Raw genomic sequence first — 144,179 nt, 5'->3', positions numbered from 1 at the left:
GGTTTATTTATGATTTGCAGATTGGCATATGTGGCCGAACAGGCAGTGGAAAATCATCCTTTTCTCTTGCCTTTTTCAGGATGGTTGACACCTTTGAAGGTAAAGCTATACTTTTACACATCAGGCTGAGTTACTATTAGTTTCACTTGTATCTGTGATCCTCCTGGCTACATTTCAAACGAGGAGACCACATCTCCTTTTCCAGTTCCTGCTGCCACACCCATCTCCCAAGCTGACATAAAATACTATTTGACTTGGCTGTTTGCTATCCCCGACATAATACAGTGGTACCTCAGGTTATGAACTTAATTCGTTCCGGAGGTCCGTTCTTAACCTGAAATCGTTCTTAACCTGAGGGGTGCTTTTGCTAATGGGGCCTCCCGCTGCGCCACCGGCACACGATTTCCATTCTCATCCTGGGGCAAAGTTCGCAACCCGGAGCAACTACTTCCGGGTTAGCGGAGTTTGTAACCCAAAGTACCACTGTACAGCGGAGCAAGGTGGTGATTCCTCCCCCTGCCTTTTTTGATACAGACTTAAAGAGTTTGCTTTCTGCATGGTAACTTACGTTGTAGCATGCTTGTACTGTTAAATATAGCTGTTTTTACTGATGTCAGTGGTAAAATAAATTCTGTTTACTGCAGGTGATAATTAATCTGCAATCTTTTTTAATATTACAATTATCTGTGTATGTAAAGATGACCTCAGAGTGTGAGTTGAGCTCCATCTAGTGGTTGAAAGCAAAAGCCCTGCTCCAGCTAGAACTTTCAAAGTCTCTCTCTCTCCTTTAGAACTTGAGGCTATTCCAAAGGAGGGAGCAATGATTTTGCCTTCAACCACTAGGGAGAGCTCAATTCTCAAATTTTTACATGCACAGAAAGCAAGTAACAAACCAAATGGCCTTATTCATGATGAGAATCCAAGGCTTTTCTGGCAAAGTGACGTACATAAGAATATAAGAACATGAGAATAGCCTGCTGGATTAAGCCAATGGCCCATCAAGTCCTGCATTCTGTTCTCATAGTGATCAACTATGACAGTAGAAAACCTGCAAGCAGAACCCAGACACATTAGCACTTTTCTATCCTGTGGTTTCCATACTGCCACCGACAATGGACACAGAGCAGTGACATCATGACAGGTAGCCACTGATAGCCCTATGATTTTTTTTTGTCCACCAACTTATATGTTGGTAAAGCCATCCAAGTTGGTGGCCATGACAGCCTCCTGTAAGAGCAATTCCATAGCTTAACTGTATCCTGCATCCAGATACATAAGAACCAGCTATTTTGTTTAGATGTAGGCATTATAACCTGGGTGCCTAAATTTCAAATCCTATATATCCGTTTAGCTACAGTGAAGTAAAGAGGGTTTAAGCTGCTGTACCTATAGTGGCATCCTGAGTGAAGTGAATAAGGTACTGTATATTGCTTTCTGGCTGAGTGCCAGTGAGATAGAGCTAGAAAAATAAGCCATGTGATGAAGCATGTGAACACCATTCATTTTTTACAAACAACCCACAGGAAGGATCATTATAGATGGCATAGACATTGCCAAGCTTCCCTTACAAACATTGAGATCCAGGTTGTCAATCATTCTCCAAGACCCCATTTTGTTCAGCGGAACAATACGGTAAGTGTTATAATCATCATGTAAGTAATTAGGCACATTCATGATAATGGCCTGCACTATCTGTCACTGTTTGCAATTTGCATGGATTGCTGTTGCAGAATCACTGCTGACTGTTGCTGGGACTTGCTGTTCCATCTCTCAAAGGGCAAAGAGGAATGTCTTCTATAAGAAAAGGAGCCTGGATAACATTAATGGTTTGATGCACTGTTGTTTTGGATCCTCCCTGGGTCCAAAAATCACAATTCACTGGAAAGGAATTACAGAAAAGACAATTGCAGATTTTCTAGACGGGTCCCTCCATCCCATTCTTTCAGTGTGTTATGGTATACTGCTGGATTTTAACATGAAAATATGTGGCTAATTACTTGCTGTTTACCTGAACACAGCACAAATGATTTATAACATATGATTGTCTACTTAACCTTTCCCAATGATTTTTGTTACTTGGGTTACTGCAAGGCATGTACAGTATGTATAGTCATAGTAAAACAAAAACAAAAAAAAACCACCCATGGTTCTCTTGCCAGGCTGGCAATATTTTGTGCCCTGTTCTTTAAAGTGCATAAGATACCAAGGCAATCATTACATGTGGCTGCTTACCTCAGGTGTCAAAAAAGCTAAATGGCTTGATGCTATTTAGTTGTTTTTTCTTTTTTCACAGATTTAACCTGGATCCAGAAAAGAAATGCACAGACAGCATGCTGTGGGAAGCGTTGGAAATAGCACAACTGAAACATGTGGTGAAAGCTTTACCTGGTGGGCTAGGTAATAACTCCTTTACCTCTGAGGAAATCCAGCATTAAAAATATTGTTAGTTGAAGTTAGGCTGCATAGTATACCTTTATTGGAAGTGAAATTGTAGAAAATACATTATACGTGGTGCATTTATTTATTTTTTCTGCTCTGCTTTGATCTTGGTCAAACTGGTTTTCAACATTTCTTCAGCACTTCAAGAAGATTCCAGGAAAGACTTAAAACGAACTGGTTCACATGTAACATTAAATCCATGGTCTAGAGCAGGGGTGGGAACTGGAACCACTCAGTGGGCCATATTGTTATCTCCCTCACTCCCCATGGGCCACATTTAACATGTGGGTGGGGCTGCCCTGACAGTCACTTGACATAACAAAGATGTCAGGTGACCCTGTTTTGCATTAAACTGTGTGAACAAATGCACAGCCCACAAACCACTCTGCAAGACCCAAGACACAAGTTCTGGCAATCTGAGCTAGGTGAGGGCAGGTGGGCATGGCTTGGCCACAGTGGCCTCACAGACTAAATGGGGAGACCTGGTCAGAAGTTACCCATGAGCCTGAATGAAGCCTTGGGCTCCCACACTCAGAGATGGCTTGTCTCCACTCACTCCCACGACAGGTAGGCTCACATGATGCTGCTGTAAAGACTTAGATAGGCAGAGGAAGCTCCACCCTAGTTCATTCTCTCTCAGCATTTGGCTTCTTTCCCACTCTTCACTGTTTATTTGTTTTCGAAGCACTACTTTGCTTTTCCTCTTACCATTTCTTCCTCTCAAGTTCTTTCCTGCTATTTCCTCTGCCTGAGCATGGGGCTCGTAGAGAAAGGCCATCTGTCTAAAGAGAAAACAGTACACAAAGGGAAGTCATAAGACTGGTGAGGTGCAGGTCCAGAGGTGCTGCTCCCCCACTACCTCAACAATTACTGTTGGGTCTTAAGGCACGTTGCCACTCGAACCCATATATTTTCACAGGTTTCCTCTAAATGTTAATTTTATTCCAATCAGATGCCATTGTCACAGAAGGTGGAGAAAACTTCAGCCTGGGGCAAAGGCAACTGTTCTGCTTGGCTAGGGCCTTTGTACGGAAGACAAGTATCTTCATTATGGATGAAGCCACAGCATCCATTGACATGGCAACTGTAAGTTTCTACAGACTGTCTTTACAAATGACATGTCCCTGAAAAGGAAGCAAAATTGTTAATTTCTTTGGTATTTTTAAATTAGGTAGTTTGCACACAATGTTTCTGTTTATGCATGCGTCTGAATTAACAAAGATATTTGTTAATCTGCTTATGTAGGAAAATATTCTTCAGAAGGTTGTAATGACTGCATTTGCTGATCGAACGGTGGTGACAATTGCAGTAAGTATTGTATTTTGCTGCAGAGATGCTTTTTTTGAATGTGTTATACATTTTTAATACACCTGTAACATTATCACCAGCCTGGTCTGTTCGCTCTTGCTTCTAAAATGAGAACTTTCCTTTAATTTTCAATCAATTATATTATATTTCACACATCTGACTCAAGACAATTTTTCCTCCCATAACGAAATAAAATGTTGCCAATAAAATATATATATATTTAATATTTCAGGGGGCTCAGTTACAATGTGTTTATAGCCATAAGATGTTTTGTTTTAACTCAGGCAAACTCTTTGCAACAAACCAAAATGAAAATAGTCAGCTGTGATCCAGGGGACTGCCCAGAAGAGATTCTTGCTTGGGGATTTCTACAAAGCTCTTTCCCAGCAGCAGTTCCCAGATGTCTTGCTTGTGGTTTTTCTGTTTCTCAGCTAGCATGAACTAGGAGCTCCATCTGGGAAAACTGCATAGAACCCACACGTAGCCATTTTTATAGTGATCATGACCTGCTATTACCTATTAACTATTTCAGGAGGTGGCATTCTGAAACTGTAGGCTTGAATAGCAGTATTTCTGTGGATAAGTTTTTTTTTTTAATCACTTTCCGCCATGGCTCGGGGGAGGGGTATCACCATGCCAAGGTGTTTACGGTATGCTCAACAACTTCTATCAGTACAGAGGATGTTGAGCACAAAGAGGGCTAAGAAGCAGCTCCAGCTCCTAAAAAGACAGAACCTTCTAAAAATGAAGGAGTCTTTTAATTTATTCCCTCATGTTGTGACTATGAAACAATTAAAATACAATAAAGAGCAGAATAAAAAAAATCAAATTAGTGAAATCAACAAGGGAGAGATGCTTCAAACCGAGTTAAGAAGTAGAGTTTTAAAGAGAGAGAGAGAGGGAGAGAAAGAGAGAGAGATCAAGTCATATTACCCATAAAGCTTAAAAGAGAGGGAGCCAACTGAACCTCTTTAGCAAGAGAGTTCCACAACGGAACTTTGTTGCTTCTGAAGTAGGCTAACTATGCCTTTGTTGGTGGCAGGATTGGTTCCTATGACAGGAAGTGGTCCTATAGACATTCTGGCTTCCTATTAGATAGGGCTTTTAAGGTAAAAACCAGCACAGATTGTGCCTGAAAACAAATGGGGAGCCAGTCCAACTGGAGCAAAATTGTTGTGATATTCTGTGAGAAGGGCAGTAAAAAAAAGGAGTAACTTTGTGGCTAATTACATTCCAATGAGCAAAGAAGTTTTTGGCAGAGGAACTGAATCATTTTTTTTCTCATGCTTGTATTTTCTAATGTTCTAAAAGTATATCTATCATAGATGGTTACATATATAATTAAAATTCTCACCCTATCTATTTTTTTATTATTATTATTATTTGTAGCACCGGGTGCACACCATTCTTAATGCAGATATGGTTATTGTAATGAAGAGAGGAGTTATTCTGGAATATGACAAACCAGAGGTTCTGCTGGAACAAGAAGACAGTGTGTTTGCTTCTTTTGTCCAAGCGGACAAGTAAATATAAATAAATTAAATATTTGAAAGTGCAATTTTATTATCCTTTTATAATTCAGTAAATTACCTGTAAATAAAAAGCAATTTAATAATATAGGGCTCAGTCTCTTCGTTTTTGGTGGGGGATGGGACGACCAAAATTGGTTTACCTCTTAAGTGTGAATACATTGTCCTGCTCTGAATTTCTTCAAGCAGTCTTTTTTTTTTTAGTAATTATTGCTTGTTTTTGCTTATTTAACCTGATTTATACCAAAGCTGTGTCACAGTGGATCAAACTATTACAAGAACAACTATAATAATAATAATAATAATAATTTATTATTTATACCCCGCCCATCTGGCCGGGTCTCCCCAGCCACTCTGGGCGGCCTCCAACAATCAAAATACAATACAGAGTCACAAATTAAAAACTTCCCTAAACAGGGCTGCCTTTAGGTGTTTTCTGAATGTCAGGTAGTTGTTTATTCCCTTGACTTCTGACGGGAGGGCGTTCCACAGGGCGGGCGCCACTACCGAGAAGGCCCTCTGCCTGGTTCCTTGTAGTTTTGCTTCTCGCAGTGAGGGAACCGACAGAAGGCCCTCGGCGCTGGATCTCAGTTTCCGGGCTGAATGATGGGGGTGGAGACGCTCCTTCAGGTATACAGGACCGAGGCCGTTTAGGGCTTTAAAGGTCAACACCAACACTTTGAATTGTGCTCGGAAACGTACTGGGAGCCAATGCAGATCTCTCAGGACCAGTGTTATGTGGTCCCGGCGGCCACTCCCAGTCACCAGTCTAGCTGCCGCATTCTGGATTAATTGCAGTTTCCGGGTCACCTTCAAAGGTAGCCCCACGTAGAGCGCATTGCAGTAGTCCAAGCGGGAGATAACCAGAGCATGCACCACTCTGACAAGACAGTCTGCGGGCAGGTAGGGTCTCAGCCTGCGTACCAGATGGAGCTGGTAGACAGCCGCCCTGGACACAGAATTAACCTGCGCTTCCATGGACAGCTGTGAGTCCAAAATGACTCCCAGGCTGCGCACCTGGTCCTTCAGGGGCACAGTTACCCCATTCAGGACCAGGGAGTCCCCCACACCCGCCCGCCTCCTGTCCCCCAAAAACAGTACTTCTGTCTTGTCAGGATTCAACCTCAATCTGTTAGCCGCCATCCATCCTCCAACAGCCTCCAGGCACTCACACAGGACCTTCACCGCCTTCACTGGTTCTGATTTAAAAGAGAGGTAGAGCTGGGTGTCATCTGCATATTGATGAACACCCAACCCAAACCCCCTGATGATCTCTCCCAGCGGCTTCATATAGATATTAAAAAGCATGGGGGAGAGGACAGAACCCTGAGGCACCCCACAAGTGAGAGCCCAGGGGTCTGAACACTCATCCCCCACCACCACTTTCTGAACACGGCCCAGGAGGAAAGAGCGGAACCACTGTATAACAGTGCCCCCAGCTCCCAACCCCTCTAGCCGGTCCAGAAGGATGTTATGGTCGATGGTGTCAAAGGCCGCTGAGAGATCCAGCAGAACCAGGAAACAGCTCTCACCTTTGTCCCTAGCCCGCCGGAGATCATCAACCAGCGCGACCAAGGCAGTTTCAGTCCCATGATGAGGCCTGAATCCTGATTGGAAGGGATCCAAATGGTCCGCATCTTCCAGGCGTGCTTGGAGTTGTTCAGCAACCACCCGCTCAATCACCTTGCCCAAGAATGGTAAATTTGAGACTGGGCGATAGTTGGCCATATTGGCCGGGTCTAGAGATGTTTTTTTAAGAAGCGGTTTAATGACCGCCTCTTTCAGCGGGTCTGGAAAGATTCCCTCGCAGAGGGAAGCATTCACCACCGCGCAGAGCCCATCGCCCAGCCCTTCCCGGCTAGCTTTTATAAGCCAGGATGGGCAAGGATCTAGGAGACAGGTGGTCGGTTTCACTCGTCCAAGCAGCCTGTCCACATCCTCGGAGGTAACAGATTGGAATCGATCCCATGAAACATGACTAGACAGGGCTCTAGCACTCTCCCGCCCCGGCCCTGCTCCCACGGTGGAGTCTACCTCCTTCTGAATCTGAGCGACTTTATCTGCAAAAAACTTTGCAAAAGCATTGCAGGAGATCTTGGGGTCCCTACCAGACCCCGGTGATAAAGGTGGTTCTGCTAGGTTGCGAACCACCTGGAAGAGTCTCCTGCTGCTGTTTTCTGCAGATGCAATAGAAACAGCGAAGAAGGTCCTCTTCGCTGTCGCCATTGCCACTTGGTAGGCTCGAAGTTGAGCTCTAACCCGTGTCCGGTCTGATTCAGAATGAGTTTTCCGCCACCGGCGCTCTAGCCGTCTCAACGACTGTTTCATCGCCCTCAGCTCCGGGGAAAACCACGGAGCTGTCCGGGCTCCATGCAATCGGAGAGGACGCTTCGGAGCCAGACAGTCAATAGCCCTGGTTAACTCCGCATTCCAGCGGGCCACCAGGGAATCAACTGAAAGGCCATCAACATGGGATAATGCATCCCCTACCACTCTCTGGAAACCAATTGGATCCATTAAGTAGCGGGGGCGGACCATCTGAATCGGTCCCACCTCCCTGCAGAGGGGAAGGGTCGCAGAGAAGTCCAGCTGCACCAGGAAGTGATCTGACCATGGCACTTCTTTTGTTTCACTTTTACTTAGTGTCAGATCACCAACATCCATAGAGGTAAACACCAGGTCTAAGGCATGTCCGCGGCTATGAGTTGGACCAGACTTATTCAGGGACAGCCCCATGGAGGCCATGCTTTCCACGAAGTCCCGAGCGGCCCCTTGTAAGGTCGTGTCGGCATGGATGTTAAAATCCCCTAAGACAACCAAACTAGGTGTCTCCAGGAGCATATCCGCCACGACCTGAAGCAGCTCGGGCAGGGAATCCTTGGTGCAGCGGGGAGGTCGGTACACCAAAAGGAATCCTGTACTGCCCCTATTGCCCAACTTCCAGAACATGCACTCAGAAAACTGGGTCTTCCCAATAGGACGCCTGGTGCAAACTAATGACTTCCTAAAAATCACTGCAACCCCCCCTCCCCGCCCAGATGGCCTGGGTTGCTGTGCGTAAGAGAAACCTGGTGGACAAGCAGCGGCAAGGACAGGCCCATCTGCTTCATCCAACCAAGTCTCTGTTACACATGCCAGGTCAAATCCTCCATCCACAATCAAGTCGTGGATGGCAGTGGTTTTGTTAATCATTGACCTGGCATTACACAGCAACACTTTCAGGTCATGTGGGTATCCCCTGCTGATTCCAATATCCATCCGGTCAGGACCAGACCTGGAGGCAGGGATAGTCCTCAGACAACGACTAAACCTGCCTCCTCGGTAATGACATGATCTGGTCTTAGCGTGACTCCTCCTCCTGCCCATGATCACTGAGATCGGGTGTCTTTCCAAGACTACCCCCCCTGTGGAACCTGCCCCAGCCATCCTGTTCCATCAAACTAAGGTATACAAGAACCGCTAAGGTATAAAATTTAGTTTAAACACCTATCCCTCATCTGAAAGTTATCATCTCAGATAATACCACATCCAACCATCATTTTCTTCTCCCTTTTGAATTATATGCTCCTGATTAGGGATATTTCATAAGTGTATCAACAACACACAGATATGCAACAAAGGTTAAGTGGACAATGGAAAACAGTATAAAAATGAAAACAGCCTCATAATCATAGGGTACAACTCCTAGGCACCCTGGCTTGTACACTCATATGATTTATGCACCTGTTACATTGACCACATGGAGATCAGGAGTCAGGATGGCATGGATGAGCATGTTTTCCATCAATCAATGGGTGTAGTACTGTTCAGGGGCGGAGGGGAAGTATTAACGATTTCCCAGGTACAAAATATATTATAACCAGTGTTGGGGATCTGAACTATCTCTGTAACATAAATACAACCTTGAGGAAAATCTACACAACAAATTAATATCCATACACATGCACTGAAAATCAACTGTGTGCAGAGAGGCTGAAAAAAGCAATAAAAGTAACATAAATGACACCACCTCAGAGCAAAAACCACAGGACACTGGGATGATAGCTTCCCCTGCAGTGTGTGTCCATCTGCTCCAATATCTGAAGCAACCATGCTAAGCAAAGCTAAGATTTATGGTCTTGTGCTGATCAGAGTAAAGCAAAAACAAAAACAATAAAAAAACCTGTTTGAAACTGACACAATGAAGCATTACAAAGCAAATTCTTAGGAAGAAGAAGAGGAGTTTGGATTTGATATCCTGCTTTATCACTACCCGAAGGAGTCTCAAAGCGGCTAACATTCTCCTTCCCCTTCCTCCCCCACAACAAACACTCTGTGAGGTGAGTGGAGATGAGAGACTTCAAATGAAGTGTGACTAGCCCAAGGTCACCCAGCAGCTGCATGTGGAGGAGTGAAGTGGAGATGCGAACCCGGTTCACCAGATTACGAGTCTACCACTCTTAACAACTACACCACACTGGCTCTTCATCCTCACCTCACCCTCCAATTAGTTCATACTGAACAACCTATGTAATATTTTGAAAATACTGTCCCAGAAGATTATGACCACAATTAATTTCATCAAGATCTAAGCACTTACATAATCTAATATAAGTTAATGATGTGTTAATGACTAAAAAACAATTGAGTAGCATTCAGCATTTATGGCTCAGAGTAAACCCAATGAAATGACTGGACCTGAGTAAAACTTAGCTAAAGGCAAAACCCAATATGTATACTCTGCTAGATGATATATATCGCAGACTATTAATATTGTGCAAGAACCAACTAACTTCTAAAAGGCCAGACAACCTCCAATAATATAAATTCTTCTAGGAGATACAGCAATGAAAGTCTGTTGCTTCAGTGCTAAATCACAGTTTACTATATTATAACATTTAAAAGACATGGTATAATATACCTTTGCAATGTAAGCTGTTGAAAGTAGGTCTGATGTGCTCTCAAAAATATGTATTCTATAGAAAAATAAGGCCGAGTTACTTATGTACCAGCACAGTTTGTGATGTTAATTCTAATAATTTAGTATCTATAAATTACCACAGGTAACAGAGCACTGCACAAATTTATAACAGAAGATTTATGTATAAAGACAGCCCCATATGCAATTAAATACTATTTTCTATCTCCCTATGGGGGTGTGTGCTTTTTAATACCCTGCAAAGTACTTCAGTGGATATGTTCTAATGTTAACTGTTTTTATCTTACTCGGCGTATATCTGTGTGTTTGGTATATAATCTTAAAATATCCCTTCAGTGAAAGATGAAAAGAAGTAACTGAACACTTAAACATCTCAGCAGTCCCAAGGACACTAAAAATAATCAAGTAGCCAGAGAAAGCTCTTGAACTTTACCCAGATCTTGTGACCAGGAAACCGTTGTGGAGAGCTTGGGCAAACCAATTACCAGTGATAATGGGAACTGTAACATTTGTTAAACAAGGAAACTAGCATTTGTACATCAAGAGACTGGTGCATAAAGGCAGGCACACACGCACTCACTCACGCACCCCCTCCTCTCGTGTTCATTTTAATGATGTTCATTCCCACTGCTTCTGAGCCCAAATGGAATAAGAGAGCACCAACAAGTGAGCAAATATGCCACCATCTCCCTTTCCACGATAATCTGTGTGCATTCTTCCGCCGGGTGATACACTAGAAAGGGGTAGGCACTCCTCCACTCTGTCTAGGTCACGGGTGAGGAACCTCCAACCCACAGGCCAAATTTGCCCCAATTTTACCACACGCACCTGCCCCACACATAGGTGACATCAGTTGTGGGACAGCTGGATTTGCTGCATGACTGAGTTCCCTATGAAGAACTCAACTGCATGGTTGATCCCTGAAGAAAGCAAGGCTGAGTTCACCTCTGAAGTGATCAGCTGCACAGCTGAGTTGATGGCCTCACTCTTGCTGACCTTGTCTAATCCTCTTTTAAGCCACCCAAGTTGGTGGCCATCACTGCACCTAGTGGGAGTGAAGCCTGTAATTTAACTATGTGTTGTGTGAAGAAAAACTTTTATTTTGTCTCCTGGCTCTTCCAACATTCAGCTTCATTGGACTGCCCAGTGTATTAGGGAGCAATTCTATCCATGCCATGTCTAATCTCATACACCTCTATCATGCTCCACTTACTCACCATTTCCCAAAATAAAAAGCCCTAAATATTGTTACGTTATAGAAATTGCTCCAGAACTCCTCGCTGCCCCTGTTCTGCACTGCAGTGAGTGGTTGGCGCTTGATAAATAAAAGAGGCAGCTTATCTGAGAACTCTGAGCAAGAGTTCTAGGGCTTTTTGCATATCAATACTTGATCTCTCCTCCCCGGCCATAAATCATGGCAGCTAGGAGGATGGGCATATTTAGACTGGAAAAGGGAAGGTTATGGGAAGACAGACAGTGGTCTTCAAAGATTCACTGCTTCTGCACTAAGCAACGGCGTGGTCCAGATAGGTACATAAGAAGCTGCCTTGCACCACGTCAAACCAACGGTCAAACTAGCTCAGTAATATCTACACTGGTTGGCAGCAGCTCTTAAGGGTTACAGGCAGAAGACTCCCCAGCCACACCTGGAGATGCCAGGGACCGGACGTGGGACCTTTCGCTTGCAAAGCAGTTAGTTGCTGTGCCAGCGCCTTGCCTAGATGAGCGCCACGGTCCCGAGCAACCCCGTGACCCTATGATCCCTTTTGTGCGCCCTGCTCCGGGCCAATCTCGTGACTGCGCAGCCCTCCCACCATAATGGGACTCCCTTGCGCGACAGCGTCCCCTGCTGTCCCCTGGAGAGCGTTCCGGAGAGTCAGGGCGCGAGCGCCGCCGCCAGCGGATTTGCGTCTGAACGCGCCGCCTCCGACCGCTGCCGATCCCGGCTTTGGGAGATGGTGCCTGGCTTGCCGGGTGATCTCCAGCCGCGGGCTGGTTGGCTGCGAGAGAGAGCCGCGGAAAGCCGCCGCCTTTGCAAAAGCCGGAGAGGGCTGTGATTGGCGTGCGCAGCTGGGGGAGCGCATCGGGCTTGCAGAGGCTGGCGGGGAAGGGGGGCGGGGAAGGGGAGTCGGCCAGGGCAGTCGGAGGGGCGGCGAAGGAGGCGCAGCAGCAGCAGCAGCAGCAGCAGCGATGGCTCCCTCCGACACCGTCCCCGCCGCTGAAGCGGCCACGGGAAGGCGGCTGTAGGAGGAGAGCGCACGCCAGCCATGCTGTCCAGGAAGGGCATCATCCCGGAGGAGTATGTGCTGACCCGGCTGGCCGAGGATGTCCCGGATCCGTCCCGCTACCGCGCCCGGGAGAGGAGGGCCCGCTTCGTGGGCAAGAACGGCGCGTGCAATGTGGCTCACAAGAACATCCGCGAGCAGGGCCGCTTCCTGCAGGACGTCTTCACGACGCTGGTGGACCTCAAGTGGCCCCACACGCTCATCATCTTCACCATGACCTTCCTGTGCAGCTGGCTGCTCTTCGCCATGGTCTGGTGGCTCATCGCCTTCGCCCACGGGGACCTCGACCAGAGCACCCGGCAGCTCCACCTGCAGCAGGGCGGCGGCGGCGACGCGGGAGAGCTGGGCGGCGGAGGGGTGGACTTCGTGCCTTGCGTGACCGACATCCGCTCCTTCACGTCGGCTTTCCTCTTCTCCATCGAGGTGCAGGTGACCATCGGCTTCGGCGGGCGCATGATGACCGAGGAGTGCCCCGCCGCCATCCTCATCCTCATCGTGCAGAACATCGTGGGCCTGGTGATCAACGCCATCATGCTGGGCTGCATCTTCATGAAGACGGCCCAGGCGCACCGGCGAGCCGAGACGCTCATCTTCAGCAAGCACGCCGTGATCGCGCTCCGCCAGGGCAAGCTCTGCTTCATGCTGCGCGTGGGCGATCTGCGCAAGAGCATGATCATCAGCGCCACCATCCGCATGCAGGTGGTGAGGAAGACGGCCAGCCCCGAGGGGGAGGTGGTGCCCCTCCACCAGATCGACATCGTCATGGAGAACCCGGTAGCGGGAAACAGTATTTTCCTGGTCTCCCCGCTCATCATCTGCCACGTGATAGACAGGAACAGCCCTCTGTACGACGTGGCCCCGGACAACCTCCACCACCACGAGGATCTGGAAGTCATCGTCATCCTAGAAGGGGTGGTGGAAACCACGGGCATCACCACTCAAGCCAGGACGTCTTACTTGGCCGACGAGATCCTCTGGGGACAAAGGTTTGTGCCCATAGTGAACGAAGAGGATGGGCAGTACTCGGTAGACTACTCCAAGTTTGGCAACACTGTGAAGGTGCCCACCCCAAGCTGCACTGCCAGGCAACTGGAGGAAAACCAGAGCATCCTGGACAGCATCTCCTTGTCACCTAGGGGCACTATTAGAAAAAGGTCTGTCAGGTTAAAGCCCATGTTTCACATATCTGATGAACCATCCTGACACACCACCTAGATTCAGCTCCTGTATCAGACACAGCAAGCAAACAGGGGACACCAATGTGCCCCTCTATTTCTGTTACTCAGATTCTGGTTCCACAAGGTATGTAAAGATATTGTTTGGTGCAAGACAAATGTGTGATTCAGGACATCTAAGGAATACTGAGCTTGAATCATCTCCCTTTGACTTTCTTATTTATTTGCACAAACACTTGGAGAAGATAAACAATCTGAACAGAAAGTCGCCTTTTTTAAGAAATCATTTTCTATGTATTGTTTTATTTATCCTCTGGCAGTGCATAAATTTGATATGTTTTTAACTGTTATTATATACAAGCATCTCAGTTCCAGTACAGTAGTTAAGTAGGCTTACTAATAAAGAAATAAGTTATTAATATTTATGATAAAAAGAGAAGCTGCATACACAAGGGTGCCTGTTTACACTGCAGTGCTTTATGTCTTAAATAATTATTTAATTTAATCCATAAATAATATTGCATGGTTTCTTTTAATTGCAAGTGAACTAGGTGATGTATAATCTCATTGGCACTCGTTAACTTTGTAATTAAATTCAACTGGAATTAAGTTCATGCCAAAAATATTAGACAATAATAATATATAGTAGTTGCAGGTGGGGGTTGCAAACAGGAAAATGAAAAGTCTTAAGTGGGTTTATTACTCTGTCACATCCAGCCTCCAAATCCTACACAACACAAGTATAAACCTTATAAGCTTTTTATTAGTGCTGCCTGCTACTGAAATTGTAGGCGCATTCAGTTTTGACTCAATTTAATTTGAACTAAGGAATTAGATCCTTTATCTTAATTCAAACTCAGTACCCAATATTGAGCCTTCTGACCTGAATAAGTAGAACGTCATTTTAAAATAGTGGAATTTTGTACAAAAATACTTTCTAAGATGATTTCTAATGTAAACAGACAAATAAATAATGATATGCAAGCAGTATATATACCATATTTGTTGTTGACATACCATATTTGTCAATGAATGGCAACAGCAAGATAAAGCAATTTGCTGGCAACAGAGTTTGCTTGCCTGCCTGTGATAACAAATCTAAACCTTCATGTGACAGCTTCATCTATACACTTGCAGTAATGCTCTTTGTTTTAATAGACAATACAAAAGACAGCATAGTAGATAGTCATTCTAGAACTTTGGATACCCAGGAACAAATCCCCACTCACCCATAGGGTTCACCGGATGACCTTGGGCCAGTCAATACTTTCAGCCTCACCTACCTCAAAATGTTGCTGCAAGGAGAAAAGAAAAGAGAGAAGCATTTGTACAGCGTTGAATTCATTGGAGGAGAGGCATGATATGAGAAAGTACATAAATTCTTATCACCATTTATTTGGTACTGATTATTGGGGACGAGTCAGTGATTGCTAATAGAGTATTCACACTGAACCTAATTGTGGGATTTACCACACCAAAAATGATAATGGAACTCAACTGACAATCTGAGACTAAATCGGTAACTTAGCTTTTAACTAATTTTATCCAAACAGATGCAATGAAATTAGATCAAATTAAATCAAAATTCTTCAAACAGATCTTATTTAAGTTACCCAACTGAGTTACCCAATATCAAGTTACGGATCATATATGTATTAATCAAAAAGAGGATATTACCTTATTTTACCAAATAAAACAGTGTAGGAAAGGGAACTGTAATTCCAAATGTGAAGTCTTAAATGCATGTTACATGAGCATGTATGTACCTTTTAATACATTTGCATGCTTTTAAGATATTTGCTACACAAGCAAGTGTGGCATAGCTGTGCAGCCTCTGCACAATATCTAAACAGAAACAGTATGTGGCATGGAATAAAGCAGCAAAACAAAGTTAATGGTTTTATATACTGGTAACAGGAAAAATTAAAAGCTAAACATATTTTTTTAAAAAAAATCAGTAGTGCTAAAATGCCTGTTATTATGATCACATTGTTTAATACAGTTGAGGATTGTTTTGATATCTCACCTTTATTGTTTGCGACATCTGTATAATTTCTTCCAGCGAAGTGCTCTTAATCTCCCATATGATCTTTACAGCCTGCCTCTACTTATCCTTGTTTAATTGTAAAAATGCCACACAGATTTTGTTGATTTCAAATGAAAGAAAATTGCTTTCACTCCCTAAAATGCCCATATTCAGCATCAAAGTGATGTTTGTAAGGTATACTGAAACGTAGCTTTAACATCTAGGCTGCAATTCATTAACCCAGAACACGGGTTTAAATTTATTTTGAACTGCTGATTGGGACAAAACAGGTTGGAATCTAACTGCACATGCTTTGCCAATTTGTGGAATTGGTTTGCATGCTGAGAGACTAGGGAGGTTGCCTTTAGTGGTACTCTAAAATGTAAGAGGTTGCTAAATTGTTGCTGAGTTAAACAGTGAGGCTCTAAAACAGCCATTAAATCAAGCATGTGATATAATTCTCTTATAGGTCTGGATGAGGATGTGCATGAGCCTATTCATGCAACTCTTTGTGTCTCCAATTGCTTGAAGAAATCTATATATTCATAGATTCCCTTTGTTCTGTATATCATTAGCTGGGGAACAAGGAAGGAGAAATTTAGAGTAATTGCTCTCAGGGCCCAGTGCTACTGAGGCTGTCTTTGCAAGAGACCTGGCTTTGTATATTTGCAGAATGACAGATGGCCAAAGAAATGGATAGTCAAAAATATTATGACAGACAGGAATAACATTTGGGTCATCGCTGAATTTAAAATTTCCATTCTCTTCCTGTCATATGTTAAAGAAAAATGCAAAACTATGACAAAGTATGTTAATACACACCTTGCTTCCCTTTGTTAACAAATAAGTTGATAACTTTAGTAAGTCCCACTGAAATCAGTGGGGCCTACCTCTGAGCAGATATGTGTAGGACTGCCCTGTTAATTAAACAGCAATAAATTTATTCCTTATGAATTCTGGTTATGTATAGTCCTTGGGTTCTTTATTTGAAGTCTTAATAACAATACTGTACAGTATACTAACCCTATTCCTCCCTATGCACACTTATTCAAGGTTGTTTCCTTTTTTTCTATAATATCAGAGGTACCATTGAGGAAAGCAAGTAGATAGTAAAATCCTCTCTCCCCATGTTTCAGGTCATATGTTGTGATTTCTCAGGGGTGCCTTCTCTGCCTTGCCAACTCCCTGGCTCTGTACCAGGTGTGAGGAACATTTGGCCTTCCAGATGTTGGTGAACTACAACTCCTGCAATCCCTGCCCATTGGCCATGCTTGCTGGAGCTGATGGGAGCTGTAGTTCAGCCCATACCTGTTTTACATGCTCACAATATAGGTTGGGGCTATCATTCCTTCACCTCTACCACCTATACAAATCACTGAACAATCTTTCAGGGTTAGGAAGCAATTCCTAACTGAGCTACAAGTGGATATTACTACACGCCGAAATGTAAGCCCCACTCACTATCCCTAAGTAAGTAGCACAAGTGTATTCAATGTGCATTCAACACGCAAATGCAAATTAAACATCAGTTCTGCCCTAAGGTTCTAATAAATGGCATGCAATTTGAATAAGAACAATGGTTTGGAACGTACCATCTCATGCTAAAATGAGAATTGTATCACATAACTTTTGATTCATTTCAAATTAATGGTATCTTAAATTCAAGCCACATAGATGCTTTGAGGGTTGTTCAGTGATTCATATTAACCTAATCTGAAAAAGCAATACAAATGCCATTGCAAGAAAGCACTAGACAGTAGTAATATGAAATGTGGTTTTGATGCCAAAAAAGCACACACAAATATAAACATAAATGTAAAATTAATTTCACACAGAAATAGGGTTGCCACTTCCTTCCCCCCCCCCCCAGTGCGAAACGTTGCAGTTGAACGTGAGACACTTAATCTCAAGGTCATGGGTTTGAGCCCCACATTGGGGGGGGGGAGATTCCTGCATTGCAGGGGATTGGACTAGATAAGCTTTGTAGTCCCTTCCAGCTCTACAATTCTATGCTCTTTGAAGCTTCTCTCATCATGGCATGTGCTAGCCTTTTGATTTTGGATTTCTGTCCATGATGCACCTGCTAAATGCAAGAGTCCTGGCAGCAGGAGAGGAAGGAGCAATCCCCCCAAAACTCCCCCCCCCAAAAAGGGATAGTAATCAAGGGATTAAAAATAATTCCAATGAGGAGAGGCAAACACAACAGGCAAAGTTGTATCAGTTTTTCATCAGCTTCTCTCAGTAAAGAAAAATATGAGCTTTTAAATCCCAATATAATGAAAGAAAAAACCACGCTTTGCTACACTATAACTCTGTATCCAGGAAGGGTGATAAATCCAAGGAAGGAGGCTTGTGGAAACAGATCTCATTTCTAGATTGTGTATTCGAATGCAAAAAGTGCTATGTGAAATGTGGGGTAATCAACAATACCCACATCCAGCACCTAAGGCTGAAGACATGGGCAGTGCCAAGGAGAAGATCAGCTATGCCAACTCTGACAGCACTAATCTATTTGGAGTGTAGGGAACTGAATCCAGACCTATCTGTTCTCCCTGTTGACAGCAGCAACTGTCCATTTAGTTCTGCTGCTGCAAAGATCCTCATGTACATTAGATACATACTTTAGAAATGTAACTTGCCTTGATCTGTTAGATCAAGAGTGAGGCAAAAGATGGACGGTTAAAACTATGCTTGGCAAAACAAGGCAGAGTCTGTTGCTCTATCCTGCATACCCTATATAACACCATGCAGAAGACCAGAGAACAGCCCTCTTCTGAAAAATCTATATGGCAGACTTTGCATGGCACAACTGTGTGAGGATAGGCAGCAGTCACCTGTGAACAATGAAGAGTTTCTCTTCCTCCAAGCAAAAGGGATAGAATGGAATCTAGGGCGCAAGAGCACATGTACTCCCATTGCATCAGAGCTGGCAACCTTGCTATCAGTCTGTTGAGCTTCGGCCTCAACTCAGTGGCACAGAGCCATAGTTGGCATTTAATTGTTGGATCCTTAATGCTGCAGAAGTTCAGAAACAGTGCCATAAAGGCAAATCTGGCACCTCAGGAGCCCTTGAATGAGTAGCCAAGACAGATTAAAGAATGAGAAGTCAGATTTGGTATGGCCTTCACAAGGCAGAACTTTAAAAGTCTGTGTCCTTCGCTGTGCAGCTCCCTCACAGCAACATTTCAAGAAGCAGCTCTGCTGGAACAAGCTGACAGTCTGTCAATGGAGGAGGAGCTGATTGAGGTGTCAGCACAAAAAAATTAAAAATAAACAGGAGAATTTTGGCTTCACTGAATTCAGCAAGACGTCCATTATTCCTTGCTTCCCTAAAGACAGTACTTCTGTGAAGGGCAGGAGGGAAATTCACAGCTACTTGCCTCCTCATGAGTTACCAATGCGAAGAATCCAGGTTCAGTGAAATAAGATCGTGGTTGTTCAAGCCTTTGGTATGTCCTCAAGAAGATCTCCATGTCAGAGAAGTGCCTGCCTTCAGTGAGCTGCCTCTTGGTAGCCTACTGAGTAGTAGTACTAATAATATATGATAAACACAAGGCTTGTTTATTACATAGCATTACTAAGTTTTTATAACCATCTTTTATTGTATCTTTTATTGAACTGTTGCCTGCCTAATGCTTGTTTTAGTACTGAAAAAATCCCCACATAGTAAAATCATGCATTTGGACATTTTATATAAATTTTATTCCTGGCCTGCAAGGTTCCAATGCAGGTCCCTTCCACCTCCTGCATATGAAATATTGTCATAGTATTTTAGTGAAAGAAAATCATGAGGTTCACAATAAAGGGACTCAAGAGTTTGAGGCTGCTGTTTTTAATCTTGATTATTTCATCATTTACAGGGCATCGGCTGCTAGTTGCAAGTCTTAAAAGCAATACAAGAAAACAAAACTATTTTCTTGATCTAAATCTGCTTGAACAGATTTAATGCAACCATCAGCCTGTGAACCAGATACAGCCCTTGAATATTGTATTATTATTATTATTATTATTATTATTATTATTATTATTATTATTATTATTAATTTGCCTTGGAGGCTCCACAGAAATCTTTTCAGGTTGTAAGAGATTTCCTACTGTTTAAAGTTCTGAAAGAGAGTGCCATCTAGCGGATTTCCCCTCCATTACTAACGTACTATCATAGAAGAAGTGGAATCAGTGAAAGTTCTACCTCCCTTGGAGTTCTAAATGGTGCAGATACTATCCTAAATGGAAAATGACTACCCCGAAACATGCCTTACTGAGGCAAGCATCATTCTGGGGGACTAGAAATTAGGCAGGGCAGACAATGGAGAGAAATTTCAAGCAATCCTTGCACTCTGAGCTATGTCAGCTTTGCTTCAGGGGAAAACTAGTTGGGAAAGCCACTTGGGAAATTCAAAGCAGTAAACGTTTCATGGACTCCCTCTATGATTCTGTGTACTATTTTTGATTCAGTAGCAAGATGGGATACATGTTACTAAATGGCATGTCCTGTCCCAGACACAGGCTATTAAAAGACAAGAAGAGATCAAGCAGGAATTTATGGAGATTGCAAGCTTCATGAATCTTCAGATAATGAGGGGAAACTACAAACACCCATTCAAAGAGTGAAGCATGATCAACTTTTAAGGATGCTAATCAGATGTGGTGCCAGACTGACATATTTTAAATCAGTTACTTTCTACTTATCTTTAAAAAACAATGAAGGGCATGTTAAGGATGAGGGTATGTGTTTGGAACAAGGTCCTGACCTGACCCCTACATGGGTGAATGGCTGCACTTGTATGGAGATGAATCATGCCACTCGCAAACAATTTTAAAGTAATAACAGAATATCCCATTCAAATATTTAAAATCAATTGGAATTACGCTTATTCTTAATTCTAACACCACCAAATCTCTTTTAAATAATGCTCGGAGCAGCCTATGCACAGTAGTCAGGGAAAAAAACCTACCGGTAACTAATTGATATGATATGGAGCTGTGCATTTACAGATACTGTACTTACAATTTATCAAGCTACACAGGGCTCGTTTATATGTGTAGATCAAATGCCTAACTTGCTTGAAACATCGAGCTAAGGTAGAACATCCATTTCTATTGCAACAGTATCTTCTGATGTTATTTACTTTTACTGTATTCTGTTCCGTATTTGGAGATTAATGAAACTATTATCAGTAACCATACTTAGCAATTCCAGAAGAACCATTGGCCTGATCCAATGGGCTCTTCTTACATTTTTACTGTAATATCTGTCACAGCACTAATGGAAACTGCCTACAGCAGGAAAAGATGTTAGCTTTTCATACCCATTTGAAACAAAGTACAGTAGTACCTCGACTTACGATGTTAATGCGTTCCAAAGGCACCCTTGTAGGTTGAAATTTTCGTAACTCGAAGGGCGCTATCTCCGGAGGGGAAAAAAATTCGTACGTCGAGAAAACCGCATTAAAAACCTCGTGCCATTTTTTCTCTCCCGGAAGTCATTCGCAAGTTGAAAACGACGTACGTCGAGGAGCTCGTAAGTCGAGGTCCCACTGTATTGAAATTACCATTCTAAGAAACTGGAGAATGTTTTCAGTAGAGATTTGGATTCATTTTACTTGTTCTCGCCATGAGTAACATTCAGAACTTACCCACTCCAGAATAGGTTTGCTGATAATTTTATTTATTTATAAAAGCATTTATAAACAGACATTGCATGAAAAATATAAAGGCAGTGTACAAAAATATTGTTGAGAGTTTTTTTGGGGGGTAGGCCATATATGCCTGAGTCCCTCCTAATTCCTGGATCCTGCAATGATTCAATTGTTGGAATAACCAGGCCTGGTACCTAGCAACCTAAGTATGCGCTGCTATGGTAACAAAGGAAGTGGCTCTGTGTCAGATGCCAAATGGGTAGGGGCCCCTACCTCAATGGTCTGTTAGTTAGAAAGCTTCTCAGCAGTGCTTTTTTTCTTTTTAAGGAAAAAGGGTGCCAGTACTCACCATAAAGTTGTTACAGCAAGTGCCACACTTTTAACATTTGAAGAAGAAGAAAAAGGTTGCCTTACGCTGAGATAGACAACTGGTCTATCTAGCTCAGGGGTAGGCAACCTAAGGCCTGTGGGCCGGAATGCGGCCCAATCGCCTTCTCAATCTGGCCCACGGACGGTCTGGGAATCAGCGTGTTTTTACATGAGTAGAATGTGTCCTTTTATTTAAAATGCATCTCTGGGTTATTTGTGGGGCATAGGAATTGGTTCATATATTTTTTTCAAAATATAGTCCAGCCCACTACATGGTCTGAGGGACAGTGAACTGGCCCACTACTGAAAAAGGTTGCTGACACCTGATCTAGCTCAATATTGTCTACACTGACCGGCAGCAGCTCTTCAGGGTTTCAGGCAGGAGTGCAACCCAACCCTACTTGAGAGATGTTGGGAATTGAATCTGGGGCCTTCTGCAAGCAAGGTCTGCACTTGAGCTATGGGCCCTTCTTTTACCATTGAGCTAGGTCCTTTACTGATTTGTTTAAGTGCAACTCTGTTTTGACTCCTTCCTGCCCTGCTCTTGCTTTGCTAGCCAGTGCTCAGCTAGATAGATCCACCAATCAAAATATGCTTACCGTCAGCCCCCCTTTTGTGTACTGAAATTCTACCACTGTCCTGTGACAGCTTATCACTGAACCAGAGTGGAGACTTTCAACAACATCATCACCCATACATTACATTATGCTATACAGTATTTCAATATATTATATAATATACATTACAACCTCATTAATATAATCAGGCTTTCTTCACATAGGGCTTCAAAGAAGGGGTGCCAACTTGAATAAAATCCTGTGGGAGCCCAGGTAAGCCCCACCCCACATAATCAATCACATGCAGTGCACACATAAAATTTGAATGGGAATGCCCATCAATTTTGTGGGGGCCCACAAAACAGGACCAACAGGGCCCACACATCTCATGGAAGCAAGTGGGGGGGTGTATGAAAGCAGCCTGCAGTAGATTTTTCCTGTGGTTCTTTTTGTATATTCATTGTCTTCATTGGAATTTTATTTACAGCATAACACAAACCGCCCACCCCCCAATACATATTAAACGTGAACATAACATACAACAATACAAACAACCAAATAAAAGACTTCCTTTATCCTGTATCTGGCCTCCTTATTTACTTCTTATAAACTGTTTCCATTATGAATAATTATTAAGATTTTTCTAATTATAATTTAAATATCCACAAAGTCTCCTGCAGACATTAATCGAAACAAGTCCAGGTATATAGTTTAGGGCACTGTTTTGTGAAGTATTCTCTGCATTTCCCCCATGCTTTTTGACACTCTTGTCTAGTGTGATCTCTAATTGCCTCTGTTAATCTAGCCATTTCAATATACTCTAACAGTTTATCTTGCCATTCCATTTTTGTTGGCACAGCTTCTTTTTTCCAGTTTTTAGCAATTAGGATCCTTGCCGCTCCTGTGGCATAGAGGAATATTTTCTGATTTTCTCTTTTTATACCTGTGTGCGTTATCCCTAGTAGAAAAGCTTCTGTATTTTTCATAAAGTTAGACTTAAACATTTTTTAAGCTCGTCATACACTGTGTTCCAGAAGCTTTTGATTTTTTCACAGGTCCAGCAAACATGTATAAGTGTCTCTGTTTTACCACACCTCCAGCACAGATTTGTTTTTGTCTTATACATTTTAGCTATTTTGGTAGGTGTTAAGTACCATCTATAAAATATCTTGATTAGGTTTTCCCTCAATACTTCACAGGCTGTAAATTTCCAGTTCTTTCTCCATAGTTCTTCCCATGCTGTTAAATTAATGGTTTTCCCAATATCTAAAGCCCACTTGATCATTACCTCCTTGACCTGTTCATCTTTGCCCTCCCACTCCAATAATGTATCATACACTTTTGATATTACCTTGGTTTGGTTTTGTAATAACACTTTTTCTAATAATGAAGCTTCGTTTGAGAAACCTTTTTTCTTATCTGTCCTGAACACTTCATGCAATTGATGGTATTGGATCCAACCTGTAAGGGTTGTATATTCATTGTCTTTATACAATGATTTCTCAAAGTTCTAAATAAAAGATTTCTTCCAGTGTTTCATCATTTGCATCTACATAAACTTCACATCTAATTTCATATCTTTTCTTATCTTTTTCGGTTGTAATGATCACATCTGAAATAAAACCAGATCCATTGCCACAGTTTTCATTCTCTATTTTATCATCAACCGGATATACTCCTTTAAACCAGGAAACATTGGCTTCCTCTGCTCTTATTCCAGGTACAAAACAGCGAAGAGTCACCTTCTCGCCTGCCTTTGGGTTGCTGGTGACACATTCTATCTTCATAGGCTGAGCTGGTTCTTCACTGGTGAGCTTAGAATCTAGAGAGAGGGAATAGGAAATTGAATAGGAAACTGCTCTTGAAGTACATACCTGGAAGTGGCATCTCGCTAACATTAAGCGTCCATGACTGTGATGTTCAGTTTCCAATCATTTGCATCTTTTCCTCAAGTCAGATAATTTGAACTTTCTGTTCACATTGCATTATGGCTGTTCCCTACCCAGCCGCTGCTTAGTGCTGTGAATCGAAGCTACAGTCAAGACATTGACAATTAAGGGCAGAGGAATAAAAAGGAGTAGCAAGGCACTGGAGAACTAGAGTGGTTGTATTGTAAGAATGACTGACTGACTGACTGACAGACAGCAGTGGAGTGTAATGGATTGCTGGCTGGAGTCAAAGTAAGTGACAGCTGTTGAGAATCTGTTGAGGATGGAAGATGAAGAACTGAACCAGGACAGGAGAGTGAGGGCAAATGAGATGGAGAGAATAAACACCTAGTTAAAAGGATAGCTGGAAAGAGGGCAGTTATGCCAAGTCAGGATATTAAAACTCTTACTATTTGGGATGTCAGGTCCCTAAATAAATACAAGGTTACAGTTTTATCTTCAAGCCCCAATCTGTAGTTTCATCTGAATGGACTTTCATGTGTTCAGTTAAGCCTATATGAATGTCTTTCATATGTCTTCAGTATCTTTTATCGGTTGTTAGAGACTCAGTTATTAAGATATTAATGTTGGCATATAAATTCATAAACTACTTGTTTTAAAACTAATGTTTCACATAGTTGTTTTGTCAAACCTGTTATTGTTTTATTCTTTTTATGATTTTTTTAAACTATCCAGTGGTATATAAATATGTTGCCATACATTAAGCAGTATAGGAATGGCATAAATATAAGCATGACATGAGGAACTCCTCTGCACCCTTTCCTGTTTCCTTGTGCATGTCAGAGGGCTGAGATGAGTGGTCACAAATACTGGCTGGCTTTTATGCCAAAAGAAAGTTTGCAGATCCCTGCGTACAAGTTTTACAGAATGGACTAAGTTGATCTTTCAGATCATCCTTATGAAAATAATGTGCAGGTTTAGAGTAACTTAATGGTCTGGTTGAGATGTAATGGTCTTATAAACCTTATAAACCATTATTTATTTTTAAAAAAAGGCAGAGTAAAGATTGTCCAAGTGCTCTCTTCTCCCACTGCCTCTTCCAAGAAACATCTAAACAGTTTTCTGATTTTAACTGGGACTACAAACCAGGACATGAAACCACTGGGTCAATGTGTAACGTACCTGCATTTTACCTACATGTGAGCTGTAATACTCACGTATTAATGGTCCTACGTGGTTTTGGCTCACTGGTGAAGTCGACATTCTGTCAAGGCTATCACAGTAATCTTCTTTAAAAGAAGAAATAATATATTAGGCCTTGGGCAGGCATCATCCCACATAACAGAAAAACTTACAGCAGAAATGCTAATCAACTGAATCAACATACTCTCAACTGCAATTAGCCAACTGTCTTCCAAGGGTAGCATTTGGGAGGTTGTGGGGGGGGGGAGAGATACAGTCAGAGCAATATTCATGGAAAAATTCAAAATCTAGTTCTCTGATGAATTCAAGACAAAATTTCTAAAACCAGGTGTGTTGTAAGAGCATTATGTTGATTTTTATATTCATAACAACCAGATACACTAGTCTTCTGAATAATATTATTAAATATGAGAAAATCATGAGCCATCCCCGAAGAGCACTGCTGAATTTCTAGATGACCTGCTACAATGAAAACAAACTGAAAGCATGTATCACTGTCTTCATTTTTTCCAAAACAAAATAAAATAAAAAATTCTTTCCAGTAGCACCTTAGAGACCAACTAAGTTTGTTCTTGGTATGAGCTTTCGTGTGCATGCACACTTCTTCAGATTTTTTCCAGTTTATTATATTATTTAAAAGCATCTACCACAAATAAAATTACAGTTGACATTCATAACAACACTGGAAGGAAACAGGTATAGTTCAGGATGTTTTCATGTTGATTCATTCTACAATCTTGCCCCCTAACAGCACTATCAATTAACAACGGCTCCCTTTTCTCTATGCATATCAATGTAGACAGCTAAGCCCTAGCAAAAGCCAAACATATGTGGGAGCTAGATGCCACAGGCCTCGGAATCACCAAAACTACTGACTTGACTAATCACAAAACATCCTGGCCAGCAATAAAGCAGAACCTACATTGTTGTACAGACCATGGGCTGTGCTGATTCAGCTCCCAAGTACATCTCAGGCAGTGGCGGAGCTTCATGCTCTGGCACGGGGGGGGGGCGGAGAGCAGGCGGGGGCAGGGCTGGTGCACGTCCCGGGGGCGTGGTGTGCTGCCCGTAGGAGCATGGCGTGCATCCTGGGGGCATGGCGGCTGCCTGTAGGAGTGTGGCACCCAGCACAGGCAGGGGTGCAGCCACGATGGCATCCCACTGGGATAGCGCTGCTGGGGGCGGTACACTCCACCCGCACTCCTCTTTCTCCACCAGTGATCTGAAGTTTGTTACAATTCAATGGTCCATATTGGCAAGCAAAGTTAGGTTTGCACTAGCTCAGTAAGGCACTTATGTAGATTACATCTTTTATTATTGGCCACTATGTTAGCAGCACCTTTAAAAAAAAATAGAACTAACCCTGCTTACATCAAGCCCTCTTCTTGTGCATAAAGCAAGAGCACCAGTGTTTAGTCCATATCACTGAGAGCTGGAGAAAAAAATCTCAAACTACTATCTCAGGTGGTGTTGTAATTTGGGTGGGAAAAGAACCAATGCATTGCAACACAATGCGCTAGGGTGAGGAGAAATTGGAGAACACTTTTAAAAAGCAGCTGTAAGTGTTCCTGCTCTTTGAGTCACTCCAGTGTTCAAAGACTTAAAATAAAATCTAAGTTAAATATCCCTCTTCCCAAGGATTGGGGAATTCCATCACATGTTACCAGTAATATCATAGCTACCCAAAAGACTACAAAGCCACCTTTCAGCCATGACCGAGGGTGTATCTACACACAGGGGGGAAACACTATAATGAAATTATAAATTAGATTGTTATAGCAAAAGAAAAAAAATATGTAAAACACACAGCGAAGTTTTGTGCTCTACAGTGCTTGTTTTGCATGTCTATAATACATTTAAAACACTGGCTTTTTTTACTATGTAGCTGAGTCCTAAGTAATGGAGTTGCTAATTGAGAAGAGGAATCACCTTTTTCCCCATTAGCAGTGTTTTTTGAAGGGAGATGTCTGAATCCCTGTACATTCTGCGCTGAAAACATTTTAAAAAATGTTCTTACCTTTGCTTTTCCACACAAAGCTTTTTTCTTTAAAATCCTGTGTTGCTTGGTGAAAAACTTCACATCTGATTGTCTTTTTGGAGTCTCTTCCTTTTGGACTAAACTGTAATTTGCTTACAAAATAACCTAACTTGTTTTCTCCAATCTGAATATTCCTAGGATTGTCTTCAGATATTTTTTCCCATTCTTCATACCATGTCACTTTTATGTTGCAAGGTGCAAAATTTGATATGACAGTTTCCAAAGAGATGCTCTCACTGTTTTGCATTTCAGACATCTTTATTTCAGACATCTCAGGGCGGTGAACTACATGGGGAGGAAAGGATGTACTTGAAGTGACAATACAAGACAAGAGGAACATAAAAATATGCCTTAGACCAAGTCAGTCCATTAATCCATCTAGTTAAGTATTGTATACAGTGTTTGGCAACAGCTCTGCACAGTTTCAAGCAGGGGATATTTTCAGCCCTGCCTGGAAATGCTAGGGACTAAATCTGGGATGTTCTACTGCCCTTCCCCAATGTGAGACTATTCTATAACTTTCTTTTTTTAAAAAAAGGAATTTTATTAAAGACAAGTTCATTTAAATGTGTCATTGTTTAAATCACACTTCAGATCAGCAGGGTTGCAAGGATATAAATCTTCAACGAATATACATCCGAGAATATGATTTTTGATTTTCAAAAAACTTGGGGTGAACTAGTACCATCAGTGGCTATGTGTGAACATATGTTTTTGCTTTTTTAGTTTTTATTAGATTTACCTGATTTTTCTATCTGGGAATCTTCAGAACTACTAAATGCAAGTCTGCAATAAAATTTGGACTTAAAAAAAAAACTGGCAGATATTAGGGACACATGACTGCTAATAGAGACATAACTATATGGTACACCTATCAGAGTAAACAAATATGTCAAACCTCCCTTGTTGCAAAGGGAACTGATTCGTATCATAATACTACATTGATCCTCAATTTAATATACATTTTATTTTATTTAAACCACTTAGACATTTTTACAATCACTTAGAGACATTTTTAAAATTAAGTGGTTTACAATTTTTGTTAAATAAACAAGCTCAAATTGCCATTTGCCTAAAGCTGAAATAGCCCAAAGGATTCTCAGTACATACCTGGGAGCTTTAGATACACATCTCTAATAATGGGGTTTTTCAGGTCGCCATATGTCACACTGAAAGTAATGAACTTATTATGATCCAAAGCAGTTGGTATCAGCTGGAGCTTAGAAGACAACTTCAAGCAGCCATTTGAGTCTTCAACTGGCCGCTCTGTGTCCACACCTTTACTTATTTCAATACCCCCATCAAGCCATTGAATATGTATGTCGCTAAGAAAGAAATCTGTGACTTCACAGGTTAGAAACAATGTAGTTCCATATTTAGGATCATTTGGTTCACACGTAATATCTGTAACTTTGGGGTAACCTAAAAATGCAGATGCAGATAAAACAAACAATGAATTGAAAATATTAGTTTAAACTCAAATGCTGTTAGTACATCTGGTATTGTAAAGCAGAAGTGACAAATTGCAGATGGGGTGCCACATTAGTATGTTACAGCAAAAGCAAAAACGAGCCTAGTGTCACTTTATAACCCATGAATCATTGCATAAACTTTCATGGACTACAGCCTGCTTCATATGATGTATGAACTCCTATCCTCAGTGGATACACACATGGATATATACACACAGGCTCTCTCAAAAAGAGCTAGAGATAGGTTTGGAAAAATTACAGTTGCTTATCCTTTCATTTTCACTACAACCCTTGTTGAAACTATAGGATAGAATGAGCAATTACCGGTAACACCACAGTCTTGTCAAAAATACCAGGTTTGCCTTGTTTAGATGTTTTAGCTTCTCCCAATGAACTCTGGGAGTCAGATCTTTTGTGAAATCACATCAATCTCACAAAACTACAAATTAAAAGCTTTGCGGATTTAACTAGTTCAAATCTGCACAATACGGTATATGGAGAAATGATAAGAGTATGCATATACTGTAATGGCAGGAGAGCATTGGCAGTCTGTAACATATTCTAACATATCTGACACCCACGCACACATATATATTATTTGTTATTAAATGTATATGATTATACATGGCTGTGTTTTATTCTGGTTGGAATACAAAGTGTGCCATCTTTGACCTTCTGGACTGAAACAGATGAGAGCTTCGATTTCTCATTTGATTCATGTTTTAAATTGGCTTCACCATAATGCTTGTCATGTTTGCAATTTGCCACTAGCCGACACTATAATTTTCCTACGAAGATGCACATATCAGCTATGAACTTGCTTTGCTGCAATTTTATGAAGGACTTGACACTTCTGTGCAAGGGCTCTCTGAGTCATGTTTTCCATGGGACAAACCCACGATAGCATTACCTAATGACAAAGAGATACAAGTGCTCTCTTTCAATACAAGTGATCAAAGACCCACAACAAATACAGATACAGGAAACAACTCCATTATGTATCTATCTCCAGTTTTATATAAACTATTTAGACAGGAAGCACAAGTAGTTGTTCATTGCACAAGAACTTGCTGAGTACAGTACTCACCTTTTAACAGGAGTGGGTAACTATGTCTTATAACCTTTTTACAATGGTTGATTTGAACAATAAAGTCTACTGCATGGTCTTCTGGTTGAGGTATAAAGGATACTCTGCTTTTCTTGCAATACAGATTTGATCCTGGGTCCAACTGTGGCTCCTCTGTGTTACTTGTAGCATCCAAAGGCTCATTATTGCCTCTTAGCCAACAAATGTCACACTCCCGTGGGCAGAAAACTTCTACCAAACAAGATAATGTGATGAGTTTCCCACACTCTGGTACAGGAGGCTCACATTCAAATTTGGAGACTTTGGGAGTACATTCTGTAAATAAATAAATGGATGAATGAATGCATGCATGCATACATACATACATACATACAAAAAAGTGATATTATTAGTAAGTAGAATGCAACTGGAGAATATAATAAGCATGGACTTTCTTTTGTCCACATATGAATTTCTGATCTGAAGAAGGCGGGAAGTACACAATCCCATGTAGGCCTTATACCATGAAATGCTTTAAAGGTAATCACTTACCCCTTCGTATGGGCTCACAAATTATAAGAAACTAGTCAAGCTGAATGAAATTAAGAGAAATAATCTCCACACAAGACACCTATGCTGCTTTCCCATCTTATCATTCACTTTTTGTAGACTGATCAAAGAGTTTAGCTACAATCCTGCATTGTTTCCCTTTGTGTATCATCATTGGCTATGGCAGCAGAAAGTATCCCATTGTATTCATGCAGCTCTCTCACCTTTCATCTGTTGAAAGAATTCTTATAATAGCCAGTGAAATAGTATTATTCTAAGTGATCATTTGAGCCCATCTTTCCTACTTACCTATGACTTTAAAAGATATTGTTTCAGTAGACAAACCACCTGGAAAGGCCGCATGTCTAACTTCAAGTGTAAATTCAAACTCCTCCAGCAGCTTTACATCTGGAACTATGTTGACTTTGCAGAAAAGGTCAAAAGCGCGCCTTTGTCTTACTTGCAAAATTTGATCAAAAGTAAACATGGTCTTCAACTTCTTGACAAGATCAGCATTTTCTTCTCCTTTTCCAGTGATGATAAGAGGTATATCTTCTCCATGTTCAGGATTGCTGGCTGTAATAGTATTCCAAGAGTATATTTCCTGTTTTTCATTCCAGCTTGGGAGTTTTAAGAAAAAAACTATTTCTAAAGGCTTTGGACGAAAGCCTTGCAGCGAGAACACCACCATTGTTTCTTCCAGATGTTTCAATTCCTTATTTAGAATTGATGAAAATTTCTCTGGTTGAACTATAAAGAAAAAAAAACAAAAAACACCCACAAATGAGTGTCTCAAGAAGAATTTCAGGTGTGGTCTGACCAAGTAAGAATATGGATCTGCAGGAGACTCTTGAGAGTCCCATGGACTGCAAGAAGATCAAACCTATCCATTCTGAAGGAAATCAACCCTGAATGCTCACTGGAAGGACAGATCCTGAAGCTGAGGCTCCAATACTTTGGCCACCTCATGCGAAGAGAAGACTCCCTGGAAAAGACCCTGATGTTGGGAAAGATTGAGGGCACAAGGAGAAGGGACGACTGAGGATGAGATGGTTGGACAGTATTCTCGAAGCTACTAACATGAGTCTTACCAAACTGTGGGAGGCAGTGGAAGACAGGAGTGCCTGGCGTGCTCTGGTCCATGGGGGTCACGAAGAGTCGGACACGATTAAACGACTAAACAACAAGTCCAACTCCCTGCTCAGTGCAGGGTAGCCACAGATTAAGCATTCCTTCTTACTCCTTTTGTACATATCGCACCCAAGGATTTTGGTTAGCTTTGTAGTCCTGAATTAAGAATCTTGCACAGTGTGCTATTTTTGTATCATGTAGAATGAAGCAAAAGAACTGAGAAAGAGTGCTTTATCTGTGACAGGGGCTTGGACTAAATGACCTTCAAGGTCTCTTCCAGGACTTACATTATGTGGATGTTATTGTTTGCTAGTTAAGTACTTGCAATGTCAGACAGTAGCTTCAGTTGTATAGACTCCATGAGTCTTTTCTAGTGAGCAGATAAATCTGGGGCATAGGGCTACCACTCTGTCACTGAAAGGCATCCATCTCCAAGATAGTGCTGAAGCTAGAACTAACCAGTTAGGATCTCTTGCATGCGAAACAGATGCTCTATCACTGAGTTATGGCCCTTCCCAACTGATTCAGCCAAGAAATCTTAGTCAAAATTCTTAACCACAGGCAAGGAGATTTTTTGGTGCCTGGTGTACTGGTGCCTAGGATTTTTTTAATACTGTCATTTCAGACCTAAGTTTACCAAAAATTAAGATTTCACAAAAATACTAATTTTACTTTAATAATAATGAATATGTGCATGTATTATGTTTCATATTAATCTATTTTTGTAAACCACCCTTAACCACCTTTGATGAATAGTATAGGATTCTCTTAATTAAAAAATTAAATAATCAATTAATTAAATGTTTCCCATTACTTACTTTTCTTAAAGCACATTATGTACAGAATTACAAGAATCACACCAAGTAATAATAAAACAGGTATCACAGCCAACCAGATAAAATTTGGTGGCGGTTCTGTAGAGAGAGAGAGAGAAATTGTTCTTGTTACTTATCACACAAAATAGCAAAATGTTTCAGCCTTGTTACAACCTTTTGATGACAAGTAATATTTCATATTCAGCTACTCAATCGTGGCAAAGTTGTTTTAGCCTCATTTATTCCAACTGCACATAAGAAAAGTCCTGCTGGAGCAGCCCAAAGACTAATCTGGTCTAGCATGACTGTAAGGTTTCCAACCTGGACACAAAGACCTCTCATGTTGTTGTTTGCCAGAAAGTTGTATGCATTGGCATGCCATCTATGATTCTGGAGGAAGCTATTGGTGGGCTTACAGTCCACAATTGTGTCCAGTCACATTGTAAACCCATCTAAGCTAATGGCCATCAACAGACCACCACATGGCAGTGAATTCTGTAAGTTAAGCATGTGTTGCATAAAAATGTACTTCTTTTTGTCTGCCCTGAACCTCTCACCAGTCAACTTGACTGGATGATCCCAGATTGTGTTAATGGAGAACTAACTTCCATCCATATCACACATAATTTTATACAATTCTAACATGTCCCTTCCTCGTATTTGCCTTCTTTAAATAAAAAAAAAACTAAAAAGCTCCAAGTGCCATAACCTTTTCTCATTAAGGAGTTGTTCCATCCCTAATATCACTTTTGGTTGCCCTTTTTGTGCACCTTTCTCAGCTCCACAATAATCTTTTTGAGATGCAGCAACTAGAACTGTGTACAGGATTCCCATAGATTTGTATAAAGGCATTACAATATTTTTTATCCCTTTTGTTGTGATGCTCTAGCATGTAAGTCCCAAAGACTAATGCATTTGTAAGTACAATATGAATCTCTGGAGAAAGGAGAAAGCCAGTTTTCAGAACACAGGGCAGAATTAGTGGTAGGTGCTGAAGGCTCCAGGGTGTGTGGGCAAATATCCCCTCCCCTCCTGGATTAAAAGCCCCTACACTCATGGAAGTACACCAGTTGGATATGACCCACTATTATACACACACACAGGCAGAAAAGGTCAACAGAAGGAATACCTTTTACTATCAAAGTGGCATTGAAGGCTTGCCGTATGGAAAATGATTTGTGTCCCACAACACAACTATAGACATTTCCATTATCCTGTAATGATGGTTGTAGCTCCAGTTTACTGGTTACATTGAAAGTGCCATCTACATTTTTCACAGGTACCCCTGTGCAAATATCATCTGCAGGTACAACTTCATTATTGCCATGTTCAGATTTTTTCTCCCAATGAACCTCAATCAAAAGAGGATAGAATTTGTTCACTGTACATGACAGGGTCTTCTCCTTGCCGTTTTCTAGTTCAACTGTCCTGGGAGACAGCTTTACAGAAGGTTGAGCTGCATGGAGATAATAAAAAGTGTCATTTTTTCTGTTTTTACTTCATTTTATAAGTTTTTTTCAGACAAAAACTGGTTTCCAAACCAGCAAAGAGCACTTAAAATCCAATACAAGTTGAAGTGAAAGTCATAGGTGATACTCCTGATTTCTCAGAAGGACACGGTCTAAATTAAGAACCTGGGGTGAGGTTGTTTAAGTAGAAGGAGAAGGCTGGGACAAGAGGCACAGAAGAGAAGTCCTGAGGAAGGTGTTTTGTGGGTCAAGAGGAGCTATGTGCTATGGGTGGGAAGGAGGGAAGCCTACTAAGAAGGCTGCTCAAGAGCCTTGGTGGTAATAGAAATGAACAAGAAGGAACTTGGGGGGAAATAATAGTGGAGGCAAAGAGCTGAAGAAAGGAGTCCAGGAGAATACCAAAGTTGGGCAAAACTAGAGTTATGAGTGACTCTGCACAACTGGATGGAAAAAGCAGAAAGGTAAATGACGGACCTGGAGGGGCACTTTATGTTCCCAGGTCCTTCAAAATACCAGCTGGTTTGTTTTTCCCCCACCATTGATATGAAGGTATTTTTTTTCTTCCTCTGCTTTGTTTTTTTTTTTTTTTTTTTGCTATTTATTTATCATTGTATTGTTTAAGTAGTTAAGCTGCCTTCATAGCATTTTGACACTGAAGGATACAGAACAAATTTTACAGGTATACATACATACATACATAGGATTATTACAATTTAGAACCTAGACCCTGAGAATATAATTGTGTCAGTGGCAGCTTCTATTGTTAGTGTAGCTTTTGTGATCTGGCAATTCTAAAAGCGCGGTGAGGGCAAAGAAGCAATGGGAGTGGACTTAACTTTCAAAGATTCATTTGAACTAACCAGCCAATTCTTTGGCTTCAGGTGTTTCAAATATATATGATAATATCAGTCTGTCGAATAGAGCTCAGGTGTTGAGTGACAACACCAAAACAAGGCTAATAAGACAGAAGGAGGAGATAGCAGCATGCAGAAGTAAAACAACTATAGGGGAAAATCTAAGGAGGCATTCCCCCTCCCCCCCCAAAAGCATGCTTAGTAACCACAAAATACTGACAACCTGTTGGGGATGGGGAGCATGAAAAATTGGGGTGATTAAGAGAGAATGTAATGGGGTATCTTGGATACTACCTGACTGGCTGGAGGCCTTAATGGGAGCATGGCACAATATAATGTTTGTGGCAGGTCCCACTTGTTATATAAGAAATTGCTTAGCAAAACTTTTAATGAGTCAGCTATACCTCTCCATAGCACAAAGTGACTTTAAGAGAGAGAGAGAGAGAGAGAGAGAGAGAGAGAGAGAGAGAGAGACGCTTCTTAAGAGCTGTTTGACATTAGAACAGACTCCCTCGGAAGGTAGCAGACTCTCCTTCACTGGAAGTTTTTAAGTAGAGATTGGATGGCCATCTGCCATGTATGATCTAGTTGAAATTCCCTTGGGATCCCTTCCAACTCTATTCTATAGTTCTATGATTCCCAAGCAGGTGATTTATAGTTAAGAAATGTTGGTGGAAGTTTACCACTTTCCTTTCCTCTCACTGTACCAAACCACTCCTACAAGGTTCCAAACCTGCATCTCCCGGGGGGCAGGGGCTGAAACAGCTTGGAATGTATTTTGGTGCTTGGGGAAAAGGACTAAGCATGCTTCCCCCATCCCCATAGTTCTCTGTTCTAAATTACTGTCTTGCAAAGTGACTTTTCTCTAAAGATGGGTGGTATCACATACATTTCCTTATATAATGCTTAGTTAGACCTTAAAACTACTGGGAAATTCTGAAATGTACACGTTCGTTCTCTGCAAGTTTTCTACAAACTTGTATAACGTAAATACTTACCAATTAGTTCTACAGCAGTGGTTCCTTCATTTGAATCTGGGGTAACAGTCACAGAACATCTGTATATTCCTTCTTGACTAATCTGTATTTGGTGGAGGGAAAGTGCAGCATTGCCTTTTATCAGTTCACTTTCATCCATTTTTGCACCGTTTCTATAAGATTTAGGCACTCCAGAAACAATGGTGTATACTATATTTTCTGTTTCCGTGGAAAAAGCCTTCCAGTACCACTCAACAGCAATTTTTGCAATCTTTAGCTCTGGAGTACTGTATTCAGAGATCTCACATGGGATCATCACATCTGTATCCAAGACTGCCACCATCCGACTTTCCATTGTCACTTTCAGAGATTCTTCATAAAGAAAAAAAATAGCATTATTGCAAATAGTCTTTTGACCTTTCTAACACTAGGAGGCTATGATTAATCACTGCCCATATTACATGTATGGGAAACAAAATAGCTTTTTGTTTCCCATTGAATGGTCAGTGACCCTTTTCTGTGGCACTTAATACCATTTTGATACCTTATTTTATACATTATTTTGAAAGAGACCACAATTACCTTTATTTTGATACCAAAATAAGCCCAATTGGTTGAAAAATAAGTGAAACAGGAGGATTCACAGTACTATTTAGAGGCCAGAAAATTTCCTGTTGCTGAATTAGGGCTTCTGGAAAGTCAACAGCAGGGGTCAGCAAGGTTTATCTTGCATGGGCTGGATTGGTCCCTCGGAGATCCCACCGTGGGCTGGATTGCGCCCATGCCTACAATTTTTAGTGTCTGTGTCTGCACAAATGCAATTTCCATTGTCTGCGTCTGCGCAGACATGATTTCCGGCACCACAGAAGCGAGTCCCCGCACTGTGCTGTGCTGGTTTAGTGCAGCGCACAAGTGGGCGGCTCAGTTCGTGGGTGGCTCATGGGCCTTAGATTTCTGACCCCTGGTCAACAGCATGCCAAAAGGCCAAATTTTAGCCTGGAATGAAGGCTTGTTCATTTTCACACAAATTGCCAAAACTCCTGATGGGGTTACTCTCCCTCTGAAGGAGTGGGTATGCAGCTTGGGGGTGCTTCTGGATTCACTGCTGTCACCTGAGGCTCAGGTGGCCCCTGTGACACAGAGTGCCTTCCACCAGCTCCTGCTGCTGGCCCAGCTGTGCCCCTATCCGGACAGTTATAGCCTAACTTTTGTTGCTTATGCTCTACTAACCTCTAGGTTAGATGACTGCAACATGTTATAAGTGGGGGTGCCTCTGAGGATGGTTCAGAAACTCCAGGTGGTGATCACCAGGGCAAGACAGTTTGAGCATATTATACCGATCCTGGCCCGACTGCACTGGCTGCCAATTAGTTTCTGGGCCCAATTCGAAGTGCTGGTTTTGACCTATAAAGCCTTAAATGGCTCAGGACTGCAATATCTCAAGGACTGCCTCTCCCCCTAAGAACCAACCCAGACCCTGCGATTGTCCCCTTTTCCGTGTGTCCCCTTTGTGAGAATTCTGGAGGTTGGCAACAGGCCTTTTCTGGTGGTTCCCCACTTGTGGAATGCTCTCCCCAGGAAGGCTTGCCTGGTGCCCGTGCCTTTGTGACATATCTTTAGGTGCCAGGCCATGGGCATAGCCAGGATTTGTGTTGGGGGGCACGACTTTTGTTAGGGGGCAGAACCAACGCGATTGCTCAGTTAAGTGTTTCTATTGTTTTACCCCCTCCTTGGCTACGTCCATGCGCCAGGCAAAAACATTCCTCTTCTCCCACACCTTTGGCTAATTAAACCATCTATATGACTTGCGAGGGGATTATTGTTTTAGTTTGTCAATATGTTGTGTATTTTTGTGTTTTTATATTGTAAGCCGCTCTGTGATCCTCGGATGAAGGGCTACAGTACTGTATAGAAATTTAGTTAATAATAATGATAACGTGCCCCGTGCGGATCCAGACGGTAACGCAGCTGGTTGGCGGATTTAACACTCCGCTCTCAGGAATTTCTCTTCTCCTCAAGCGCTAGACATTAGCACACCAAGTGGGAAACTCCCGTTGAAACCAGCTGGTGGTTTCTCCCGCTTCCCCAATGCAAGTTGAAGACGCCGGGTGTCCAATCTGGATTCCTTAAGGGTTTCTCTTTCCTTCCACACGCATTATGGCTCCAATCCGTGCCCCAGAAATACGTAGAGAAAACTCCCTAGTCTCAAAAGCACAACTGCATATCGAGCCTAGCGGGCACCACTTCCGCGAGGAAGAGGCGCAAGGAGCAGATGGGCTTTCCACGGAGGAGCAATTACAAAGCGCCTCCGTCCTCCTCCTCTGCTCCAAACCAGTGTCCCCTTTAGTCCGCCTACTCTCGTTAGTTAAGCGCCCGCCTCACCCCTTGTCACAAAACTCGCATCTCCAAGAGAGGGGAAGTGGGTGGCCTGTGCTGCCCTACCCAGCTCCCCTACTAGCTCTCCCCTACCATCCAGGAGTTTCCGCTTGTTTCCACCAGGGCGAAAGCGCCCTCCCCGCAAGCAGGAGCCAACTCACGGCGCGAGTGGCCCTGCGGCTGCCGAGCGGCCTTTAGAGGAAGCAGCAGCAGCAGCGACGACCCTCGCAGCTTCGAGTCTCGCGCCCCTCGCCCGCTCTCTTTACCTGCCGGCTGGAGGACGCCGCTGCCACAGAGGAACACCGAGAAGCCGAGCAGGAGGCACCTGAGGGCCGCCAACCCACCTTCCCGGTCCATGAGTCTCGCTGGTGAGGCACGGCTTTCCTTCCTCGCGAAGAACTCGGCAGGTTTCCGGAATCGTCTTTCTCCTGTGAAGGGTTTCGCTTTTGCTTATGATATTGCGCGCTTTGGTTGTATTTGGACCTGACGCAGATAGTGGACAGGGGACGACCGCGAAACTTAAAAACCGCACGGAAGCTTCGCATGGTCAAACCAAAAGTCAACTTCAACAGCTTGAGTAGTTAAACTGGATAAATAAATAAATAAAAACTCCAAGAAACAGTTCCTGTACGCAGCTGAGTACTAGGCAATAAACTTTCGAAGCCAAGCCTGTATCCGTGTCGTCAAAAGAAAGCCTCATTTCTCAGGCGGCTGAGAGCTGGCGAGTAAGCCGGGATGAAATATAGGAGGTAAACAGAAAACGAAACAGGCGCAGCACCTCAGCAAATCTAACAAATGGTTGACAGCTCAATTTAAGCCTAATCTTGAGTAAAATCTCAACCCATAGTCCCCTACAGTCCTGATTAATCAATCCATGCTCCAAGTCTCACTTCCCCCTTATAGGCTTCTAGTTTATTGTCTCACATTGACAACAAATAAACTCTGTGTTTTTCTACAATTGTTGGTTGCTTCAATACATTTTCAACTAATAAATATAATAATAAATGTTAAACATCCTTGTTTATGATCTACAGTGTTGTGTTGTTGTTGTTTTTAATTCTGCCAAACATAACAATTCTGCCACAACAATCACTGGAAGAAGATGGTCAAAGAGAACCCAAAGCAACTATGAATTCAATTTAATCTAATTTATACCTAATGTATACAAAGTAAGGGTGAAACAACATTCTTCATACAAATATTGCACTGGAAATAACACAGATATGTACAACATTGTTATACTATGCATCTGTTGGGAGGGCAGTAGCCCAGTGCATCTTCTTTGCAGGTGGAAGGTCCCAGGCTCAACCCCCATAATTTCCAGGTAGGACTGGAAGAGACACTGCCTGCCAGTGTAGACAGTACAGTACAGAACTAGATGAGCAATGGCTTTCTATGTGCCAAAGAACTCTTGCTGAAAAGTTTCAATGTGAGGCAGGGTGAAGGACAAGGAAACATAGTATCCATGTCATAAACCAAAATGGAGTTTAAAAACAACCTTCATGAGACTTGGGCCACCATCCTAAATATTCATTTTTAGAGAAATAAGTGGCACTAAAAACAAATGAACAATAATTTGAACAAAATGCATTTAGGAATGAAGCACCAAACCATGAAAATTATGTCTTATACCAAGTTTAGGACTAATTTCTTTTAGCTGGGGAGACAACGATTAAACCTGGGAATTTCGCCATGCAAACCATGCGCTCCATCACTGAATTCTGATCTGAAAACTTTGCAGGATTTTTTCCTCTTACGAAGGGAAGTGAACAATCTTTGCCAAGCTCTCTGTCACCATACAAAAACAGTAACTACGTCTACTCAGAAGTCAGTATTCAATTTAATGGGGCTTACCCCCAGGCAAGTGGTTAGGATTGCAACTTGGTAATACTTTTTGTGTCATAGTTTTATACTTGGGGGTGGGGGAAAGTCCCAAGCATAAGATTTGTTTATAAAACAAACAATTAAACAGAAGCTAATCAGCTGCAGATTCATTTTTAATGTTAGATTAATACTATATGAACCTTATTTTAATTCTTCCAGATACATTGGTTGTCCTTGATATCATTTGCATTCAGCATGGTCATAGGCTCTTATCAGCATTTTAAATTATGGAGTAGTTTGAATGGCCTGGCCCATACGCAGCTATGACTGTGCCATATTTCTTTGTAAAAAGTAGTTTGGCTCACAGTAGTGATAAATGAAGCACCATAAATTCTGTATCCTGAACATTTTTAAAACTTCTTGATTAGAAAATGTGGTAAGCTTTTGGAATCATACTGCAACCCAACTTTTTATTTTTGTCATGTGATTTTATTTATAATCTTAAAAGAGGGATGTTTGCCACATAAAATTTAATGACAGCATGCTTTTTTGGTCTGTATATACTTGTGAGGCCACAAACAAAATACAGAAGATAACTTTCCAACAATTGTATTAGGTGAGCCTCAAGCAAGGATCACAACCTGTATTTAAGCAGCTGTCTAATGTACTGTTTCAAGTAAACTGTAGAGAAATAGCCTTCCTCCGGAAACTTCTTGTGTAGGATCTTCTGTATGGGTAATATGAATTAAGTCATGGGTACCAGTCCAATAATCCTGTTCCATCACACCTTGTATATGATCCAACTAGGAAGGCACTATGCATGGTTGCAGTTGCCTGTGCTGGCTCTTCTACTGGCCATCATGGGCTGTGGAAAAAGAAGTCTAGGGCTACAGGAAGGCAATTCAGCCTATAGATAAGAATTACATTGTCATATTCATTTCAGGACCATAAAAAGGAAAGAGTGGCTGACACCGAGCAGGAGTAGGAGATGCCAAGAAGCAAGAAGGCAAAATTCAGTTAAGATAATGGAACTTGAAAAAGGGAAGCACAGGACTGGTTCATAGGCCACTCTGGCCATGGGTTGGTTCCATGGAAAGGCTGCCCACCTGGCCTCTTGACTCCAAGAAGCCACCTGTGAGTATTTGCTATCCGTTTTGAGATGTGCTCATATTATGACATTTGTGATGGTTTTATTAAAGGAGAATTTGGTACATGGCAGTAGGCACACTACTGGTTCATCAAGGGCAGGGAGAAAACCTGCACAGGTTTTTTTCAAGTATCCACTACATGCTTAATTGTCTTATGCAAACAGGCCCTAAAACGAACAAGTAGGAAAATATGCTACCAGTTATGTGTAATGTACAGTGTGAACAAGGTTGCTCAAGGGCCAGCAGTTGTCATTTAAAAACTCTCCTGTAAAAAAGTAATCTACTACAACTGAAGACAAGAATCTACATTAGTGTGTTGAACTGTGCGCCGAATTCTCCTTCCCTAACTTTTGTATAGGGAAGGCCTGCCTTTCATTTTATCCCTGCACATCTTGAAGCCCTATATAAATAATTCTGTTATAGAAAAACGGCCAATTTCCTGCAAACAGAAATCATTACAGTTCTTCAATATTTTAATAGCCACCTCCTATTTCTGCTCCATCAGCACAACCATCAGAAAAAAATACTCTCCTAAACAAATGTAGTTTTCAGACCTCATTTTAAATACTTTATGTCCAGTCTTAATGCCACTGTCATTCCATTTGCTTCAGTAGTCTTTGAATCAAAATTCAAGTAGGAATAACACGGGAAGAAAAAATGCCTTTAGGAGTCATGTTCAAAGGATAAACTGGGTTTCAGCTGTAATGAACTGGATGCTTGTTTTTGAGCTAAAGTGGTAAAGAACTCTTAAAGCCATGTTGCTCTTAGTGAAGTTCACAGAAAAACAAAGGGTTATGTGGAGAAACTTGAATTATTATTGAAGATGCCAGCTTCAGGCTTCCATGAAAATATCCACATCTAAACTGCATGCCTTTTAACATTCAGGTAATCATACCCAGTGTTAATTAATTTTAGCTTAAACTCAGAATGCAGCTTCTGAGAACTGCTGTTTGTAACATACTGATGATTTTCAAAGGAGTCTTTTATAGCAGGAACCAAGCTGTTTTGTTCAGGAAAAGACAATGAGAGGTCTTTGCTAATTCTGCAAATATACTTTATCATCGAAAGAGCTCTCTTTCATAGCTCATAAAGGGATAAATGCAACTGGTATATTATGAAAGGAAGTAGGACAGCAGTATCCTCTTCATAGCTGACTTGCAGGGGATGTAGCCAGCTGACACACTGTATTCGGTTTGCAACAATAACGATAGACAGCTAAATCAATACACTTCAAATTCACTACAGTTGTACCTCGGGTTACGTACTTAATTGGTTACGGGTCGCTGTATGTAACCCCCAAAACGCGCTTTGCGCATAGCGTGCAGAACGCTTCTGCGCATGCGCGGATCGCGTGCGCGGCGGGTTACACTTCCGGGTTACGGGAGTTCGTAACCCAAAAAGTACGCAACCTGAAGCGTACGTAACCCAAGGTACGACTGTATTTCTGTTGAAGGCTTCTAATACTGGCATTCTTAGGCATATTCACTATTGCCCATTACTCCCTGCTGCAATTAGACTTCCATTTTTATGTGCAGAATTTATTGAAATCAGATCACAGGTGGTTTCTATTCATTTGGTCTCAAAGACCAAAGAGATTTTGGGGGGGGGACACCCACCACCCACCCTCATTCACTACACCATCCTAAATTCCTGCTCTCCATTGTTGGCACTTTTAGGAAAATATTGTCATAGACTTGTGTCTTGATCAAGCAAACTTCCACTTTACACCCACCGACAATCAAGACTGTCAGCATCATGAACATTTACCCCCAAAAAAGTAAAAGATTTGTACCTCTTAACTTTTCCCTCATCAGTGAGTCTTCTGGCAGATTATAAAACATATTTAATTTAACCATGAAGTAGGTGGAGATTTTCCAAGGCACAAATGATAGACAGCCACATTACAATGAAGTCAAACAATAATGTTTTCCTGAGGATAAAATCTGGATGATATCCTTAAATCTAGTTACAAAATTAGAATATTTTAATATACCCTTCTCACCTGAAAGATCAGCAGCTTTATAAACCCTGCCTTGTATCATTTGTGCCTTTGAAAGTCTTCATGAATCCAATGATTTGAAATGGGGATTTTAAGCTCAATTCCCAATTTGTTTTTACTTCTCTGACCACATGCCCTCCCACTTCTCTCCCAAATCTATGGTACAAATCTGAGGCACATATGGTTAAGGGTGAGACTGAACATGATCTGATCCAGCAGCTGTTTCTTGTACTGGTATGCTCCCTGGTGGTAAAGGCTGACTGCCTCCCGCAGGATGATTTTGAACATTTCCAACTGGCTGTTGTGCAGCTGTAACACAAAATACGAAAAACAAAGGTTAGTTCTGTTGAACAATTACCTGGTAATCCAAATCTCAGAAAGGGTGGTTTTACATATTATAGCAGACTCAAATTTTACGGGGGGGGGGGGGGGGTTACATTACGGGGTGTTATGCATAAAGCTGAAATCACATATAGTCAAAATGTCCCTAAAGGTTATTGGAGCAGAACACCACATATTTATGGTACTAGATTCCGCGCGCCCCTGGATAAAATCACCTTTCAGAGAACAAATAAGGTGTGCAGTATTTGCTTGTTTGTGTATGTGCAGTAATATTTTATAGCTCCATTTTCAATGGTATCCAGCTGGCTCTCTTTTAAGGAAATGCATCCCCCACCCCAAATACAAAGACACACTTTCCCAAATTATCTCTCTCCCTCTTTCATGTACAGCTGCTAAGAGATATATTTGGAGTTTGTATGAAAGGTGCCCCTATTTCATAGTAAAACATGATAGATTCTTTCATTTGAATTATCTGGCAAGGAAAGTATTTCGGTAGGGGTTCAGTTTCAGGCATCCAAGTGTTCAAACATGTTACATTCCAATCTAATGGGTTGGCAGGCTCCTTCTCTTATCTGCACTAGAATATTAAGTGCCAAGCTATAGGTTTGGTTCTGTATTGCACTGTGGTCATAAATAGTTTTTTCTCACAAGCAATGAACACCATCATCAATAATATGTGTGTGTGAGAGAAAGAGAATAATTAATTTACATACGTGGCTGGAATTTCAGTTCTCCACCTGGTCCTGAAGGAGGATGCCCTTGCTGTAACTTCTTCTGTTCCATCTGTTGGACAGCCTGTGGGGCAGTTACAAATGTATGTGGAATGAAATGGAAAACAGGTAATCCAAGGTGTATCGGGGTGTTAATTTCATGCAATAAAGCTATACATATGTTCATATATCTCAATATGAACATCCATACAGTTCTTGTGTATCACAGTAAAGTTTGCAACAAAATGCCTTATTAAATAAACTCAGCTTTGCATGGATTTTTCTTTTCTCTGGAACAAAATACAGTCATCCCAAACCCAATAATCTAGTTCATTACCATGCAACATGAAGCAACTTTACAGTTCTTTAACACAGAATATCAACATCACGTTATACTGTTGCTGCTAAAAAAAAAATTGCACCGGCTGCCAATTAGTGACCAAGCTATTTTTAAGGTGCTGCTATTGGTACAGGTACTGGTGTATAAAGTCCTATGCAGCTTAGGACCACAGTACCTAAAAGATCACTCCAACATTTCGAGGTCTGGTGTGTCTGAGCAGCAGACCCAGCTAACATGCATTCCTAAGACAGTATATTTCAGAACAAGAAATGATAATTTGTTCTGTTCTTAGTAAACAATAAATACAATGAATTCCGTTTCTATAACCAAAGGAAATTTGCAGCTATTCAGCTGGTACCTGCTGGAGTTCTTGTCTCTGAGCTTGAAGGTGGTCATGTTGCCTCTGTAGTTCTTCTTTCCTTTTCTGAAGTTCTAGAGCTTGCTTGTTCAGTTCATCTTCTTGCTGGGAAATGTGACTTTCAAATTCCTTCAGATCCTCTTCAGTGAAGAGCTGTTGTTGGTCCAGGGTCTTAAAAACAACAAGAATAAAACAAACCCCTCAAAGAAGGTTCAATGTTGAAAAAATTAAGAAGCAATTCATAAATTATTCTATAGACCCACCTTTTGAAATATGCGTGCAAGATACAATATTTTTGATGATGATCCGAAGTTTTGATAAAGAGAAACATTTTACACTAGCTAAATTCTTACCAGAATGGGGAAAAATAGCAAGGTTCCTCAAGAGTGCCCCACCTTTTTCTAACAAGTTCCTGATCTTTGTCCATGCACAATTCACACACCTTGACAGGAACTTGACTTTGAAAAGACCAATGGCAGTCACCCTGCCCATTGGACTGATAAGGAAAATCATCAGCCTGCAGCATTACATAGCTTTTCCCCACAAGAGGGTCCACACAGGACCTCCTGCCAGAAGACACTCTCCACGAGAATCTTCCGTATAGGAAGATCTGTGCTTAAAGATCAGACTTTCAAGAAGTGATCATTTGCTCAACAGTACACACACAATTGCAGGAGCAGTGTGCCCACAATTTTTGGTGCTGTATGTTTTCCTCTGCTCCTCCCCACCCCCACCCCCCACCTTCCTACATACACAAGCTTTGGTCCAGAAAGTCCCTCCCCCACTTGGTTTTAATCTATTTATGTGGGGGGGGGGGTTGGTTGGTTGGTTGGTGGTGTGTTTTGTTTTGGGTTGCCTTGGGCAAGATAAAGCAACTAACAAGTTTAATAAATAATAAGAATGGAAATCTGCTTGTGCATATGGATTGTATTTGTGGTAACAGAGCAATTATCTGCTCTATACTGCTGGGCTTGAATTCCCCCACACTCTTTCTCACTTAATGTGAAGTGCAACAGAATATTGTTTGCGAAAGAGAACTCCCTTTGTGCTTATAGAGAGATTACTGTAAGGAAGACAGCTTCCAAGCATAAATGACAGTGTTACAGCACTTAACAGTTCTCAGTTTCTTTCAGGATCTGGGAAGAAATGGCATAAACCTGACTTTATAAAAAAGATAACACAATTCTTTCTCTATATTTCCAATATAAATCACTGACTGCTCTGTTCAAAGAATACTGCAGTCAAAATTCCTGTACTTATTCTATTTCAAATGCCTGCACAAACATTAAGATTCTCCCATGAAATAGCTTATGCACAGTGTCCTTGGACTCACTGTTCAGATTCTATTTTGATAATGTTGCTAATAATTAAACACAGATAAATACAACAAAGAAAGGGGGAAGAGAATCGAAGGCTTGAGACAAACCAACTACTTGTGGTTTGGGTCAGGATGGTGGTTGCAGCAGGTTCTACTTTAAAATGGCAGGATTACCTCCCAGCTTTCTGGCTCCAAAAACTCTTTTTTCTCTGTAGCTCTCAAGAATTCTTCCAAAGTCACTAACCGGTCCTTGTTGATGTCAACCTTTTGTAAGAGGTACAAGTGGATAAGCACACTTTAGGTCATCAAACTTGCATTTGTATACAACTTTTTAAAAATTAATCAGCATATTTTAATGTTACCGCATTATTCTGAGGGGGAAATGATGACTGAAAACGAAGTCTTCAGTGTGGCCAAATGAATTCCTCTCCTACACACTCACAGCATAATCCAATGCATGTTTACTCAGAAGTAAGTCCCAATGTTCAAAGGGCGTCTCCTAAGTAAGGTCCAAGTAGTTAATTATTCTTGAGAGTATTTCAAAAGCTTGGATTCCTCACTGAAAATACTATAAAATGTTACCAAGCAACTGTGTGTATTTCCTCCCAGCCTAATTTTTTAACGTCTAAGTGTTAGAATGCATTAGTGCCCACCACAAGGAACACTGCCATCCTAGTGATAACATTTTAGAATTGCTTGTCACTGGGACTGTCACCATCCTTATGTGAGAATTTCAGATTTCCACCAGCAGCTGCCTACAACAGACCAGGGATACAGAACAGGGTTTTGCCTACTACAATTATGTACCGTATTTTCTGGCGTAGAAGACGACTGGGCGTATAAGACGACCCCCAACTTTTCCAGTTAAAATATAGAGTTTGAGATATACTCAACTGCAGATTCTCCACCTGGCGTATAAGACGACCCTTGACTTTTGAGAAGATTTTCCGGGATTAAAAAGTAGTCTTATATGCCAGAATATACGGTATAAAAGAGTGCTGTTTTGGCCTCACCTCATTCATGACATGTTCTCTCATTCGTAGCCTCTCTTCTTCCATTTCTACCATGTCATCTTCTTCATTTTTGGGATCATAGACTTTCTCTAGCTAAAACAGAAGCAAATACATCACTGAATTTAAGGAATATGCTTGAAACAGATTATCCATCCCTGTTATTACTTAACTATATAAATATGTTGAACAGAGTTGGCTTCTGTTTTCAAATCAAGAAATTACTGATTTTTATGCCAATATACAATACATAATGGTATATAATCAGTTTGAATTGAATTGAAGTCTTTTGGCTTATCCTCTTCAGACTGGATCAGTCAATTTTCCAAATTTTGAGCTTACCAAGACATTTGGGCATTGGTCCACTCTGTACAGATATGTAAAACCTCCTTGCATTTCTATGCCTAGACACTGAAGTAGGCATGCCAGGTAGATAGTTCCAGCCTGAATATTAAATCAATAGCTAATTTCGTAAAGGGTATCAGTTCCTGGTATGAAGTTTTTATGTTTTGCCCTTGCATCTATAGGTTTTAGCCCTGCTCCAGAATATATTGTTTTTCCTTGAATAATTGACCTGCTTAAAAAAAATTTATATAGCCTTTAACATATCTTTGGTGGATACATAAATATTACCAGTTCTGCCAATTTTATATAGACAGAAGCCCTTAAATAGCAACTAATTGTAAGGAAGAGTTTCCATGTAATGTGCATCACATACCTCTTTAGTAAACAAGGCTTCTAACTCCTGCTCATCCAGAAAATGATCATTATTGACATCTATAAAAAGCATAATGCATATAAATATAGAACACAGAAGCATTAGCACACTCATGCACACCAGGTCTAATTCACTTGTAGCATGCTACAATCCCAACTTGATTAACATCTAACAAAATATTTTAGCACAGGACATTAATTTTTCTATTTAGCTACTGACCAGACTGTTACTGTTGACTATTGGTTTTATGTTCTGTTAGCAAAAAAAACCTAGAGGCATTGACAATTCTGCTCTTCAGGCTTCCACTCTCTTATAATGAAACTGGAAACCAAAACATAGCTCAAAATAAAATCTTAATACATAAATAGCCCTTGAATATATTCAAAATTCATACACTGCCTCTCTTTACCCTTCTCCCCTTGATAAGATCCCACTTAGCCACACCCATATTGAATCATGTTTATCTGTATTAAGTCATGGCAGCTTGACCTTTAATAATTAACTTTTGAAGCAAGGGCCTGTTAAACAAGGGTGTGAACATCCATGACCTTTGTAAGATTTCAGTTCCCAACTGCTGTTTAGAAATTGTTGGTACTATTTAACTTAGAAAGGAATTAACTGTCTGTTTCAGATACTATTCTTTATATGTATCTGCTTCAGATCTGTCCAGCCCTGCACATTTGTCACAACACCATAATGTTGATAAATTCACTTTGCCACACACAGCCATTGTGCAACTCTAGGGTGTAATAGCAGGAATAAACAGAGAACAGAAATGAGGAGGGGTTAACTCTCAGTCCTGATATTTTACAGGTTCTTTAGTCCCAGTGGCTGGAGGGCAGCTGGGACAACCCTGTCCAGACTTACTTCCTAACAATAAAACAGCAAAAGAGGATTTTACTTTGCAGAGCATAGCCTTATAAGCTCTGACCCATTTGTCCAGATCTGAATATAAATTCTTTAGCAGTTTTGGAAATTCTGCTTATTGCAACTTTAAAGAACCTTCAAAAGACTGAGGAATCTGTCCAGTAGGTCATGTATAATTACCAGACTAGTTTTCAAGTCCTTGAAAGGGTGATTGCCATGAGTTTTTAAAAATACAAGGAGGGCTGAAAATGAATCTAAGCTGTATTCCTTCGTCAAAACATTATTATTTTCTTCCTCAGTATGGACTCCAGACTGTTGAGGTAAATAGTGCCAGAATGAAAATAAGTGCAACAAGCCTACCAGTTATGGAAAATGTTGTGTTACAAGGACCTATACACATGTAAATAAACTCCAGTACAAAAGGGACACTCCAGTGTGAAAATGCTGAATTAGAACTCAACTGCCCTGATCTGCATAATGGGATTTTATCCTACTACCGATGTTAATTTACTTAAGATTCTTTGTTGTCACATGATGAAGGTATTGCTCAAGAGAAGGAAATCCCAAGAGTATCACTCAAGTTGCTTAATTTTTACAGGGGAAAAATATGCTCCTTACCATGCAACTTGAAAAAAGTCTTTGGGTCGAAATCATTGGGGTCCAGTCCATCTGCCTCCTCCCACACCTCTTTCAACTGGTCTTTACTTCCCTGTAAGTTGATCACAAAAAGCAACAATGCAAATGATTAGATAGACATTTCTTGCAACCACATTGTGCCAAATAAATCCATATTACCTTTCTAAGAAAAGCTTCAAAATCTAGTTATTCCCCCTGTTCCCCCCCCACACACACACTGAAAAGCATACATCTATCATCCATTAAGGTCAACATCTTCAGTAGGAATTCCTAAATTGTCAGCAGAGGTGATAACAAAAATGAAACAATACGTTACACATGGTCAAGGACCATTTGGATCATTCTACAATGCCGCTCTTATTGACAAATGGGCATAACATAAGGGAAGGTAGAACTTAGTCAGGTTCCATTCCCCATAGAAGTGGTCATGAAAGCTACAGCTCAAACATGCATTAGAAAAGTTTTCAAAGGAAGCACAGATCTCAGTCCCTTCTCATAAATGTTGATTAAATAAGAAATGGCTTGAAAGGAAGCATATAAAATGATATTTCAGTTCAGTATTGGTCTAAATAATCTTATTAAAACCAACCACAACCAAAGTCCTGCCAGTTCAGACGCCATTGCGGGAGGTCGTGGGCTGCCTCGGCTGCGAGGCGACCCAGTCCGTCCCGGGGGTTGGAGCCCCGCTACCGCAAAGCGGGGCTCCGGTGGGGTGCGGGAAGAGCGTCCCGCACCCTGGGCTCCCCGGCTGTGCCCATTGTGGCTCCGAACCCTTCCCTCGCTCCCCCTGTAAAGGGGGAGTGGGGGTGAAGGGACGACGGAGCCGGGCTATAGGGGACATGCCCCAACCGGGATGTAAATGCGGCGACAAATCCCGTGATGAGCGTCTAAGTTCTACCTGTCTTTAATGGTGTTAAAGAACCCGGTGGTTGTGAGTATTTGATTGACTTTTACATCTTGGGAACGATCCGGGGGGAAGAGGAAAGGAAGCCTGCCTCCCTCCCTTCGGGAAAGAAAGAAAATAACCAGTTTAAGTGACTGCTGCTACAGTAATGGATACAAAGTATTTGAAATTTGAAAACTGAGACTGCTGAGATTTCCCTTTGGGGATTAAGTGGGCAGAAAATATCTCCGTTTAAAGTTTTGGTCTTTACGCTCTGGCTTCAGAAAAATGGCGATGGAAAATTTGGACTGATGTGGGAAACAATTGAAACAAAGGGAGGAAGAGACAGGAACTGAAATTTGACACTCACCCCCTCCCCCAACATGCTGGACTTTGTGTTTGAACTTGTTTTGAACTCTGGATTAACGGATGAAGAAATGCTTACTGTCTTGAGGCTGGAACTGCTTAATCGGAAATTGAAAGTCTTGAGTGGGATAATAAATAAAAAAAATCTACTTTCCACAGAGGAGGCTTTTCAAAAGTTTTACACAATGGAAGGAAACCTTTGCAAAGAGTTAGAAGGGATGCTTGAAGGATGGTCTGAAAAGTCTGGGCGACTCCGGGAAAAAGAACCGTTCTTTGGGGGTGGCAGTCCCGGAACGGTAAAATTTACAATATCCAGACCCCGAGGTGGGAGCTCGGGGGCAAGGGACAAGGAATTAAGATATTTACAAGAAGAAGAAGTATGGTACAAAGAAGCGGAGGAGCCCAGAAAAGAGATGATGTGTATCCTGAAGCTCGATGCAAAGTTTGTTGTGAATGCTGCCTGGATCTGTGGACATCTGGGAAAAGAAGATAACTGGAAGATTGGACCCGGCGAAAGACAGAGAAAGACAATGGACAGAGGGGGTGTGGGGTGAAGTATTTAATGTAAAATTTAAATGGTCTGTTATGGTACCTGAAATCGGAGGGTGAAGGTTGTTAATTGTAAGTTTATCTTGAATAAGTAAGGAGATATTGAGATTGTATGTTAATAGCAGCACGATAAAGGACAGAAGAAATAAGTTTAGATTTTATAAGAATATTTTGTTAAGATTTATGATAGAATATGATGATTAAGATAATTGTGTTATCTTTAATTGAAGTTAAATTCTTTTTTCAGAGAAAAGTTGTTAAGAAAGTAGATTATGGATTTAAAACCGAAGGTGAAAAGGCAGGGGAAGTCAACCGTCAAGATTCGGAAATAGAAATTTTTCTTTATGTATATAAACAAGAAGAAGAATCCTGGCAATATATGTATTTGTATTTGTTCTATATTTGTAGGTGTGGGTTTGGGTGTGTGTTGTGTTATGAAAATGCCAATAAATTCTTCTTAAAAAAAAAAAAAACAAAGTCCTGCCAGTTCAATAACCAAACCAAAATTTAAGTGCATCTATAAAGTATACCCCACTGCTTTTATTTACTCTCTTTTTAATGCATAATTGCCTGGATACACCTTCGCTATATGGTAGACACAAACCGTGTGCTTACAGGATGGTTAACTTTGGGGTGATCACTGTGCTTTTTCTTCAGTTCTTCATACTTAGATTCCTCTTGTCGTCTCTTTTCTTCATCCAGTGTTTTTAAATATTCTCTTCTTTCATGTTCTTTCATCATCTCATATTTCTTAAACTCCTCATGACGAGTCTTGTCATAGTTTTCTAAGTCACTTGTGGCCTACAAATTAAAAATCAATTAGGAATACGGTTTTTTTTTTTGACCACTGCAATATGAAGCACAAAATATTCATTTTATCCAAGCTTTGTGTATGTCCCAGCAGTGGGTCTGAGGTCATGCTGAACAGCTGATATAATTCACACTCTTTCCTTCCAATTTACTTATGAAAGGAAAGCGTTACATGAAGTAGTTTGAAATCTGTCACTAATAATTGAACAGCCACATCAATTTTGATGTAAGCACAACTCAAACAATAAGATATGAAAGACAGAAAATCCAGGGAGTTAAGCAATGGTAAAATTATAAGAAAGGCAGATTCTCAAAGCTGATTCCACAATTTTGTGGGCCCCTTGTACAACAGTCAACTAGTGTGCCCCCAACCCGAAATGTAAAGATATAGCCAAAGAGAAATAAAACTTCAAAGTTATCACTCAGCCTTTGCCCTCTTCCCTTTCCATCTTACCCTGACCACCAGTACCATCGACCAGGCACTGCCTTTAACTGAGGACAGGGAGCTAAGCTGCCCAACACATTCTTTTTTGAAACGAACTGCCACCACTACATCAATGAGGAAGCTATCAGTTTTGTCTTTTTCCCTTGACATTTGAGTGGACACCTGCAAAGCTGGGAGTCTCTGGTGGCTTCCTGGCCATCTAGTGCTCAGGGTTGGACAAGCTGATCCTGACTGGGTGGGTACTATAGCACAACAGAGGTTAAAACCCTTTATTTGAATGAATTTTTGCACTGCTTGAAAAACAACACACTCTCTCAGATAAACTGCTTAAGAACTGTGAAATGCGCCACTTTAATGAGTAGCATACCTTTACTGAATGCCTCTGCTGCATCAAAATTACCTTAAGTGTACAGTACAAAGCACTTCAATATACAATTGCCATCAGCCCCAGCCAACATGGCCAAGAGTCAGGTGTGTTGGGAGTTGAAGTTCAGAACATCTGCTGGGGACCAAGTTGGAAGAAGGCTGGGCAAGGTGCATTTAATTTCACCATACCAGCTCCAGACTGATGTAGCTGAGGAATCAAAAGGTTGGACCCCTCAGGGATCCCATCCCAGAATGCTCTGTTTCAGATCTTACTGTGAGTTATTGTCCATATGGCCATAGCTGGGGGCCCCACCATGGCAGAACCATCCCCACCAGTGGCTCCTGTAACAGTCCATCATCTTAACCCACCCATCCTGCAAGTCATTAACATTGGAGGGATCACTACTGATCCATTATTTCTCCTCCCAACCAATCAACAGGAGGAGGAGGGAGCTGGTAAGCCCAAGGCTTGCTGAGGCTCATTCCTACTTGTTAATGTTGTACAACTAAACTATGGCATAGCATAACCTGAAAATGCAGCTGACTATGCCAGTAGTGCCATTCTGATTATGCTTCTGTCCATTTTTCTACAGTGGTTCTCACAGTCATTCTTCAAGAGCAAACTCAGTCCCATTTCCTCAATTCTCTATTTTCTTAAGGAAAGTGTGCTAAGGAAAGTGTGTCACAAAGTCTCCGGGTGGAAATCTCACTCAGCTATGAACTCACTAGGGGGAGCTAAGAATTCACTATACTCAAGTCTCAGCCTTGCCATCTGCAACTTCATAATAATAATGTGTTACTAGTTATTTTTAAAGGGGTGTTGCTAGCAATTATCAAGATGACTTATTTGCCACACTTTGAACACTCTAAAGTACTATAACATTAATAAGTATTTACAGTGGTACCTCGGGTTACAAACGCTTTGGGTTACAAACACTTTGGGTTACAAACTCGGTTAACCTGGAAGTAGTTCCTCGGGTTGAGAACTTTGCCCCAGGATGAGAACGGAAATTGCGCGCCGTTAGCACAGCAGCAGCAGGAGGCCCTATTAGCGAAAGCGTGCCTCAGGTTAAGAACGGTTTCAGGTTAAGAAAGGAGCTCCAGAACAAATTAAGTTTGTAACCCAAGGTACCACTGTGTCTGTAAGACTTTCCCTCCTCTGACAGTTGTCCTTCCCAATTATTTAGTTAAGCAAAGGGGCCTATTTGGTGTTTTTGTGTCTGCAATACTGTTACCCTCCCCAAGCCACCAGGAGAGGATGGATTGCAAATCTAAACATACTTTTCAATTTCAAAAACAGAGCAACCAACTTTAATTGGCTGACTCATTAGCTCAGGGATGGGGACCCAGTGGTCTCTCCTCCAACTGTTACTCACTGGAGCTGCAGTCCAATAACATCTGGAGAGTTGATCTATGGAGACCAATTTTGATCACGTTAGGAAACACCTGCTTATATTTTGAGACTATTTTGATTCCATCAAGTTTAATGTGGAAAAAAGAGAGAATGAAAAATGCCCTTTTCGAAGATGGTGTTGCAGCTTTTGTTTATTTATTTGCAAGTTTCATTTATTCTTTGCTACTTCAAAAGAACCTATCTTCAGGTTTTGGCAAAATGCAAATCAGTCTAAACCTAAAGCCGTTAACTAGTTAAAGGACAGGTGATTAATCAACGCAAAACTAGTTAAAATACGAATACACTTACATGAAATAACTAAAGGAATCAAAAAAGAAAATTTGCCAGTATTAGCTGGCAAAGGTCAAAAGAGCGTTCAATTTGAAGGCTCTGTAAAAACCTTCAAAGATTGCTTATGTTGGCTTGGGGATGCAAGTCGCATGAGGCAGTATGAGAAAAATGAGCAGACTGTTTTCAAATGCACATAAATGTCTCCTGTGGCACAATATTACATTACGGAGCCAAATGGGATTCTCAGACTATGACTCTTGAGGTAGCTATGAAAGTTATTCAAAATGGAGGCAGGGGGAGGGAGAAAAGGTGGATTCCACCAAAGAAAAATACAGCAGTAGCAGCAAGCAAGCATCTGGAAAATATTTGCTCAACACTTACAGCTTTGATTAGCATGTCTAAATCTTTAGCTTCAAAAGTGTGAGGGTTGTCGTGGTTCAGATGCTCAAATTGTTTGAGAAGGAACTGATGGTCTATGCCAGAATCTAAAAACAACCCGTACAAAGACAGAAATGATTTAACTACATGTATCAATATATATCGGACAACAGGTTAAGTTTCCTGGCACTGCATGAGTGAAGAAACGTATTTTTAAAACACATTTATATGCTGCAGCCCTCAAGAGCATCTCAAGGATGAGTTTTGCCGAAGTAAAATGAATATTGACACTCAAAAGGACACAACTGTCAAACTGTTGAGAGATTGCACTATAATTTTAATAGGCAGAAATTAAAATGCATACTATAGCAGATATACACTACAACTATTCTGCACTTAAACCAGTTCCAATATCCATCATTTCCTCTAACACCAAATGTGGATGGTTAGGTGTTAGTTTGGCAGCTAAGCAGATTGTTCTGGCTATTTCCTGCTAAATGGACTAGGCTTTTTTGTTAAACCATCTTCAAACACTGCTCTGCAGTGTAAGAGAGGAGAGGGGGAATTCACACAAATGAGGAAGGCTGCAGGGGAAGCATGTGGGTAAAAGACAGAGTAATATTGTGTCTGCACCAGCCTTGAAGGCCTTAAATTCTAAATTAATTCAGTTTGAAATCAGCAGGGTGTGAAATGATGGGAGGGGGGAGATCCAATGGCTTTCTGAAATGTGACACAATTCTTACAAATAAAGACATATCTTTCTTTGCATTCAACCCTCATGTTGATCATCATATGCATATACGCATCATATGCACAAATGTATAAAGGTGGGATAATGTCCCAGGTAGTGGATTTCCACTTGCTCATCAAGAATTTCCCTTCCTTTTCTATCCCTGCTGCCCCCATGCAGAGTTTGGGTTATGTAGGGGACAGGGTGGTGGTGGAGAGGAATGGGAAGTCCCACCATGTGTGCAGAAGTCTATTCTACTCAAGAATGGACACAACTGGATGCCCCCACTGTGTATACATCTACAGAGGTGTTTGCATGCTTCCCCCATTGGCATGTTGGATAGCTCAGTCAGTAAAGCAACAGACTCTTAATCTCAGGATTGTGGGTTCAAGCTCCATGTTTGGCAAAATATTCTTGTATTGAAGGAGTTGTACCAGATGACCCTCGTGGTCCCTTCCAGCTCTACAATTCTATGAAATGGCTCTCAGCAAGGAAAGTTTTAAATATCACTAACAGCAGCAACTGCTAACCGGGAAAATTATTATTAATATTCCTCTCACTATCCAAATAATTTTGCTGTTTGAAAGTCTGCTTAAACAGTGAACTTTTCTTTTTTAAAGAAGAAGCAATATTTCATTAAACAAGACCCAGCAAGGTAAGTCCAGCTGTGTGTGGAGTTTAAGAGCAGAAGCACTTCTTTTAAACTCTCCCTTCCACCACCACCCCCATCCCAAACCTTCCTAATGCTTGCTGAGCAGAATTGTGATTTGCTCTGGTGTGCAACAATTCAGATTATCTTTCTGCCATGAACACAGTGAAAGCAGGTCAAGGGGGGGGGTGGAATCTGTAATGGATAATCATGTGAACTGGCCCCAACTGCTTTAGAGAAGAATGAAAACTGTTTCATGAACTAGATAATCTATCTTCATAAAGCCTGGCCTTACACTCTATTCCCCTGGAGCACCATTTACTGCTGATTGAAATGTAAGCATTTCAAATGCTGTAGAGAACAGGCCAGTCATCCATATATCCATATTTCACATTGCAAAACATTTTCTCCTATTTCTACATACTACACCTGAAAAAAAGGACAGCGGCAACAGAAAAATGATTTTGCACAAATTGTATGTGTGTGTTTATTAAGTGTCACTGTTTTGATAAGTATTGCAGCTGCATTATGATAACTATACATGGTACTTTGAAGAATATGTATTTTATCATACTGGAGATAATATCAACTGGTTTTCTGAAATCTATCTTTTCTTTCCTTTAAGATATTGCCATTGAAAGGTGTGATTTTTCTAATCAAGTTTTACTGCAACACATGATACAGCCAGTGGGCCAGATACTGAGCTCTCCTCCCTTTGTGGGTCACTTTGACAGGTAGGCAGCACCATCTACCAGTCAATCAACTGGCGTTACCATGTTGTCAGGCAACTTAATTTCAAAGGAAAGAGTCCTTATTCTTCCTTTGCATCAAAAAGAAAGTGCAGGGTGGCAAGAAAAGGTGCCAATTCAAAAAGGGTTGACTCTTTGAGGCTATGGCAGAATCAGAAGTGCACTTAAGAAAGCAATTCTGATTCTTCTTCCTTTTAGCCACAGCTTTAAGTTTAAAGCTGCAGTAGGAACTTCCCGGTACCCTACATCCAGTACTATTTTTCTAGAAAAAGAGGTGCTGGAACTCACCATAAATGCCTCCCTTGTTCTCTTAGAATGGCAATGGCGCCCACCTGAGAGATACTAGAACTGAGTTCTGGCCACTTCTGGCTGGGAAAAAGCCCTGCCTCCATCATATAGGCAGGCCCAGCAAAGGATGGCATGGTTTGCCCAAAACATCCAATATCCTGGGCCCAGTTGAGCTTGATTAGACCCATAAACCATAAAACAACATTCAACTTCAAAGATAATTCTCACAGTTCTGCTATGCATATTAGAAATACCTGCTAGTCTATGGATTAATTAACATTGTTTCAATGAATTCATTGCAATGCAATCTGAAATTTAAGCATTTTGGAAAAATGATGTTAAGTGCTTAACTTCCACACAAAAATTAGAAACAAGATGCTACTGCATTTTCATAATATCAGTATTACAGGGATAGTATTAACGTATTTTATTTTTGCTCTGTATTCTCATAAGCTTGCAAACTGGCAGCTGTTGAGCTGTATTTTGTTTTCAAAAAAACCTTTCTAAACAGGTGGTCTGATCAGACAGTACTTTGCAGTTCATCAATAGTTTAGTGTTTATATTCCAGTGATGTATGTTGCTAGTCCTCAGTGAGAAAAGTAAAATTTGCAAAGCTCAAGAGAAATTAATGAAGAAGCTACAAAAGTATTTGACAATATCAAAATGGAACTCCTATAGTTGTTTTTTCTTAAACCATTATCCCAAATGTGTGTCTGCTGTTTCCTCAGAACTGGTCTGTCTTGTTCTCCTAGATTTCGAAACAGTAAAGGACTGTGCAATGAGATGAAAGGAAACACCAAAACTCTTACACCATTCTATTTTATATTAATCTCTGCTACTGTTGTAAACAAGAGAGGCAAATGAAACATTTTTGCTTTGTGTTCTTACCTTGAAATGAATCAATCTTGGCTTTAATTAACATCCTTAATCTTGCAACCTCTTGTCTTTTCAGTTCATCCAGCCTTGTTCTCACATGGTGGCTAACTAAATCTAGTTCTTTGCTTAACTTTCCACTCTGTCAATAATGCAAGCAATTGATAAAGGTAGTCAGTTAAGTTTTTTTAGAAGGTAACTATGTTCTACTAGGTTCTCAACAGAGAGAAGATGATGAAGCATTTCACAACTGACATGTTGCAACTGGAAGGACATATTACCTGCTTTTATCATGGAAACAGAACCCAAAGTCTAACATCCACAGGTTCCATATATAACAAATAAATGAGTAAGCCAGTTAAGGATCCAATCCAATTTTTAGTCCAGAGTTGTGTGAGCACTATGTTGCTGACAGAGAGGTCTTATGCTTAGGCGGCCTTCCTTTTTCACTTAGGGGTGGGGGAACACAATGCATGAAGCTGAGATAGATAAGCAGTACTTCCCTTATCTAAAGAAAGGAGGAAGTCCTGCACAGAAACCTCCACACACTGGTGCCTCCACACATTCAAGGAGCAGCTAGATAACACAACCCTGTTTAACACCTGATCCCACTGTGAATGGTTCACTTTGAGAACCATTGCTATCTGCAATTGTTGCTGTTATATTATCATGAAGGAGCTGAAGGATGCTCACAAATTTATCTGGGCAGCCAATTTTCAGAAGGACAGTCCACAGGGCATTATGATTTACAGTGTCAAAGGCCTTAGTCAGGTCAATAAACACCATATACAGGGGTTGGTTTTGCTCTCTGCATTTTTCTGGAAGCTGTCAAGCGGTGAAAATCATGTCCACTGTCCCCCTAGAAGGTCGAAAACCATTTTGGGATTCAGGAAGGGTAGCCTCAGATATTGTTATAGATCCTTGCAATAATTTTGATGGCCACAGCTAATAAAAAGATGCCTCAATCGTTTCCGCAATCCGTTTTATCACCTTTTTTTCAAAGAGACCGATAATTTGGGCATCCCAAAAGTCTGCTGGAATCTTCTCTCTCCCCCAGACTTTTTTTGATGAACTTGTGAAGTTGTTGTCAATTCCACCCACTTTGAAGACCAGCAGGTATTCCATCAGGTCTGCTGGCTTTGAGAACAAACTCCATGTCACCTGTATGGCGTACTGACTCCTATCAGAATATAAGAGGAGCCCAGCTGGAGCAGACCCAAAGGCCCATCTAGCCCAACATCCTGTTCTCACAGTGGCCAGAGAGATGCCTATGAGAAGCCCACAAGCAGAGCTTGAGCACAACAGCACTCTCCCTGCTTGTGATTCCCAGCAGCTAATTCTCAAAGCACACTCCCTCTCTAACACTGGATCCAGTAGTCTTATCCTCCATGAATTAGTCTAGCCTTCTTAAATAAACGACAAACCAGAGTACAGTGGTATCTCAGTTTTCGAACATAATCCGTTCCGGAAGTCCGTTTGAGTTCCAAAACATTCGAAAACAGAAAGCAGAAGCCTCAAAACGCAAGCCTCAATACAGAAAACTCAAAACAGAAGGTGTGTTTCCTGTTCGACTTCTGAGGCGCGTTCAAAAACACAGGCACTTACTTCCAGGTTTTCTGCATTCGAGTTCTGAAATGTTTGACTACAGAGGCGTTCAAAAACTGAGGTACCACTGTGCTCTACTTCTCTCTTAATTTTCTAAACAAGCTGCATGCTTACACAGTTAAAACTACATACCTTTATTGCCTCTATGTCGGCTGTCTGGAGCTTCTCTCTGAAATGTTTGTCTGTCTCCAGGACATCTATCACTTGCCTGAGGTACACATCGTAATAAAGCCCAGTATCCTTCAGGAAAATGAATATCAGTTTAGTAAACGAGGGCCAGGGAAGAAAAGCATTTCTCTTTCTATAGAGATGTTTCAGACTAAATTAGGTGAGATCTTTAGCCCAGCTGTGATTCTAAGACCTAACTATCAGTGTCCATAATGTTTTATCCAGTGGTGAAGATAAAAAAAATCACATGAAGCAGCTATAAATACACATTCTTTGGGGAATTGCAACTTCTGTGGATTTAACTGAGCTCTTTAGAGATGTCGTTTAAAAAGAGAACTCAGTAGTACAGAAGAAAAAGACAACAGAGGTTATAAGGGAATAAATAAGATATATGTGATATTTTCTCTATAGCTTTCCTTCCTCTTTTTTTCTTCTAGCTTTAAGAACCCAGTTGATTTTATGTCTCAAACTAAATGAGATATGGGGAGGTCAGTGACTGGATCCCCATGGTTTCTTTAAGTTAAAATTAGTCAGGTTGAGCCCAAATAATATTTGGTGTCTGGTGTTCCAGTACAGAAATATTAAGTCTCTTTCCAATATCATATGGTTTATCTCTTTTTTAAAATGGAGGATTTCTTTTCTCTGCTGAGAAATTTCCTATTCAAAACACTGGATAAAGTGGTTTGAATACAAACTGCTTTCTCTGAGAGGCAAAATGGTCCGGTTAGTTCATTTCCTCACTCTAATTTTCTTCTTTCTCTCTACAATATTTTCACAAAGCTAACAAAAAGAAGAAGACCAAAATTTAGACCCTGAGTACCACAGATGGCCCTGAACAGTATTAATTCTTTAAATTCAGAAATAATATTCCATCAATTCAGCGGTAATGGTAATATATACTTATGATATTGATGCCATTACAAAGTATTTATTTCACTTACCGGATTATCTATTTTTGCATTCTCTACTTGTTCTTCCGCTTTTACCTTTGTCTTGTCTATGTCTATAGGCACTGCTTCTAGCACAATAGCAACATAGGTCAGGAGCAAAAGACACTGTTGTAAGAAAACAGCTTTCCATCTTATCTGAAATAAAACAGCAAAGGGTCATTCCATGAAAATGAGGAAAAAATTCAAAAAATATATTTTTTAAAAAAATATTTTTTTTACATGTTAAGTTTGTGTACACATATCAAATTGTTTTGGCAACAAAACAAATTATTCCCAGAATGCTTCATTCCAAGATGGCAACCACCTGAATGTAGCACATGTTGCAAATGAATTTGTTTTTGAAGTTAGACATACATTAAAGGTAAGATAAAATCTATTCAAACCATGTAAACAATTATTGTAATATGTATACTGAAAGCTTAAAATGTCATCTTTTGATTGCAAATAGTCTATATTGCTCCAATTACATTTTTCATTGGTATTGATTGATTTTAATTATTGATGATGAAGCTGTAACGTGAGTTACCAAAACAAGTTATTTTTAGAATATCTTCCTGAATTGGAGCTTCAGAATTAAACTTTTCTGCATTTTCCTTCTAGGCAATAGATGCAATGTAATCATGTAAACATTATAATTTTATGTTACAGTTTGTGCCCTACAAACACTATCAAAATGTGTAACGTGAGTTACCGCAATTATGGTAACTCGCGTTACAGTGCTCAATTTTTGCATTCTAATTGCTCTTTTCGGAAAATTACTTTTTGGAAAATTACACCTGTGTGGTACAGGATGAAATTCAAAGTGCTCACTGGAAACAAAACCAAGTAAGCTTGTTTACTTGTTCAATGTGCTATAGTGGGAAGCACCACCCATTGGTTCTTGCTTTTGACAATTCTGATCATTCAAAGGAGACAGTGGTATGTTACATAGATTTCATTTTGCAGAAGATTCGTAAAGAAGTTGACATAATTAATGTATGGTCTGATGGACCGAGCTCACAATTTAAGAACAAATATGTTGTGGCTGCAATTGTTGCTCTTGAAGAAGCACCACAAGAAAATAAGGTGGAACTACTTTGCTACATCGCATGGCAAAGGCCCAATTGATGGCATAGGAGGGACCATTAAGCGTCAAGTTTGGAATGCAGTGAGAGCAAGAAAGCAAATAGTTTTCAACAGTGGTGTAGCAAGCCTCTGCGCTGCTGGGGGCGGCGGCGGTGCAGAGGCACCCCCCTGGGGGAGGGGCATGACGCATGCGTTGTGACGTCACGGCGCATGTGGATGCAGAAAGGGGGAATTTCCCCCTTTCCGCGGCTTTTTTCCAGCGGGGGTGGGCCAGCGAGGAGGGGGTGACAAGCGTGACAACCCCCCTCGCTGGCCCGCCCCCCCGCTGAAAAAAGCGGTGGAAAGGGGAAAAAGAGAAGCACAGCAGGCACTTGAATGCGCCTGCTCTGCTTCCTTTCCCCCCCTCCCAGTGGTTTTTTCGGCGGGGGGGTGGGCCAGCGAGGAGGGGGTGTCATGCCAGTGTGACACCCCCTCCTCGCTGGCCCACCCCCCGCCGAAAAATAGCTGCTGGAAAGGGGGGAAGGGCGACATGCCCCCATTCGGGGCCCACCCGGCGGGGCAGGGTGGGAGGGGCCAGCCAAAGTGTCACCCCCTCCCCTGGAACTAGGGGCGGCCTGCCCCCTTGCTACGCCCCTGGTTTTCAGTGCCACTCAGTTTGTCACCACAGCAACTAAAGTCTCTATGGTGAAAGTAGTGGAGATCACACCAGGCCAAATCGTTAAAAGAAACGCTACGCTGAATACAATGAATATTTTCAAAAGTGTGCAGCCAGTGAAGGCCATATCAAAGTTGCACCATATTAAGATTCTGGAACACAAACCTATTTGCTCCATACTTTCTAAAAATAGTGATGCAGTAACTAAGCAGACCTATGAAGTGGGAGTTCTACCTTCATTTAGTTCTAACCTTCCTACTGTTGCAGGTTCAACAGTTCCTGCTGATATTAAGCTTGGATCTTGGGTAGAAGTGAGTTATGAGGGAAATGTTTTTTCCAGGAACTGTGAAAGACATTAAAATTGTTGAAGAGCAGCAGGAGTACAAAGTTAGTGCTATGAAAAAAACTGGAAATTTCTGGACATGGCCTATGCCTGCTGATGAAATATTTTACATCTGATCTAAAGTCATTGGCGTAATTTCCCCACCTACTATGGTTAATTCAAGAGGCTATTATAGATTCTAAACTGTCTCTAACATTCATGTTTAAATAAATATTTGTCAAAATTTCCTAAGTGACAAGAAAATAATTGTTTACCTTCATAAAATTCCAATGTATGAAATTATTATTTGAAAAGTAACGCGAGTTACCATATTATGTAACGTGAGTTACCATGAGAAAAGTTATTCAATTAATAACCATTGAAATTTGAGATGCCTGACCACTATGCTATGAAAGGCAAGATTTCTGTAATACTATTACCTAAAAAGTTTTTTTCTAAATTCCTCGTAAGAGGAGGAAAAAGAAAAAACGTGGGTACATAAAATTAAGCTGTCCAATTCATGTAACGCGAGTTACCACACAAAAATAATTTTTATTTTTAATATTTTGAAATTAATATGAAAAAGGTAATAGGTTTTTTAAATAACCAGGTATGTATTATATACACAATTATTTTATTCAAGATTGCTTCTCATTTACTATGTTTAGATATTACTTAATTGTTGTAATCATAAGTCAAATGTAACGTGAGTTACCATGGAATGACCCCAAAGTATTCTTTTCTAAGCATGTAACACTCTTTATCCAGGATTGCTCCTATGGCAAAAGCAACCACGTCAGGCATGCCTTGTTAACTTAAAAGAGGCTAAAGTAGAACACCTTTTGGGATGACAGAAGTGACTTATAGTCGCACTCTCGTGAATTCAAGCTACAACATCTGAAGTGGGCCAAAACTGAGGTGTTAGCATTAGTGAGCAGTATGAACACAGTTCAGGACTGTTACTAACTATGAACACAAGTTTACACATTTCTGGTTAATAATGCAAGAGATGAACATATAAGACCATATGCAAAGTGTCTGGCAGTGGAATCTTGACATCTGCCATCATATTCTGTACTATCTTCATACAATTTTTATAGTACTGTCCTTCTATTCATTTTCACAACAACATTGCATACTCACTTTTTACAAATGGAGAACGGATACCATTTGGGGGGGTTGAGCTGCAGAAGCAACCTGAGTAACCTACATGAGTCAGACCACACTTCAGTTGGAATAAATCTACGAAATCCAAGCATGTTAGCTTAACCAAACTGTGGGCCCAATTATCACTGATCCTACTACAACAACAATTTAGTCCCTAAGCAGTTCCAAGGGAAAAACAAATTAGGTGTTGGAACTTTCAAACCTTGGAAGAGCACCACATGAGAAACAGAAACAGCAGAAGATAAAGTTTATCTGTTGTTGTTTTGTCTCATATTGACAAAAAGCAGTCTCTCGAGCTAATATACCAGGACAGCTTTGTACCAAATATGAACTACTGAAGTTTGCAGACACTAATAAAAATATTATTGCTTATTCTAAATATTTCATTCCATATTTCACAGCTTGATTTGTTATTATAATAATGCCTTGAAACATTTCCAGTAAAATAAGCCTTTGCAACACCAGTACAGCAGCATGTTTTGTGATAGCGGCTTGGCAGTACACTCAGTCCTAAGCAAATGCTGAGTGGTTGAAGATGTACTCAGGTCAAGCTGTACCACAACATCATCTCACTAGAACCAACTGTGCTGTCATAACTGTGTGTTGTTTTCAGTATTATCTGCCTTAGGAAGCTTTGTGACTGGTCAGGTTCACTATGGCTGCATTAGAGTTTTAACCGACCCAACCCACTGGGGTATACTGATTTCTAGCTCTCCACTTGCATGGCAACTTTTTGTTAAGCTTTGGCCTCTACTAAAAGTATGTGGCAGATGAGTGGATGAACTGACCCGGTATATGTAAATCTTAATGATTCTAATCAGAAGTATTAATAAGATAAAAGAAATCGCTTACATGGAGGCAGTGCTTCTTTCTGGGGGGGGGTGCAGGGGCACGCGTACCCCTAAACATTTTGTGAATCTAAGCTTGGCCTCATTGAGTGACAGTATTTCAATATGAGTAGGAAAATGTGAGTACCCCTAAACATTTTTTTAGAAAAAAAACAAAACACTGCATGGCGGAACTTCACCCTCCAATAACCAGGTACAAGCATCTAGTATTAGAAACTCGGATATATAAGCTAATCGCCAAATGGTTATGGTCTCCACAACCAACTGTCTAGTCACCTTTTTGCAGTGAAGTTTATGACAAATTATTCTTATAACTAATTTCATTTCAATACTACTTTATATTTTAAAGAATGAATCTTAAAGCGGTTCATCACCCCAGCCACTGTCTAGCACCATCACAGAATTGTAGAGTTGGGATCCTGAGGATCATCCAGTCCAACTCCCAGGATACTGGAATATGCAGCTGCCCCATACAGGGGTCGAACCTGAAACCCTGGCATTATCAACCTCTAACCCTCTAACCAACTGAGCTATCCTGTTTTTGCTGCTACCACTGGTGCACGAGCAATTACAATGCCAGTATTCAGCATCCATAATAGCAGAGAAGGCAGAACTAAGAAAACACAAGGGAACAATGGACTCAAAGGTTCATATCTGAGAAATCAGAACTCTTACACCATTCTTTGGGGCTGCAGGAGATAAAAATCTCAGTAGCCTGTGTTTCAGCTACACTTGAATTCATGTCTCTTTGCAAGCTAGGTGCAAAGTGGGATAGTCAATGAGCTACTAACAGCAGCAAAACATTTATCAGGACTGAGGATTACCAGTAAATAGGACCCTTCACCACAGCTGTCAACTTTTCCCTTTTTTTAAGGGAAATTCCCTTATTCTGAATAGGATTCCTCGCAAGGAAAGGGAAAAGTTGACAGCTATGCCCTTCACTGGGGCTTTTGCTCTGACATCAACAAGTATTTAGGGACATCCCACTGTTTCATCATATATGATATGATACAAGAAGCAGTCACAGCCTGTTGTGTGACCATGCATAAATTATCATGGGTTCACTTTCTGTAGTAGCAAGCTATAGTAGCATGGCAAACATGTTATCAAATGCAAAATGGCATGTCCTTAGATTATCAGCACCCCACATTCAAGAACTATTGAATGAGTCAGATTTTCAACGCAGAAAGGTATAGCTGTGAGTCACAGCTCTGACGTGGAATGCATACTGACGTGGAATGCATAACAAGGGTAGTGACTCCAATCAATGCAAAATTCATAGATTCAATGATGACGGTGAGCAAAAAGAAAGCATGCCCTTTTAAATTAATAGATACACACATCAGCATAACAAATATTAATTACGGACTCGGAACCATGTACTGTATGTTTGTATTGCCCTGCTTGGAGGAATTCTACAGCTTCCGAAAGCCTCTCAGATTTCCCAGAAAACACAAGCATATCCTAAAATCCTAAATGGGAATTTAGGCCAGTCAGTCAATTTTATATAGCCAAAGGCATTTACAATAGATGACAGAGAATATAAGGAAAACTTTCATCTAAAGCCATACAATGTAACCTGTAACAGTTTACAACACAAAAAATTTACAACATTAACAGTTAAGATTGAAGTGTGTTCACATAGTTGGAACGGAGCTTCTTGGCTGCCAGCACAAATCTGGCTACCTGGTGTGTCATGTATAAATGTTTATCTGCTAGGAGTTCAACTGTCACTTCCTGTGTGGATCGACCTGGAAGCCAATTAAGAATTGGCGATATAAATTTTCCTCTGGGCATTGTACACAGGGGGCAAATCAGCAGATAGTGTGTAATGTCCTCTACCTGACTGCATCCATATATACATTTGCGATCCATATGGGGAATTCCCCTATATCTCCCCTCTAAATATGCTGAGGGGATCTGTTGGAATCTTATTTCTACAAAGGCCCTGCATAGTTGTGTGAAGGTCAGAGTCTCAAGGTAACGGGCCTTGATTGATTGGTCATAATTTGGGGGTACCAAGTAGAGTAATGGAGGGCAATGATGGGTGCTCTGTCTTGGTTGGCATCCTGATCAAAAATCCAATTTCTAAGGTCATGTGGGCTAAGGTTTAAGTAGTTCTCCATTTGAAGATTATAAGCCCTAAATTTATCTTGGCACCTTTGTGCCCAGCCCCTTGTCCTTAGTTGCTCTAACCAAAATGGGAATTTAGAAGGAAGTCAATACAGATAAGATTGCACTGTGAATTTAACCTGTCTCATCTTCCAGCATTTAAACACAGCAACCAACATAATAAGTGTAAGATTGTACAGGCCAATTTGCTGAGCTCTGGGTCAGCCCACTGCAATGAAGACAGGAGGTTATGAAAGCGTACTCTCAGCGATATCAACCACAGGCATCTACAGTTAAAGCGTAGTACATTTTGGGAAAGAAACCCTAGCGAGAATCTGCTTGCCAGTGCCAGGATAGATAGATCGAAGGTCAGGCCACATATGTTCAAGCTTCAAAGTTAATCACGCCAAAGAAATTAAACAGTTATGGGAGCCAATTCACATTTCACTTCTTGGTTAACATTTTTTATTATATGTATTTTAAAATAGTATTTTATGTCACCCTTCAGTGTAAACATTTACTGGGTGTTCTAAAAGAAAAAAAAATCTACACAATAGAAGGGAACATAACAATACTAAAATTCAAAACAAAAGCAATTAACATCTTGGGAACATTTATAAAAAGTTTGTCTGGCACTAAAAAGATAGTCACCAGGTTAAGCCTTGCTAGGGAGAGAATTCTACAATTGTGGCAACTAAAAATGCCGTTTCCCCAGAAACCACCTGCCCCACCTCTGACAAGCAGGGGCATTTGGAGAAAGGCTTCAGATTATAATTTCAATGCACAGGGAGACATAAGGACTAGCTGCGAAGGAAAACAGGGCTGCTGTCCCTTTAATGGCTGCACAGAAGAGGGAATTTTTGGCAGGTGCTCCTTGGCATGCAGAGGTGAGAAAAGCTTCTGTGTCTTTAATACTTGGAAGAGTGGCTTTTCTCACCTCTGCCTGCTAAACTACAACCCCCACCCCACCCCCCACTGCCTTTTCCATACTCATTTTGATAGTCCCTCATGTTTGGCACTCTTCATAATACTGGGAGAAATGAGGTACTTGAACCCTATTGAAGGTTGTTGCTCCTGCTGCCTCACATCTGGAACAACCATAGAGTAACTGTTATTTGACAGAATTTGTACTGATGACTGTTTTTTAAATGCACCAGGCTGAGGGGGTGTAAAATTGAGAAGATCCATAATTGAGAGGATCTATTGGGGGTGCCAAATTTTGGCCCCATTCTACCAAAGATTACCAAAGTCACCCTGGAGAGCGCCATGGTCTTCAAACCCAGCTTAAGGACTTCAAAGAGGCATTTGACAGGCCTCTGTGTGAAGCAGATTCTGGATTAAATGGACTTTCTTAGGTTCACAGTTGTCTTACAGGTAAGTATCAAGGGGCTGCCTCTGCCTGGAGGGAGAAATACTTTGGCAAGCTGGACACAAACCTACAAGTTTATGATGACTTCATATCGTCCAAACAGAAATTTACCTTATACAGTGGTACCTTGGCTCCCGAACAGCTTGGCTCCCGAACAAATTGGCTCCCGAATGCCACAAACTCGGAAATGTTCCGGTTTGCGAACATTTTTTGGAAGCAGAACTTCCGACACGGCTTCCGCGGCTTCCAATTGAGTGCAGGAAGCTTCTGCAGCCAATCAGAAGCCGCGCCTTGGTTTTTGAACAGTTCCAGGAATCAAACGGACTCCCGGAACGGATTAAGTTCATCAACCAAGGTACCACTGTAATACTAATTACCTTATAATACTGAGGGAGATATTTTACACATAAATTACTGGTGAATATGTGCATGAACCACCACTTGACTCCTCTACTGTTGGTGGCTGGCAGCTGCATGTGCAAGCTGACTCCATGTTTATTACAGCCTTGGCCCAGTATACCTGAAGGAGCGTCTCCACCCCCATGGTCCAGGCCGGACACTGGAGGTCCAGTGCCGAGGGCCTTCTGGCAGTTCCCTCCCTGCAAGAAGTGAGGTTACAGGGAACCAGACAGAGGGCCTGTTTGGTAGTGGCGCCTGCCCCATGGAATGCCCTCCCATCAAATGTCAAGGAAATAAACAACTAGCCAACTTTTAAAAGAAATCTGAAGGCATCCCTGTTTAGGGAAGTTTTTAATGTTTGAAGTTTTATCATGTTTTTAATATTATGTTGGGAGGTGCCCAGAGTGGCTAGGGAAACCCAGCCAGGTGGGTAGAGTATAAATAATAAAAAATATTATTATACATTACTATTACTATTTATTACTTTATTGAAATTGTATACCGTCTGATACCTGGAGGTCTCAGGGCGGTTTACAGCCCATTCATATGTGCTGTCAACACCAAGGCAAAATTTTCACATTGCCTTACACCTATGATGCTGAAAAGCCAATTCCTTATTTGGAAAATTTGGGAAAGTTACACTTAAGAGCTTTTGATCACACTAGCTGGCTCTATAGCTCATCTGAACACAAATTAATTGACTGGCCAAACAGGAATTCCCTCACTGATCATATGACCTTTCTCCTTAAATCCCTTTGCTGGCTTCCTAGCTAATTTAGCATCTGGAACAGCCATAATTTCCTGAGCCTCAACCCCATCTGGCCTCACCCTCTTTTTTTTCTATACTGGTTGAACTGGGATGGCTGGAGCAATGTAGTTCTCTTGAGATATGTCAGCAGAAGACAAGATCTTTTCAACGCTAAGCTATAGCCAGCCTGCTTTAAGATGACACGTCATTACAATCTATGTGCCTCCCATCCCCATCCATATTAGTCTCTTGCAGCAAAAATACCAAACAGTCTTATGCCATATTTATTGTTGTAATAAATTCATTAGTCTTTAAGAAGCCAGCAAACTCTCTTTTTTCTTTTTTTCTTTTTGAGAGATTACTGACTATAATTTCCAAAGGAGGCTGGATTGTAAAAAAAATACTCAGCCTCCCCACTCCTCTTTTTTTCTTCTGTACAAGTTGGAACTTGTAGAAAAGCTATTCTGGATATATTCTTTCAAGGTTATGTAAGTCATAACTTAGCAAAGAAGCAGAGTATGTATTTGGAATACATAACATTTATTTACGACTTATGTTTTCTGTATTGTTTTTAAACCTATATTTGTTGCTTCTATTGTATGGCTATAAATCACCTTGGGACTTATTGTGGAAGGTGATTCATAAAATAATAAATAAATGTAAACATGCATCCAACTACTTTGTTGAATGCCACCATTTTATATCCACAATGAAAATATACATGTACAATAAAATAATTCCAATTAAGCAACATAGCAATGGAAGTCGAGGCTCAGATCAAGAGAATGCCTGGGTAACCAGGTGTGTCTTCAAAAGCTGGCAAACATCAATACTGATAAGGCATCTCTTATTTCAACAGGGAGCATGCTCTGTAACATCAGTGAGAAATCTTCATCCATATCACCATAAGCTGATAATTATTAGACTCCAGCAATACTGACTTGATTCTATTTGATGGTCTCAATGCCCTTACAAGGAAATGGAGGGAAAGTTGGTCTTTTGGGTAACCAGGTTCAAAGTTGGATCTTTTAATCCTATATCCTGTCCCATGATATACCGTATATACCCGAGTATAAGCCGACCCGAATATAAACCGAGGCACCTAATTTTCCTACAAAAACCTGGGAAAGCTTATTGACTCTAGTATAAGCCGGTTCACCTTTGCCGCTGTGGAGGAGGAGGAGGAACGAGCAGCCCGAAAGCAGCCCTTTGGGCTGCTCCTTCCTCTTCTTCCTTTGCCAAGTTTGCATTTATGCGAGAAGTTCAGGAATGGAACAAGCTGCCTGGGGACAGTAAAGAACCGCCATTCTTGTACACTTCTTAAGGAATGGTTGACTGGGGAGAGCGGGTGGCGGCACGAGCGGAGAGAAAGGGCTTCTTTCTCGCCGCCCCCACCGCCTGCCTCACTCGAGTATAAGCCGAGGGCAGCTTTTTCAGCACAAAAAATGTGCTGAAAAACTAGGCTTATACTCAAGTATATACGGTAATATCCTATTCCTAAAAAATCCTTGATAAACAACTGCCCAATTGTCTTTTAAAAGGACAAAAAAGGGAAAGATTCTGCACCCCCCCCCCAGGAATAATACTCATCTACTGAACTAAATACTCAGGTGTTCTTCCTCAGTTTAACCCAAACCTAATATTTGGTAGTGGTTTTAAAAACATCACTTCTTGTCAAAACTTGAATGGAAATACTGAACAAACCTTCCTGTTTCAATGGATTTCAAATATTTGGATATTTCACCTTACACCTCTTTCCTTCAGGTTAATTATACCCCGCTAAGAAAGTGATGCAAGCCTCAAAAAAAGAAGGAAGATGTTGCTAAAGCCATTCTCCACAGTTTCAACATTAAACAGTCAAAATGTGGTCTGTGGTTATACCTCAAATTTAACTGAACATGGTATTAGTTTTGATGTACTTGCAACAACAATGAAACACTTTTATGTTGCATTTTCTCCAGTGAGCTCAATACAACTTACCGGTATGTGGTTCTTCTTCCATCATTTGATCCTCAGCCTAACCTACATTGGAAGTTTTTAAACAGCAAATGAGACAGAAACACTTTAAAATAATAGTGACTGGCCCAAGACTGTCAGTAAGCTTAATGGCTAAGTGTATTGGGGGGGGGGAGATTATCTACTGCGTCATACTTGCTCAGACATGTAATAATTATTTTATACAGCTCCATCACTATTCCTGAGCCCACAGAGGATGCAATGGAAAATGCAACAGAGAGACAAGAGCAAGAAGGGATGAATGTACCGGTAACCAAATGCAGTTACACCTTCTTAAAACTGGTCACAGTTGGAAATGAGGATTAATGGCATGAGGATTAAGGGGGTAAACCAAGGCCACTCAAGAAAGGGTGTAAGGAGGGATTTGAAGGAAGAGACACATTGCATATATATTCAAGGAGGAACTTTTCCCTTCTCAACTTTTGGATATTTCCAATAATACATGCCAATATATTATTATTTTTCTATAACTTTTTAAAAGGGAAAAAACAAAAAGGAAAGCACCAATCACAGGAATGCGGGAAACCTCCAGGTGCAAAATACATTTTTTATGAAGCCCCAAATTCCTTCTCAGGGGCACTCTTAAACCATTTTCAGCTGTATCAACCAACTTGTTTCATGCAAGACGGGTAAGTTAACAAAATGTGGATCTATTTAGCATCTAATAAATTTCTGGCACCAAAGCATTAGGTGATCCTAATAATTTGTTTAACACCACCACCAATCCATTACATCAGGAATGGGAACTTGTGGCCTTCCAGACATTGTTCAACTCGAAATCCCAACAGCTCCAGCCAGCATAGCAAATGGTTAGGGATTAGCTGTACTGTGTGCTGGGAAGTCTGTTCATCTGGATGGAGGTGTGCAACTGGCTTTAAATGAGTTTGCACATCCTGAAGGGCCAGGCACAGAGCTTGGGAGTTTCTGTCTTCTGAGCCAGGAGACCTTATTAGAGAAGGACCAGGAGCAGCCAGCCTCACTACACTTCCCATATGGTTATTTGTCGCTTTACAAGTTTCCTGCAAGGCAGAAGGGTAAGAATGCAACAGAAAAATCTTCAAATGGATATATTTGCCCTTGCTCTATGTGGAGCAGCTGGCCAATCAAAAATGGAAAAAAGATTCCCACCCATGTGAAATGAATTACCTTGCTAAATTCAGTGATGGCCCAATTCCAAAATAAGGCTGTTGACAATGCTGTACTTAATATAAAAACCGTTCTTCATTTTCAAATAAGTATCTTATTAAATTGAACAACGCAGATAAAATCAGATAATATGATTATGCTGAAATAATTGTCACAGTATAAAAGCCACAATCACCGAAGTCCTCTTTTAATCTTCTGAGAAGCCAAGGTGGATCACAGGTACTGGCAGTGACATGAGAAACAAGTGACAGAGGTAGGCATTATTTGTCATCTGCCGAGGCCTACACCCTTGCAGCTGGCCCACGATCAATTCCCAACATCTCCTGGCTCTGCTGCTCCTTCCTGTTGTCACTACCTGCTCACCTGTCTTCTGCAAGTATTCAAGCAGTAGCAAATGTAACAAGAAAGAACAACTCTCTCCCTCTGGGCAGATATGCAGAATGAGACCAGAAAGAGAAAGCAAGTTAATCGTTAGTTGGGACACCAGTGAGGAGGTAGGCACACTCAGGAATGGCACCCATTGAGGACATCTTGCACAAGCCAGGACTAATGATATCCATCTTATCTGAAAACATGAAGCCCTGAAATGCTTTAAGACCAGTTCAGCCAAGTTTTTTTGTGAATGTAAAAAAAAGCTTGCTTCCCTGCACCCCCCCCCCTTTTTACACATAACAAGGGCTATGATGAATCAGCAACAGGTCACTACTTTCATTCATTGCTAGAACCATTTTATTTCAGAGTGTTTTAAAAGAACTAAACAATCATTGTTCTGATAGCACAATAAAACAAAGTGGCAATATTCTACCATTTAAAGGAAACAACCCACGTGCCTAGATCAAGGAACTGACTCTGCTTACCCACAGATTAACTTAAGTATAATTTCCCACACACACATTAACTTGGATGTAGCTGACATATTAAGGACACCTTGCATAAAAAATAAAATACAAGGATCTGAAACATACAAACATACAGCATAAGACAGGTTTAAATATGCAACAATTAAGGAGCTTACTCATAGATTGTGGTCCTACCATGCCCATCTCAAGAAGTAACACAGAAAGCACTTGATTAAATTTCAAATACTTTTGTACCCCAACAAGAAAGTAGTTAGTGTGGGTGTGGGTGTCACTTTTTGCTGCATTGTATGTTTGAGGAAAAGAGTTGCTCACATAATGCCTTTATCACTCCATCCCATTGATGAGTTAAGAAGAGTAAAACTGGGCATACTTCTGACTTTTTAAAAGCCCACTTCTTTTCCCCCAGGTGAACTGATGTCATCACAAGGTCACAGGCGTTAATTCTGCCATTCAAAAGGGAACTTTGACTACATGTGCTAGCTAGCATGAGTGTCCCAGGTGCAGCTAGCACCTTGGACCAGCTCCTCTCCATCAATTTAACCAACGTTACACTTCTCCTACCTTGGCAATCACACTTTCCCAGAAAGTGGCAAGCTCTGCAGTGCTAACAATAGCCATGGCTCACCACCACCCAACTTGACAGCCCCTTGGTTTAAATGCCAATAAATCCATCAGACTCCCACTTCCCACCCTGCTCACGGCTTAAAATGTGCTGCCAGAATAACCTGTTGGGCAAAGAAGAAACTTAAAAGAGTGACACCTGTCCACTCAGCTCATTACCCAGGGAGGGGTCCAAGCAAGTGCACCATCCCAGCGGGCAGCCAGCTCGCCCCTTCTGGTCCAGCTTTGGAGGAAACCTGACTTACCTTTATCTCGCTGTGATTCATAGCTATGGAGACGGGGAGATCCTGAGCGTCTTCCAGCTGATGTGGCTTCTCCCTATTGTGTACTCGCGTGCTAGGAGAGAGAGGCAGCCTACAGAGACCCCAGCAACAGCAGCCCGGTTGCCAGGCACCTGGTGGCTTCTTTTCCGCCCGCCTTCCTTCCTCCCTTCCCCTTCCCTGCCTTCCTTCCTTCCTCTCAGCCTCTCTCTTCGCCGATACACCCCCTTTGAAGCAGATCTGTAGCGAAACCTAGTTCCCCGTTCCCATAGTAATAGGCACCACCTCTCGCTGCACGCGGATTGGCGGAGCCTGCCCCCCTTCTGGGCATCGCGTAGGGCCACGATTGGGCGACGGCGAAGCAGCCGTGTTCGGTTGCGCAGGCGGCGAAACAGGTCTGGGGAGGTGCGTTGCGCTGGGGGAAGGTACGTGGCGGTAGCGGCGGTGGGCGGTGCTAGTTTGATTTCCCCGCCCCGCCCCCCTCAGTAACGCGCCGCGTTGAGGAAGAATAAAGCCAGGAGGGGGCAGTGAGTGATGCAGAGGAAGCTGCCAGTGGCCAGGAAGCCTTGGAAGAAGAGGAAGGGGAGCTCGAGAGTTACTCATTTTGAATCAGTCTTTGTCCCTTGGACCCAGCATCTGGAATTCCCCGGAGAAGGAGGATCCCCATGCGCCAGTAAATTCAAATCCCTCCAGAACAGGCGTCCCTTTGCAGATATATAGGACCCCATAATCAGAGCTGTAGTAGGAGAGGAAAGTTTTATTTTATTTAATTAATTTGCCAGCCGCTTTATTATAAAGCTACTAACAAGCAAACAAATAAGAAAATAAAGCCCACATAGCTACATTAAAACATAAAATTTTATGTTGTGAACCGCCCTGTGATCTTCCGATAAAAGGTGGTATACAAATTGAATAAATAACAATACAGCAGTAACAATAGCAGAACCAAGAGGAAAGTGAAATAAGAGAAGTTATGGTGAAAGAGTGTAAATAAACTTAGGGTGGCTTTGCAAAATTGTGTGTTTGCTTCTGCACTTCTGATACTGAAACGGAATGGCAGGAACATTGGTTCAACCACATTAATAGTCCTTGCATCCTTCAACTACTTGATCTTTGGGCCTTTTGGAGAGCAGGAGGAGGAAATCAGAACCCTTTGGGTTACACTTAACACTGATGCAGAGCCAATGCACTGGTGCGGTAGATCTTGTGGTACTTGGGATGATGTGGCTATAATGCTAAAATCTGTGGATTACAATTTTGGTTTTTAGCTGCCTCTGATGAAACGTATGGCATATTCCAAACACTCAAAACTTGATTTTCGAATTAAAAGATTTGAGACTCCTCACTACCAAGGAAATGTAATAACTGAATAGAAAGAGAACATATCCAGTTGATGCTGACACAAACCCCCACACTTATACTATATAAAAGAATGTTTCACCACCCCACCCCTCGTCTCCACCCCTCTTTTCCCTAACCCTATACTGCATAACACTTACGTCTCATCTCAAATGTAACTGATCTGTAGAGAAGACTTTACAACCTGAAAAAGACAATGCATATACTTTTATAAACCAAGAAAATCTTTCATAAAAAATATTTTAAAAATAATAATCTGAGACATCTAGAGAGAATTTGTAAAAGCTCAGATCATATCAACTCATCTTAAACCCTACCAGTATGTAATTGATCAAATGCTGGAGGGGGACTTTCGTTTTCTGACTTTTAGTTAAACTATAGGAAGTGTTTATGTTTTACTTTGGAATCAAGGTTATTTATAAATGTATCTTCACATGTTCTTGTCATATTTGGGTTTTCTTTCTCTCATAAATCAACATTGTAGAATGTGAATTATCTAGCTTAGTGCCTTTGTAATTTTGGTTTTTTCTTCTTTTCATTCATTAAGGAATGTTTATAATATTTTTAAAGTTTTCTAACATGTACTAACATCTACTCATACCAGAGTGGTTCTCCAAGATCATATGCAGAGGAATTCTAGTTTGCCTTCCTGAATGTCATAGAACTATAGAATCATGGAGCTGTAGAGTTGGAAGAGACCACCAGAGTCATCTAGTCCACCCCCCAGCAATGCAGGTGTCTTTTTGCCCAATGTGGGGCTCGAACCCACAACCCTGAGATTAAGAGTCTCATGCTCTACTGATGGAGCTATCAACCCCAATGCAGGATTTACTTTTGTGTAAACATGCACCTGAGTTAGGTCAGACGTCTATCTAGCTGTGGACAAATCAAGCAAGGCAAAATAGCAGTAGTATAACTTAGATGGAGGAGGGGACTTTTTAATTGTGCAGAATCCTTGCCCCTACTGGGTATAGTAGCTCATGAAACACAGAAGCTTGTGCATCTGGCAAAATAAGGCCATTAAGTGGGTTTTTTTTAAGTGCACCACCTTGCAAGTCAAAATAATTTTAAATTAAAGGTTGTAAACAAACGTGCTGTACATAAACATTTTTTCTGTACTGTATACTCACACCTAAACACAAGTCTTCCAATTGATATGAATGCAGAGGAAAGGGGCTTCAGGAGGGGATCACTGGTGTATTAGGAGAGTTATGCTGGCACATCCATAGACACATAGAACTGTAGCGTTGGAAGGGACCATCTGTTGTGTTGTGGGGCTTATGCCAAATCCTATAGTCTCTCAGCTGGCAGATCTTCAATAGGCCTGAATATAAAACCATGTAGTGCTGCTGCATCTTAAACTTTGAAGAAATGTATTTATTGCTGTCGGCCACATTGTTCCACAGTAAATGCTACCCACACACAAAATAAGCAAAGTGCTTTCACTACAGTTGGGATGATTATTTATACTGAAAAGAGGGAAATACACATTGCCGGTAATCCTCACAAAACAACTGTTCCAGTTCTTAGCAGACAGCTGCAGCAAAACATGATCTATTTCCCAGTGAGAGCAAAAAAAAATCTGCAGACTGCCAAGTGTTTTCCTTTTCTCGAAAAAGGAGGAAATAGCATTTGGCAAAAACATACCACATACCTGTTGCTAAGAAATCTAGTTTCTCCCTGAAAATGATGCTTAATTTAGACTGCTTTCAGTGCCATGCATCAACTGTCATTTCCATGTCTATCAATTCTTGAGGTATATATCCAGGAAAGTATATGTGGTTCTTCAGACGGATGTTCACTCAAAGATTTAGTTCAGATTAACAAACCTTCATTGCATTTAAATTCCTATGCTAGTCTCACTAAGGCTTGTCTCCGTATGTTTTGGCAACAGAGTAGTTGCTGCCAAAAATCCCTTCCTCTCAACTCAGAAGTTTAGTAGTGGCGCATGGTCCTCCTCCCTGTTGTGCATAGCTTCACTTCTAAAAAACAAGATGCTAGGGCCCATGTCTGTCAATAAATACCACTTGTCGTGACGGTTCAGAATTTAAAGACCTTCCCTTATTCGGGACCCCCCTCAACCCTTACTTAAAAACTCATAATTTTGCGCATAACCAAATGCCACATGGGGCTGTTGAAGCAGCAAAGGAAAGCCTGAGACTCCTGTGCAAACTCTTGACTGATTGCAGACCAGTCTGCAATGTACAAAAGCACACAAAAAAAGACCCATGTGTGTCTCAAAGGCTATGTGTATGCATGAACAAGGCATGAACAGGACTCTTGTTGGTTGCAATAACGAAAAGTGAATCAGTGGCAGGAAACAATAGGAAGCTCAGTCCCCTTATTGCTCACACAGAGGAAGTCTGATCTTCAAGTTTTTATAAGGGTGAGGTCTTGCCACATTACTTTGGTTATAATCCTATACATCCATCTTGTAGTTCTCCTATCAGAGTAGAGCTCGGTGATGAAAGACAAATTGAAACACTTCCTGGCATCCACAAGGCTCTCAGATCCTGCCGCAGGGTCAATCTTCCTAATGCTGGGTCTTTTTTCAACAGATCCCATCTATTCTCCTGATCCTGGGGTGTTACCATTAACATCCAGCGCTGGATTTATGCACAAGCTATGTAAAATACAGTTTCAAGTCTTGGGTTGTGAAGGGCCTCTAAACAAGCAAGCAAACAAAAAATACTGTTATATTGTTTCTGAGAGTAACGCCAGTCTAGTGAATGGTTCACTCAGCTGCCTGTTTTACTGGAAGAAAGCTATATGAGAGCACTTTGTTTCCTGTTCCAGTGAAATAATTCACAGAACTAGACTTGGAAGGGTTTGGCAATTGCTCCAATCTCCTTAGCAACTTCCTGTAACTCATTCTCACACTTTGAGAGCCATGACAGTAGGCCACATAGAGAACAAAGCTTTTATAGTCCTGATAAAACATCAAAGGAAATAAATGTGATTTTAATTCCTGAAATTCCTTCTTAATTTCCACCGAGCACCAGTAGATAAGAAGTGTCTTTATCACAAGAACTTTAAATATAGAATAAATGAGCACAGTTATGGTATTGACAGAGTTATTCAAGTGTCAAGCTGTAATCTTAAATGTCAGAAAGATGTACCCTCAGTTTTAAATTATTGGTTCACTTGTCATTATTGAGGACATATCTGAAAAGAACATTTGGTATCTGTAGCAATTCGCATGCTTAAAAATTCACAGAGAAATGCCAGTCAGATACTTAATTTTAAGAATTACATGCTGCTTTCACATAGTTTATTACACCAGTCTCTGCTGACAAAAAATGCAATGTGGAATAAGCTTTGGATAATTCTCAACACATTAACTTCAATTATTTTTCTGATTAACCACAGAAATTGTAGAGCTATAAGAAGATGTGCAATGAAGTTGTTGATTTGCTACGATCCCGTTTGAGAGTTGGAACTTCAAAACAACAGCCTTGCTGTGTGTGACAAGGTTTTCAGGTCTGGGAACACAGCCAAGGAGTTTTATTTGAAAGGCAATGCAAGGATATGAGGATAAACAACCAGACAACAATGGAAGTTTAAAAGCTTTATTTCTTAACCAAATGCTACACATCTAGGGTGTCCTCTCCCTTATGGAGAGTTATCCTGCCTAAACAGGCTAATCCTAATCCCTGCCCTGGCACTGAGAGAGAACTGCTTTTATGTAGACATGGGATGGAGAACAAAATCCAATCCCCCCGGAGATCCAGAATGCCATGAGCATTTTGTGTATAATGCAGATCAGTGGAGGGCAGATGGGCACTGAGGTTGGTGGAGCAATTTACAACCAGTCTAGACTCTAGAGAATGGCACTGGCTGTCAACTTGTCTCAGTGCTGCCACTGAAGAATTCAGCAGGAAGGAGGATGGAGATGAAACTATAATTAGTTGGCTCTGCCTGTCATTCGCTCTGGCTCCACCTACTGTTGGGCTCCCTTCCTCTTGCCCTATCAGTCTCAATGGGTACCAGCCTCTGAGTACGGAGACTACCTAAATGGAAAACAAATCACCTTTCCATTCCGCCTGATGAAAGGTTCCATGTAATTAAAAATAAATAAATATCTATTTTAGTAAATTTTATTTGTAGTTTTTTATTTGCAGTTGGTTTTTTTTTTTTTAAAGCAGAGACATCACCTTGCCAACAAAGGTCCATATAGTTAAAGCTATGGTTTTTGCAGTAGTAGCCTAATATATGGAAGTAAGAGCTGGACCATAAAGAAAGCTGATCGCTGAAGAATTGATGCTTTTGAATTATGGTGCTGGAGGAGACCCTTGAGGGTACCATGGACTGCAAGAAGATCAAACCTATCCATTCTGAAGGAATTCAGCCCTGAGTGCTCACTGGAAGGACAGATCCTGAAGCTGAATTTCCAATACTTTGGCGACCTCATGAGAAGAGAAGACTCCCTGGAAAAGACCCTGGTGTTGGGAAAGATGGTCACAAGGAGAAGGGCACAACAGAGGATGAGATGGTTCGGCATTGTTCTTGAAGCTACCAACATGAGTCTGACCAAACTGAGGGAGGCAGTGGAAGACAGGAGTGCCTGGCGTGCTCTGGTTCCTGGGGTCACGAAGAGTCGGACACGACTAAACAACTGAACAACAACATTTGCAGTTAACCCCTTCCCCCATTATACAGACACAAACTGGTTGCCTTTTTAGAGCAACTGCAGAGAAATCTCATTGTCATTGCTCTCCACAATCAATAGTCACAACTGCAGCCTTGGTTAGACTTTGTTTGAAGCTGCACAGCAATGTGTCAATTATGTCAAGGAACAACATGATCTCACCAGCAAAATATGAAGAAGCACAGGGAGGTGGATTCTTCAGGGTTTAGATAATTGGATATAGAATGGCCAAAAGTCAGTACTTTTGGAAGCACTAATGAAATAGAAAGCTGAACAACAAAATTAGTAATTGATTTTAGCGGCTAACATGGGTCAATTAGGTCTAGTACCCATGGAAAACATTTTATGTACTTACTGCCTGTGGCATAAAGTCCATACCCTGCATAGATTAAAATGTGTGAACAAACTTTAAAATTACATCTGGCAGTGCATAAGGACCGTGCAATGAGTTCTGTACATTAAAGAAGACTGAGAATTGTGTATCTTGAACAGCTTTCTCCTTTTGCTCACGCAGTTTGAGAAACCACTTTTGAAAATGGGAGAAGTTAAAAAGCAGTTTGTTATATAGCAAGAGGGTCTTCAATCCAAAAGGAAATAAGAATTATCCCAGGCAATAATAATTTTATTATTTGTACCCCGCCCATCTGGCTTGGTTTCCCCAGCCACTCTGGGCAGCTCCCAGCAGAATTAAAAGCACAACAAAACATTAAAAACTTCCTTAAACTTATTTTACTATATTCCTTTAATGAGTCTTTTTTCTCTCTTTTTGTAGGATAATTAGTATTCTTTAGCCTGCAGCTAAATTGCAGTAAAAAAACAAGCCAAGAATAACATACCGTATATAATTTTGCTGGTTCTTTCAGAGATAACTAGGCCAGATCAATCAGTTCCAACATAGCAGCACACTTAATGTCACCAAGTAATAAAACCCAGGATGGAGCTATGCAGATAGCAATAAGCTACTGTAAATTATTACAGTCCACCTAGGGACAAGGAGCCACCCACCTGAGTGTACCCCTTTACTTTCACTAGTCTTAAGTGAACAGCTGTGATTCCTTCTTGCTGTGTCACATTCCAGTGGGTGTCCTCAGGGCCCTCACAGCATTTATAAGCAACTTGGCAAAATATTCACCAAGGAGAGCAAAGCTGAAGGTGCAGCACAGTCCAAACAAACCAGGGTCAAGTGAAGGGGATAATTTCAGGTCCAAAACATGATCCAGAGGCAAAGTCAAGCAACAGTCAAAGGTCAATATCACAGGGAGTTCAGGCAAGATACAACACAGCAAAGCATGCAAATTACACCAAGGAGCCCAAAACCTATGTTGTTTCCACAATTAAGCTTAACTAAGCAGTATGCAGACGCTGACAATGTTGGAAATAAGGGACCCTCTTTCATCCTTTTCATAAACAGCATATGGAAACATTAGTACTGATTAGTTCTTTTTCCTCCCTTATCTATTTAAAACATTTTATGCTACTTTTCCATTTTAAAATATTAGAAAGCTGATCTCAAAGGTAACAACATATCCTAAAGAAATTATTTAGACCACTCAATAATTGATCCATTTATAAATAAAGGCAAAATGAACAATTAATAGGAATATTAGCCAGGGTTACTATATAACTCCACCCTTGTCTCTGCCCTTATCAATATCGTTTCCTTCCTTCCCATATTCTGTATATTGTGATAACTGCAACGTGCCACCTATGTCTCAGTGCCACCTGCCATGGAGCTCTGCAGGTCAGAAATAAAGACATATTGAATACCTTTTTTCTTCTTTTGCATCATTGGTTAGCTGCTGGGACCGGGATGGGAGGGAGGGAGAGGAAATGTGAAAGCTTCAGTTTGATAGGATTAATGTCTGCCTCCTGTCCTCTGTCTGGTTCACACAAGAAGCAATCACACATAATTTTGGAATATCTTATGTATGCTGACTTTTATTGCTGTAGAAGACCTTCACTATGGTTGAGACAATATTAACTTACAAATGAGGATCTGGTGTGTTGGATCGAGTCACGTAGGTCTATTCAAAACCTATCTAAATTGTTGTTCTGGAAAAATATCACAATCCAAAACATCCATAATAGTTAAATAGGGCCCTCCAGTTTTAAAATCAAGCGTTACATAAAAAGTATATTGTGGGACTATACTGTGAAACGGTGTTGTTGTTGTTTTTGCAGAGATTGCAATTTTATCAGTGTTATGGATTGTGAAAGCTGTTAAAGTAGGTCAGAACCTTGATTAAGGATTACCGTGTTAAGGTGGCAATGTTTTAAAGCAGTCAGCACATTAACTGATCACTGTGGGTTCATACTCACACTAGAGTCCACAAGTGGGGTAAAAATGACTGTGGCCCACCAGTTACAAAACAGTAATACAGAGCCAGAACAAAATGGTGATGGGCTGAGGCAAAGATTGGCATAATCTGCTAGGAATAACCAACATTTTCTATTGATATGTAATCTCTCTTTGGAAATTGCCACATTATTTGCCCGTTATTTCCTTGTGGTAGGGACTTTCACAGTACTGTGGAAGTACAGTAATGTCTGTACTTAGCTTTCTTCCAGCTAAGTATTGTACAGACAGAGCTCTGGAGGTGTTGTAATTAACCTTCTAATTTGAGGCAGGATTTGCTGTACTATAGGCTCTAAATCAGAGGTTCCCAAACTTATTTGGGCTACCACTTCCTTTTTTTTAAATTGCTCTCACAAGAAGTAAATAAGGAGGCCATTTACAGGATAAAGGAAGTCTTTATTTTTATGTTATGTTCTCTTTGTGTTAGGGGATAGGAGTTTAATTTTGATAATTAAATTGTCAATGGTGGTGGGTTTGTTTACATGTATGAGTTGTTGTGGTCTATGTTGGGATGTGGGTGGCGCTGTGGTCTAAACCACTGAGCCTAGGGCTTGCTGATCAGAAGGTCGGTGATTCGATCAGAAGGTCGGTGGTTGTTTGAATCCCCGCGACAGGGTGAGCTCTCGTTAGGTCACAGCTCCTGCCCATCTAGCAGTTCAAAAGCACGTTAAAGTGCAAGTAGATAAATAGGTACTGCTCCCGCAGGAAGGTAAATGGCGTTTCCGTGCGCTGCTCTGGTTCGCCAGAAGCGGCTTAGTCATGCTGGCCACACGACCCAGAAGCTGTACGCCGGATCCCTCGGCCAATAAAGCGAGATGAGCGCCGCAACCCCAGAGTTGTCCGCGACTGGAACTAATGGTCAGGGTACCTTTAACAAAACAAAAAAGTAAAGAGACAATTATAGGGGAAGCAGGACTTAGCGGCATACAAACTACTGTGTACTTTGTCCATTTCTCATATCCCTGGGCAACTCCTGGCTTATATAGGTGTAATTTTAACAATATTAGTTTAAATTTAGCAAAAGCAGTTAAAGTATTTTTTGCATTAAATTGCACCTTCACTAGGAACTAAATGTTTTTGGTTTTGAGTTTTGTCATCATACATTACAGGGGGGGAAAGATTGAACCTCAGCCTTTAACACCTTTATATACTGTCAAAACTGTACAATATAACCAAATTCAATGACAATACTTTTATTTCTCCTTCTTTATTTCTAATATTTTTTCACTAGTAATTTTTGAACTACAGTATTATTTCCATTGATATTAAACATGCATTATGCAATAGCCATTTGCCTAGTCTAACTTGAAAATATACTGCCTAATTATATTTTTCACAACTAGTCTGCTCTTTCTACTGATATTACTTCATATGTCTTGTTTTAGTTTATTTTCCCTTGGGTACGTTCAGTCTTTTCCCTGTAGCATGATAAAAGTTCAATGTTCCTGTATTTGCATACCAGCTCACATTTTTTATGCAATTTCCAGTAATTCAAAACATTCTTACTTAGATCTAATGGCAGGAAAGGAAATGATTGTTTACTCTCCCTCTCTTCTTTGAATCTATTTACTATCACTATACAAACCTGCGCTCAGTAGAAGCTAATTTGTGAATGAATCATTTAACCAGTACTGTGTTTAAAATAGATCATTCCTCCCCTTGGAATATAAGCTTATCGTCAAGGAGTGAAGTAAATGATCATCGTGTTGTCCTTACTGCTGTAAAATGCAGACATTTGGTGACATCTCTAACCTAGTCCTGACGTGCTGATCATAGATGCTGCCGTAAACAGCACGTCCTCAGGAACAAAAGTCACGTTGTCTGGGACGGAGCATGAAATCCAACCCCCTTCGGTCACCCCACTGTTGTTTGCCTCCACCCATTATAGGAGACAGCCAGTGAGATGAGGAGTGGGAGGGTTTTGGTTTTCGTAGAAAACAACTAGTGTAAGACTGTGCCTTCTAAGTTCTCATGCCAGTTGCCACTCCAGGCCACGTTTTGAAGTTTTACTAGTTCGAATAGTTAGTTATACCAATAATAGTTCTATTTTGGGGGTGAGGAATTTTGCTATCTGGCAAGAGATTAGTGGAAAGCTTAAGTTTCCACCCCACCCTTCTACTTTCCTGGCAGGGATCCTGTTCCTTTAAGCTGCTTTGTGACAAGCAGAAATACGAAATGAGGCTTTCTCAAGCATGAAGTTGAACACTACCTGCTGAATTTCTGTCGTGTAGCTGTTAAAAGTGCACTGTGAGAAACAGATGACAAAAACACTAGCTGGCAAAGACTGCCTCGTACATTGCTCACTGGCCCACGTGGCAGGACGATGTGGGAAAAGGGCAGCCTTCAGGTGACGATGTATCGCACCTTGGTCAGTACTAAGGCACTTCCGAAAGCAATTAAAAGTGCATGCGCAGAGAATGATGTAACAAGTTAAGGTACAGCGTGTAGGAATGGTTGTAAACGCCACCACCCCCCTCCTGTGCAACAGCCACGTGATGAAATAAAATTCAACTGGTGAAGTTACTCCTCTCACTGCAACCCGAAGGCTGGGAAAGGCTTTACCCGCAGAATTTTTTTGTCTCGCAGCTGTTACCCAAGGCAGGCGGGCTGGGATGTGTGTGGTGGAGGGGCGGGTAACCTTACGGGGCAGCAACCCGAGAAGGGCGTTTCTGTGGCCCTTCTTGCGCGTCTAAGCTCGACGAAGCGTTCTGTAGCACCCGAAAGCTTGCTCCCAACATTTGAAAAAGCCCGTATCCTATCAGAGTGCTTCGGAGCAGCCAGCTCCTCACGAGCCCAGCGCTCGACCCGGTCTCCCCGCTGCGGCTCCACCTTCGCCGCCCCTTCCCTCAGTCGGCCTCTCCTCGCTCAGAGCCGGAAGTGGACGCGCGGCGGCAACAGCCATCCCAGCGCTGGGAGCAGAAAGAGGCGGGGAAGCAGCAGCAGCAGGAGGAGGAGAAGCGGGTTTGGAGTCGAGCTCGCCAGTAAGTTTCTCCGCGGCGGGGACGACGGGAAATGGCTGCGGCGACGGCTGGTGCTTCGGGATGAAGGCTCGTTGAGGTGAGGGCGAGTCTGGAAGGCTGCAAGGGGAAGGAGAAGGGAAAAGGGAGAGACCCCTCGGGGGGCGTTTGCTGCAGGCGAAACGCGGCTCCGAGGGGGCGCATCCCCGCGCTCAAGCTTTGCTCAGCCTCTCTGGGCCGCCTGCTTCCTCGCCGCTGAGGCCGCGCTTCCTCTCTCGGTCCCCGAAAACCCTAAGGCATACGGTACTCAACGCCAAGGCGCCCCGCTGAGGGGCTTCTTCGCTAACTCCCCTAGAGGAGGAGGAGGAGGAGGAATGAATGAGGGGGGCTGTGCTGCTTGGGTCGTCTGGCGCCTGAGGCCAGCCAATTAAGGTGGCGCCGAGGAGGAGCTGCGTGCGTGTGGCTCCACTTCGGGGTAAGGAGACGCTGGAGGAGATAAGGAGGCCTCCTCCAAGCTGCCTCGCGAGATATAGGGCAGCCGAGGAACGGTCTCTCGCTTTCCCACTTCTCCCACCCCCCCTCGCCTTCGCGGCCTTGCAGAGCAGTTGTTTTTTTTTGGGGGGGGTTGCGTCTTCCCGCTAATCGTATTGCGTCGAGAGACGGAGAATAAGCGCTAGTTTTGACTCACTTAAACAAATTCCCACGGGTTTGGTTTGTGTGGGGCCCTAATAAATTGCGCCTTGAGCATCCTTGGGCAGGTTGGCACGCAACCTAGAGACACATGATTGCTCGCACACCAGCGTGTGTTGACAGTAGTTGCAAATACTGCTGGTGTATCACCGGTGTCCATGTGATCAAGCCTCAAAGTAGTAATTAACGGTGGTAATATAGATGCTGTGGTGCATAGGAGCAGCTTTCTATGGCCAAAGGCCCTTGGGTACCACAAGTTGTAAAGCAGCAGTTGGGCTGGGAAACGTTTAATACATGCAGCAAGATTTGATTATCAGCAGTGTTATTCCTGAGGTGTGCTAACAGCCAAACAAAACACTGTAATGTTGCCATGGGTGTTTATAGGAACTATAGTAGAACTCTCTGGTTCTAGATTCAGACACTAGTGGTACTGTATTTGATTGTATTCGTGGACACCACATATAAGGAGCAATATTGGTTACTGGCTGTTTTATATTTTGTAGCATATAAGTATCTTTGTTTACTGGCATACTAAAGAGCTTAATTGATATTTCTTTTTGGCCTTTTATTATTTAAAAGTGGGTTTACTTTTAAAGATCTGATGCTCAAATGCTGAGTTATTCTTCCTTTAGAATTCTTCTTGGATGTGTAGTCTCTTTGCAGCGAGAAAGCTTATGTGTTCTTAGTGTTTATACTTCTTACTAGCTTTTTGTTACAGAAGCTGGTAGGGAGGACATATACAATGCATTCTGTAATATTTTGCAACTGCAGTTTTCTGAAGAGGAATCATGTCACAGGGTGGGATCCAGCTCTGTTTTACTCAGAGTAGACCCACTGAAATATATGTATCTAACTTACTCATGCGCGACAATTTCAATGCGTCCTGAGTAAAACTCACTTGAATACCACCCATAGTTTCACAGAATTGAGACATGATGCTGTGGTAAACAGAAAAGAGCAAAATTGCTACATTCAAGTTAAACTTCACTTGTGTCTGATACTTGTTTTTGATCTTAAATATTTGCTGTTCAAATGACTCATTGGGCAGTTTTATATTTCACAAAAGAGTAAAGGTCTTGTGATTCAAGGAAGAGGCATAAGAAATGTAAAAGTTTAATATGTACAGTTTTATTTGAGGTAGCAGCTAAGACCTGAAGCGTACACTATATGGTAGGAGTATAAGTGTAGGTTGTGCTTATTTATAGTCATTCAGTGGAAGTTAATATATTTATGGAATCTATATTTAGTATGCACAGACATACAGAGGAGAAAAATAAGCTATAAATGATTAGAAAATCTGTTGCTTCTGCCACCAGTACAAAACAGGCCATAGTTAAAGTTCTGATTCTGCAAGTATTGAAACTTATACACAAGTTCACTATTAGTTGTATTTTTTGCTTTAGCATGTCAAGTTGGGAACAGGAAAGAGAGAAGTAAGATGTGACAATCCTAAAAGCAGAAATAAAAGGTAATCTGGGAAAACTGAGGGAAATTCACATTTCCCAGGGATTTTCCCTATGGTTTCATACTTAATATCCCCACATATCTTCATACTGGATCTTTTCCCCTGAGGAATGTTTGTCCTCCACCCACCACATTCCATTGTCCATTGTGGCAGGCTTTTTGTCATTCTGTGTATGTTGTTCTTGCCACTTTGTGCTGCAGAAGTAAAGATCCCATTAACATAACTATTTTTACAGTGACATATTCAGTGTTGGCATGCTGAACTCATTTGAATGTTTTGATATGTGAAGCTGCTTTGTACAGAGTCAGACCATTAGTTCATCTAGAAATTCCCCAGTTTTGAATAGATTTTTTCCAGCTTTGCCAGGGCGTGCCAGGGATATCTGCTACTGATGTTAAACGCCCTCCCCTATCTCCTTAAATGCCAGTGGCTTCAAGATTTAATCCTGTTTTTTGTTTGTAAAGATGCCTGTATTGTATCATCTTATTAACTATACTGCACATGCCTCTGGCAGCTGTTTTAATGTCTTCCATGTCTTTCATCACATAAAATTTAATATTCTGCAACCAGAAAACTATATGGATAGTGGGTTAAATTTGAGGGTGTCAGTTCCAAGATCCAGCATAGGTTTCCCTTTGGAGAAAAGAAGGGAATATTGTTGCCTATATTTCATGCAGATTCCTACACTGCATCTCATGCTGTACTGGAGCATCTAATAAAATAAAAAATAATAAAATAAAAATTTATTATTACAACCCACCCACCTGGATAGTTGTTTATTTCCATGACATCTGATGGGAGGGTGTTCCACAGGGTGGGTGCCACTACTGAGAAGGCCCTCTGCCTGGTTCCGTGTAACTTGGCTTCTTGCAGCGAAGGAACTGCCAGAAGGCCCTCGGCATTGGACCTCAGTGTCCAGGCAGAACGATGGGGGTGGAGACGCTCCTTCAGGTATACTGGGCCGAGGCGATTTAGGGCTTTAAAGGTCAGCACACACAATTTGAAGTGTGCTCGGAAACGTACTGGGAGCCAATGTAGGTGTTATATGGTCTCGGCGGCCACTCCCAATTACCAGTCTAGCCGCTGCATTCTCAATTTAGTTGCAGTTTCTGGGTCACCTTCAAAGGTAGCCCCATGTAGAGCGCATTGCAGTAGTCTAAGCGGGATAGAACTAGAGCATGCACCACTTTGGGGAGACAGTTTGCCGGCAGGTAGGGTCTCAGCCTGCGTACCTGATGGAGCTGGTAGACAGCTGCCCTGGACACAGAATTGACCTGCACCTCCATGAACAGCTGTGAGTCCAAAATGACTCCTAGGCTGTGCACCTGTTCCTTCAGGGGCACAGTTATCCCATTCAAGACCAGGGAGTCCCCCACACCCGCCTGCCCCCTGTCTCCCCAAAACAGTACTTCTGTCTTGTCAGGATTCAACCTCAATCTGTTAGTCACCATCCATCCTCCAACCACCTCCAGGCACTCTTACAGGACCATCACCGTCTTCACTGGTTCTGATTTAAGAGAGAGGTAGAGCTGGGTATCATCTGCATACTGTTGAACACCCAGCTCAACCCACCTGATGATCTCTCCCAGCGGCTTTGTATAGATGTTAAAAAGCATGGGGGAGAGTAGAGATGTAAAATTTCCGCAAATTTTGAAGCTCTGGTTTTTTCGGGGGGAAACGGAAATTTTCGGAACAATTGAAAAAAATGCTACATTAGCACTTGTTTTTTCTTTTCCAGATTGAAAATCATTCTGTTACTTTAGAAACATAAAATATAACTATGGACAGTTTTAATGGGCATAAAATTATCACATAGCATATTAAAAATATAGTGCATCCAAACAATCATCCGGTATTACAAACAGAAGTTACTTTAAAAATAATATTTATTTGTATTTGTAACAGATGGAGCAACAATCTCCTGAACTGTTTACTAGTTTATGTGGAACAAAAAAAAACCTCAACAAAACAATTTTTAAAATTCCAGAAGTAACAATTATTCATATTTCCTCTCCACAGTATTTAAAAAAAACATTCTCATAAAAAGAACTGAAGAAGGAAGTGGGACTAAGTTTCAGTGAATGGGCATGAAATTTAATCAGAATCATTTTCTGAGCTGTAATTAAGTATATACTTTCAGGCCCTTTTTGTTACGCTATATTTTCTTCCAGTGCTTTGAGGCCTATTGAAGAGGAATAGAACCAATGCATACCACACACATGCAAAAACAAAACTGAAACCTTTTTCTTGTCTGGTGACAACAGCACCTCCTAAAGGAAGAAATGTATCTTGTTCTTGCATTGGAGAGTTCAGTTTGTAACCTGGGACTTGCTTGTCCTCACAGAAATTAGAATAATCTGATATACCATACATATTTTTTAGAAATGATTTATAAAATATTTGAACCCCTTATCTTAAAATATTTTATTCATCATGTTAAAATAAAACATTCCATAATCTATTTTTATTTTTTCAATTTTTTCAATTTTTCGGGGGGGGGGAGGCTTCAGGAAAAAACGGGGGGGGGGTTTCCCGTTTTTTCCCGGGCCTTCACATCTCTAGGGGAGAGGACACAACCCTGAGGCACCCCACAAGCGAGAGCCCAGGGGTCTGAACACTCATCTCCCAACACCACTTTCTGGACATGGTGCAGGAGAAAGGAGCAGAACCACTGTATAACAGTGCCCCCAGCTCCTCTAGACAGTCCAGAAGGATGTCATGATTGATGGTGTCAAAAGCTGCTGAGAGATCCAGCAGACCCAACCTTCCACAGCAGGGGATGGAGGGGAAGGAGGAATTGACAGATATTATCACCCTAACTGCTTCATCTAGTGTTAACTGAACTCCCATGTTGGCATAGCCAATATTTGGATGATATGCAGTTTTTTTTTCTTTATTCTACCTGAACCATATGAAACTGTCTCAGTGCTGAACTGTTGTCTGGAGGCAGTAATGCGTTGGATGATCATGGGGGCCAATAAACTGAAGCTCAGTCCTGAGAAGGTGGAGACACTGTTGATGGACAGATGCTGCATTTAGCAGTTGAGTGTACAGTATAGTACTGCACTCCCCCCTCAATGAGCAGCTCCATAGTCTGGGGGTACTCCTGGATTCAGTGGTCTCACTTGAGGCACATATTGCCTCAAATGCAAGGAGTGCCTATTACCTACTAGGTCAGTCCGATGTGCTAGCAATGCCATCTAGATAGCCATACCATGATTATCTAGGCTCCTGTAGTCTCTAGTTTGAACTATTGCAATGCACTCAGTATTGGGTTGCTCCTGAAGATGGTCTGGAGATGACTGCTAGTACAGTATGCTGACACAAAAGCATAAACAGGTGTGTCTGTTTGCAGTCATATAAGAGCAATTATTGGCTTGTAAAGTCCCGTCATGCGCTGGACCCCCGTTACTTTTCAAAAGGCCTTCTCCCAAGGGAAGCTTTGTTTCTCATGTTGATGGACTTAGTCCACTGTGTGGTGACATAAAAGAGCACTTTCTCTTTTTTGTGCAAACCCCCCCCCAGTGGAACTCTCTTCCCGTGGGAGTGAAGATGGTGGACTTTGGTGGATTTACCTGTTGTCCCAGGCATTAGGGGGCAAACCTGTGAAGGACACAATTTTTTTAGGTCTTCCCATGCTGTTGTGCTTATCAATTGGATTCACTAATGACACTTTTAAATTAATGTATATTTTGGGCTGTATACTTTATGATATGTTGTAAACCACCCTGGGATCACCATGTGATGAAGGGTGGTCTACAAATTTTAAAATAAATAAAGTCTGGATTGAACCCATTGCATGTAATTCATTGTATATGATCAATGCCAGATGAAATGTATGGTTTCCAATGCAGAACATTCTTCTAAGTAAGAAATCTCATCTGGTTTAAAATGGATTCTAGAGTTGGACTGAACTGTGTTGGCAAGACAGTGCAGCACAGCTTTGCAGAGTTACTGATGTAGAAATAAACTGCTTTTAAGTTTAGATACGCTGTTCCAAGCATTGCATTTGTAGCAATATATAGAAGTAATTAATATACATAAACAATGCACTTGTTCTAATAATTATGAGAAATATGTAGCTGTGAGCAGCTGCTGTTAATTACAGCTGAAATGTTTTATATACATTTCTTGCTTAGTCTTAGTGTTATGTATGAATGCAGCCACTGAGTAAGACTCTGATTTGTTTATTCCCATCACCTATGTTCTTTTGCTGAATTCTAATGCCTGTGCTTATCTACCCTATCCGGCTCTGGTGGAAATACTGGAAGAAGGGTAGCCAGAGCTAACCCTGACACAGTGGATGTCTGAACAGCGTGCTTGCTGAAACTTGAGTGGCCGCACTTTTTCAGCCCCTGTTCTCGGACTACCTACAAAATTTGATCACACTCACATGTCATTCTTAGGGTTTGCGTGTTCCCCTCTAGTTGGGTTATGTGTGTCTTGTCTCGCAGATGAAGAACCTAGGCTTTATTAGAAACTACTATGTATGAACCAACAGTCCTTGGGACGGTGCACCTGAATGACACAAAAGGAAGCAGGAGCAGGAATTATTTAATCATAGGTTAATTCTATTACTTCATTCATTGCATTTGTGTGCTGCCTAATAACACAAATTTCTATAGGCTACTTAGCGCAAACAAAATGCATTTGCAGGTGGTTTGAGAAATGAGGCAAGTGGTTGCCGATTGATACTGCATTGTTTTTCATTTTACAAGCATACAATAAAAGCTTGGACGTAGTTCTTGAAGCGGTTTTAGAAATCTACCATTTTGAAATACTTTTTCATTTGATTTTGCAATTATTGTTCATTTTGTTTCTAACGAGTGTTTCTCTCTCTTCTTCCAGTGCTTCTGAATCTAGCTTTGAACATTTTGGGGCCAAGGATTTGCAGAAGAGGTGACTGGAGTTGTTAATGGACATCTGTTTTCACGGCATGGCCCAAATATCTAGCAGCAATGAAGTCAAACAGCGTTCATCACCATCTTTGGGCACAGCAAAGGCAAAAGAAGTGGACAAAGAAGAGGCGCTGCAGATGGAAGCTGAGGCTCTAGCTAAGATGCAAAAGGAAAGAGTGGTAGCTGGTAACAGACAAAGTGTTGACATTTTAAGCAACTCTTGGCCAACTGTACAATCCCACAGGAAACAGGACCGTGATCTTATGGTGTTTCCAGAGTCCGATGCCAAGAGAAAGATGGATGATAAGTTAAATACAATTGAGATAGAAAAACTAACCCATGCTGAGCTAGAGAAACTACTACTTGAGGACAGTTTTGAGTCAAGCAAACATACTGCGTTGCCAGCAACTCCTATTCTGAGTTCATCATTTTCTTCACAGTTTTATGCCAACCCTACTATTCAAAGCGGACAGTGGACACCTGGGTTTCCTGGGCCTTCTACTTGCACTGTACCTTCTATTTACCCAGCAAATTCTTACAGCAAACAAGTTGGTATCTTTCAGAATGGCTTCCATCCAGGTATGTCCACTTACCAGTCTTCAAAGCCTATTTATCTAAGTCTTCCAGAGAGGTCCCAGTACGTTTCCTATGCACTGCCTGCTACTTCAGCCTTCCATCCACAGAGAAGTTTGCCTATATATCATCCAACACTTACCCCTGAAATGGCAAAAGTATTTGATAAGATAGCAAGCACTTCAGAATTTCTGAAAAATGGGAGATCAAGCACAGACTTAGAAGTGACGGCTACTAAATCTACAGTTAACTTACCAACCTCTGAAAACTCCAGTGATATTAGTAAATTTGATTGGTTAGATTTGGATCCTTTAAGTAAACCAAAAGTCGACAGTATGGATATATTGTATACGGCAGAAGATGGTGCAAAGGTGGCTTGTAGTACAGTTGTAGAAGATCCTTGGGATGCTGTGCTACTGGAGGAGAATTCCCCAGGGAAATGTCGTCTTGAAAGAAAAGTTAGTGGGAAGTCTTCTTCTGGGGCAACAGTTACAAGAAGTCAGTCTTTAAACATTCGAACCGCTCAGCTTACTAAGTTACAGGGCCAAACATCACAGGTAAAACATACCCTGAAAGCTTATTTTCATTTTGTAAGCTTACTTTCATTTTGAAAAGTTGATACTATTTAATGGAATGAAGAATTTGTTCCCTGCCAACAACCATAATTCCACAAATAATTGATTATTAGAACTTTTAAGAAAATTGTGAAATCAGTAGCTTGTGTGTTTATTTTGCATTAATTTTTAAATTGGAAATTTTAAATTAAAAAATATTGTTCCTGTTAAGTACTACAGTCACATTTTTCTAAAGAATGCAGTATAGCTTCAGACAATTGCCTTCTAGATGTGCAGAAGTCACAAGAAAGAACAGTGAGTAGGGAGAGTTTTATTTGCTTTCATTGCTGCCCCCACCTTGCACCCCACCCCACCACCACCAGAAACCAGGTTTGTGTAGCTGCTTCATTGCTGAACAGTACACAGCTGTGGGTAGACTTATGCAGCTCTATCAGATCATAAACCTTAGAGTGAGACACTTAAGTCAGCAGATTAAGGGAACCCTCTTGTTACGATAGTTTTTTGGCGTGATATTTTTCCTCATACTTGTAACGTCCTTCAACTTTATGAAAATATGCATACTTGGGGCAATCCTGACTGTGGGTGGCCCTGCTTGGCAACCCTGCTGATAAAGTATAGGATCACAGAGTTGGTAATTAGAAGGAAAAATTTAGGATCCATAAAATGTTGCCAAGTAGCCTCCTGTAGAGGCTCCAACCAGTGTAAAACAGAAGGCCTGGTCTTGTGTCTGGAAAACTTTGCGTACTGTGCTTTGTAGTTCCAAAGAGATTCAGAACTGGCTTCCAGAATGGGGTTTTGTTTATGTTTTTTTGGTATCTAATAGTGGTGGGGGGATACTTTTTTGAGGAATGTGAAAGGAGTGAATACTCCACATAGTGCTGTGATAGGAGTCCTAATCTCATGGTTTGCATACCCCAGACTTTAATTCCCCTGAAATATTGTAGCATTTAGCAGCTCAAATATGCCAAGCCAATGCCCTCTGCATCCCTTTCCCCTATTATTATTGTTATTCTCCAACTAACACTTTCAACACTCTGGGCTTCTTCAAGGCCAGTGACTGCTCAGTCCCCATTAGGATGTTTTTGGAGTTGTTTTCCTTTTTAAAAAATGCAGAAACTACTATATTTTCTGTGGGCAGTTCCATTTCACCACTAAACTAATTGGTCCAGGATCACCAAGTGTGGTATTAGAAGGGATGATTATTATTCAGTTTAATCATTATCCAAAAATCACAAACAGTTCAGGTAGGTCAAGAGTAGTCAGTGTATGTGCAAGTAAACTTAATTGTGATGGTTTCTTAAAGTCTGGTTATTCCTTTACTAAAGACTTACTGACATCACATGAGCTACTTGTGAGGAAGTGGTTTCAGGATTTCTGCCATTGTGTATTTGGTTACTTTGCAGAACTACTGTAATAAGATACTTCTGCTGAAAAAAATAATTTTAAAAGATTATTTTTCCATGTAAACAGGCTCTTTAAAAAAATGACATTAGAAACTCTTATATCCCATATTTCATACTGATGTTGCACACATAATGTACTATGTAGTATATTAAATATATAAACTGCTTCTAAATTAGTAGTATATGCATATCATCGCCAAAACTGTTAACTTGGTCCCCAAATCTCTACTGTTTATCCTTTACAAAGAGGCTCCATCTGTGTGATCTGTCATGAGTATTAGGAGGAAGTAGACATTTAGGCCCCGTGCATGATCAAAACTATCTGGCATGGGAACAAAGCTTTACAACTCTGCAGGATAACACTTCAGCAGAACAAAACAAAGGCCTGAGATTTAATATGCTTGCAACGGTTCTCAAATATTTAGGGTTTTTTTTTCCTAGTGTAGGAAGTGGCAGTTATAATAACCCCTACTGTTCATTTATTCTTCTTTAGAATGTCCATATAGGACCTCTGAGTCTGCTGGGATGTGCATTATTTATTTGGCATGACATGAGAGCCAGATAATAAGATGGATTAGTTAGCTCATTTGTATGCCTAGGGTGTGGGTGTTTTCTGGGGCTTCTTTAGTTGTAGTTTGTGTTTTAAATTCTTCTGCAGGGATAGTCAGTAGGAGTGATGGGAGTTGTAGTCCACAGCACCTGGAGAGTACCACGTTGGCTACCCCAACATAGATTATGGGTTCCATATATGTGGTGGTGTTTTTATTCAGTTATTTTAGTTTTTAACATTTTTATTGTAAACGTCTAGTTAGGGTTTGCACTGAAATACAGTGGTACCTCGCAAGACGAATGCCTCGCACAATGAAAAACTCGCTAGGCGAAAGGGTTTTGCGATTTTTAGGTGACTCCCAAGACGAATTTTTCTATGGTCGTGCTTCGCAAGACGAAAATTTCAATGCATTCCTATGGGAATTAAATTCCTATGCATTCCTATGGTCGTGCTTCGCAAGATGAATTTTTCGCAATACGAAACGACTCGCGGAACGAATTAATTTCGTCTTGCGAGGCACCACTGTACAGGATAGAACTAAATGCATCAGATAAATTTGACTGCCGTTAAAATTAGGCATTTTTTATTCACAAATGATCTAAGACTTGGGCATTTAATTTTCTTTCCAGCTACAGAATATAATTGTTATGGTGAATCAGACCATTTAATTCAGCATTCTTGGAGGTGAAACTAATGAATCAGTTGTCTTTTAAATGTAGCAAAATCCCTGGTACAGGAGCTATTGCCAGTTAATTTAATGTCGTGTTCACTTCTGTTAAAACACTATGTGATATCTCCATGAATTAAATCCTTTCTCTATATTCACAATTCAGTTATGCTAGGTAAAGCTCAGGCTTTAAATTGGAGACATATGTTTTTCTTTCTTTCTTCAACACAGTTTTTTAGAAACCTTGATGTTGTGGAAAATTAAAAATGACATACATATTATCAAAACTAAATCTATTGCAAGTCACATTAGCACATTGGAAAGTTATTTTCATTTTTATCACATTTGCAGTGAAATCAGAATCGTGTTTACATGGAAATAAAACCAGTGAGGCTTAATATGCAAATGGTTGGTTTATACCTCGGAAAGTAGGAAGAGATATGTGAGGTTAAAACATCTGGTATATTACTGTATTGTAAACCACAGTCTTTTTCTTTGAGGGAAAAAATGACAAGCCAAATAGGCAACTGGAAGTAAACACAGCTAAAATTCTCCTCCCATCCACATCGGAGGGGAACGTGTATGTTCAAGGTTCACTGCAATACACTCACATTGTGCTAAGTTATGGTTTAGCATTACATTCAAACATGGCTAGTTTGTTATGTCTAGGATGAACTGTGGTTAGTTTCAACTATGGTTTGTGCAAACAAGTATACTTCAAACTGTGATTTAGAATCTTGACTTGTTAAGATAAACTATAGTTGAAAATAATTGCAGTTCGCAGTTGAGACAGAATGATGCACTGTGGATGGCTGAAAACAGAAGCAAATGCTTCTAATCTTCTCTTGGCCACACTGTAGGAACAGGGGAGGAGAGGCAAGCTTGTGCATATAATACTAAATTTGTTTCAGTGTTCCATCCAAACCAGGTTACTTTTTTTTTTGTCCAACATTATCATTTACCCACGTTTCACTCCAAGGTACTGGGGCAGGCTACAACATTAAAACACAATATTAAAAAGTGTTTAAAACAATTTACAACAATCACAGAATGTTGAAGAATGTACTTCATGGCAGTTGCTCATAAACAAATGCCACTTTCTGTGGGTTAGAGCCAAAGATCTCCATGTATTAGCAGAAGACACTTGATGGCTCCCCCGGAGTAGTTTATAGTGTGGTGGAGGGGCTGCAGCCTTAATCCAACCCAAGATAATTTTTTGGGTACCAGCTGGTTTAATTGATGTTACCCAGCAACGTGACAAATGGCAGACTAGGACCAACACACTTGTGTTATTTAATGTTGGCTATTGAATGGAGGACTAATCATATGCTGCCTTTCAGAGTGTATTTTGGCACTAATAAATGGGACATTTCCTCTTATGGCATGTCATATGGTACATGTGCTTTAAATCACAAGCGAATGTGTGCTTTAAGCAGTTGGCACAAAAATGGCACAGGTGGCAGGAGCTATGGCATTAAAGCAACTCTTATTTTGAAGTTGTTCATATAAGACATTGTATGAGTTACTTTTTTACATTTTCCCCTAGAGATTATCTTTAAATTTTTGGATTTTGACTTGCCTAATAACAGCTGCGTAAATATTTGTTCAGGTCTTTTAATAACATGAATAAAATGTTCCACAGACTTTTGAAGTAAACCTACTCACATCTTATTTCAGGACTTAATTCCACAAGAATGCCATCAATTTCTGTATATTGGAAATTAGAGGTAGAAGCCATAAAACTGGGATTATTTTAAGACTAAATAATTAGAACTAAGAATTCCTTTAGTAGGGGTTCCAGATCATACTCCATTTTACTTGCTTTTATTTGGAAAGTGGAATCGGAGAACAGAAAATATCCTTTTTATGTCTGTTGCAATATCATCATATTAACTTTGAGACTGTGCGCCTCAGTCTAAATAGATGTAGGCTGCAATCCTGTACCCACTTAGGTACTTGGGAGTAATCCTCATGGAACCTCTTTCTGAGTAAGCGCATACAGGATAATGCTGTTGGTGGTGGGGTTGGGGTGAAGATGTGTTATAATTATGCCATAATGGTGTGTTTAAACCTGGTTTTTCCATCTTCTGTCTATATGTGTTATGCATGGTATACTGTCGATTATAGTGTGTGTGTGTGTGTGTGTGTGTGTGTGTTTAAATAAACAGAAAACGAATACATCATCACATAATGAGAGTACCAGGCTATATTGGAATTTTTTTAGAGACACAGTTGTTGAATATTAAGGTGGAGAATTTCCCTCAATTTTTTTTTGCCTCTGTCATTGTAGTTTCAGAAATCACCCTGTTTAGAGAATAATTTAAAACCAAACCTTTTAATTTATTTTTCTATACTGGTTTTTGGTAGAAGGCCCCCACTACACTCAAAAGCATATTAATACAACAGAAGATACAGTACAGTACAATATATAATAACCTACCAGAACAATATACGACCTCAATATACGTAAAAACCTCAATATACGTAAAAAATTAATATACAAAAAGCAGCCATTTAAGATATATAGTAACATAATTTTTCATTGGAGTGTCTTCCCGCTAAACAGTGCCATTCACCACTCTAAGAGATACTATTGACAGAAACTCAGCCACCCTTGCAGTTAATCTCTGAGTTAATATCAGACAGGTAGAATCTGATATGTTCATTGTGCCATGATGTTAAACTACCCCAAAAAAGTGGATAACACACTTTTACGTAGCTGGTTGTACAGTGGACAGTAGAGAAGAATATGTTCTACAGTGTGTAGCCCATTCAAATACCGGTAACATCCGCAGTGTCTATCATTTTTAAGGATGTTTAAATATCTGCCCTTAACAAAAGCTGAGGGGGAAACGTTCTGTTGGGCTAACATAAATGCCCTGTGTTGGGCTGGAATTATTAACTTTGATATATAAGTGATGCTGTTATCGGTTGCATTTAAACCATAGAACTTGGGGGAGCAGATTTTATTTACAGCTGATTAAATGTTTTGTTTTTCAATATGCCTTAATCAAATTTGGATATTGCAATAAATATATTGCTTACTAGAATTATACAATAATTCCAAGTCAATACCAATAGATCTAATTTTGCTGTGTATGAGTTGGAGCCATGTGGATTTATAGGAGTCCTTAAGTAAATCATAAAGCAGACTTGAAGGTTGGGAACGAAAATGGCAATGCAGCCAGTATTTTATAGTGCTAATCCACGCCCAATATTCCATTATGTGTATACTTAATTCTGCACACTTCGTCTCATACTTGATTGAATTTGGGAGTCCAAGGTACATCTCAAGAAAGGCTTATAGGAGTCATGTCTATTACTGCTTTACTTCTTTATTCTTGAATTTCAGACTGACAATGGGACCAGTAACCTGCCAACAGGAAATAAATTTATCAAAAATGGTGATGGCCAAGATCAAGAACAAGCAGCATTTTGTGATGCTATTGCAAAGTAAGCAGTAGTGTTGTGCAAACATCTTTAAGGAAGTAAATGACAGCACTAGTTTCATTTATAGGCTTGACACTTGAGTATTTAGTTTCATGTGTCATATGTTATGTGCATGTTTTTTCACTGGTTTGGAGGAGAAATTTTTATTTTTTTATAGTTATTAAAGCAGCAAAAAACTAAGATTGATTTCTGAATTTTTACTGCATATTCATCTGGCTGTAGGATGTTCTACCATTCCTCTATTCCTGAGTTATTAAAATACAATGTAATAGAGAATCGGGAGAAAGAGGGGAACCTGAGATTAGTACACTAGGAAATGTTGAATTCTGTAATTACATAATTTATTCCATGGTGGGTAGATTTGCATAAATTTGTTCACTTTCAAAATCTGATTCAGATATTTTTTGTATATGTAAGGGCTTTCAGTGGTTGCTCATGAAGAATCAGCCAAACGCAGAACTTCTAAGCTAAGTTCTTTATTGTGCAGATTATTTACAGTGGAGCAAAAGTTCAACGTCCATCTCCTCACTCGTCAGAGTCCAGGAATTACCTTTCCCGCCTCCCCCTTACACGTCCTTCCTGTTGTCTCCTTCGGAGCGTGGGAACCTGACTCTGTTCCTCGCTGACCTCGCGATGCTGAGGCTCTGCGATCTTGTCAGAGCCCCTGCACCGCCTTCCTGCTTCCGACTCCCCCTCCCCACTGGAGGAATGGTAACGTCCGGAGGAGGGGGAGGACGAGGACGAGCTTGTGAAATGCACGGGAGGTTCCCTATACCTCAAGCCCTCCCGCGACCTCACCGAGAGCGGGGAGGGGGGTTTCCTGACAGTATAGATTGGATGGTTTGAGATTTGTAGGATAATGGAACATTAGGTTCCATGAGTACAAGGCCTACTGGTCACATAGGGTGGAGAGGAAACAAGTAAAACAGTTTTTAGGTATCTGAAGAAGTGTGCATGCAAACAAAAGCTTATACCAAGAACAAACTTTGTTGGTCTCTAAGGTGCTACTGGAAGGATTTTTTAAATTTTAAATTTTGTTTTGAATTAACTGTGATTCTAACTCGGTTTACTAAGTAACATTTTGAACTCCATATAAGTGTAATTTATCTTCATCAGAGCAAGGAACTTACATACATATTGCTTACAGGTTGAGGACCACGTTTCCCCATGACAATCATGATACAAACTCAGGCTTTGTGTTGAGCCCAGTAATGTTGCAAAGAAACATCAGTGGAGAGAACTCGAGCATCAAGATTTCAATAGAAATTGAAGGTTTCCAACAGCCAGTGATATTTACATGTGATGGTATGGGCATATTCATTTTTTATAAATGATGTTTCCATAGATCAAAAGATTACATCAGAATGAAAATTCCAAGAATTATTTGCATCCTAAATTATTAGCACACATGAGAATAGTCATTATTCTACAGTTTATGTTTCAGTTGGTTGTAAATATCAGTAGATAAGATTCCTTTTACCAAATGTGTCTGGTGTAATTATTAGGGAACTGTTAAATGGGCTGGATTTGGGGATTTTTGTTTTGTTTTTACTAGAACTAGTTTAAGTGTTTCAAGTCTATTAATTGGGCAGCCTGGTCAAATTTGCATATGTGAGCCTTTTAAATAAGTCCACTGGGAATAAGCCATCTCCCGTGTGATAAAGTTGATTTTATTATTTAGATTATCACTGCCACTCTCTTAAATCAGGCAGTTTAAATTAAAGTATAGTGAACAAATCATTTTCCTTGTAGTTGAAAACTTAGACATGTCATTGATCTTTATGGAGAACCCTCATAGAACTCACTGCATATTCTGGTATGGTCACCAGGTCACTCTGATAGTGACCACTCCCCTAATAAGTTACCTTGTACTGTATTTTATGTCTTTAAAGAACTTCTGCACTTAAATCGGCTGGAAATACAAATTATATTTCATATAGATGTCTTTTAACTCATTTAAATTGGAAAAGCCTCAAGAGTTAGTGCAGAATAAAATAGTACTTTCTTAACTACTTTCTATTGTCCTCTATTTTTTATTTTATTTTTTTGTCTTTAAATAGCAAGTTCTCCAGTTGAGCTTATAATAATGCAAGCACTTTGCTGGGTGCACGATGACTTGAATGATGTAGACATTGGCAGTTATATCTTGAAGGTTTGTGGACAAGAAGAAGTTTTGCAGAAGTAAGCAGATATTTTCCCTCTCAATATTTAAGTGGGCTTAGGGTGCTTTCAGAAAGAGACTTAATATTGCAAATAATGCAAAAAAATTAACTTACTGGATTTTCTGCAAAAAGAGTAAATCTGGATTAAATGCAGGCTCTCATTTTGATGATGATGTCATGTGGAGACTGGGGGGGACGGACTCGTATGAATATCTGAGATGAGATTTTTTGCTAATTCCTCTTCTACTCTGCACCTAAAATCTGTTTGGGAGAGGGGGTCCTCCACCTCTCAAAACAGATTTTTGGGTGGTTTTGAAGCCTGCTGTTATCTCCCAGACTCATCACACAACCATGGGTAGTATTAACCTCTGTATGAATATAACGCTAAGCCATAGTTAACAAAGAAAAAGAGAAGAAGCAAGGGCAGTAGTAAGAGGGAGAAGAGGAAAGGGAGCACATGTTGACTGCAAAGGCATTTTACATCTGCATTGACAACAGTGTTGCTTTCTAGATTCCAGTCACTGTTACTTTGCAGGAAAATCTTTTAGAAAACATTTTGCAAATTAGAAATGGTAGGCAACCACATGCATTTCTTTTATAGTAAGCACGGTGTAGGAAGCCATGAATACATTCAGAACTGCCGAAAGTGGGACACGGATATTAAACTGCAGCTCTTGACCCGTAATGTTATATGCAGAGATTTGGCACGAACAGTAAGTACAAAGTGAACACACATTCTCAAAACAACCTTACTATATTGATTTCATGTGTATTATTGAGGTTGTGCACATTCCATGCTCTCTTCTTGTAGCTTGGAACTCAGGAAAAATATAACTTGTAAGTGAGGATTAAAAAATTTTTGCAGCCTCTTAACTGTTCAGGAGCAGGGAGAAATATATACTTGTTGCTAGTGATTTTATTTTATATATTCTGTAATATTTTGTCAGCACTTCCTTAAAGTGTTAAAAGAACTAGATAAAGCACTATGATTCCACCCCCTGTCATCTACACTGCCTCAAGTATCTAATTTTCTTTTATAAGAGAAGCCAGTCCAGATACATAGAACGTTAATGTTGGTTTAGTGCTGTTTTTAATTTTTTAAAAAATGTCTTCAATGCCTATTTTAAACTATTTTTACTTTACATTATATTGTTTTATGCTCTCTTTGTAAACTGCTTTGAAGTTTTTTGTTTTTGTTTAGAAACAAGCGGTACTTGAAGTTTATGAAATAAAGGAATGAACAAAACAAATTTTAGCTTATTTCTTGAGTTAGGAAGGTTATTTCCCTTTGTTATCGTAAATAAAAATTAGCCCTACTGAAATATGCTGTAACATATCAATAGATATTAACAGTGCTTTTTTATATAAAAAATGTTTAGAGGTACTCTCATTTTGACTCAAGAAAATCACCATTTTATAGTTCAAATCGGGAAAAATAAATACAGTAAATGGACAAAAATACAAAGATTCACAAAATGTTTAGGGGTATGGGTACCCCTGAACCTTCCCCCCCCCCCCGAAAAAAACACTGGATATTAATCCACTTAAACAGCAGACATTTCCTCTGTTGGAATTTTTCTTTCGCAGATGATGGGTTCCAAATTTATCCAACATGTTAAAGATCAGAGCACAATTCTTACTCTAGAATAGAGCTATTTTTTTGACACCCCATTGTCAACCAAATGGTATTGTTGAATGTGTCATAGTATACTAATAGTGTAGGTCTTAGGAAAATTTCTGTAAAATGATCTTCAGGTGTTATTTAACATTAAAACATCTTAGCCATATATATAAAACAACAAGTAGACTTTGTTGGAGATGTAAGAAGTCCAATGCTGGATGTTTTACACATCTTTTGGAACTGTCATAAAATAACAAAATTTTGGACTATCATTAAAGAAATTGAAATTATCACAGGACATACCATGCCAAGGGGCCCATTGAAGCTTCTTTTTGGTTGCCTATGGGCAACAGGGAGATGATATTTAAGTGCAGCCCATATCACTGTTTTTCTAACTGGAACAAAATCTGGCTTCCAAGTTTGGAGGACTAGCTGATCAGTTTGAGATATAGCTTGCATGGTGAAATTGACCAATATGATTCAGTTCAAAAAGGGTAGGCACAACTATGATTGTTTTGTTGAAAAATAGACTCTTCATCATATGTGATAAGGCACAAATAAACTTAAATCCATATGCTTTTTTGGATTTGAGATCTTTATTTACTGTGTTCAACTTAACCAACTTTTTCTCTCCTTTTATGCTGTTTTGTTCTGTTTGTACATTGTTCAAAAAAATCAAAGAAAATAAGGCGACCTTAGAACAGCAGTCATCACAATGAATAGGGCTTTAGTTGAAAGCAAAAAATGCAGGAAATTCCTGTGCACATATAAACATTTAGTACATATTATGGAGCTCTTTAGAACCTGGCCTGGGGCTTTTAAAAGTATTTGTAGAGGTGAAATAGGTTCATTGGAGAGCTTAAGGGCTAACAGTGCAATCCTTTTCATGTCTGCCCCAAAGCAAGCCCCGCTGAGTTGAATTAAACTTATTCCTAGGTAAGTTTTGGGTTACCGCCTAAAACATTAGTTAACCTGAAATGGATTTTACAGTTTAAAAAAAAAAAAAAGTGAGTTGGCTATCAAAATTCCTATGTGGTTCACTGATTCATGGCAAATAGTTAATAGAATTTGGAGAGTGAAAAATATTGGTACAAGTTTATAGACTTTGTGACAAACCCTTAACTAGAGTATTTGAAGGTAGATATTTGTGCACTTTGTTCTTTAAAGGAAGAGTGGGGGGAAGCCAAAATTCTCATTTTCTAAACTCCAGACAACTTGCTGTCCATGTTTATATTACTTTTTAGAGTTCCTTTTAGAAGAAACATGTGATAATAGCCTTCAAATAACTTTTATATCTCTCATTATTAGGAAGATGATGACAGTACACCTGTAGATTTGACCAAGCATCTTTATCATGTAGAAAAGCTTTTCAGAGAGAGCATTCAAAGGTAACCACTGTCATAACATCCTTTGTAATAAAATGAATTACCCCCAAGTTGTCAGTATATTGCTTTTATAAATGCATATAGTAATATAATCATTGTTTGTTTCAGTCACTCTCTTGAAGAGCTGTTGGAAGCTTATCATAATCAAGTCGATAAACTACTTAACAATGAGGTAAGCATTATCTCTTGCTGCACTAAACTTACTTCTATGGCAATGTTTTAAATACACAAGCTGATTAATATGGTAACTGCTGATAATATGCCAGTAGCTGTTTGTATTTGGGAGAGGGAATGTGCTAGTTGTAGCTACCCAAACACTACAAATAACCGGTCCCCCAAAGTCTCACTTCCAAAATCCAGGCCCCTTGTGCTCTTGCAGTTGAAACATGGAATCTGCTATTGCTTCCTGAGGCATGCTCCCAGCCTTATGTTTTTATATGACAGCTGCCTAGCATTTTCACATTTTAGGAGGTAGTAATAGTAGTAGTAGAACTGGACTATTGCAGTCTTCTCCAAATCTGCTAAGTCTCCCCACCCTGGTCCATACTTCCCCATGTCCACATTCCTCCACATTAAAAACAAATAATGGTGTTCATGTGTATTTTTCAGAGTACAAATGAGAATCCATATAGATCTTTATAAGGGGCTATACACCCTTTGCTGGACAGGGATAGCTTGGCCACTGTGAGTCTTGTGTTCATAACCACATAATTGGACTCCTAATTCAGGACTCTATCATGTGCTTTTCTTACCAGAACCAGACTAAAGCTGTAGATCATATCATTAAAGCTGTTCGAAAAATTTGCTATACATTGGATGGGGTAGAGACTCCTGCAATTACAACATCTGTAAAGAAGCTAAGAAGAGCAGTTAACCTTCCAAGGAGTGCGAGTCCTGAGGTAATTGGTTTGCCATGTTTTGTGCTGTGTATGTGCTTTGTGAGATATAAGAAACATTTAGTCCCGCCCCACCCCCCATTATCTGCAGATAAGTTGATAGGGCAAATGTGGGAAAGACGGGTTTCTGTTTCACTAGCCAAGAAGCATGGTGTGAGGTAAATGGAAAATGTTTCTTCTTATTCTTTTGAGGAGGGGGGAGGAGAACTATTTATTTTGGAGCGTGGTGAATTTTTTCCTTCTGCAATTACAGCCTTTTAAGGGGCTTGGGGAAGTGATAGTGAGGACATTCCACTTCTGTACTTTTTCAGTGAAGAGTGAGAGGGCAAGAGAGAACTGTGGCATTTACAGTAGGTGAGAAGAAACCCATATTTTGCCTCTACAGAAGTAAAGAAAGAAAGAAATATGAAGTTTTCATAGGATAGTTTTAACAATTGGTTGGATACCTGAATAACTTTCATTTATAATATAGTGTAACCAAGGGTTTTCACATATGTGAGTATTGTGTTTTCCATATATTATTGCACAGGTGTCTTTAACATCTTCTGATGAGACTAGCAAGAATGCGGTTGGTAAGTACAAAACTTGAATCTAATTTTGTCTTTAATGTATGTTTTAATGGTTACCTTCCTAAAGCAAAATGTTTTATTTTAGGTGCCTTGCAACTTGAAAACCCTCTGCAAACGAGCATAGATCAGCTGACTTCAGCAGTATATGCTCTTCTTCAACTCCACTTGAACTCGTGCAGCAGTCCCTTAAACACTCCAAAGGTTCAGAAAAGCACTAAAGAAGCATGGACTGCCACAGAGCACCTCCAGTTCACAATATTTGCAGCTCACGGAATTCTTAGTAGCTGGGTCTCTGTGTGAGTAACTAAACCAAAACGCACCTTTTACCCTAGTGGACATGCATCACAATGTTTTGATTCATCATAATGTTTTTCTCCCTTTTACAGTTATGAAAAATACTATTTGGTTTGTTCTCTGACCCACAATGGAAGAGATCTTTTCAAACCTGTGCAGTCCAAGAAGGTTGGCACTTATAAGAATTTCTTCTATTTGATTAAATGGGATGAATTGTAAGTGGTGATTTTTTATTTATCTGACTCATAAAAAATACTATGGTTTCTGAGTAGTAACTATCACATCCTCTAAGATGGTTAATTAATGCTACTGATTCCATCAGACCACATAGTTTACTATGTCTTTCATTTTCTATGCTCTTTCAGTGCATGAAATTCTGAATATTTTACCAGGTCCTTCAGCATAATTTGCATAGAACTTCCGGACTTTTCAAGATAGAATTAACTAAAAATGTTCTACGGTTGTTCAGTTATTAATGTACAGTGGTACCTTGCTTTGCATACGTCTTGGTTTGCACATGTTTTGGATTACAAACACGTCAAACTTGAAAGTGCATTTGCAACCTTTTTTGTGTTTGCAACCTTTCTTTTTTTGGATTACAACCCCTTTATTTTTTTGGATTACGAACATTTTTTTTGGGGGGGGGGAGGCCCTATTGGCGAAAGCGTGCCTGTTTTGGTTTACAAACAGACCTCCGGAATGGATTATGGTTGTAAACCAAGGTTACCACTGTATTCAGCTGGTGAAGAAAACAAGGAAAGAAGCTTGCAAGCCCAGTTCCCATCCCCAGTATTGCCTTGGGATCAAGCTGCTTCCCACACAATGGAAATTCCTATACAGAATGTGGGAAACTATGAGGAATCCTATGTGAAGCTGATGGCATATGAGACATGTGCATACAACCAAGTAGGCATGTGCTTTTTCCCAGATGGCAAACAATTTCTTACACAAAAGTAATGGATGTAGGAAACCGTCATCACCATATTAAAAGCATGACTTTACAAAAGTCAATTGATTATTCCTGTTCCATTTCTCATCATGCTTCTAATGACTCAGTTTCTTTGTCACTAATGTTTATAAATATTGCATAAAATATTTTGTCCATGTAAGAGGGGTTTCTGTTGAAGTATGGTGAGGGTTAGTGAGATTGCAGTAGTGCAATTGTCTACATTTAGTTGGCAATGGAGAATAAAGCAGTATTTGAACAATGGGGGAACTACACATTGATCTTCTTGATATTTTTGAAGCATAGTAGTCAGTAATTCCTAACGATCCTATTTCCTTATTTTACAGAATAATTTTTCCTATACAGATCTCTCAGTTGCCATTAGAATCTATCTTATGCCTTACCCTCTTTGGAATATTAAATCAAAATGGTGGTGGTTCGCCTGATTCCAATAAACAGAGAAAAGGTCCTGAGATGTTGGGTCAAGTTTCCTTACCTCTTTTTGATTTTAGGCGGTAAGTATTCAAAATGTCTTTTGTGGCAAATAGTATAGTTTTGTTAGAGGGAGATCACCAATTTTAATCCAAAGAAAATAGAGTTAAACCAAAGAAAATGGAAAGAGAAATGCATTATATAGGTGTGATGGGCTCTAGATAACTGCCACCTCCTATTTTGAATAATATATTTTAAATGTGTTTATTCTTTTGAGGGGTGGAGTGATAGGCTGGCTCCATGTTAAGAATTGTGATACTTTTGAATACTGAGTGGTATCGACTGCAGTCCTGCATGTGGACTTCTTAAATCCCCAATACATAAGATTTCAGCTATTAAGGTTTTATCACCCTAGAAATTCCACTACTTGTACAAAATTCTCTAGGTTCCCAGAACATTGTCCAGCCAAATGTAGTTGGAAAGCAGTTCCCATCATCCTTTGACTATTGGCCATGGTGGCTAAGGTTAATAGGTGTTGGGGCCTTCCAGATGTTGTTGGTACTACATGTTAGCAACCCTAGTGAACTTAAGGAATACTGCAGGTAGAGCCTTTTTACAAGTGGGCACTAGAACACAATCAAGTGGGTTGTCATCCTCCACTTGATAGAAGGCAGGGAAAAACATTATCACTTCAAAATAACCTGTAGATTCCCCCCCCCCTCCCCGTCTTGGAGTGGCAGTTTGTTTTTCCAGCCTTGCTTGAAGCAGACCTGATTTTGCTGGTGCTCTTCTGGCCCAGTCTTTTCTGGCTCATTGTGTGTGATCTGTGATATTCTGAGTGTAGTGAGTGATTCTCTGTTGTTGTCCCCCCACCCCACCCCCTGCCTTTTCCTCAGCATTTGTGTCTTTCATTCTGAGCCATTTCCCCCTCAGTGTCTGTCTTTCTTTGTTTTTCCATTAATTATACAGTTGATTCTTCTCTCCCTTCCAATTAATTCTTTTCTTTGTCACCAAATTGTACAGTTGACTATCTATTGCCTTAACCCCAAGTTGGGGGTTTCCTTACTTATTACCTGGGTTCAACCTTCAATTCCTTCCTTTAATTATCCCTCCTGAATTAATTCAGTTTTACTCTTAAACGGGGGTCAGCAAACTTTTTCAGCAGGGAGCCGGTCCATTGTCCCTCAGACCTTGTAGGGGGCTGGACTATATTTTGGAAAAAAAATGAACGAATTCCTATGCCCCACAAATAACCCAGAGATGCATTTTAAATAAAAGCACACATTCTACTCATGTAAAAACACCAGGCAGGCCCCACAAATAACCCAGAGATGCATCTATATATATAAAACGCAAGTGTCTCTGCGTCCAGTCCCTGTGTCTCTGGGTTTGCGCTACTGCGCATGTGCCCCACGGACACAGGGATTGGATGGAGAGAGATCGGGCGCGAGCAGCGTCGGCAGTTCAAGCGGGGCGGTTGAATCCGAACGTCGGCGCTCCAGAGGCTGAGGAGACGCTGCTGCTCCCGCCGCTACAACGAGAGCCCCGAGGCCTAGCGGCCCGGGAGCGGCCCAGAGCAGCCCGCCCCGTGGAGCGCCGACGTTCAGCCAGCTCCCTCAGGGGTCGCCCTGCCACTTCGCGACGGAGGGAAGAGAAACGAGAGCGAGTCTCGCTCGCAGGCAGCGCACGAAGGAGCCCGCCTCTCCCCTAAGGAAGCGGCGAGTCGTGAGGAGGCGAACCGGCACCAAGCAGCGGCTGCGGAGGAGAGTGGCGGAGGAGAGAGAAGAGTTTCCCGGGGACGCGGCGGCGGCGTTTCCCTCAGCCTCGCCTGCACGAAGAGCCCCGCTGCCTTTTCCCACAGCCCCGTGCATACTGCTGCTGCCGCCTCCGCCTCCTCCTCCCCATCCCAACCGCCATCTTCCAGCCCCCGCGGCGGCGGCGGCGGCAGCTCCTGCCTTCGTTTCCTTCCCACCCTCTCTCTCCTCAGTCTCTGCTGAGATTCCTGGGTCAGGCAGACGGAGCGAGAGAAGCGTGCCTCTTTAACCCCCTTGGCCTTCATAAAACATATCTCAATTTCTGTAAGGTTGCTGTGTTTGTGGTAGATGCATCTGTGGGCACAACCCATTTGTGTCTCGTGCTATGGCAGCAGAAATAGTAGCAAGATGCATTGTGTGAGAAAACTGATCCCAACTAGACTGATCTTAGCAGCAGATTCTTTTGATGGCAGGGAGCTTGTGGGAGATGATAGTTCATTAGGTGACATTCTCATTGAGATGGATGAAAAGAAGGCACTGCCATAAGAGGGAGGATAAGTCTCCTTTTTGGTGCTTCCATCCTTGACAGACTTTTCATGCCTCCTGTTTTGCTTGCAGGGGTCATGAATTTTGATCTAATAGGCTACTAAAGATTTCAATCCAGAGGTCTACAGTGCTCAGGACTTCTGAAAATTATCTTTAAAAGCATATGAAAATTTATCTTTATAAGCCTGCTGATGCTGAAGTATATGAATCAGGTCTTTGATGATTCTATGAACAAAACTTGTTTTTTCTTCCTAGTAATAACTGCTTAAGTTGGCTCTTTATTTGATTTAACAAGCAAATTCTGTCCTCACATTCCAACTGCTATCATTTTGTAACTGATAAATTCTTGGTTTTGTGTCTGTAGAATGTTGACTTGTGGAACAAAACTTTTACACCTTTGGACACCTCCCACAAACCTTGTCCCTGGAGCTGTGCATAAAAAAGGAAATTTAATGGAAAGAATAGTATTGCAGGTAATGCTAGTTCCCTCTTAATTACTTTTAAAAGCTTTTATATCCTATGCAGAATTATTTGAGTAGTAATAAATGATCCCTTTCACAGTCTCATCTTCTTTAATCCACAATGAAAATTTGAGTGCTGTATCTCGTCATTACTTGGACTCTTTGCAAAACCGTGAGAGGATATATCTGCCCTTTTTCTGCTTTAGCCTTTTTGTATATGACTGCAGTCCATGCACATACAAAAGAGTAAAATAACTGCAGAGTGATGAAGAAATATGAAAACATCTGTGACGTAGTTTGCCTATGAGAGTTTAGAGTTAAAGATCTCTGTCTGAGGGATTTGCACATTACAAGTTCTTATACACACAACCCTTTATTTTTTGTGCAAGGGTGAGTGTTTAATGCAGTTTAACAGACCATTTTATCATCCTGATAAGCATGCTGGGAAATGATTGCAAGGATCACTTTCTCAGTACAGTGGTACCTCGACTTATGAATTACTCGACTTATGAATTTTAGATGCGGTTTACTAGACTTACGATTTTTTTCGAATTTTTCATTTCCAATGCATTCTTTTGGGGAAATCACTTTTTTCGACTTACGAATTTTTCAACCTACGAATGTGCATTCGGAACGGATTAAATTCGTAAGTCGAGGTACCACTGTATGGTGTAACTGCGGAAATATACATAGATCCTTGTACTTGACTATGGACCTTTGCGTGCATGATGTCTGGCCTACACATACAATGTAATGAGATGGTGTAGTAGAGGCAGACTGTAGTACTTCAAACTGCTGGCAGCCATAATACTTTTGAATGTGCCCCTATGTAAAAAAATAAAAAAATAAGATAACAGAAAGTTAGAACCTCTCTTTCTAGTACTTCAGTTACTTGTTATAACTTCTAGGGAGCATTTTAAAATGGGCTTCTCCACTTGTAGCTTCATTTGGTCGATTTTGCATTCTACTCTTAAGGTCCACTTTGCACACCACAGTAAAGCTAGTTTTAATTGTCTTGGCACATAACACCAATCGTGGCCTGATTGCACTGGCTGCCAATTAGTTTCCAGGCCTAATTCAAATTGCTGGTTTTGGCCTATAGAGCCTTATGCAGCTCAGGATCACAATACCTCAAGGATTGCCTCTTCCCATATAAACTGATCCAGACCCTGCTGTCATCATCTGAGGCCTTTTTTCTTGATCTCCCTCCTTGGGAGGTCTGGAGGGTGGCAATATGAGAACAGGATTATTCAGTGGTGGCTCTCACTTGTGGATTGCTCTCCCCAGGGAGGCCTGCCTGGTGCCATCATTACATAGATTTAGGCACTAGGCATTTCTTTTTACCAGGCCTTTGGCTCTTAATTATCTGTGGTGTCCTTATGCCAGTTTTAATGTATATATTTGTTTATATATTGTAAGTCACATTTTGCAATGACAAACGTCATATGGAAACTTTATTATTATATAATATATGTATTATTTGTGAGAACATTTCACACTAAATGTTCTTTTTGATAGAACATTTCACACTAAATGTTCTTTTTGATATTTATGGTCTGTGGCTTTGATGTTTTGTTATTGTGAGGGGAAAGAGGACAAAAAGTGGGTGCTGGAAATGAGGTCGTAATTGGGATGTAGAAGAAATTCTCTGAGTTGCCATGTCATAGTTTGCATCAATAATAAGTTTACTTTTTAAATTTTTCAGATGGATTTCCCTTCCTTATCATTTGATATTGTATACAAAATTCCTCAAGCTGCAAACAGTACCACATGTCATTCCATAGAAACATTGGAAAAAGATTCAAGAGAACGTCTTCTTTCCATTCTTTCCAAGGAGGGTAGACTTGGGTATGTTGTATTGCGTTAAGCGTGGTTAGTCATCATGGTGCCCTCCAAATGTTTTGGACTTCATGTCTCATCAGCTTCATTTAGGATGGCCAATCTTCAGAGATTATGGGAGTTTTAATCCACAATATCTGGAGGACTTTACTTTGGTTATCCTTAATATTAAGAGTAGTGGTTTGCCTTTTTACATAATTAGTAGCCTACAGTCACTTTTTAATTTAATATACATATTCAAAATGTTGCACTTTATTGGGTATTGATTTGTCTTCTAGCTTACAAGTCCTGTCAAAATTATCTTCATGTAGATGCAGAACAATACTGTATTTCCACACTTTTGAATCTCACGTCTAAATCTTTCCTCTTTAGTGTGCAAGACAACTTGAAACCTGACATTCTTACAGGAAATACGCATCAGAATACCATAAAGCATGCTGCCCATCTGTATATTGTCATATATGGCAATCATCCCTGCATTTATTTTTGTTTTTATACAGCTTGTATTTTGACTGGATTTTTGGTCATCTGGGGAAATCTTGTCTTTTTATTGTCCTTTTTGCATGAAATAATTAGCAAAAAGCTGGGAGATAGTTGTTACTGCCTCCCTGAAGGAAAGGTGCTTCTTCCCCATTTGAAGTGAGGGATGATTTACCTTTTTATTTCAATATGTGTAGATTGTGTTGATTCTGATTAGACGCATCACAATCATTCCCTTTTTAGGGAAGCTGACTGAAGATGTGATCACAGTATATTTCCAGGCGTTGCAGATTCGGATGTCTTTTCAGTCTTTCAGTAATCTCTGTCCAGAGGTCAACATGTTAAATATTTCCGTGTTGATTATCCTGGACCTCAAAGCTCCTCCTTTTAACCTTTTTTGGGTCTGCAGAACCTGTTAACTTTTAGTACCACAGAATAATAGAAGGGTCATTCCATGTCAAATGATCCAGGGACTTTTACCTTACAATTTCATATTGCTTTCATTTTCAGTTTCCTAAAAGTAGTATAAAAGAAGCTACCTGATGTCAATTTTTAATTTTTTTAATCTAATCTTGTTTTTGAGTTATGAGGGTTTGAAATATAAAAAACTTGACAATTTTGGCCTTGCTTGACTACATAAAAACCTTAAAATCTCAGCCCAGGATTGAAACCCACCCTACCCCTGATGTCAAGGCCAGGGCTTGGGCAAAGCCCACTTAAGCAGTTTCCAAAGTTTTGTTGGGACCCTTTGAAATGCTTCACAGAGTAGGGTGCAAAGGATGGCAATCCTGTGTGTGTGTGTGTGTGTTTCCGTTTCTGTTTCCTGCTTGGTCTGGATGTCCGTGTCCCCCGTCCCCCCGTTCATTTCAAGACTTTTTTCCTTTGAGTTTGGGACTTCAAATCACCAAATCCCCTGACTTCATTTGTGACATCAGGTGATTGTCAAATTTGACCCATGAGGCAGATCCTAATAATGATATGGCCTGTGGAGTCAAAAGTGTTGCCAGGGACTGGAAAAAATGGAACCTCTGTTGCAATGGATCTTATCTCTGACTAAACATAGGGATATAATAAGGTTTACTTGCTTGCTTTTTATGGGGACTACAGTACTTTTTAGCGGTATATAGAACTACCATTTTAATTTCATTTGTGGCTGAGTGTGGAAAGCAATGCTGCATCAGCACTAAAGTCTCCTAGCATGAATGCAGCTCAAAAGCCTTGCTTTACCATTCTGACTGTAGCAGCCTTTTCCCTGCTTGGGCGTTTCACAACATTACAATATAATATTGTTACAGGTGGGTAGCCGTGTTGGTCTGCCATAGTCGAAACAAAATAGAAAATTCTTTCCAGTAGCACCTTAGAGACCAACTGAGTTTGTTCTTGGTATGAGCTTTCGTGTGCATGCACACTTCTTCAGATACACTGAAACAGAAGTCACCAGATCCTTAAATATAGTGAGGGAGTGGGGAGGGGTATTACTCAGAAGGGTGGTGGGAATGGGTGATCAGCTGATAGGTGTGGAAAACCTGTTGACAACTCTTAACGGCTGCAATTAGTCTTGCAGGGAAAGGCAAGGGGTGAGATGGCTAAAGATAGCTTTGTTATGTATAATGAGATAAGAATCCAATGTCTTTGTTCAGACCAGGTTTCTCCGTGGTTTTAAGTTTGGTGATTAGTTGTAATTCAGCCACTTCTCTTTCCAGTCTATTTCTGAAATTTCTTTGTATTAAGACAGCTACTTTGAGATCTTTTATAGAATGTCCTGGGAGATTGAAGTGTTCTGGTTTCTCTGTCTTGTGATTCCTGATATCAGATTTATGTCCATTTATCCTTTGGCGTAGGGTTTGGCCTGTTTGTCCAGTATAGAGAGCTGAAGGGCACTGTTGGCATTTGATTGCATACACAATGTTGGAAGATGAGCAATTAAATAGTCCTGAGATGGTATGTTCGATGTTGTTGGGACCAGTAATGGTGTTGTCCGGGTTTATGTGGCAGCAAAGTTGGCATCTGGGTTTATTGCTCATACCAAGCTCATACCAAGAACAAACTCAGTTGGTCTCTAAGGTGCTACTGGAAAGAATTTTCTATTTTCTTTCGAATATAATATTGTGTTCTGCATGTCCTAAACTTTGTGGCTGTTTTCTTCCCAAGGGGCATGCATTAATGACTGCAGTGATAACCATAAATATATTGTCATGAACTAATAAAAACGTTTTGTCTTTCTTTCTTTCTTTCTTTCTTTCTTTCTTTCTTTCTTTCTGTAGATTGTCTAGAAAGGATAAAGCATTTTTGTGGGAGAAGAGACATTATTGCCATACATATGCAAGCAGCCTTCCAAAGATATTGGCCAGTGCACCAAACTGGGATATGACAAACCTGCCTGAAATATATTTGCTGCTTCAGCAGTGGCCTCCCTTACCTCCTCTAACTGCATTAGAATTGCTGGACTCCAAGTAAGTAACAAGTTCTGAACTATGTTGTGCTATTCTCTTCTTCAAGTGAGAAGTGCAAGCCACATTCATAATTCATTAACTTACTGTTTGCTGATTAATGGAAGTTTCAGCAGCCACACAAATGTGTCCTTGGAGGTTGCAGATGATGAAATGTGCATCTTGCAAGGCTTAGGGTTCTAAATTGATATTTTTTTTAGTAGGCTTGTAGCCTGATTACAATGGTGCTGTGCCAGTACAACATTACAGTGTTAATGTTGACATTGGAAGAATGTTATACAGTGGTGCCCCGCTAGACGAATGCCTCGCAAGACGAAAAACTCGCTAGATGAAGGCATTCGTCTAGCGGAAGGCTGCCCCGCAAGACGAATTTGTCTATGGGGCTGCCTCGCAAGACGAAATTTTTTCGTCTTTTTTTTCGTCTAGCGAAAGCACAGCTGTCATTGCCGCTTCGCTAGACGAAAAACCCGCTAGACGAAAATTTTCGCAGAACGAATTATTTTCGTCTAGCGGGGCACCACTGTATAGTTTTGCAGGCGGATATGCCAGTGTTCACAATTAGGAATATCCCTTATTGGTACAATCAAGTGTCTTTCCTGTTGTGTTATACTGTATGTACTGATTTAGGGAGTCACAGAATGACAGTGCATTCTGAGAAACATTTCAACAGTCCCCGTAAGGAAGCGAGGCTGCAAATTCTCAAGACAATTTTTTTTGTTCCCCTGCAGATTATAGCACATTTTATATAGACCGAGAACTGGTTTAGATTCTTCATTAATAAAAATGATTATTTATTCCAAAAACCACCAAGTATGCTCTTGTCAAAGTTAAACGAAACACTGTTTTAGATGTTATGCTTTGTAGCTTTGCAGATCAGGAAGTAAGAACAAGAGCTGTGCAGTGGATTGAGGCGATTAGTGATGATGAACTTGCTGACTTTCTTCCCCAGTTTGTGCAGGTGAGATGAATGACACATTTAAATATCTTGAAAGCGAGAGGGCAGGAAACTTGGCATTTACCAATTGCACACAAAAAATATGGATTATTTTTGTTTTGAAAGTGCAGGATTTTGATACAATGATATTTAGTACAATAAATTCAAACTATGGGTTTGTAATTTACCTGGTGTGATTGGCAGTTGCTCTTAAAAGGCAAACTGAACCTCCCTCCTTTTTTCCTAACCATCTTCATGCATTCCTGGTTGCTTTTGCTACCCCTTTAATATAGACACCCTCCTTCCTTCTTGGCAAGGGCCAGAGAGAAGGGAATACTGAAGGATTAATGCCAGGCAAGGCTGTGTGCATACGATACTGGATAAGTATTTCCAAGGCTGCAATGGAACTCAGTTCTTTGATTCATATCTAAAATGATGATAGTGAGCCTGCCCAAATGCTAAGATCATTTGAGACCATTTTCAGTGCCTCCTCCCCACAGCTTCTGAAATTAGGCAGGCAGTGACTGAAGAGAAGCCTTTTCCATCTGTGACACCCCACATGTGAAATGTCCAGGGAAGCTTTCCTGGTGCCAGAGGAAAACTTTTTTATTTGCTTAGGCCAATCATCATATAATTAAAAGTGGTTAACTGTTGCTGATCACAGATTTTATTGTGTATGCTAGTTGTTGATTTCCCATTTGCTTATAAGCAAGTATAAATTTTGATTAATACTTAAAATTTGTGTTTTGTAAGTACTATTTTTCATTGTTATGGGAGATGTCAAAAAACAAAAGGACAGATATTCTAAATAAGTACATATATTCTGAATGAATAGTAACTTACATCTGTGCTGAATAGCTTTACATACCCAGGAATATGGTTCTGGGTATAGTTGTCCCCTTAAAATATCTGTAAAATTACATGTGTCTGGTTGTAGTAAGCCATCTAAAGTTGTGTTCATTGAGTATTACAACTATATTTTATACTAGTTCACTGTAGCCCCTCAAATAGACAGCTGCTTTAATAACTCTGTTTGTTAAAACCTGATCTCTCTTATATATTTAGGCACTAAAATATGAAACCTATCTGGACAACGCTCTAGTCAGATTCCTTTTGGCCCGAGCATTAGGAAATATTCGAATAGCACACTATTTATATTGGTAAGAAGATATACATTCTTTTTTGTTATCAGATTTTTGTTCTAAGATTTTATATTCCCAGACTTTAGTTAGCTAGTCTGAGAATATAAAGTATATTATTATTATTATTATTATTATTATTATTATTATTATTATTATTATTTATTATAGATCACAGTTCCTTCTAGCATAGAAAAATATCTGCTGCCACTACTGGAAATATTTTTAATTACGTGTTCTGAAAAACTTACTTTATGATGCCCCAGGCTGCTTCTTTCTTTTCCAGCAGGCTAACTTATATTGTAAAGTACCACATTTTACACCAGCCTTTCTCATACTAGTGCAGTTAGTTCATCATTCTGTATCCTAAGCAAAGTGTTGCTTTGTAATGAAAACCGATAACACCAATTTAACGTTACCCAAATGTAGTGGAAGTAGCATGGCCCTGAACACAGAGATGAAAAGTAGTTTATCTATAACCACACTTTCTCTAAAGTTCTTTGATAGGACTTTTCTGTGGAAGCTGAGGACCCACCAGTATGGTGTAGTGGTTAAGAGCGGTAGACTCGTAATCTGGGGAACTGGGTTCGCGTCTCCGCTCCTCCACATGCAGCTGCTGGGTGACCTTGGGCTAGTCACACTTCTCTGAAGTCTCTCAGCCTCACTCACCTCACAGAGTGTTTGTTGTGGGGGAGGAAGGGAAAGGAGAATGTTAGCCGCTTTGAGACTCCTTCGGGTAGTGATAAAGCGGAATATCAAATCCAAACTCTTCTTCTTCTTCTTTGCTGCAGTACTAGAGAGAGCATCTTAACTCTTAATTCACATTTCCTTGCCCAATCCATTGCATGTTTACTCTAATGTAATTCCCACTGCCTACACTGGGGCTTACTTCCTTGTATTTAGAATTGTAGCCTCTCTCCCTTCACACCTTTTCTTGTATTGCTTGTGTTGTATGTGTCAACTAATACTGTGTTCTGTGGCACTTTATAATCTAGTTACTGCAGCAGGAAATTTAGTAGCCTACGGAGGGTGTGCGTGTGTGCAGTTGGTGAAAAAACTAATATAATATGTAATATTTCAGGTTACTGAAGGATGCCTTGCATGATATCAAACATGGTGTAAGGTATGAGCATATCCTTGGTGCCTTCCTTTCAGTCTGTGGCAAAGGATTGAGAGAAGAGCTGGAAAAGCAGACAAAATTAGTACAGATTCTGGGAACCGTGGCAGAAAAAGTAAAACAAGCAAGTGGATCTTCCAGACAGGTTTGTTACATTAGGAATATATATTTGTATGTGTATTGCTAATTAAAATCACTTCTCAATCCAGGTAAATTTTAACCTTGTGCTGTTCATTAACAGATTGTCTTACAAAGCGGAATGGAGCGTGTTCAGTCCATTTTCTTAAAAAACAAATGCCGTTTGCCTCTCAGTCCCAGCCTTGTAGCTAAAGAACTGAATGTCAAGGTATGGTGTGTGTCTTGATTTCTAATCCAGTATAATATGTATGTACTCACATGCAAGAATAACCAGCAGGAAAGAGCAAAACTGTTTGGCGGGCATAGGGCAAATGACTTGAAACTGTAAATGATTAAAACCATTGTTGGATGAGACGAAAGGTCAACCAGTCCAGTTTCTAACATTAGCCAGACAAGTCCCTCTGGGAAGTTTACAGGGTGGCATGAAGTCAAGCGCTCCTCCCTTTATCTCCCTAGGATATGGCACTTGGAATCATGTTGCCTCCGTATATGGAAGTTCCAGTAATAACTAGAAGACAGAACCTAAAATTCTCTGTATGGGAATTTTCAGCACAGATTTTGAAAGTGCTTAAGAAAATAAGACCACCATAATTAGAAATACGCATACAGTTTTTTGGATAATCTCACTCTTGACTTCAGTGCTTTGTGAAATTCGAAGTCAAATACAGTCATACCTTGGAAGTCGAACCAAATCCGTTCTGGAAGTCTGTTTGACTTCCAAAACGTTTGGGTTCCAAGGCAGGAAGCTCCTGCAGCCAATCAGAAGCTGCGATGGATATTCAGGTTCCAAAGAACCTTCGCAAACCAGAACAATAACTTCCGGGTTTGTAGCATTGGGGAACCAAAACGTTTGTCTCACAAGGCGTTCAACTTCCGAGGTACGACTGTACTAAACTGTCAAATAAATTTGCATAGGTGCACAGTTGTAGGAAGAAACAGGAAGTTGTTGAAGCCATACAGTGGTGCCCCGCTAGACGAAAAGAATTCGTTCTACGAGTTTATTCGTAGAGCGAATTTTTCGTCTAGCGAAGCGGCAATGGAGCGCGGAGGTTTTCGCGCTTATATATAGTCAATGGGGCTGCTTCGCAAGACTATATTTATTTATTTATTTATTTATTTATTTATTTCGTCTTGCGAAGCAGCCCCATTGACTTTTTCGTCTAGCGGGGCATTCGTCTAGTGGGGCACCACTGTACTCCTTTGCAATTCGCCCCCCCCCCATGCATTCATGAGGGCTGGATAAATCTTTTTTTTAAGATACTTATTTTGTATCTTATTAGCAATGTAACAATAAAAGGGGGGAGGATGAACAATATAGATAAATATGTATAGTAAATGCAAGCAGATTTTTTATAATAAAAAAGCTTTATAATACTGTTGGAACATACTTTGCTATTTTTATAATAAGGCACTAGGGTTAGATGATACAATGCAAATCTCTGTAAATCTGTCATCTTCACTTCATCAATATGGCCATGAGAAATAACAAAAAGATACTGCTTTTAAGTTGGGCTTCTGTATCCTTAATTAATTATAATATTTTCTTGTAAGGATAGTTGGAGCTCCTTGATTGCCTTTGTATTGCTAGTTAGTCTACTGTTGCAGTAATTAATGTAAATTGTATTTTGCAGGCATGTTCCTACTTCAGTTCTAATGCAGTACCTCTTAAACTTGCTCTGGTGAATGCAGATCCCTTGGGAGAAGAAATTAATGTCATGTTTAAGGTACATTTTTTCAGTATGTGTTTGACAGACATACTTTTGTGGTAACATAAATTTGATGAATCTCTTTTAAAACTAGTTAGCTTTATGATACATACCTATGGCATGTATGGCTATTGCAGTAAAGTAATTGGGTGGGGGGCACCAATACAGCTACTTGCCAAGGGACCCTAGGTATGCCTCTGAAGGAGCTATAGATGGCAACGAAGCCCTGAGCGCAGAATGCTGTTCTCTGAGTTTCTGAGGTTTTTCCAGGCCTTGCCCATTCATCTTCAAATAAGAAGTACTGAATTTTCTAGCCAAACACCCATTTCTGGTATTGTGCAGAAACATAGTTGACTATGCACACCCCAGCTTATGACACATCTCCTGTTGAAAGTCATTGTTTTTATTTGCATCCTTACTTTTGTTCCAGGTTGGAGAAGATCTGCGCCAAGACATGTTGGCACTGCAAATGATAAAAATTATGGACAAGATCTGGTTACAGGAAGGACTGGACCTGCGGATGGTTATCTTCAAGTGCCTTTCAACTGGCAAAGACAGAGGTGCGAACCGTTCGTAGTTCCCAGAGCATAATGCCTTCCATGCCATCTAGATTTTGGTCTGCTTTTCGTGACTGTTCCCAGTGGGAACACAGCTTTAGCATGATTGCTCCAAAGCCTCTGCCTCAAAAGTATGTCTGCAGAGCAAGCCAGAGAAGCACCTTGCAAGTGTAGTAATAGCACTTTGGGGGATGACATAGACTGAGCTATCCGATATAAAGCATCCTCCTGCAATTTCAGCTGTGTCTGAAATCAGTTGGATAAAGTGTTAACAAGGATGTAAAGGAAATTCTATCCCATATGAAGAAATCTCAAATATATGATTGGAGAGGAGAGCTAAAAATTGTAAGGATTCTTCTGCTAGCAGCTTCTAAGTCTAAAACTGTTAATGACTTTTTGGTTATCTACAAAGTATTGATTTGATTTAAAGATCAATTTGAATGAGCACAGGTACAAATATTTCATGTCATGCAACATTATTTGTCAGCAAGCACTTTGGATTCACAGAAGTATTTCTTTAAAATGTTCGAAGTTAAGACTTAATTAAACCCATTATAGAAATAGAGTACAAATCCTGTATGCCTGACAGTAAATATTTTTTTGCTTATTGGATTTAAGGTTTGGTGGAGCTTGTTCCAGCTTCAGATACACTTAGGAAAATTCAAGTAGAGTATGGAGTGACAGGGTCCTTTAAAGATAAGCCCCTTGCAGAATGGCTAAGAAAATACAACCCTACAGAAGAAGAATATGAAAAGGTAACTTTAATATGAAACTGATTGAAATTCACGAGGAAAGAACAGATACCAGGGAAACTCCTATTGTAACAAGGGGCGTAGGAACGGTGGAGGCGGTGCTATCCCGGTGCCACGTCTCTGGGGGTGACAAGGCATGTGGTTTGCTGGCAGCGCCGCTCCAGCGCCGTACCGACGGTGCCAGGATCCTCTGCTTGAGGCTGCGGCCTCATGTAGAGAATCCTCCCGTTTGCAGCTGCAGCCACGAGCAGAGGATCCCGGCATCGTCCATACGGCGCTGGAGTGGCGGCGCCAGCAACCCGATACACAGCGCGCATGCACAGCGTCACTACGTATGACACATGCGTCATACGTAGCGATGCTGCGCATGCGCACTACATAGCAACACCCCGTCCCCGGGTGCACGTCATGTTTGCCGCTCCAGGTGCCCGAGCAGCTTCCTACACCTCTGTACATAACAGGTTTTTTAAAGCAAATATTGAATATTGGAAAGAAAAGGAAGATCTACAGTAACTTTATTACTATATTACTTTTATACTTTTTATTCTAATTTTAGTGCAGTTTTTTTTGTTACACTTCCTAATTGCGCATGTTGCCTATTAATTTGTAGAAGCCATTTGACTGTGTGGCATAAATCGTTTTTAACTTTTCAGGTTCTCTCTCCTCTAACCCTTCTTAACACCTCTAAAAGCTACTTGCAACACCCAGCACAAGATGGTGCTTACTCTTTTCCAGTTGATCATATTACCCTATTAACTTCTCAAAAATTAAGCAAAACTTAATACAATCCTTAAAAGTTCCTAATTATGTTCTACTTGAGGGACTGGCAGTTCTGCTACCACGCTTGACTTATGTATGATAAACCACAGTCGTATTCTCCAAGCAGTAAATTAGATTGAATCTAACTTAACATTTCTTTTTCCTTATACTAGGCTTCTGAAAACTTCATATATTCTTGTGCTGGGTGTTGCGTGGCCACCTATGTCCTAGGTATCTGTGACCGTCACAATGACAACATCATGCTTCGAAGTACAGGACATACATTCCATATTGATTTTGGAAAGTTTTTGGGCCATGCACAGATGTTTGGGAGCTTTAAGAGGTATGATTTCAAAGTAAAATTTGAGGCATAACTATAGAGCTAACTTTACAGCTATAAGTAATAAATGGTCTTGAAAAGATCGATAGCTTTCTGTGGCAGTATGCTCTGCTAGCTGTAACTTTTCTTCCAAAATAATGTTAAATATGTCAGTGTATGGTTGCCATACAGGCTCTGCATCTGATAAATTGATTTTATTTTGATCTATGAAAATATACAAAGAAGGGAAGGGGGCTGTGGGCCACTGATACACTCTGAACCATTTGCTTACAGCAGTTGCTTCCTCCTCCATTTTTCACAATTTGCAGAGTTCCTGTGAAATTCCCTCACATGTTAGAAGTTTAGAAAATGAAATTTCAGTACTTAAAAATCTGTATTTGATTTATCTCTTCTTTCTAAAGGGATCGGGCTCCTTTTGTGCTGACATCAGATATGGCCTACGTTATCAACGGTGGTGAAAAACCTACCATCCGTTTCCAGTTGTTCGTAGATCTCTGCTGCCAGGCTTATAACTTGATAAGGAAACAAGCCAACCTTTTTCTTAACCTCCTATCACTGGTAATAGTTTTTGTATTGTTGGAGGTTTTGCCAAATAAGGCAAGAGGCTTCCTCTGCTCCCCTTGCAAACTCTGTTCCAGACTGTCCCTCAATCTTCAGAGCATATTTTGCTAAAAGGGAGTGCAGGGTGCTGAAGCAGAGAGGGGAGGATGGGGAAGTTCTGTTTCTGTGATGGGAAGTCAGTTGTGCATGTGGGCTTGTAACCTTTGGATGTTTTCAAGTGAATGGTTCTTGTGCTTAAAGACAACTATGCAGTGTTAAGTGCAGGAAACTGCAGGTTAAATTTATGTCATAATGACTGCATTAATAAAATCTGGAAATGCTATTTTAAAATATAGTACTGGTTTGGTTTGGTTTGGTTTGGTTTGGTTTGGTTTGGTTTGGCTGTACCAGTGCATAATTGATCTCCATTTTTAAAACATCTGTTCACTCTATAGATGCTCTCTTCTGGATTACCAGAACTTACTGGAGTTCAAGACTTGAAATACGTCCAGGATGCTCTTCAACCCCAAACTACAGATGCTGAAGCTACAATTTTCTTTACAAGGTACCACTTTTTTCCCTTTTTTCAAAAACCTTATTTATGCATGTTCATCAGTTTTAATAAAGTAGGTATGATCAATTCTGTGATCTATGAAAATAGTTTTCCTTTTTACTCCAATTAAGCAAATGTACTGTACATCTCAAAGGAAATGAACATGATCTGATTTCCCCCCCCCTTTTTTTTAGGTTGATTGAATCAAGTTTGGGAAGTGTTGCCACAAAGTTCAATTTTTTCATTCACAACCTTGCTCAGCTGCGTTTTTCAGGCCTGCCTTCCAATGATGAGCCCATCCTCTCTTTTTCTCCCAAAACACACTCGCTTAAACAAGATGGTCGTATCAAAGAGGTGTCTGTCTTTACATACCATAAGCGATACAACCCAGATAAATATTATGTAAGTATGTGGATCCATACTGTGTCTTAAGATTTCCAGGTTTTGCCATTTTCCCTTTTATTATTGGTGCAGCTTGCTGAGTCCTGAAGCTGTTGTTTCTCCACAAATATTGCCTATGTATTATCTTGGAACTTGGCATCAGCTTCATCAGGACATTTAACTGGGAGAAAGAAGTAATGTTTGTTACTTTATTAAGAAGGGCTCCAGCAGAAAGGCAGTGTTGGCCATGGGAAAGCTCCCTTCATACCATAATGGGATAGACTCTCTGAAAGCTGAAGTTCATAAAGCTGCAGCTGCCCATGTGTCCCTAATACCAATCCTGAATGTGTGTGTGTGTGTGTTCTTTTGCCTTGCATACTTCTGCGGATCAAGAAGCCATGGCCAGTTCCTGTCTGCCATCATTCAGTGTTTATATAATAGCATAGCAATACTATTGCAACAGCTCAGGATCCCAGGTTATGATCAGTCTGAATTGCGTTGTCCACAAATCTTAATTGCCAAGCTTTAATTCCACAATCTATCTTTACAAGGGAAACATATTTCCAGGATAGTGTCATACAGTAGAAAATGAATTCTGTAAATGTTGGGTGGGTCTGCTCAGCTTTTTTGGCTTCCTGTTCATATACATAGCGTGCACACACCCCGTCACAGCAAACATAAAAGCAATGTAACCTTGAAAATAGCTTGTGGCCTGTCACTGCTGCTTTTCTCATTAATAAAACTCTGCTTTCCTGCCTTCAGTTAAATGTTATTTAAGAGCTTTGAGGAGCTATATTTCTAAGGAAGAAACCTGTAGACACACTTGCAACACCTGGTACTGAAATTATTATTGTTCTTTTTGTGTGTTTACACTCGTGAGACAATGGCACTATCTCTTTGCTTTCTTTTGTTGGATGATGGGAAATATATAAAATAAAATAACTGTGTGTGTGTGTTTGTTTTAAGTTACTAAAGTGTGTTCCTTTCTGATTTGGCAGATCTATGTTGTCAGGGTTTTAAGAGAGGGGCAAAGTGAACCCACATTCATTTTTCGGACATTTGATGAATTCCAGGAATTCCACAACAAGCTTGGCATCCTATTTCCTCTTTGGAAATTACCAGGGTAGGTTCCTGAAAACTCAATTAAATATAAACAAAATAATTTGAAATCCACTGAGCTTTCATGTGTTGCAACAATTAAATTTTCTCAGTAACCTTAAAACCTATAAAGTGGACATAGCAATCGTTCAGCATAGCCATAGCCTTTCCTGTGGAAAGGCTGAAAGAACTGAGGCTCACTTCTTGGGATTATCCACAAGTGAGGTGTGAAAGTTAACCTTTTATGAAATATATTTCCCCATGTATGCAGTACTCTTAAATTCCAGGAGCTGGGCTGTGAGTATACAACACTGTTGTAACTGCCTCTGAAGGAAAGTATCAAAGGAGGATATAGAACAGTCACTGTAGTTCCATAGCCCTAAAGCCTTCACTTATTTCAGTATCTCCTTGGGTGCTGTTGAGCTTTTTACTTTTTCTAAGTAGTAGCTTCTCCCTGAAACAAACTGTATTTCACAACTCATTTTTTAATTAGGAAAAGAGTATCATTTTAAATTAGTCTAAAATTCTGCCTGGGTCAGAGTGGTATACAATTTTCTGGGATTAAGGATATGGTGTGTCAGATTGACTCAAAGGACATTATAGTAACATACTAAGGGTAACATGCAGTGCTGGTCATTCACCATTAATTTCAGCAGGTCTGTTCTGAATATGACATAGATGTCACACATAGAACTTTGACTAGTAGTAGCTATTAATTGTTGCTCATTTCTCTTGAGTGATGCAGGCACATGAGAATTGTATTTTCTGTATTTGTCATATTGTTTCTGAAAGGGACTATAACAGTTGATGGTGCTTGAGTATTTGCTTTCAGTGATTTTAGAAAAGGGAGAGGGGACAGAAGGGTGGAAAATATTTCCTTGGAGCATGTGTATTGCCATGTTACCTTATACTTGGAGTAGTACTCTTGATATAGTAACAAATACTGGACAGCTGACAACAGTATAATTTGGAGTGTTCCTTCAGTTCTATTGTAAGATTGCACTAGCTTTTGGACCAACTCATAGATTATACCAGTATCTTGTCTTACAGTCTTGAAGTATTTGTTTACTTCAGCAAAAATTAAATACTGATTGTTTCTACTTACTCTTCTTATTAATGTTGTGTTCATTGTATCTAAATTGCAGCTTTCCTAATAAGATGGTTTTAGGAAGAACACATATAAAGGATGTAGCAGCCAAAAGGAAGGTGGAACTGAACAGCTACATACAAAGTTTAATGAATGCATCTGCAGACGTTTCGGAGGTAATTCTACAAAGTAATATAAACATCATTGTTTTAATTCCTTTATGTTGGGTACAGTCACCTCATAATAACATTTTGTCTTTCCAAATCTAGTGTGATCTTGTTTATACATTCTTTCATCCCATACTTCGTGATGAAAAAGCTGAAGGAATAGATGGAATAGCTAAGTGTACAGGTAAGAATATCGCTTTTAAAGAAGAAAAGGCAACTTGGATCACTGTGTCCTGAAAAGTGAAAATATTTGTGTAGTTACATTCTATCAAGCACAAAAAGGAAAAATCATAAAGGCAGGAGGACAACTGTATTGAACTAGTTATTGAACATTGCAATCATTTCTTCTCTCCCCCCTCGTTTTTCCTAGCACACAAATCAATAATTCAGAGCGAGTGAATAAAAATATTTACCTGTTTAAAGTGTCCTTGGAAGAGAATGTATTTCAAAACATCTATATTTGAGGTTTTTTTTTTCTTTTTCTATTTTAAAATACAAGTTCAATGATTTTTGTGTGCTGGTTTTCTTCTGCCCCCCTTTTTTGCTTCCTTTCTTATTTTATATTTAATAGAAGAACGAGCAAATAGAATATATTTCAACAAATGTCACATTTGTCATTTTGCCAAAGAACTCCACCCATGAATAAATGTCTCCCTTCTAGACTCACCTGTAATTTAAGCTCTGTGGGAAATTATAAACCACAAACAGATTGGTATGAAGTGGTGAAAGTTTTTGATGGAGAGGAGGTGAATTTGTTATCTAATAAAGTGTGTGTGATTTGTCCAGTGGGTTTTGTGGAGTTCGCTCTATTTTGTCACTGTCTCCTCAATGACAGTTTGCTGGATTCATCTCTGATAGTAATGTGACATTACATGTTGTCACTTCTAGTAGTCAGAACTCCATAAACTAGCCTCTGTGGGAAAAGGGAATGACAAGTGCACAGGTTAGATAATGTTCTGACTATGGAATATAGAGGAAATTACCATTCTTCCTTTTCTTTTTTTAAGATGTGAGCCCTTCAAGTCCTACCTCGGGCAAAGTAGGAGGAGAAGTTAAACTATCTATCTCCTATAGAAACAGCACTCTGTTTATCATGGTGATGCACATAAAGGATCTGGTATGTACAAAGCTGGAAAATGCATATGATAGTTCATAGTAGATTTTGGTGACAATTAGTTTGCTCTTTCCAACAGTTATTTCTAAGGGTATGATCCCTATGATAAAAATCCCTGTGTTATTTAAACAGCAACATCAGTGTCTTACATTATTTCAGTATGGTTGATGGTTGTTCCTTAAACCAGAAATGTGCTCTCATTCTCAGGTGACTGACGATGGCACAGACCCAAATCCATATGTGAAAACATACCTGCTTCCGGACATACATAAAACCTCTAAACGGAAAACCAAGATATCACGGAAAACAAGAAATCCAACATTCAATGAAATGGTAAGCTGAAATAAGCTATGCATAATATTTGTTGGCTTTTAAAAGCAAATCCATATTACATAGATATAACTGATGGAACACATCAGAATTGAATTGCCCCAGTGGGAGTAAGAAACATACTATAAATCACATCTGTCCTGCAGCTGCCATAACCCATGCTGTATGAAACAGCTTGGGGTCAGGATATATATATGCCTGGCTGTGCAATTTTCCAATTGCTTTTACATTCCAAGATGCCTTAAGCTGTTAAGAGAAGTCTAACACCTTTTCAGGATGGCTAGTTTGGATCACAGAAAGTGCTTTTCTCTCATATCCCAGTTAACCATGGTGCAACTCTCTGATAACAGGGAATTATTTCAAAAATTGGGGTTAGCTTTATCCTTGAAAGCACTGTATCCCTGTTTATGAATTTGGAGTGGGAGAGGAGAGCCTCTTCTAAAATATTTTCTTCAAGCAAGAATCCAGTGCCAGGATTTTTCCAGAAAATCTGCCTTTACTGAGTCATTTCTAAAATGCTCCCATCCAAGAATACATTAAAGCCAAACTAGCCTCTTTTAAAAAATTATTCTTCTCAATCTTCTGAATGTTAGTTAAAACAACGGAATATGAAATTGGGAGTGAAGGTAGGGAAGGAACTTTCCAAGTCCAATTTTAAAGCTAATTTATACAAGCTTGTTTTCAGTAGAAAGCTTTGATCAAATCACTGAGGTCTTAAATTGTACACATTTGGGGAGGGTGAGTAAACTCAATTTGGTTCAATGGTATGTACTTCTGAGTAGATATCCTAAAGATTGCAAAAGGCTTGTGCTGGCAATCTGGTGATCCTTGTACATTCCTTTTCCTCTTTCTTTCTTTCTTTCTTTCTTTCTTTCTTTCTTTCTTCCTCTCTCTCTCTCTCCTGTCCCTCAACCCCAAGAAATCTCTTCTGCCTAAGGGGTGGCAGACACTAACTGCATTTAAGCTAAGATATTAGAATATTTGTGAACAATCTTTGACAGCAAATAGGTCAATAGCTAATTGAAGAATTTTTAATCTAATATAGGTGGACATCTAAATCCATATATTCACAGCTGAATGAAACATTCCAGTTCAGCAGATATATTTATGGATTAATCTAAGGGTGTGCCCACAATTACAGATGTTCCCACATGATGATAATCTGTTGAGTGGGGATTTAAAATGAATGCAGACACTTGCTGTTGTAATCCCAGGGGGTGCAGATGGGAAGTGTGTGCATGGAAATCAGGAACATGTAACTATGTTGACGTTGTCCCTTTCCAACTTTCATCACTAATTAAACTATTGCCCTTCAAAGAGCAGATGCTAGTTCAGAGAGTGGAATGTTTTGAAACATAAATTAATGAGCATATTCCAGTATTTAATAAAAGGATTTAATAAACAAAAAACAAAACCAACACCATTCCCACTCCGAGTGAATGAATGAAGGTCAAAAGAAATACCTTAAAAACATACATTTGTGTTCAGGTACCATATACCTATCTTCTATGGAAGATGGAGGCAGAAGGTTGCCTCAGGCACCCAGCAAATGGTAATAAGCCTAGGACTAGAAAGTACAAGATGTATTCTGTACAGGGATCTGTCTTACTCAGCATGGGTTTTTGTAACTTAATCCTGGATGTTTTGTAAATAAACTGTCTTCGCTTTCATTGTTTATAAATTACTGTGTTTTTTTATATATAGCTTGTATACAGTGGATATAGCAAAGAGACCCTAAAGCAAAGGGAACTTCAGCTAAGTGTGCTCAGCGCTGAATCGCTACGTGAGAACTTTTTCCTGGGTGGTGTCACACTCTCCTTAAAGGAATTTAACTTGAACAAGGAGACTGTCAACTGGTATCGACTTGCTGCTGTACCATATTTGTGAACCTGGCAGCTGAGAGAGGTGAAAATAAGAACAGAATTGAAAAAACTCAACTTCACCCGTATTTGGTCACTTTTTCCTACTTGAAGATAACTCACACACTTTAACATAAAACATGGCAATTTGGCAGATTGCTGTTGGACCAGCCTTCACAAAGTTTAAACAGGACTTCTGGAAAACCAGCTCTGCTTCATGCTTTTACTGTAATAATATCCAAGCATTGCTGTAAATGAATTGTATAAATTTAATATCTGTGGATAATGAAGTTATAAACCTTGACTAGATGTTCCAAATTAAATCTAAGGGGTGTTTTGTTTTTTTAATTAAAAAAATAGATTAGATTCAGTCACATTTAAATTGCTTGCCTGTTGATATATTGGAAGCTTGCTTTATGCTGCTGTTATCGGACACAGTACCATGTCAAAAAATAACAAAGTAAAAAAAGATTGCTCCTTGTCAGAAAAGAGTTAGTGGCTGCACAAACTGTCAAAAGGGAGATTTAAACAGACAGCTGGAGATACTCCTTAGTGAACATTTGGACTCATTAAATCTCTTTGAGGCTATTATCAGAATGAGTGCAGTAATGGAAGTAATAAACAATGGTGCCTTATTTTGTCATTCAGCTGCTGCTTATACCTCATTTCTGATAATTGTTTCTAAAACACTTTTTTTATCCAGCTTGAATGAATGTTTGCTCACATGGCTTGCTATATAAATACTTCATTCAACATTCCTCCCCCCTTTTAAGTTTATTCAGCTTCCTTAAGTCAAACTCAGATGGCACCAAAATGTTAAATGCTTATCCAGTTGACTTTGATAATTTTTGTGTGCCCTTAAGTTATACCTTGATAAACTGCCACATTAAGATGTACGTTGAAGCTATTTTATGCCATGGTTTGCTGCATAGCACATATATTTCCAGAAAGTAAATGTTATGGGTTGGGTTATGCATTATTTGGTAGGGATTTGAGATTCCGTTTCCAGGTCACTTTAAAGAGCAAAAGAGCATAGTATCAGCTGCCGGTTGAGAATAAGTTGCACTAGAAACTTTGGGTGATGTGATTGGGCACAATAACAGTTTTTCAGTCTATGAGCACTAAAAGAGTAATCCAAGCACCTTATTCACTCCAGTAGAAATTGACTTGCTGAAATGCGTGGAAGATGTTCTGCACCACCTTTTAGTGGATTGCACTCTGAATCCACTGATTTTAATTGTATTCTAGTTTTCTACATTTGTGTGATACTTAAGGATAGGTTGCTATAAATAAAATTTACTAACTGGTAAAACGAATATTTTAAAAAGCTGATGTAGGAAGTGTTTAGATTGCACCATGGCCAATATCCAGCATTCGCCATACTTTGAATATGCCCAGTGAAATCAATGGACTCATAATTTAAGTCCCATTAATTTGATTGGGTCTACTTTGAGCATGACCTAGTTGGATATCACCTGATACATTTAAAGCTAAAGCCCAAATACTTCTGAATAAAGCTGATCTCTCAACTGTCCATAATAATGAGCTTAAAGCAAAATTATGCAATGATAAATGAGGATAAAGTAGACAATGACAATCTTTATTGCTGGGCAACTGAACTAAAATGTGATCTAATTTATTTACCCTAAAGCATAGTGAGGTCTCCATTTTTGGACCTAATACTAAAAAGTGCAGGGGAGAAATGGGAATAACATTTTGCTGCCTGAAATATTTGTGGTCCAATTGTAATTGTATTTCTCAGTGTCAAATTACATTGTGGCTAACAAAAGCTACTTGAGGTTTAAAAAGTCCTGGTTTTATTAGCTTTGAGTTCAGTATGTAAATAATAACCTATATAGTAAATAGAATAAACTAACTAGATTGTATTTCCTGCTCACTTGATGCTTTTTGAGATGCATTCCATTTCATCAATAGAACCACAACCAGACAGGAAAGTAGACTACTGTTTTTGTGAAACGTTCCATTGAATTACTGGAAGCAATATGTACTGCTTTTTTGCAGTCTGCTAATAGAGCACAGTATGTTACAGCACAAAACATTAAAAAGACTCTTGGCTGGATGCTGGTTAGAATATGTATGCTATCATATGGTAGCATTTGCCAGTGTTTGTCTATGCCTGTGCCTTTGCCCACCTTCACCACTTTTCAAAATAAAGTACACGTTGGTAGATCCTTAAACTGATTTTCATTTAACATTAAAAACTGTAGAGGAACAACATTAATTTTGCATCTCTTGAATTATTTATAGTGGTGTGATACACAACAGATGATTATCTTAGTTTGGTATACACAAAAGGGGAGGAGGGAATAATTGGGTTAACATTTAACACTTTCGTGATTTTAAAATGTGGTCTTAATGGCATTTTATACATTGTTAATCAAAGAAAATCTTATGCAACATGTATGGACTTCAGCTAGAAAGAAAATCGTATCTATGTACTTTTGAGGAAAACAACTTGATGTAAGAAAAATGACCTCCACGTTTTCTGTACTAAATAACCTGGCTATGACTTTGCACTGAATTTTTTTAAATATTACTGCTTTTTTATGATCTACACATATATACGAACTCTTGAAAGATCTTTGATATTTCTCTATTTTTAAAATTAAAATGGTGCAGAAATCTTAGTATGTTGCCTTAAAAACCTGATTGCTTTTTCTAGGATACTATACAGTGCAGCTTTAAAATTGAAGAAATTTTATTTCTGGTATTTGCAGAGTTAGGGCACAGTATAATGCAGAGTTATGTATGCTTAAACTCATTTACACCAATGGGCTTAAGTCTGTTTGTTTTAGATTGTAGCCTATGCATGTTACATGGAGGAAAACTATTCAGGCAATATAGCACCATTCTCACAATCCATAGGAATTTAATTTCCTTCTGTGCTTTGTACTCTCATACTGTGACTAAAAAAAGTATGGCAAAGGTTCATAGATAATGAAATGCATTGGGAGCAAATGTAGAAGTTTGCCTTGAATTGTCTATTTATCTGTAAGAACCAAATACTTCCATTTATATTACACTGATAGCTAATAAGGATGTACAGTACAGTATTTCTATCAGTATCCTAACCCATAATATGTGGGTTAAATGTGACTCCATAACTGTCCTACAATTACATTAAACACTATTCTGGAATAAATAACGTATTGCCTCTTTTTCTACAAACACTGTGGTATGTGTGCGTAGGGAAGTAGAAAAACAAACACAAGCTACAAAATTAATGTTGGGGCCTTGTAATAGATTTTACTATTACCCATTCACTTAGCAAAGCTTAAATTCTCTGTTGTTTGCTATTAGCAAATTCTATGTGTTTGGCTACTACTTGTGTCTGGTTTGAAGTGCAAAACTCAAAAGCCACTGCATTTTCTGGAGTTGGTGGTTCTACAGCTCAAATAAGTCTGAGGGCACCTTTAAAATTTCACCAGCTTAAGAGTGCAGAGCTGCTATATTTTCCTTTTCTGCAGAAAATGTAGAACAGCATTTGGTCACATTTTAAAAATTACTATTATCTTTATTTCACTACACCTGGCTGATTTTTGGCAACAGCACACAAAGCAGATACTCTCAGGAATTCACACAGTATGTTGGCTGGGTTTGCAAAACTGATGGCAGTTCTTTGTGTGCTTGGGATTTTATTTAAAACCATGCTGCCATTGGGCTGAAATTGGAGGGGAGAGACTCTATCAGGCAAGGCATCTCTCCACCTGCCTTGCCCCACTGCCTGGCCCTGGAAGTCCTCATAAGGGAGCTGCTCCTGGAGGAAGAACTGTGAGGGGAGAGACTTCCATCAGGCAAGGCCTCCTTCCACCTGCCTTGCCCCACCCTCTAGTCTCTGCTCAATTTGTATTGTATTTTATGTACTGTGGCTTGCCATTGTTTTATTGATTATAGTTTAGAAATTATTTATTGTAACGAGTGGATTTCTGTTTAACTTTTATATGTTATTATTATTTAATACTATTCTAATGATTGATGAATGTTATTTTTTAATGTAGGTTGGTTATTTTAAAGTTTTGTTTTATTATCACATTTTTGTATTGCATTAGATTGTTATAAGATGTACATTTTTTGTTTCTCTAGCTTATAAACTGCCTTTAGTATTGTAAGATAGAAAGACGGTATAGAAATTAAAAATGATGGTGGTGGTGGATGTGGAAGAGGCTTCCTACCCTTTTTTCTTTGTGCTGTTTTCTGCTGAATAGCATCTCCACTCACTGCTTTTACTTCCTAAGTGATTGTAAAAAAGTATAGCTATTTTCTGCAGAAAAGGAAAATAGTCAAGAAAAACAGTTTCATGTCAAAAGTACATCACTTGAACATGCTCACTTCTGTCAAGCATAACAGCTGCCATTCACTAGAGTTTGCCTCTTTGTAATGTCAAATATAGTCTTGATTAAAACAAAATCGAAAATTCTTTCTAGTAGCACCTTAGAGACCAACTGAGTTTGTTCCTGGTATGAGCTTTCGTGTGCATGCACACTTCTTCAGATACACTGAAACAGAAGTCACCAGATCCTTAAATATAGTGGGGGAGTGGGGAGGGGTATTACTCAGAAGGGTGGTGGGAATGGGTGATAGGCTGATAAGTGTGGAAAACCTGTTGACGACTCTAAACGGCTGCAATTAGTCTTGCAGGGAAGGGGTGAGATGGCTAAAGATGGCTTTGTTATGTATAATGAGATAAGAATCCAATGTCTTTGTTCAAACCAGGTTTCTCCATGGTTTTAAGTTTGGTGATTAGTTGCAATTCAGCCACTTCTCTTTCCAGTCTATTTCTGAAATTTCTTTGTATTAAGACAGCTACTTTGAGATCTTTTATAGAATGTCCTGGGAGATTGAAGTGTTCTCCTACTGGTTTCTCTGTCTTGTGATTCCTGATATCAGATTTATGTCCATTTATCCTTTGGCGTAGGGTTTGGCCTGTTTGTCCAATATAGAGAGCTGAAGGGCACTGTTGGCATTTGATTGCATACACAATGTTGGAAGATGAGCAATTAAATAGTCCTGAGATGGTGTGTTTGATGTTGTTGGGACCAGTAATGGTGTTATCCGGGTTTATGTGGCAGCAAAGTTGGCATCTGGGTTTATTGCAGGCTCTGGTACCAGTGTCCATGTTGAGTCCTGTTTTTGTATTATTGTGGGTGAGGAGCTGTTTGAGATTGGGTGGCTGTTTGTATGCGATGAAGGGTCTTCCTCCCAGAGCTTGAGAAAGAGAACTGTCATTGTCTAGGAGAGGTTGTAGATCTCTGATGATGCGTTGTACTGTTTTAACTTGGGAGCTGTATGTGATGACTAGTGGTGTTCTGTTATTTTCTTTTTTGGGTCTGTCTTGCAGCAAGTTCTCTCTGGGTATCAGTCTGGCTCTGTCGATCTGTTGTTTAACTTCATCAGGTGGATATTTTAGTTCTAAAAAGGTTTGCTGTAGATCTCTTAGGTGAGAGTCTCTGTCTGTAGAGTTGGAACAGATGCGGCTGTAACGTAGGGCCTGGCTATATACAATGGATTGTTTGGTATGTTTGGGATGGTAGCTAGAAGCATGTAGATATGTTTGTCGGTCAGTTGGTTTGCGGTATAAGGTGGTGTCTATGTGTCCATCCTGTATTTTTATAGTAGTGTCCAAAAAGTGTATTTCTTGCATAGATTGGTTCATAGTTAGGTTGATGGTGGGGTGAAAGTCATTGAATGTCTTGTGGAAGGTGTCCAGGGTCTGTTGACCATGTGTCCAGATAATAAAAATATCATCAATGTAACGCAGGTACAAGAGAGGTTTGAGTGGGTAGGAGTTTAGGAAACGTTGTTCTAAATCTGCCATGAAGATGTTGGCATACTGTGGGGCCATGCGGGTGCCCATTGCTGTGCCGTTGATCTGAAGGAACAGGTCCTCACCAAATTTGAAGTTGTTGTGGGTAAGGACAAAATGACAGAGTTTCGTAGCAAAGTCTGCTGTGGTTTTATCTGAAATGGTGTTCCTTATAGCTTGTAAACCATCGTTGTGTGGGATGTTGGTATACAGAGATTCCACAATACTATTCTAGTCACTATGGACGTGGAATCTCTGTATACCAACATCCCACACAACGATGGTTTACAAGCTATAAGGAACACTATTTCAGATAAAACCACAGCAGACTTTGCTACGAAACTCTGTCATTTTGTCCTTACCCACAACAACTTCAAATTTGGTGAGGACCTGTTCCTTCAGATCAACGGCACAGCAATGGGCACCCGCATGGCCCCACAGTATGCCAACATCTTCATGGCAGATTTAGAACAACGTTTCCTAAACTCCTACCCACTCAAACCTCTCTTGTACCTGCGTTACATTGATGATATTTTTATTATCTGGACACATGGTCAACAGACCCTGGACACCTTCCACAAGACATTCAATGACTTTCACCCCACCATCAACCTAACTATGAACCAATCTATGCAAGAAATACACTTTTTGGACACTACTATAAAAATACAGGATGGACACATAGACACCACCTTATACCGCAAACCAACTGACCGACAAACATATCTACATGCTTCTAGCTACCATCCCAAACATACCAAACAATCCATTGTATATAGCCAGGCCCTACGTTACAGCCGCATCTGTTCCAACTCTACAGACAGAGACTCTCACCTAAGAGATCTACAGCAAACCTTTTTAGAACTAAAATATCCACCTGATGAAGTTAAACAACAGATCGACAGAGCCAGACTGATACCCAGAGAGAACTTGCTGCAAGACAGACCCAAAAAAGAAAATAACAGAACACCACTAGTCATCACATACAGCTCCCAAGTTAAAACAGTACAACGCATCATCAGAGATCTACAACCTCTCCTAGACAATGACAGTTCTCTTTCTCAAGCTCTGGGAGGAAGACCCTTCATCGCATACAAACAGCCACCCAATCTCAAACAGCTCCTCACCCACAATAATACAAAAACAGGACTCAACATGGACACTGGTACCAGAGCCTGCAATAAACCCAGATGCCAACTTTGCTGCCACATAAACCCGGATAACACCATTACTGGTCCCAACAACATCAAACACACCATCTCAGGACTATTTAATTGCTCATCTTCCAACATTGTGTATGCAATCAAATGCCAACAGTGCCCTTCAGCTCTCTATATTGGACAAACAGGCCAAACCCTACGCCAAAGGATAAATGGACATAAATCTGATATCAGGAATCACAAGACAGAGAAACCAGTAGGAGAACACTTCAATCTCCCAGGACATTCTATAAAAGATCTCAAAGTAGCTGTCTTAATACAAAGAAATTTCAGAAATAGACTGGAAAGAGAAGTGGCTGAATTGCAACTAATCACCAAACTTAAAACCATGGAGAAACCTGGTTTGAACAAAGACATTGGATTCTTATCTCATTATACATAACAAAGCCATCTTTAGCCATCTCACCCCTTCCCTGCAAGACTAATTGCAGCCGTTTAGAGTCGTCAACAGGTTTTCCACACTTATCAGCCTATCACCCATTCCCACCACCCTTCTGAGTAATACCCCTCCCCACTCCCCCACTATATTTAAGGATCTGGTGACTTCTGTTTCAGTGTATCTGAAGAAGTGTGCATGCACACGAAAGCTCATACCAGGAACAAACTCAGTTGGTCTCTAAGGTGCTACTAGAAAGAATTTTCGATTTTGTTTTGACTATGGCAGACCAACACGGCTACCCACCTGTACATAGTCTTGATTGGACAAGCAGATGGTTTGCATGTTAAATATTATATTATGGATTAGTTATTGCAAAAAACATTTCCTGTAACAATAGACATGGGCCAGCACATCCAGATCTCAACGCCTTTAGATGCAAGTTTCTTTTAAAAGAAAAAATACACACACAGTAGAGCATGAGATTATTAATCTTGGGTTGTTGGCTCAAGCCCTGTGTTGGGTAAATAGAACCCTGCATTGCAGGAGGCTGGGCTGGGGTTCCAATTTTACAAGTCAATGGAAAATACTGTGCATTGTACTGTCCCTTCTGGAAACTACTGTAGGTGTCATGGTAGTGAAGTCAAGGGACTTATTACAACTCTACACATCAGTGCTCTAGCTCGGGTCAAGCCAAGGAACTCAGTTACTCTGTTTTACTATCTGCATATTTCAGATGGAGGTGGACACACACATATATATATATATATATATATATATATATATATATATATATATATATATATATATATATATATATATATATATGTGTGTGTGTGTGTGTGTATATATATATATATATATATATATATATATATATATATATATATATATACACACACACACACATATACACACACAGGGTGGGAAAACGTCACCTGAGGAAACGAGTTCTGCGCCTACTTTATTTGACTCGGAAGTACTGTCACCTCTGTAATCAACATTTGGGGGAAAACAATGTTCAGTCTGAAATATGGACATGCTATGCTGACAGTATCCATATGAAGAAATAGACCTCTCGGACACTGTGGGTCTTCTATGGAACCTGTTGCCCCATCCCTGCAAAAACAGCATAGAAGCGATCGATCCTCTGAGGGTTAAAAAGAAGCGCCCTTGGTGAACTCTAAGAAGCCCCTGACCAGGGAGAGTGTCATTTGTCACAGCAGCTGTTTCTGATATTTCGCATCACTATGAAGTGCGTAGCCTACTGAATCGTATCGATTGGTTTTGAGGAATCTGTTCTTAGTTTTGCTTATGTGCTACTGCGCTTTCGATATATAGCGATTGTAACGCTTTATGTCAATTTTTTTGAATGCCGTTACGGTACTGTATTTGAATAGCATCTGGAGGGTCGCCTGCTGTTCTCAACCGGAGCCTTTCGTCACCGAGGTGTGTAGCCAACCCCTGCTGGGATCCACTAAGGCTCTAAAAATGCCCCTTCCCGCCCGCCACTGAGCGCCCCACGCCTCCGGCTCCCTTCCCGCGAGTGCAAATAGACCGGCTACGCTGCCCCTCTAGTTTGCAGCGACCTCTATGGCTCTAGCGAAGCAAAATGGATGTCTCCAAACAAAACAGGAAACCCGAGGCGCGGCGGCCGAGCGCGTTGACGTCACTTCCGACTGCAGGAAAGGGTAGATCTGCGCGGCCGCCTCGCTTTCCTCTTCCTTTTCGCCGCCGCCGCCGCCATCATGGGTCGCATGCACGCTCCTGGGTGAGTCGTCCGCGGAGGGGGGAAAGGAGGCGAGGGCTGGGGCTCGAGGGGAGCGGGAGAGGAGGGCACTCTCTCTCTAGCGATCCTGGGACCGGGGGCAGCTGGTGGGGCCGGGCTGTGGGCTCGCGGCGCGTTGCTTCGTGGCCCTTTTCTCGGAGGCCTCGAGGAGAGCAGCCGCCTTGTCTCCCGGGTGTCCATGGCCGGCCTCGGCCTCGCTGTTCCTGGCTGACCATTAAGCTGGGGCTGGATTCTGGGGCTCATTGTGAACGGAGACGCAGGGTGGTTTTCACACTGGGCTTCCCGACTGTCTCCCGGAGAGGCCTCTGGAGTCGGGCCGCGGGAAACCGCCACGCTTGGAGACGTGGGCTCAGACTTGATTTAGTAAAAATGAAATCGTCGTGGGGAGTAGCTTTCCTCCCTCCCTCCCTTTTTATAAAACCAGAAAATAGTGGGGCTGTTGTAGTTCAAGAGGTTTTATTTTTCCATTAGTTTGACTGCACACGGTACGGTCTTGGAAGCATCACGGGTGGTCATAACATTTATGGGTTGCTGCTGCAGCAAGTTGATGACTCTGTTGGGTATCAGATAATGAGCTGCTTGTTTTCCATGTTTCCAGAAATGCATGTTTAAAACTTTATACTCATTTCCTTTGGTTTCTTTTCCTACAGGAAGGGCCTGTCCCAGTCTGCCTTGCCCTATAGGCGAAGTGTGCCCACAGTAAGTAATATCTTCAGTTGTTTGTGATCCTGCTTTGGCTTAACAAACGTGGGGAATGTATTATGGTGCACAGTCAAATAATATTCAAGTGGGTTGCCATTGTAAAAAGCTATTTTGGCCTTCAGTGTGTAGACTAAACAGTGATGCTATCATGCATTTGTCAAAGTGTCCTATTTTCTAAAAGCTCTTAGTACAGCAATGTACTCTTAAAGTGCTGCAACACTTCTGTTCAACAGGTAGTTAAATAATAGGCAAGCCTTTCCCAAATATTTATATTAATGAAGCACAATGAATTTTTTCTGTGGCTGCAACTGTTTACATTCAGTTTAGCGTGGCACTGGAAATAATTTGAAAGTCAGGTAAGAACATAAGAAGAGCCTGCTGGATCAGGCCAGTATCTTGTTCTCACAGTTGGCCACCTAGAACAGTGTTTTTCAACCACTGTTCCGCGGCACACTAGTGTGCCGCGAGATGTTGCCTGGTGTGCCGTGGGAAAAATTGTGTTTATTTGATTCCTATTCAAGAGAATTACTTTATATATAGTCAATATAGGCACAGAGTTAAATTTTTAACATTTTCTAATGGTGGTGTGCCTCATGATTTTTTTCATAAAACAAGTGTGCCCTTGCCCAAAAAAGGTTGAAAAACACCGACCTAGAAGCCTGTGGGAAACCGGCAAGCAGGATCAGAGCACAAAAGAGTATTCTCTCCTGCTGTATTTTTTAGCAAGTGGTATTCAGAAGCATGTTGCCTCTGACCATGAAGGAGGAGCAAAATCATGGTTAGTAATCATTGATGGTCTTAGACAAATTTGTATAATTGCAGGATGATACTGGCAGTTTTATTTTCAATTCCTTTCCTAATGATCCCTAACATGGTATTTGCCTTTTTCACAGCTGCCACACGCTCAGTTACTGTCTTTATCAACCTGTCTACTATGACCACAAGATTTCCTTCCTGCTCAGTCTCTGCTGGTTCAGACCCCATGAGCATATATATTGATACTCCCCACCCCCATACACACATGTGCCTCTTTACAATTGTTCACACTGAATTACTAGTTTGGAGTGGTCCTTTTAGATCTCTCTACAATTTCTTATAGTGATCCTGAACAAAACTGGTATACATTGGTACATACCGGTATGTACAATTTAAAAGCTATCAATTAAAACAAAAATGCAACATAAAACGAATAAAACAGCATAGCAGCTACTGTGATGTTACAATGCATCCTGCCACTATTTTCTGAAAATAAATGCTACAAGGATATGCATTAAGATTTAGCAGAGAGGATTGTTTGAAAGACTCCTAGACAGTTGCATTTTCTAAAACTATTGATGCTATGTAATGTATTGCATGGTTAGTGTAGTCCCAATTTGATTCTGGGTGTTAGTTTATACTACCAACATGAACTATGTGTGAACTAATCTGGATCACAATTGAATTATTACAGTGGCTCAAACTTACTTCTGATGATGTCAAAGAGCAGATCTACAAGTTGGCGAAGAAGGGCCTAACTCCCTCACAAATTGGTATGTTGAGCTAATGTACCACATTTGGCAGGTATTACTCCTGTTGGCTACATGAAGTTTTTACAGTTCTAGTTGTGTTGCTTGACTATTGCTAGTGGAGTGCTCAGATGTAGTGGTATAGCTGTATTTCTGTCTTGGGTTAAGCATATAAGTCTTAAATCATGTGTAATACATTGGATTGGAGCTGTGTGTGTGTTGCTAAATAAATATTTCAGCCCATTAAATTTCAAAGATTTCTTTGGTTTCAGCCCTCAAATTCCATTGCTTCTAAAATTTCAAGGTGTTGTGTAGTCACCATTAGGTTGAGTTTATACTTGACACACGCATCAAGTACCTGTATTTCTGAGTGTGCATAGCACTGTTTTGCTCAGGTTGCTCACTGATAACTGTTGGAAACCATTTCTTATTTCCATCAGAATAGTTCTCCCCTGTATTGACTAATGATTCCTTGGTTGAGTGAGCATTTCCAATCATAGCTGAGTTGTCTTGTATTTCTAAAAGTGTGTAATTATTTCTCTGTTTCAGGTGTGATCCTCAGGGACTCCCATGGTGTTGCCCAAGTTCGTTTTGTGACAGGCAACAAAATTCTAAGGATTCTTAAATCCAAAGGACTTGCCCCTGATCTTCCAGAAGACCTTTACCACTTGATCAAGAAGGCTGTGGCTGTCCGTAAGCATCTTGAGAGGAACCGGAAGGTAAGTAAGCTGGCCATACTCCATCCTCAAGTTTATAAAATGGGACCTGCAGTTGTTCTAAGAACAATTGCAGGAGATCATGTCTCTAGGTTGGGGAAATCCTCTATGTAAGATTTCACTGAACACCCCCTTCCCCCAGTTTCTAGTTAGTTTCTTTTGTTAAAAAGCAGTATTTATAAGAAAATTGGTTTTACCCCCTAGGATAAAGATGCCAAATTCCGTCTCATTTTGATTGAGAGCAGAATTCATAGGCTTGCTCGTTATTACAAGACCAAGAGAGTACTCCCACCTAATTGGAAGTAGTAAGTATAATTTGCTCTTGATCCTGGTGTAGAAATTTTCCTTGAAGAAAAAAAAAGTAGGCAGCAGGTTTCAGTTTTCCAACCTTATGACATTGGATGGTGGGTGGGGATAGCACTTATGCAAGGAAAGCTGCTGTCATAATGTTCTAAACCTAAAATTTCTGTTACATCTGATTTGACAATAGGCTGCCTACCTATAGGCTCAGTTTTATTTTAAAGGGTAATGTAGCCATTAAATGCAATTGGGATATGTTTCTTTAAAAGAAGTTAGCTCTTTCCAGCCCAAGTGAGTACTGTTGGCCTACAGATGCTATATATGTAGTACATCTATAATAGAATAACTTGTTAGAAATATGTGCTAATCCTGTTAACAGGTATACTAGGCTAGATTTCCTCCATAGTTCTTTAAGCATTCAGTTGCTTCATTTGCAGGTTGCTCACTGTGATGATTGTGTTCCAGACATTCGTAGTTTCCACCAGAAAGGTTTTTCCTTTTGTGTTGGTTCAGCCCTTCCTTGGATGTCTGAGTGAGCCGCTGGAATTGTCATAAAATGCCTAAATGCAGTCTTTTGGGTATTGCACTTGCCACATCTTGACATCTCTCTTTTCCCTCCCTCTTTCTAGTGAATCATCCACAGCTTCTGCTCTGGTTGCGTAAGACCTGTTCTATTCACCAAGGGATCACATTGGTCATTTTTTGTGTCCCGTGCAATGCCTCTTCAGAGAAGGATGCCGTAGAGCTGTCTTATTTAAGATCTGTGGAATAAGATGTTATCTTGACCATGCCAATAAAAATCTGTTTTTTTCCACCAGATTTGTAAAGATTTCTTAATGTAAAACGGCTTTTGTGGTGCAAATTAATTTACATGAATTGTAAGCCAGTAGTAGATTGTGGGATGGGGTACAGGTGCTTACCTTACCTCCTGGCAGGTGAGTCGCTGCAGCTTACTGAAAGAAGCAAGATGGTGGTGATGTAAATCCACCAGCATAGCTACCTGCTGCTGGTGGTGGTGGTGGTGGTGTATTTGCACCATGCGATTCTCCCTGCCATACCCTTGGTTTTTTGGTAAGCAGCAGTGACTTCCATTTCACTATCTGCTACTGTATAAGATTACAATTGAAGGATGCAAATTTTGACAATATGTATTATATTTCTTTCTAGATTGGAGAGTGTTCCATTTGCAAACTGAGTATTAATGAAATTTTGAGACTTGAATGTAAAAACAACCAATAATGGCTTCCTTCTTGCAGTTGCCTATTTCCAAGGGTTGTGCAGTTTTCCTTAAACCAGTCTTAACAGTGAATGGCTT

General features: G+C 40.4%; 6 protein-coding genes and 1 non-coding gene across 10 annotated transcripts in view; 5 read left to right on the top strand and 2 right to left on the bottom strand.

The window, feature by feature from the left end:
• ABCC8 (ATP binding cassette subfamily C member 8) overlaps positions 1-5,364 on the top strand; it is a 57,106-nt gene extending 51,742 nt beyond the window's left edge. The window contains exons 34-39 of the mRNA XM_033153767.1: positions 21-99; positions 1,524-1,632; positions 2,294-2,397; positions 3,392-3,525; positions 3,685-3,747; positions 5,137-5,364. Of these exons, the coding sequence (XP_033009658.1) occupies positions 21-99; positions 1,524-1,632; positions 2,294-2,397; positions 3,392-3,525; positions 3,685-3,747; positions 5,137-5,274 (627 nt within the window). The 3' untranslated portion in view covers positions 5,275-5,364. The remainder of the gene's footprint in view (positions 1-20; positions 100-1,523; positions 1,633-2,293; positions 2,398-3,391; positions 3,526-3,684; positions 3,748-5,136) is intronic.
• A 7,025-nt stretch (positions 5,365-12,389) lies between these two features.
• Positions 12,390-16,634, top strand: KCNJ11 (potassium inwardly rectifying channel subfamily J member 11). Its single transcript, XM_033153754.1, has one exon. It carries the CDS (start codon positions 12,462-12,464, stop codon positions 13,680-13,682), a length of 1,221 nt encoding a protein of 406 aa, XP_033009645.1. The 5' UTR covers positions 12,390-12,461; the 3' UTR covers positions 13,683-16,634.
• A 7,081-nt stretch (positions 16,635-23,715) lies between these two features.
• Positions 23,716-38,464, bottom strand: NCR3LG1 (natural killer cell cytotoxicity receptor 3 ligand 1). Its single transcript, XM_033170635.1, has 10 exons — positions 38,351-38,464; positions 35,730-36,080; positions 33,538-33,864; positions 32,412-32,507; positions 30,772-31,212; positions 29,935-30,249; positions 28,486-28,797; positions 27,355-27,660; positions 25,352-25,423; positions 23,716-24,067 (listed from the first exon to the last, which is right to left on the bottom strand). The coding sequence occupies exons 1-10, from the start codon at positions 38,439-38,441 to the stop codon at positions 23,748-23,750; spliced, it is 2,631 nt and encodes an 876-aa protein (XP_033026526.1). The 5' UTR covers positions 38,442-38,464; the 3' UTR covers positions 23,716-23,747.
• Positions 38,465-42,658: 4,194 nt separating this feature from the next.
• Positions 42,659-74,790, bottom strand: NUCB2 (nucleobindin 2). 2 transcript variants are annotated; one of them, XM_033153733.1, is made up of 13 exons: positions 74,421-74,790; positions 60,839-60,982; positions 59,862-59,969; positions 58,140-58,266; positions 54,839-54,942; positions 51,768-51,953; positions 49,337-49,427; positions 47,852-47,910; positions 47,137-47,229; positions 46,298-46,387; positions 44,806-44,976; positions 44,111-44,192; positions 42,659-43,364 (listed from the first exon to the last, which is right to left on the bottom strand). In XM_033153733.1, exons 1-13 carry the CDS (start codon positions 74,439-74,441, stop codon positions 43,240-43,242), a joined length of 1,401 nt encoding a protein of 466 aa, XP_033009624.1. In that variant the 5' UTR covers positions 74,442-74,790; the 3' UTR covers positions 42,659-43,239. The 2 variants fall into 2 exon arrangements, with proteins under 2 accessions (XP_033009624.1, XP_033009632.1); XM_033153741.1 differs by lacking the exon at positions 42,659-43,364 and having other exon boundaries at positions 44,103-44,192; positions 74,421-74,786.
• A 10,890-nt stretch (positions 74,791-85,680) lies between these two features.
• Positions 85,681-133,595, top strand: PIK3C2A (phosphatidylinositol-4-phosphate 3-kinase catalytic subunit type 2 alpha). Of its 3 annotated transcripts, none has more exons than XM_033153710.1 (33): positions 85,681-85,779; positions 92,759-93,938; positions 99,929-100,029; positions 101,174-101,331; positions 102,087-102,207; positions 102,790-102,901; positions 105,118-105,197; positions 105,303-105,366; positions 105,950-106,093; positions 106,620-106,662; positions 106,745-106,955; positions 107,046-107,168; positions 108,247-108,414; positions 110,996-111,104; positions 112,798-112,940; positions 115,676-115,864; positions 116,726-116,819; positions 117,861-117,955; positions 119,016-119,196; positions 119,293-119,397; positions 120,821-120,913; positions 121,326-121,455; positions 122,071-122,207; positions 123,137-123,306; positions 123,705-123,861; positions 124,299-124,408; positions 124,591-124,798; positions 125,776-125,900; positions 127,021-127,138; positions 127,232-127,313; positions 128,137-128,246; positions 128,451-128,576; positions 130,278-133,595. In XM_033153710.1, the coding sequence occupies exons 2-33, from the start codon at positions 92,826-92,828 to the stop codon at positions 130,458-130,460; spliced, it is 5,103 nt and encodes a 1,700-aa protein (XP_033009601.1). In that variant the 5' UTR covers positions 85,681-85,779; positions 92,759-92,825; the 3' UTR covers positions 130,461-133,595. The 3 variants fall into 3 exon arrangements, with proteins under 3 accessions (XP_033009601.1, XP_033009591.1, XP_033009610.1); XM_033153700.1 differs by having other exon boundaries at positions 85,704-85,855; XM_033153719.1 differs by lacking the exon at positions 85,681-85,779 and adding an exon at positions 87,894-87,913.
• Positions 133,596-139,510: 5,915 nt separating this feature from the next.
• On the top strand, positions 139,511-143,679 carry RPS13 (ribosomal protein S13). The gene is made up of 6 exons (XM_033153689.1): positions 139,511-139,623; positions 140,292-140,340; positions 141,794-141,872; positions 142,398-142,567; positions 142,769-142,869; positions 143,494-143,679. The coding sequence occupies exons 1-6, from the start codon at positions 139,601-139,603 to the stop codon at positions 143,525-143,527; spliced, it is 456 nt and encodes a 151-aa protein (XP_033009580.1). The 5' UTR covers positions 139,511-139,600; the 3' UTR covers positions 143,528-143,679.
• Positions 143,307-143,400, top strand: LOC117061701. The gene has a single exon (XR_004428128.1). It is a non-coding gene; the product is annotated as a small nucleolar RNA SNORD14 (small nucleolar RNA).
• Positions 143,680-144,179: the final 500 nt, after the last annotated feature.

This window comes from Lacerta agilis, chromosome 1 (assembly GCF_009819535.1).
Source record: "Lacerta agilis isolate rLacAgi1 chromosome 1, rLacAgi1.pri, whole genome shotgun sequence".
Classification (NCBI taxonomy): Eukaryota; Metazoa; Chordata; class Lepidosauria; order Squamata; family Lacertidae; genus Lacerta; species Lacerta agilis.
The sequence above is the reverse complement of the archived record's forward strand: the minus strand, read 5'-3'. Positions and strand labels throughout refer to the sequence as shown.

Coding starts and splice junctions, on each gene's coding strand:
- RPS13 (XM_033153689.1), top strand. CDS start 139,601: ATGGGTCGCATGCACGCTCCTGG. Junction 141,873..142,397: donor CCTAACTCCCTCACAAATTG/GTATGTTGAGCT, acceptor TCTCTGTTTCAG/GTGTGATCCTCAGGGACTCC. Junction 142,568..142,768: donor ATCTTGAGAGGAACCGGAAG/GTAAGTAAGCTG, acceptor TTTACCCCCTAG/GATAAAGATGCCAAATTCCG.
- KCNJ11 (XM_033153754.1), top strand. CDS start 12,462: ATGCTGTCCAGGAAGGGCATCATCCCGGAGGAGTATGTGCTGACCCGG.
- PIK3C2A (XM_033153710.1), top strand. CDS start 92,826: ATGGACATCTGTTTTCACGGCATGGCCCAAATATCTAGCAGCAATGAA. Junction 100,030..101,173: donor TTTTGTGATGCTATTGCAAA/GTAAGCAGTAGT, acceptor TATTGCTTACAG/GTTGAGGACCACGTTTCCCC. Junction 119,398..120,820: donor CTAAAGAACTGAATGTCAAG/GTATGGTGTGTG, acceptor TGTATTTTGCAG/GCATGTTCCTACTTCAGTTC.
- NUCB2 (XM_033153733.1), bottom strand. CDS start 74,441: ATGAATCACAGCGAGATAAAG. Junction 44,193..44,805: donor AGAGACAAGAACTCCAGCAG/GTACCAGCTGAA, acceptor ACTGCCCCACAG/GCTGTCCAACAGATGGAACA. Junction 43,365..44,110: donor AGAACTGAAATTCCAGCCAC/GTATGTAAATTA, acceptor TTTGTGTTACAG/CTGCACAACAGCCAGTTGGA.
- NCR3LG1 (XM_033170635.1), bottom strand. CDS start 38,441: ATGGACCGGGAAGGTGGGTTGGCGGCCCTCAGGTGCCTCCTGCTCGGC. Junction 33,865..35,729: donor CACTGCTGTAGAACTAATTG/GTAAGTATTTAC, acceptor ATCTCCATGCAG/CTCAACCTTCTGTAAAGCTG. Junction 27,661..28,485: donor TGTGTATCTAAAGCTCCCAG/GTATGTACTGAG, acceptor CTCCCCATGTAG/TTCACCGCCCTGAGATGTCT.